The sequence below is a fragment of the Abramis brama genome, assembly GCF_963993115.1.
Source record: "Abramis brama genome assembly, chromosome: 23".
Classification (NCBI taxonomy): domain Eukaryota; kingdom Metazoa; phylum Chordata; class Actinopteri; order Cypriniformes; family Leuciscidae; genus Abramis; species Abramis brama.
This window is the reverse complement of record NC_139985.1, coordinates 15269797-15413975: the sequence shown is the minus strand read 5'-3', so window position 1 is coordinate 15413975 and position 144179 is coordinate 15269797. Positions and strand designations below refer to the sequence as shown.

Genomic DNA, 144179 nt, shown 5'->3' with positions numbered 1-144179 from the left:
ATTTACCTGCTGTTTATTGCACAATGCACAGGGGAAGTGCTGAGCCAGCACTGGGGCTCATTTCACACATTATTCAGGGCTACTGAAATGGCCTGAACCCCATTTTTTCCCAACCTAAAACATGTCTGATTTGATTTATGTGGCAGCTTTTACACAGCTTACTCTGTAACCTCACACATGGACTAATCTTGTGTGTGTGTGTGTGTATGTGTGTGGTCCTGGTAAACCCTATGTTACGAGGACCAAATGTCCCCACAAAAATAGTGCATCTGAGAATAAACAAAAACTAAAACTGAAATAAAATGAATTAAACCCAAATATTAAACAGAAAAAAATAATAATAAAAATGACAAAAGCACATTACAAAAAAAACTAAAATTAAAATGAAAACTGAAAATAAACAAACTGAAAATAATAGCTAGGGGGTCATGATGGTTCTAAAAAGAACATTATTTTGTGTATTTGGTTTAATGCAATGTGTTTACGTTGTTTTAGGTTCAGAAAAGTCATAATTTTACACATACCATACATTATTGTTGCTCCTCTATGCCCCGCCTTTCTGATTGCATCGATTTTTACAAAGCTCATCATTCTGAAAAGCGCGGTGTGCTCTGATTGGCCAGCCATCCAGTGCATTGTGATTGGCCCGAATACCTTAAGCGTGTGACGGAAATGTCACGCCCCTTACCATATTTGGAACACTACGTAAACATAAAACCATGTCAGCATTTGTGATCGTAGAAACGACAAACAAGCGCTACTCTTTACTGCCCAAAACTCGCATTTGAATAGTCAGTAGCAAATTATTAAAATATGAAAACATACTTGCAGGCTGTGTCTGTGAGTCAGAAGCGCCAGACTGTACTTGCAAAGATGGAATTGCCCAAGAATCAGCCTTTGTGCGCAGCCGGCCTTGTACTCTCGCAGGTTCTGGAAACAGTCCTCCGCAGCACAGTCGAATATTTTGGTTGTACTGTTCTAGAACAGTGTTGTAAATAAAACTAAACCACTGTTTTCTAATTGTGTCCTCTTTTGGAAGGCCAAACAAAGTAGTCCTGCTTTCGCAACGAAAAACACTGCATCTCCATGACATGGCGGCGCCAGCGGCAACAATAATACAGCGAGAATAAAAGTTACGCCTTCTTTCTTTGCGTATATATTTGGGTGTTATTAAACTCTGCCCCCACACACACTGACGTAGATTTGTGGGGGCATGTTTGAATGAAGTGTTTTAGGAAGGCGTGGCTGAGCCTTAACTTTTATAAAGAAAATAGGCTTGTTCGACTTCATGCAGCTCTGCGCAGACCGATCGGCGGCTGACTTGAAGCAGTGCATGCCGGTTAGAAATTTTGACTGTGACTGTGACGTATGACGACTGTGACTGTGACCATCAAAGTACCGTGAGAGCGATTCGAGAGTAGCCGGAGAACTCAGCCAGCTTCTCAAGAGTGGCTGCACTGGGCTGCACGAGCTCTGATGACGACACAGCTGTTCCACGATTGGCCGGATTCACCCATAGACAGTAAAAGAAATGGACACAGCGACCCCATTGGATTCCATTAAATAATGGACAAATGGAGTCTTTAAACGCCTCAGATGTAAAGTTATTCGGTGTCAGAGTGACGCCAAAATGAATGGGAGTCAATGGAATGCTAACAGCATTTGCTAACCAGGTGATGGTCTGCTAATCAATGGCGGCCCCCGGGGAAGCTTCAGTTTTTTCTGAAAGATTACCCCCTTGGTTTATTCGAACACCTTTAGTTCCTCTAAAGCTCACAAATCAGTTTTTTATAATATTTTAAAACGTAGACCACTTCATTGATAGTAGCTTATGTTGAACTTTATTCTTGTTCAAACAGACGCTGTATGAAGCAGTACATAAAATATTGAATGAAAATGTCTCTGAAACATCTGTGTATTATTTGGCAAATATTGCATTTATTTCACTTCAGCTGTAGTAAAGTATGCAAACACCACGTGAGCGGTCACTACGGGAACCAGAAAGTGTCCGACTTCACGTGTCCGTTTGCAGCTCCTCCCCGCCTGCACGCGGCTACTCTCGCCGATCGGTTACATCCAGCCGAACACACCTTATCTCTTTAGGTTTGACACTTTGAGTTGTAACTCCGTAGATCGTATACACGCACAAACAGCTACATAACACAATAAAGAAAAAGGAAAACAAGAAATCGCATCATATGACCCCTTTAGTAAAAAATATATAAATAATACTAAAATCACACTGATCACAATGAATGGGAAATTAAAGCAGCATAGAAGTGATCCTGTGTGAGGAACAAACTGAAAATCTTGTTACCAACCCAAACTAAGGTGAGCCCATAATGGCTTCAATTAAACTAAATTTGAACTGTATATGGAAATAAGCAATCAGTACGATTCTTCAAAAATTTCTCCATGTGCCATGGAAAGAAAGTTATACAGGTTCAGAACGACATGGTGAATAAGTGATGCCATAATTTAAGTTTTGGGTGAACTTTAAAAGAGTCACCCCTGTTTTTTTATGTATTTATTTATGATTTCTGGAGAAAAATTAAATAAAATTCAGACAAAAGGGAGGCAATGATGAAAACAAAAAATATAAATAGTCAGTGCATGGAAGTAAAGCGCTAAAAAGTACAAATATACAATAAGTCATAATCATATTCTAAGGGCTTTTACTTGACAAACTCATTTTGTTTTATTTCCAGTTCTTAGAACAGCATGTAAGCCTGTCCAGGCTGGTTAAAACACTGTAGGGGCTCTCTCAGTATATAACAACAGCATGATTTTATGACACTCATAATGTTTTCCTTCTAATGCTTAAGGGGAGCAGAACCCATAAAAGCACACAAACCATTCTCATGGCATTCTGTCCATTGAGCTGATATTGAACCTCCATTCTCACTTCCAGCTTGTGTTTATGCAGCCACATAAAGCATTGCATTTCAAACTTTTCTTTTTAGGCAACATCTCCTCCAACGACGGGAAGGAGGACCACGGCAGTGCATTAGCACCCAAATGCATCTTTCATTATGCCGGTTCATGATCTCAGGTTTAGGCTTGGGGTAAAAACTGTAAATGAAGACAGATCTTCAGAACATGCAGTATGGAAAGAGGCTTTTCCCCCCCTTTGAATGTAGCAACAATGTCTCCTCATAACATCATGGAGTGCACAAAGGAGAAAATGAATGGCTTTCTAGCTGTGTCGCAGTATGTGAAGATGTCTCAGACAGATAGCATGGTTTTAATTACCTGCTGAATGAAGCGTCCGCAGTGAGCTGAAGCTGAGAATGTCTTTACTGTGTGGTTATGATAGCGTATATCTCAGCTTCCCTCTCTGCTCACATCAATCATCCATGTTATGATGCGGTGAGGTATAATGTTAAGCAGAAGAGACTTACAACCAGAGCAGTACAGTTTGAAAAGAATATAATATGACATAATTTAATATGTACACCATTTGAACATTACTTCAATTTGAACCATTTGAACATTAGTTCAATTTAAAGGATTTTTTCATATATATTGTAATGTGTAAATCTTAAAAACAGATTGAAATACTTTAGTGCATAATATAGTATAACAATGTTTTATATAACTTGATTTTATAAAATGTATCATTGCACTAAGAGCAAAAAAAAAAAGATAAAACTTTCCATTGCAAACAAGTATTGACGACTGTGGCCAATAGAATTCATCATCATGAAAGCGAACAAGAAAACAAACATAAAGATGATGAGTGGAACTAATATATGGCTCCTACAGATCGATCTGCTGTAAACTAACTTCAGCCTGATTCTAAGCACACTGTGAATCTTGAATCTTACACACTCAGTTCTTTTACAACCAGACTATTTCTGCGCAGACCCTACGGCCAGCATCAACTAGTATCCCGATCTTCAGGCAGAAGGAACTGGATGAAATATTCTGATTCCTGAATGATATCAATCCACAATCTGACTTGTGATGCAGCCTTGAATTAAACCACGCTTTGGCCAGAGGATGACTGGTCCCTCGACTGAGCCTGGTTTCTCCCAAGTTTTTTCTCCATTTCTGTCAACAATGGAGTTTGGTTCCTTGCCACTGTCGCCTTTTGGCTTGCTTAGTTGGGGACACTTAATTTTATTGACTTGACTGCACTGACACTATTGAATGAGAACAGAACTGAGCCGGATGATGACATCACTGTTTTCCCCAGAGCTGCTTTATAGATTAAATAAACTTCCGTAATTGATGAACTTTTATTGAACTGAATCAACACTGAACTGGTTGTCTTTTTAGAGCTGCTTTACAGCAGAATTTAATTATTTTTGCATTGTTGAATCGTTATTTTCCTGTTTATCCCTTTGAAAATCTGTATTTTATAAAGCGCTATAAATAAAGGTGACTTGACTTGACAACCATAAATGGATTGGAAGACCTTGCTTTAAAAGGTTTATGTGACATTAAGCTAATAGCATCATGTTTAAATACATTTCCCCACTACGACTGCCATAGACATGACAAGTAGACCCTCAAACTATTATTACAAGCAAGAAGTCAGTCAGTAATGAAAATGCATGACAGTGACGTATACAAGTACAAAGACACTGATTTACACAAATGTAGCATTATCACCACCAGAGCAATAAAGCTGTATGTTTAGCAGATCTGTATGTACATTGTTGAAAAGCAGAGGAGAATTATAGGATATTGCAGGATTATAGTTGCATGACTGACATAATTAGATATTCCACAGTGACACACATTTGAGGAAATGTAAAATATTTGTGTTTTTTGAAGGAAAGATTAGACAAAATTGGGATTTGCACAGACAGATTTGCTCTGATTCAACACTGACCTGTATTTCACCTCGTCATGAAAAAAATAAAAGATTAAAATGTCATGACCATCACCACATGGGCGCTCAAAATTCAACATTTTCTAAATGCTGTGGGTGGCTGGTGGGGATCATGATTTAACGATTAAAGTGATTAATTACCATATCTGTCCATCCAGCTTATGATTTTATCCACTGTAGGACAAAGCATCTATAAGATGTTTTTGAATATTGCATTACCCTTGAAGCCACTGTATACATCAAAAAACATATAATATGAATTTTTTAGTAGTTTTCTCAAAAACGCTGCATTTTGAATGTTTATATGTGCATCTGCTCATAATGGCCAATTTTCTTCTGTTGATAAAAATAAATCTGGAATTTCTAACTCCGTTTCATCATTTATTCATATGTATTTGAAATGGAAATCTGCTTGTGGCTCGAGCAGTTTCATAAAGGGTAAATTTGTCTGACATTTAGTATCACTTTTAGTGCAAAAACATCATCTGTTAATTTCAGATCAAACATAACCATAACAGAGAAACTGCTGTTTCTTTATTAAAAAGCAAGATTCCTATTTCTGCTTGTGGAGATGCTCCTTCCTGCAGAGGTTAGTGAAATCTAATAAAGCATAACCAGATAATCAAAGTCTTTAGGTTATGCAGTGGCCTTAAAGCACACTTAACCCTCACTATCTCAAGCTAAGCTATATCCCATAACACATTATGTTCAGGAACTCACATGCCCCGAAACTGCAAGATGTTGAGGAAAACATTAACGGATATTATAATTTAACTGTAATACACTAATGCCCGGTTTCACAGACAAGGCTTAAGTTAAAATAACTTAAGGCTTAAGTTAAAATAACTAAATTGTGTCATCTGTTACATTTAAACTACTGAACAGACATTTAGAAGTTTATTTTAATATGCAAAGTATTGAAAATCAAGCTTTATGCAGTCATAACCTTCGACGAACAGTGGAATGCACATGCAAAAATGTTTAGCATTTTTCAGCATTTTTCATCAAAGATTATAGGCTAGTATTTTGACCAATAGAGGATCAGAACATCACAGCTCGACCTCTTGTATCAATATAAACAAGACAAAGCACACAGCTGCATGGAATAACATTTTAAATTGTTATTTTAGTTTTAATGTTTTATTAATTAGTTGTATTAATTATTAAAACATTTTTCTTTTTAATTAGATAATTTTATGTATTTAATTTTGATGTTTGTTTAATGTATATTGGTAGAAAGTTACAACAAAAATCACAGAAATTAGTTTTAAACTTTGTGTTGACATTATTTTAGTTCTTATGCATTTTAATAATTGTATTTTATTTTTAAATTGACAATTTTATGCATTTAATTTTGATATTTAATGTGTATTGGTGGAAAGATACAAAAAAGAAAGAAAATCACAGAAATCAGAGTTTTAAACTGTACAGAATATATATATATATATATATATATATATATATATATATATATATATATATATATATATATATATATATATATATATATATATTTAGTTTGACCTCCAGAAATGGCTGAACAAGGTTTAGCACCTCCTTTCTCTGGTCATTTGCTAAAAGAAAAAAAAACAGAAACAAAATCTTGTAAGGGTACAAGGGTACAATCTTGCAAGCCGTTATGGATTTACACTAACTGTCGCCTCTGACAGTGATCTACGATTACAATCCAATGTGTAATACTTCTAAATATTACAGAGATCAACCCTACTTTACAGCATTCTTTTACAATAGCTTCTTACACTGACCATTGCTGTTTTTATAGTTTCATACAGTGATCATAAAACTGACGGCAGCCACTGTAGTATTCACAACTCTGCACTCAATACCCACACTAACCCCGACTCATATGATCCTCCACATCCACGGCTGTGATGATTTAGTGGGTCGTGGTGTTCACAGAGAAAGCCAAAGGCCTTTTGTCTCCATCGGTGTTGAACGTCATCAGTCATGACACCGAACAGATAGGAGAGACAGACGAAAGATAACTGTGGTGTCCTGTTATGATGCCTGCAAATGGAGTGTGAAGGCTCCTTTTTGGCTGCATCATTCCATGGCAGGAAACTGTTCTGTGATAAGACACTTGATGCTCTCCAAAGCATTTCTGTCAAATGCATCAAAACACTGTGAACATAAGCCATGTTTCATGCCATGCATAAGTATCTATCTATCCATTCATCTATATATATATATATATATATATATATATATATATACTGTATATATATTGTATTTGTGACTGACCTAAGAGGGTTAGAAAATATCCATTAAAGATAATCACCTATAATCATGATGAAGGATTTTTCTCTCACAAAATAAATGTAAAGGCAATGTTAATTGCAGTTTGCGAACCCATTTTAATTCTGCAATGTGACATTTTCAAGTTAAATTGAGATAATTTATCCCCCCCCCCCCCCCCCCCCCAAAAAAAACTACTAATAAAGCAGGACTTGATTTCATCTATCAGGAAGTGAATGAATTGCGAAAAGTGGGTGAAAAAAACAGAGCCGGGTCCAAGTAAAAAAAACAAAAAACATTAACCCATAAGTCATTCACAATAAGACCAGGAACATGCATTAAGAAGGTAAATAGCGTACTTTTTTTTCATGTTGACTCTCAAATCACAACCACTTCTGAAAACACCTATTAGTCAATTCCATGTTTGCATTTAAAATGCACATTACGCAGGCACATATTCAGAATATAATAGCCGACACCACTGAGTGTTAAATAACGCACACACACATACATAAAAACTGACTCAATAATACACGTCTGCATAAATGCTTTCTCTTTTGCCTGAGGTAATATGAAATATCATCTTCCTCAACCCACCCACCCAGTAGCGACGAGCCCTTGGATTTACTCTCCTTATTACCTCTGTGGAGCATTTCATTTCCTGGGCATTTAGGGCTGTTATTGCTACAAGCATTGGCACGTCAGAGTTGGCAATCACTCTGGGCAATGCAGTGTGACAGTGACACACGGCGACATCATTCAGTCATGGGAACGCTCTCTCTCTCGCGCATGTCTATGTGTGCGTGTGCATTAACCCAGCTGCTTATTTTTCCCTAAGTACACCAGCTACCATCCATCACTTCATTGATTGGTGTTGAGAAACACCTATGCTTGGGAAAATGGTCCAAATGAAGTGTGTGCTGTGAACAGGATTGATTTTAATCAAAGGTCCTCACAATTGTGCTATAATGAATATATCATGAGCCACTGAGGAAATCCTGCACGCTGGCACTAGATTTGCTTTGAGTTCTCTAGGGGCCAGGCTGATGATCTCTCCTTAGCCTACTGTGCTAACCTTAGAATAGGTTTCCCACGTGTGTAAATGTGTGTTATCTGACGGGCTTGTCCTCGTCTCAGAAGAGAATGTACCACAGCATTCTTAAAGAATGCTCGATTCTGAGATGCATATTCATCTCTTAGAGAAGACCAGCATGGTTATAAACAACTCCAACACTTTTAAGTATATATTATAATTTGAAGAGGTTAAACTGCAGCCTGTTTAAAAAAAGTAGTAAGCTACATTACTAGCTACAAATAGAAACCAGGTAACTACACTCAAAGCTTCTTAAAGGGGTCATATAATGCCATTTTTGTACAAGCTAATATGATTCTTTAGGGTCTAAATTAAAAGTTTGTAATATACTTTAATTAAAAAATTTCATTAGTATTGTAAGAAAACACTCATTTTACCTGGTCAAAAACAGCTCTGTTTTCAGCACGCCGTTTAAGTGCATGTGTCTTTAAATGATAATGAGCTTTATTCACCCCGCCCCTCTGTTCTGTGCGTACACCGTTTGTAACACAATAACACAATAACCATAACGCGTTGTTCATTATAAACGTGGGATTATGAATTATATTGAGAACGTCGTACATAGAAAACATGCCGTAATGTACCCTGAGTGTAAACCTTAGCCGCATTCATCGTGAAGCGTGCTAGCGATTTGCAAAGATTAATATAAAGATTAATATAAAGGTTAATAAAACGTTACACTCACTTCAGTTCTTCTGGAGGTGCAGCAGGAACACGAATAGTTGGTACCGATCCTTTTTTCAGGAGCAGCTTCTTAGCAAAACCAGCTTCACCCTCGTTTGTAAAGCAGTCTGGTGTGTGAAATTATTCGTGTAAACATGAAAGCATTGACGTTGATCGTGGGGAATATTCCCTTCGAAAACAAACTCAGCCACTGCGTCTTCAGCTGTACGGATTTAGGAACATCAAAATGACTGCTGTGTTCGTTATTACACCCAAGAACAGAACAACACAATCGCTTAGACGCCATTCTGCTCATAGACAGTGCTCCAGCGTATCAACAATGACGCGCGGACTATGATTGACAGCTCGCTGGTCTGTGTTGAAATGCTGCTGTCAATCAACAATCGTGGGAGGGGCGTCTGACCGTGTGACGTCACAAGGTCGAACGGCTTGATTTTAGAGAGGGGAAAACATATAAGGAGATTTAAAAAAAAAACACTGGATGGATTTTTATCATTTTATGATGGTTGTGTACAGGCACTGCCAACACACATTTCAGTACAATCAACTTGTAAAAGTGCATGTACCATTACACTCACCTAAAGGATTATTAGGAACACCTGTTCAATTTCTCATTAATGCAATTATCTAATCAACCAATCACATGGCAGTTCAATGCATTTAGGGGTGTGGTCCTGGTCAAGACAATCTCCTGAACTCCAAACTGAATGTCAGAATGGGAAAGAAAGGTGATTTAAGTAATTTTGAGCGTGGCATGGTTGTTGGTGCCAGACGGGCCGGTCTGAGTATTTCACAATCTGCTCAGTTACTGGGATTTTCACGCACAACCATTTCTAGGGTTTACAAAGAATGGTGTGAAAAGGGAAAAACATCCAGTATGCGGCAGTCCTGTGGGCGAAAATGCCTTGTTGATGCTAGAGGTCAGAGGAGAATGGGCCGACTGATTCAAGCTGATAGAAGAGCAACTTTGACTGAAATAACCACTCGTTACAACCGAGGTATGCAGCAAAGCATTTGTGAAGCCACAACACGCACAACCTTGAGGCGGATGGGCTACAACAGCAGAAGACCCCACCGGGTACCACTCATCTCCACTACAAATAGGAAAAAGAGGCTACAATTTGCACAAGCTCACCAAAATTGGACAGTTGAAGACTGGAAAAATGTTGCCTGGTCTGATGAGTCTCGATTTCTGTTGAGACATTCAGATGGTAGAGTCAGAATTTGGCGTAAACAGAATGAGAACATGGATCCATCATGCCTTGTTACCACTGTGCAGGCTGGTGGTGGTGGTGTAATGGTGTGGGGGATGTTTTCTTGACACACTTTAGGCCCCTTAGTGCCAATTGGGCATCGTTTAAATGCCACGGCCTACCTAAGCATTGTTTCTGACCATGTCCATCCCTTAATGACCACCATGTACCCATCCTCTGATGGCTACTTCCAGCAGGATAATGCACCATGTCACAAAGCTCGAATCATTTCAAATTGGTTTCTTGAACATGACAATGAGTTCACTGTACTAAAATGGCCCCCACAGTCACCAGATCTCAACCCAATAGAGCATCTTTGGGATGTGGTGGAACGGGAGCTTCGTGCCCTGGATGTGCATCCCACAAATCTCCATCAACTGCAAGATGCTATCCTATCAATATGGGCCAACATTTCTAAAGAATGCTTTCAGCACCTTGTTGAATCAATGCCACGTAGAATTAAGGCAGTTCTGAAGGCGAAAGGAGGTCAAACACAGTATTAGTATGGTGTTCCTAATAATCCTTTAGGTGAGTGTATATGACCCCTTTTAGGGGCAATACAATGAATGAATGAATGAATGAATGAATAAATGCTACTATTCGAAAACTTGATAAAAAGTAATAGTGAAATTGTATTACAATTTAAAAAAACAGTTTTTATTCATATAAAATGTAGCCTAGTTTAGTGATGGCAAAACAGAACTTTTAGCATCATTACTCCAGTCTTCAATGTCACATGATCTTTTAGAAATCATTATAATATGCTGATTTGATACTCAACAAACATTTCTTATTATTATCAAAAAAAATTAAAAGGATTTTCCATATTCTTTGATGAATAGAAAGTTCAAAAGAACAGCATTCATTTGAAAGAGAAATCTTTTGTATGTAAAAATCTTTACTGTCAGTTCTGATCAATTTAATGCATTCTTACTGAATAAAAGTATTAATTTATTTCCCCAATCTTACTGACCCCAAACTTTTGAATGTTGAGTAAGTGTCCATATAATTTATAATTTACAAAAAACAAAAAGGTTGTACATTAGGATGACAGTATCAAACTGTATTTATAATAAATATTAATAACAAACAATAATTTTGAAAGTTCTAAATTCAACAAAAACACCCTAATGTACATAACCAAGTCAAAAACATGGTAGTATAAGAATAAGAATCGGTGAATCATTTTTTTTTTATCTATTCGTTTACCTAAACTCTCCCAATGAATCAATAAACTGAATGAATCAGACTTTCTCCCATTACATAGAGAAAGAATTATTCACCAGAATGACTTTCCAGCATATGAGAGATAGGACCATTGAGTGTGTTTTGTTGGAAAAAGTTGCTTGTTACTGGAAAAGTTGGAACTACTAAAAAAAGTTATGTTCGAATGCTGCTTATTTTAGCTAGTTATTCCCCGTCCCCTTCACTGATCATTTTGTTCTCTGTTCCCGTTAATGTTTCATTGTGATTAAGCACAATAAATACTTGAAGTGTTTAATATGAGACCAGAGCCGGACAGTAACTGAGTACATTTACTTGAGTACAGTACTTAAGTACAATTTTGAGGGATCTGTACTTTATTCGAGTATCATTTTTGGGGAGTACTCATGACTTTACTCAAGTACATTTGAGAGGCAAATATTGTACTCTTTACTCCACTACATTTCTATCCATAACTGTGAGTATCCGTTACTTCTTCAAAAAAAAAAAAAAAGGAAAAAGGAAAAAAGAAACATCTCGGAAACCCTCTCAGATGTGATTGGATTGTGCAGGCTCCACTGATTGGGACAGCCTATCAGCAATCACCTTCAGCTTTCCGCCAAAGTCAACTCCATGGTCAGATTTAGATAAGAGACGAAACCATGGACGAAACAATGGATGAAGACGCAGCAGGTCCATCCCGGGAGCAATATTTTTTTTACCAGGATGGTAGGGGAAGACTCATGAATATTCATTAGGGAAGTCATCCCTGATTGGTCTTAACCCCAGTGACGGGTAGGTTTAGGGGCAGGGTTATGGAGGTCATAGGAACCCCAGTGACGGGTAGGTTTAGGGGTGGGGTTAGGGGTAGGTCATCAGACCAATCAGGGATGACTTCCCTAATGAATATTCATGAGTCTTCCCCTACCATCCTGGGGAAAAAAAAATTGCATCCCGGGAATGTGCCAAGCCGTGGCCCCACCTCGCCAGACTATTTCAATTTTCTGAACAAGTTAATGATAGTTTTCGCTTCAAGTGTTTGCTGTGTTTACCAATGTAAGCACTGTGGCAGTAGTAATGCAATATTTAGAAAATGTACTCTTGTACTCAAGTACTTTTAAAAACAAGTACTTTAGTACTTTTACTTAAGTAGACATCTGACTGTAGTACTTTTACTTGTACTTGAGTAAAATTTAGCAAGGGGTATCTGTACTTTTACTCAAGTAATGTAGCTGTGTACTCTGTCCACCTCTGTGTGAGACAATGATACAACTTTATGTTAATGTCGTGATAAATGCTCATAGCTGACTAGAACATATTTTTATAATCCATTACTTCTCTATTAACTTTAAGCGAGAACACATTAAATATTAAATAGAGTCATTGCTACTAATGAAAATAAAATGGGAAACACCTCTTTTCATTCTTGTGCTGTTATAATTTAATGTAATGAAATCTAAGCAACAATCATCCACAGACACATCATTAAGCCTCATTAAGGCATGTTTATGATACATTTGCATAGTAAGCTGTGATTTAGTTTAGTACAGTACATTAGTTTTATAGTATGAGGTTTGCCAGTGCATGGTACACTACAGCGCATCTTATAAACCTTTTAACAGAACAATAATGCTTGTGTCTATACAATGTATGTGAAATAGAAAGAGCTAAATTACCCCATTTCTATCCGTGGTTCAGAACCCAACAACCCCCCCCTTCAAAATGTCCTCAACTGGGAGGAAGGATATACCCTACTTCCCTGAGCTCCACACCCTAGCATGTGCATCGCGCACTGGGAAAGAAGAGGAGAGAATTACATTTTGGCTTAAAGACTCCCGGAGGAATGAACCTGTGGGTGGGATCCTTCACAACAGTGGAAGTCCACTGCATTCCTTTGTGATCTCTGTGTTAGAGCACAGCTCCTGGCATTGTGCTGTATGATTTGTCAAAACACTTGAGCGTGATCAATGCGCTCATGTATGCGGCCATTTGGTTCATTTAAAACACTTTGATTTAGTCACTTTAAGAAAAAACATAATTCAGGTTTGAAGCCAAAAAGAAATACTTTGGGTTATTGAATCTAATTCAGAACAACTGAAATAACTCAGAAGGCATGTTGCTTAATTTTTTTCTTCTCTAATTCCTCCGCGGATCATCCCGAACATCTTCTGGCTTGCATAGGTGAGGCGGGAGAGGAAGTTGACTGAGGGAGACAGGAAACAGGAAGTAGAGGCAGGAATAAATGAGAGCTGAAATAGCGAAGGGGGAAATTTCCCTCGTTCAGTGCAAGGGCCTACAGAACTCTAGAACTTTCATTGCACTGGGATCCTAGAGAGCTAATGTATTTCATGTAGCAGTCTGGCTCAGAGTAATATTGTTTTTTAAAAAGATAATAAGATAAAGTTTAAACTAAGAAATAGTCACACTGTGAGATGTAAATTATGAGAAACAAAGTCGCAGTTGAAATAAACAAAGTTAATACCTTTAAGGGTATAAAACCGAAATTGTGATATGGAAACCCTGCTGTTTTCCGCCAAAATAAAAGCTTGAGGGTTTAATGTTTGAAAATGAATTAAGACTTATTAAGCCATAAATATTAAAACTGTATTTGTTATTATATTATTTTTCTTTAATACTTGTATTAATATTTTACAATGAAATATTACAATAGACCTAATATTTATTATTTTGTTTAATATAATAACAATAAACAATATAACAATTAAATATATGTATTATTATTTATATTTATTATTAATTATTTAATTTGTATTATTATTATTATTTTAGTCATACTGATATATAATCACAACATTATTGGACAAATTGTGCAGCCATACAAACAAGCACAGCAAACCTAGAGCTTTTTTACCGCGATTTGTTTCTGAAAAAAAAAATAATAATACTCAAACAATAAATAAATAAATATAATTATGCCATATCAAAAACTCATGATATCACACATGATGTATGTCATGAGTAATTTAGCTTGTTTATCTAATTAGTGATTCTACTTTTAAATCTCATTTTAGCTATATACCAACATACATGCAAGAAATTGACAATTTATGTTAATTTTCTGTTTAAATGAATAAAAAGTCTTGGTTTCACTTTATTTTGATGGTCCCTTTAACAAATTCTGTTGAGTATAAGTAACGTTGTCCCAACATGTCTACTAACTCTCATTAGAGTGTTAGTAGAATATTAGTAGACTGGAAGGGTTAGAATAAGCTGACATGTAGTTGCAAAGTTACTAATAGAGTGTCTGTTTGGGACCATCAAAATAAAGTGTTAGCAGATTTGAGAGTTAGTTGGCATGTAGATGCAAAGTTACTTATAATCAACAGAATGTTCAAAAGGGACCATCAAAATAGTTACCATGTCTCCTGTACCTCCATTACTTATTCCTCTCCCCCACCAGCCATGTCCCCATCTTAGAGAGGCTCCATGGGACAACCCAGCGGGGAAAACATGAGGCAAGGTCACAGTACACCCTCCACCCCTCCAAGCAGGAAGTGCCGAAGGGCCTGGCCCATCAGAGACAGGAAGCACAAAGTGCAAACCAGCATCCACAACCCACCCCTCCAATCGGGAAGTACACAAAAAATCTCAACCTTGCCCGCATGCCAATTACAGACCTTTAGCGTAAACTTTTACACATCTTTTATCTATTAGGCCTACTTGGGTGATTTGGCTTACATTTAACATCCCTAAGAATGATTACATACTGTATGACTTCATTAATCTTTTACCTTTGCAATGACCTACTATGAATTATGTGAGCTTTTAAAAGGAATTTTACAATCAAGTTCAGAAGTTTTTCATGCCAAGAACCAGGACCGGATCTAAGCATGGGCAAAGGTAGGCTGAGGCCACCCAAAAATCTGTCTTGCCCACCCAATAGCATTGTTCTTTTTTGATTTGTGCATCGATTAAAAGCAATTTGAAGTGGGCTGTGTGTTGAAACGTTTATTAAAGGGCTGAAGACGGACTCAACCAATCACAACACCAGAAAATTGCTGTATATTACACGAAGCAGCTTCAGTCTGTTGTGGAAAAGCAGAGGCTTGCAATCACATGAGCGATAAAGACAAGGGTAAGAATATTTGAGTGCTATCAAGGTGCGGATTATGGGGAGTTACTGTTAACGCTGTATAGCTGAATGTACAAAGCGAACTGTCTGTTTAACCCAGGGGTGCAAAAGCCACAGCCCGGCAGAGTTTAGTTGCAAACCCAGTTTTCAAAGTACACGAGTAAACAAGCCTTCGAATTGGGGCAGCCAATGTGACGCATTCGGCCTTCGAATACAGACTTTGAAGGATGCAGCCTCTGAATTGGCTGGCAGCAATTGTCAATAACTAATATACAAGATGGCACCAGCTGCGTTCGCATGTAACGAGAGAGAGAGAGATAGAGTATGCGGTGTGATACGAGAGACACGAAAAAAGTGCCGGCCTCAAATACCCGGATGAACGGTCATTATACAGCGGGGGTGTCCAAACCCTGGAGGGCCACTGTCCTGCAGAGTTTAACTCCAACTTGCCTCAACACACCTGCCTGGAAGCATAGTGGGCATAGTAAGGCCTTGATTACCTGGTTCAGGTGTGTTTAATTGGGGTTGGAGCTAAACTTTGCAGGACAGTGGCCCTCCAGCACCAGGATTGGACACTACTTATTATACTGTACACGGTTGCAATTGATGGTGGTGTTTATCCTTGAATGAACTTGTTCATTCGTCTAGGCTCAAAGCGGCTTTATAGGAACTGTTTTTCTTAGGAGGAAGCTTTGAGTTTAATGAGCTCGTAAAATATTTAATATCAAGCCCTAAATAATAATAATAATACAAACTTTTTTACTCTTTTTTCCATGGATCTAATTTTAATTGAATTTTCCATGGACCCCCAGTTTTTAACAGTGTTATTCAAAACAACATTGAACCATTGGGACTGCATTGATGCCCATGGTCCCATCCAGACTACATCTGTCTTCCCTGAAATGACGAAACTCTGAGCTGAAGTAAAGGCCTGTGCAAGTGGGCCACATGCGCAACTGATGGGTGCTAAATGATTACAGTCTAGGCAACACCTGCTCAAAGTAAACACATCTATCAAGTATTAAATAACCTAATATGTGCAGTACGCGCAACAGGGGATGTTTCCCATTTAAAATGAGGTGTCAGTATAGGAGAGAATATTTATCGAGAGGACAGCCATTTATGCAAACACTCTTGGCAGGCCTTTGTGATATTTTTAGCAAGCGATTCAATATACCTTTAGATTTCACACACTCACACACTGAGATACTGTACATGGTGTAATGATGTTGTGAGTGGTGCAGATAAATCATGGACGCTTTAATCAAACCACAAAGGTATAAGAGAATAATCAATCATTCAGTGCTCTGCCCTTCTTCCTCTCTCTCTCTCTCTCTTTCCCATCTCTCTGGCCTGAGCAGCATGCCTGCAGTGTCCATGGGTAATAAAGGTGTCAGATCATTTCAAACTTGCTATTATTATTATTATCTGTATTGCAGATACTGCAGTGTGCCTATTCTATGGGGGCTTGGAGGGCACAAAACATCAATTTAACCGTCAGAACACAAACAGTAGTGAATCAAAACATTTGTTCAATAAAATAATCAAGGTAAATTCATACAAATTCAATTCACTAGTTCACAATGGTGCATGTGAGAAAAGAAAAATCCACAAGATTGCAAATACACATCAAGTGTGCTATTTTGAGTAAGACAAAGTAAGACAAAAGAATATCAAAATAAATGTCCATGGACCCAGACACAGAGACTTCGTGACAGTAACCCTTCACTTACACCTTAACCCACCCTTAAACCTAACCATACCACCACATGTCCCTAAGTTATCCGTATCTCACCGCAATAGCAGCAAACGTGTTTTGCAACACAAGTACATTGTAACTAACCATTATTATTTATGATGTACACACATAGTACTTAAAGACACCTAATGTAAAGTGTGACCCTGCTGAAAAAGTATTTTACCTGGGAGATCAGTTAAAGGTGCAGTAAACGATTTCTGAGAAATGCTGTTGAAAGTGGATCAAACCGAGCACCACAACACACTTGTAGCCAATCAGCAGTAGGGGGCGTGTCCACTCATGATGGGGGAGGAGAGAGAGTGAGATTTGAAGAAAGCCTGTAGAAAGAGAGATGGCTGAGATATTACAAAAAGAAAAGGTCAGAGGAATATCACTTGAAAAATTATGATCAGGCAAGAGTTTTAGGCCGTGCGTTAATATTAGAAAAGTTTCCCAGTGCTGAAGAGACCTAAGCAGGAAGGCCTGAAAACAGCCTATGTTGCGTTGTTTCTGTTCCATACGTGAGTAACATTATGTTCTGATGCCGTTCTCATGAGTCATGACTAAGTGATGGGAAGTTCGGATCGTTTTACTGACTCTCTTGTTCGATCTCGTTCATCAGAATGAACAAATCTTTATTTGAGTCATTTCGTTAATTTAAGTGGCTTTAAATGTTATACTTGTAACAGCCAAATTCCTCGATCACATCCACCTACGCATATATAGTATATGTATATATATTTGCTTCCTCTTGGCCTACTAAAGTGTTCCTGCAACGGGAGTATTCTCTGGCTAGAGCGCAGAACAGCGGAGTTTGTATGGACAGAAGTGCATGCCTGAGCTTGTGTTTTGGGTTAAGCTGCATTGCTTTGACATTGTGGAAAATAGAATAATAGAAACAAAATGTATTAGCCTTTTTACCCGTTATTATCAATCTAAATTAATCTCGTTTTTAATTTAACTTAATTTCGTTTTTCTTTATTTAAATTTATTTTTTCTTTATTTAAATTTAGTTTTTCTTTATTTAAATTTAGTTTTTTCTTTATTTAAATTTAGTTTTTCTTTATTTAAATTTTGTTTTTCTTTAGTTAAATTTAACGCTCTTGAACAGCACGCTCGTGCTGTTCTGTAGTTTACTAAAAGTGTATTAATTCTGAATGTTTCGCGTCTCGCGTGTCTATCTATATTGCACCAAATGCGACACTGCACTCCCTTGTGAAGTCAATTGGATGAACGGTTCTCGAAATAATCAAAATGCAAACGGACAGACAGACACATAGATTCCTGCCTTTATTAGAGAGAAGAATATGTTCAGCCCCCTCTCTCCGAAGCTTCGATGTTCATTACTACCGAAGCTTCGAAGCTCAAAAAAATGGTATTTGGACCAGCCCTAGGGGCGGCACACTTGTTTTTCGCCTAGAGCGGCAGAAGTGCACTCACCGGTCCTGACTAACAGCAAACTCTTGCTTGTATATACTCTTGTGTACTGTATATACATTTTTTGTTCTTCCTTGTTTGACCATCATCTTATAGCTATATTTTTCATGAAGGATTATTTTGCTTCGCATCAGCTATGATAAAGAGGCATCCACTATTACATTGCATGTTCGTTCATTTTGGGGGCGGAGCAATGAAGGGAGGGGTGTATTTGTTTGGGTTGATTTCAAATATCAACAGTGTTTCTCAGAAATCGTTTACTGTACCTTAAAGACCTGAAAACTAGTTTAGACTGGTTAAAGCTGTTTTTGTTTTTGGAGGTGAAGGTGGGCATTCAAACATCATCGATCTTTATTCTCAACACAGATGTAGGAGCAAGTCCAAGGCCAGAAACATCATTAAGGGTAACTAACTGTTTAGAGCCAAACATGGGGGTAAAACAGCAAGATAAATCATAACAAAAACCATCACCATCATAACACCCTGTGGCATTTTCAAAAATGTATTATGTCTGGGAACATCCTGCCAGTGTTTACATCACTAATGCCGTTCTGATGTGTCCTCAAGGACAGGGTAATATCCACATAACTTTAAGATGCTGAATAGTAAAAATACAAAGTAAAGGATGTCACTGTCTATGTCTATGTCATGGCACAATTCACATCACAGGCACAGATAAAGGTCACACTGAGTGTGTGTGCAGATATCTACGTGAGACAAACCACAAAAACTCAGCTCAACAGAATGATGGAGAGGTTTATATTTTATATTTTATTCTGGATTCTGTGGGCCTTTTGCTGCTCTTTACACAGTCTGCCTGTGATAAATGATAAGACGCCTGAACCGCACTGAAATGACATTGAGGGAATCTTTCTGAAAGACCTTAAAAAGGGCAGGATTGATAGATAGCACAAGCCATTGTGCTGCTACCAGGACAAAAAAAAAAAAAAACCTGTTACAAGGATATAGTTACATATCAGAATACATAAGATGACATTTGCAAAAAGACAAACATTGCTAGGTAATTACTGCATTTTGTGCATTCTGCTTCTTTAAATTTAATCAGAGATTATAGATTCATCTTTTTCAAAGTGATAATTAATCCAGTAAAATGTATCCTATCTTTTCATCAAACTGAGTAAAAATTATGGAAACATACACCATCTGGACATTACACCTGCAAATTAAGAAAGTTTGTTGGGTGATGGATTCAATTTCGTTACTGGGATGGAGCAATGTCATTCTTTCAGTTTCCTCTGTGAGCATTTACCACCACCTACTGACGAGCTACTGCAATGACATGGAAAAAAATGTCCTAGTAGGGATGCACAGTAGTATTTATCTTCTTTCTAAATTCGATTACTACTCTCTGTCCGTATTCTGGCGTGGCAGCGTCACATCATAATGTCCCAATCTGACCTTTCTATGCTACAATACGATACATAAAATATTAATTTGATCAAATAATTTAAAAATTATTTTGATTCATACTTAGATATAGTCTAATTTATTTGTTTTGATTTTCATTTTTTGAATCCCATGGTGCTGATCATTTCCAATGAAGAAAGCTCTTAATGACACAACAGCATTGCTAGTATGTGACACAAATAAAGTAGGCCTATACAGAAGCACACGGTTAAGATGACTGAAAATGCATCAGCTAGTCATTAGTGAGTCGTGAAAATCTTACAAAGTGAAGGAATTTTGTTGCGACTCAGTTCTTCTACTTATAAGTACTCTTTTTGTGAAGAAAAATAGATAAGCTACTGATTGTGTTGCAGAGAGGAGAGGAATATGCTAGATTTGGGACATTCTACCATGTCAAAATATTGCAGCATAAAGGGATAATTCACCCAAAAATTCTGTCATAATTTACTCACCCTCAAGTTGCTCCAAACCTGTATTAAGTTCTTTCTTCTGTTGAACACAAAATAAGATATTAGGGTAGCAGTAGCGGCTCCAGGCCATACATTTAGGCAGATTCTGGGTCTTAGAGCTAGTTTATGATAAACATTTTGTAAGCTCAATATCGTAATCGCTGGACACATCAGACTTTTGATGTGAATTCTAATGTCCTTTATTTGTTCAGGCGTTATTCAGCCTGACAAGTTAGGAATTAGGCTACAGTGAGGGAAAAAAAAGTCATGTCTAATCTCAGAACAAGCACAAAACAAACACAACATAACTAGCCTACTGTAGCCTATATAAAAGCTATTCACATGAGCACGTTTAAACTAAAGGGTTTATACTCTAATTAATCTCTGATACTCCACATAGGGAAGAACTGACATGCCAACTACTGACCCGATGCAGACACAGCTGAAGCGGACTGATATCTCGAGCGACGCTGCAGTTCCATTTTTCACCACAGATCTACATTGGAAATGTGTGGGGCGCTGTAGAGCTGGGGAGGGCTCGTATCATGTATGCCTATCGAATCCATGCGCTATATTTTAATATATCCTGCTCACTTTCTGACTTAAAATTGTCTAGAAAATCCGAAAACATATTTTATTATTTATTATTTATTAATTCAGTATACAGAGGTCATATAAATAAATGTTTAGATAAATAGATCTGTTTAGACATTGACTTCCATAGTATGGAGGGGGGTGGGAGAATACTATGGAAGTCAATGGTGCCCATCAACTGTTTGGTTACTGGCATTCTTCAAAATATCCTCTATTGAGTTCAGCAAACGAAAGAAATTCATGCTGGTTTGGAACAACTTGAGGGTGAGTAAATGATGACAGAATTTGCAATTTTAGGTGAACTATACCATTAAAGGGTTAGTTCACCCAAAAATGAAAATTCTGTCAGTAGTTACTCACCCTCATGTTGTTCCAACCCCGTAAGACTTTCGTTCATCTTCGGAAACACAAATTAAGATATTTTTGATAAAATCTGAGAGCTGTCTCACTCCTCCATAGGCTTACATCAGAACGTAGGCTCACTATTGGCCAGCATCACACGCGCCATCACACACATGACCAGCGTCGGCCAATAGTGAGCCTACGTTCTGACGTTGTGCTGCGCTGTTACACTACATGAACTCATGTCAGAGGCCCACACAGAAGAAAATTAATAGTTGAATAAAGAAGATGAACGAAAGTCTTACGGGGTTGGAACAACACGAGGGTGAGTAATTACTGACAGAATTTTCATTTTTGGGTGAACTAACCCTTAAGTGTCACTAGTCCATAGACAACCTTCCAACTTCACATCTCATCTGCTGAGTTTCCAATTTGAAAATACGACTTCTCTTTGTTATTGTTGTCTTAAAGCTGTCATCCTTAAAGATGTCATCCAGTTTTATTTATTTGTGTGTTTGTAGGGAAACATGTACAAATTTGTGGTGTACGTACCACGAGGAGGCAGTGGAGGAACACCTCTTGCTAAACTGGAGAAAGACAAAGAGAAAAGGAAAAGAATGGGCAGAACCAAAAGTTAAAGTCTCAGCATTTTCTAAACACTTACAGTATATCTTTATATGGAAAAAAATATGTATTCTTCAGGAGGGGCAGGTCGTCTATAAGGTGAAAGTCATACTTGGACTCAAAAACATCTAGGAATCAAAAACATCTAAGAGAAGTATTTCATACACATAAATTATTTAACTTCGTAAAATCCTAAACAAAGCTATTTTATGCCCCACTTTGGATGCACAATGCTTAACTAATCTATAGTAGGCCTATCTATCTATAAATTACAGAAACGTCTGTCTGTCTGTCTGTGTGTGTGTGTGTGTGTGTCTGTTAACCGCATATCTCTCGAACCGTTAGTCCGATGGATTTCAAATTCGACAGGTGTCTCGCTACGGGCACGAGTAAGTGCAGTGCCAAGTTTGACGTTGTTTGGATGAGAAATGTTAAAGATATCGTTAAATATATCATTTTTAAAAGGTTGTGGTTTAAAAATAAACATTCTGACATTAGAGGGTTGTATCGGTCAAAGAAGCCCCAAGAAGGTTGTGGTTTAAAAATAAACATTCTGACATTAGAGGGTTGTATCGGTCAAAGAAGCCCCAAGAAGGTTGTGGTTTAAAAATAAACATTCTGATATAAACACTCTGTCAGCTACACTGTTTACTTCTGAATATTATATTTTATTCACGGCCATCATTTGTAGTAGCCTATTCACAAACTGTTTGCTCAAGCGTAGCATTTTTTCTGAGTTCACTGTGTAGCCTGCTCCCTGAAATCTGTATTGTAACAATGAGCACTCAAACACACCAAACCAACAATGTATTTTCTTATTAATCCTGTATTTTCATAATCTCAATTTTTAAATAAATAAATAAAGAATATAATTTAAATTATTCTGAGTTTAAATGATTTTTTGTTGTTGTTGTTGTTGTTGTTGGATAAGTATTTTACTGTGATGTGTCAACAAGATTCAACAAGACATTTTCACCTGGCTAGACCCAATGTTTAGACCTGTTGTGGTATTTATGCAAATTAGCACCTACGTAATTAGATTATGCACCGTTTGTCCATGTTAACAAACAATTTAAAAAAACTTGTAATACATTTTTTGTTTGTCTTGATGTAAGTAATCAACTCAGTAATTTTCATGGTGATATCTAAAGGTTAACATTTGTACCCTATTCACGTAAAAAAAAATAATGAATAGGCGTATGAATATAGGCTATATTTGGGTCTTTTTCGAAACTTCCCCCTAATGGGATTCTTCGGGGCTTTTTTTCCTTACTCAGGACATATTGAGGATACAAAATCAGTTGAGTTTGCTTCTGTTGCAATTTGTTCAAGGTTGACCCCCATTTTGGCTTAAAATGCAGCAAAACATACGGGTTTTCCCTTCAAATTCTGAACGGATTATCGCCTAGAAAGGGTGCATAAAAGCACTCCCTTAATCACTAGGCTAGCTGTCACTCATCTTTGCGATCTCATAAAGTTCTACTAATCGATTAAGCTGACTGTACAATAAATATCTTAGTCTACATAAAGCTACACTTTTTTTCTTACAAGTTAAATTATAACGAGAGGATTTGAGTGTGCACTGTGCAGATCTCAGCACTCACTGGGAAAAAACTCCAGCGTTTTAGTTAGTGGCGATGGGATTCTAACTTATTTATGATTGGCCGTTGCGTTCAAGAAATCATCAGGTATGTTTGGCTACATTGCTCAACGCTGCAAAAAAAAAAAAAAAAAAACCTTGGAAATAAAACAACTAAAGTAGTTTCCAAATCTGTTTACCAGTTCAGTTCATGATCAGTTTATGAGAGCATTCGCGAGGATGCAGAATTCAGAGTTCAGCTCGTGCACTGAACAAAGCTCGAGAACTCTCGCGTGACATTTAATTTTCATTTTATAACAAGATTTAGTTTTGTGCAGGTGCATTTTTGCCCAAAGCCCTAGTTATTTCTAATCCTTCCCCAGCCTTACACGCGCTCCGCATATGAGTAGAAACATTTCCTAAATATAGCCTACATAACAAATATTTCAGGCAAGGATAGAAAACAAGCCTTTTCTCAGCTGTGAACAACGTCACGCGCATTCGAAAAGCGCCCCTCAGGAATGCGTCATAGAGGACGATGACGTCATAGAGAAATAGAACGTTGTGTGACGCCATATACTGTCAGTTTTCAAAATCTTGTCATTGCTTATTCTGAAGTTCATATGATAGAATTTCCCAAGCGGACAACTGTTATCATGGCACTGAAGAGAAAGCTTAGTTCTAGCGCTCAGGTGTACGAATCCCATCAGAGCACATCCTCAATATCCAGCACCGATGCGGCTGAAACCCATCAACCCGTTAGTGCTGGTGAAGAAAATGAGATGCCAATGAGAAAGAGGAGGAGGATGGATAGTTTTGTGAAGCTTCATTACTGTGACTGGAGCGGCATCATCTCGGACCAGAATACTGCACCGATAAATGAGAGAATTGCTGAGGGTAAATCAAATGACTATTGGAGAATATCACTGAAGAGTTATTAATTACCACATTACCACACCATATTATATCAAATAGCCTACAACTGAAGTTTGATCAAGCCAGTGATCAGATTTTTTTTATTCCAAGACACGTCATGAATATTAAACAAGGATTGTTCAAAAAACTATAAAAGTTGAAAAAAATAAAATATTATAACAGACGAATAGCCATAATATGAGTATCCAATGTTTAATAATTATTATTATTTATTTGAAACATGCTTTTGTTTGATAATCCCTGCTTTAGATCAAAGTTCTCTACAGTACAGTGCCTGTTCTCTAGAGGTTCATGGTCTTCAGGAACCTCTATCCAGTGGTCTTGAAGTCCTTTCTCCTGCAGACCAGAAGGTTCAAACCCCTCCAGCTCCAATGCACCACAGTCCAGCACTTTTCCATAAATGGTTTAAGGTATTGGTCCTAATAAGCTACAAATTAATTTGAATATATATTAATATTTGGAAGATTTTGACACCTTTTTGTGCATTTGTTTTAAATGTTCTTTGTTTATGGTGACATGGGAAGTCAAATCAAATCTCTTCTGTGTGCTCTTCTGTGTGCTCTATATATATCATCAGCCTGTTAGTGAGGAAAGTGATTGTCAGGAGAGACAGAGGAAGAAGAGTAGTTTTGGAGAGCTCCTCTCTCTTCACTGGAGTTCTGGAGAGCATCTCTCTCTTCACAGCAGTAGTTCAGGTCAGGGTCAGAAAGTGGAGGATCAGACCACTGCAACCATTAGTGAGAGACACGCTCAGGGTAAATTTGGTGAGGAAAATGAGAAGCTGCCATCTCTTCATTACTGTGACCGGAGTGGTAGCTCAGACCAAGATACCGCTGCAATATATGAGAGACATACTGAGGGTAAATCATAAGACCATTCAAAAATGTGTAACTGTTTTCTGTTTACTAGATCTCTGTACATCATAAAGTCTACATATATTACATAAATATCCATTAATGGGAACTTAATGAATTAGGGGAATTTTTCTGTTCCCTTGAATGAAGTGCTATTAATTACCATATGTTACAAACTCTAGAGGATCATGGTCTTCAGGAAGCTCTATCCAGTGGTCTTGAAGATCAGCAGATTCAAACCCCTCCAGCTCCAGTCCATCACAGTCCAGTCAGTCCAGCACCAGGTCACAACAACAGAACAGACGTGACAACTGAGGGTGAGTTTACGGCCATAACCTCAAACATTAAACTCGCTGCTGTCCATGCAACTAAAATTAATCATCTTTTTACAGACAACATTTTGAGCCGGTATGAAATCGGCAGACTGCTTGGTGAGGGAGCATTTGGCTCTGTTTATGAAGGGAAACGCTTGGAGGATGGCTTTGAGGTATCGTCATTTTCTTACAATATTTTAGCCAACAAATTGTTTTGTCTCACTATATCCATTTCAAGTCTTTTAGTGTATATTTCCTCACTATTTACTGCATTTGACATGTTAGAAATGTAACAAAATTATTTTTTTTTGGTTGATCAGGTGGCAGTGAAAATTGCCAGAAAGCCGCAGAACATGAAATACATCTACATTGTAAGTAGGCTACACTCGCTATGCTGTTTTCCACTGTTTTCAAATTAAAATATGCCAACATAATGACAACACCTTCATATAACAATGATCTTTCTTCCAGACTGGTCATCCCGCACCCTTCCCATTAGAGGTCGGCCTATTAATCCTTGCTAATAGGGGCCCTAAGGTTTCAGAGATCATTGAGCTGCTGGACTGGCAGGACCAGCCTGACCAATATATCATGGTCTTGGAGCGTCCCTCACCTTGTAAAGATCTGTGGGATTTTTGGGATTGTCACGAAGGCATCCTAAATGAGGACAAAGCACGGTTTATTATGGCGCAGGCAACAATGGCTGCTCAAATGTGCTGTCGCCGTGGAGTGTTTCACCGTGATATTAAGCTGGAGAACCTGCTGATCAACACAGAAACGCTTGAGGTCAAACTGATTGACTTCGGGTGCGGGGATCTCCTGCAGGAATCTGGCTATGAAAGATTCTGTGGTAATTATGAATCAAACCTGTAGTTTGGGACTTTAGTTCTAGTGACTAGTTAAATTGGTATCATATAAACCATATATCACTTTTGAGGCAGCATTTTTTTAAATTAAAAACGCCAGTTTTTACCGAGAAAACATGCTATGGTATTTCATGCTATGGTACTTTCCTGCAGGCACTCCAGGCTACTGCCCACCTGAGTACTACACAGAGGGCAAGTACCACGGTAAACCAGCTACTGTGTGGTCTCTGGGAGTGCTCTTATTCCTGTTGGTGTGTGGACGCTTTCCAGAACCAAGAGACAAGCAGATGATTGATGATGACATCTGGTCTGAGCCTGGCTTGTCAAACGGTAAGATGGCATTCATCACAACAAAGAAGACCAACTGTAATTTAAATCATACAAAACAAAGAAACGAGGAAAAAGTAACAACTGAGCCAAGTGGCTTTATAAAAGATAGATAATGTGGATAATACAATAATTTTTCCTGATTTTCTAACCATACAGTATAGAATAGTCGAATCTTACAGCTTAATACAAAGACAGCAGGTGTAAAGTTGAAGGTAATAATCTGACTCACTGCTATCGTTCTGCACAGAATGCTGCCTCCTGATTCGATCCCTCCTGAAGGATAGCCCAAGACAACGGATTTATTTGAGGAAAATCCTTCAACATGAATGGTTTAAGGTAATGAGCCTAAGATCAGCTACAAATGATTTTGAAGATATATTCACTTTTAATTTTAAAGATTTGAAAAATGTTTTCTTCTAATTGTAATCTATGAATAATAACCTTGGTTTGTTTGTTTGTTTGTTTGTTTGTTTGTTTCAGGTCACAGACATTAAGAGGAACTAGTGCAAAGTGCCCGTGCAAAATCAGTTTTTGTGTGTGTTTTTAGTAATTGTTGGTTCGGTGTGTTTGAGTGCTCATTGTTACAATTAAACAGCAAAAGTTCAGTGACATTTTTATTTGTGCATGGTAGAAAGCAAATACTGATACTGACATAATGACATACAATTATGGAAAATTGAACTACACGATTGAGGGAGCAGGCTACACAGTGAACTCTGAGAAAACACGCTGGTGCAAACAGTTTGTGAATAGGCCACTACAAATGATGGCCGTGAAAGAGACTGTGAACGCATTGAATAGGATATGTTTAGTTGGTGAATAGCATAGGCTACTATTACACAGTAGTGATAACGTTAAGCGCACCAGAATAAAATATAATATTCAGAAATAAACAGTGTAGCTGACTTACAGATTCAGTTAACATCCACAAATGAATAAGCGCAACGATTCAGAGAGCAGGCTACACAGAGAACTTAGAGAAAACGCTACTTAAGCTCCGATGCTTTCTTCGACCCTCTCTGTCTCTCAGTGTGAGAGGGGGAGTGGCCAGCGGCTAGAACGGTAAAAGCCAATGTGTGCTTCTTTTACCGATATATTTACTGATATCTTTTGCATTTCTAATCCAAACAACGCCAAACTTGGCACTGCACTTACTTGTGCCCGTAGCAAGACACCTGTCAAGTTTGAAATCCATTGGACTAACGGTTCGAGATATACGCGAATAACAGATACACACACACAGACAGACAGAAAGACGTTCCTGTAATTTGTAGATAGATGTAATATTCAGAAGTAAACAGCGTAGCTGACTTACAGATTCAGTTAACATCCACAAATGAATAAGCGCAACGATTCAGAAATGAATAAGTGCAACAATTCAGGGAGCAGGCTACACAGAGAACTCCGAAAAAATGCTATGCTTGAGCAAACAGTTTGTGAATAGGCTACTAAAAATGATGGTGTGAATAAAATATAATATTCAGAGTGTTTATGTCAGATGTTTATTTTTAAACCACAACCTTCTAAGTGCTTATTTTACTGATATATTTAACAATATCTTTTGCATTTCTAATCCAAACAACGTCAAACTTGGCACTGCACTTACTCGTGCCCGTAGCAAGACACCTGTCAAGTTTGAAATCCATCGGACTAACGGTTTGAGAGATGTGTGAATAACAGACACACAGACAGACACACAGACAGACATTTCTGTAATTTATAGATAGATGTCAGAGCTGCGTGTCATGTCAGAATTCCTCTCTTGGTCAGTTGCTCGCCCCAGAAGTTCCTGTGAAAGCTGCTTCTGCCACGGCGCTCTCCATAGGATCCTGCACTGGATGCCACAGAATTTCCAGTCTTTGACTGCTTCCTCCTGTTTTGCATTGAAGGGGGTGGATTGGATCCACTGCTGCTTCAATGAATATGTAATGAGTGATTATAATCAAGGTATTAATCAATATTTTTCCTTCTAAATATCAAATGAGTTGAATGACTTCTCTGGAGATTTTACTTTGGTATAAAAGTTACCAGTGTGATCACTGAAATGTTCTTTTCATGTATTCTTTAATGTCTGTATTTGATATCTAAATGCAATAACAGTGCTTGCTTATTTAGCCCGGCTTCCAGAAATTAAATAGGGACATGTTTTGTGTTTGCGAAAGGTCTTCCCATACAGAAAAAAAAAATATTGAAATATATTTTAAAGTGTCAAAAATATATGTGGCATATATTCCAAATACATTGAAATATATTTGCATTGTTGTTCACTTATATTTATCATTTTGAAATATATTCTGAAATATAACAAAAATATATGATGTTAAGTGTGAAATATATTTACATTTATAACATGTAATGAAATATGACAAAATATATGGTCATAAAATGTTTAGCTTGCTAAAGAAGGGTCGAAAATGTATTTTGATCATAGTAATTCCTCTACCTTTTCCCCTATACACAACAGTAGGCTACCATATTTCACTACTGTATTATGACACACAGCTATAATAAATACTGTACTTACATTTAAATGACTGCAATGTAAAATGACAGATAGTTGCTTTCCTAGGACTATTAGGCCATATTAGGTGGCACGTACCTAACACTAAGTGCAATTATTAGATTTATTGTTGTTTTATTGACATCTTTCCTGAATCGATGGAGATATGCTTCTGTCTATCTGTATATGTGTGGAAAATGACTATGTTTATTTATTTCTTAGCCAATGAGAATCATTCAACCTGTAAGCAATGATGTCCCATACACAAAAGAAATATATTTGAAATATATTTTCAAAATATATTTTTGGAATATATGCAAATATTTGATATTGGCCCAATAAATATATTTTAGTTAAATATATGTAAATATATTCTCATATATGTTTATATATATGTTTTAACTTTTGCAAATTGTTTCATTTGAAATATATTTTGAAATTTAAAAAGTTAACATTTTCACAAACAAACAACACATTTTCAGTTATTTTTTTAGATAGACCACTTCAGCTGTGGATGTGGGCAGGGGAGAGCAGTGCTCTACCACTTCCCCCACCCACATTTTTCTTATTGGTCAGGGATCAAACCAGCAACCCTTCGGTTACAAGCCCAAAGCCCTAACCAGTAGACCATGGCTGCCCCTTTACTGACTTTAATGGCCTAAAATGACAATTTTATGTAGGAAATAACACACAGAATGCAGAGTTTGTTTCCCTATTTTTATAGAATTGAATTGCATCATAAATATTGTGCATATTTTCAATATTTAAATTACTTCAGGAAAGATGTCAATAAAACAACAATAAATCTAATAACTGCACTTAGTGTTAGGTATGTGCCACCTAATATGGCCTAATAGTCCTAGGAAAGCAACTATCTGTCATTTTACATTGCAGTCATTTAAATGTAAGTACAGTATTTATTATAGCTGTGTGTCATAATACAGTAGTGAAATATGGTAGCCTACTGCTGTATATAGGGGAAAAGGTAGAGGAATTACTATGATCAAAATACATTTTCGACCCTTCTTTAGCAAGCTAAACATTTTATGACCATATATTTTGTCATATTTCATTACATGTTATAAATGTAAATATATTTCACACTTAACATCATATATTTTTGTTATATTTCAGAATATATTTCGAAATGATAAATATAAGTGAACAACAATGCAAATATATTTCAATGTATTTGGAATATATGCCACATATATTTTTGACACTTTAAAATATATTTTAATATATTTCTTTTGTGTATGGGGTAGCTTAGACCTTGGAAATGGTATAACTGCTGTGATCTTTGTAACTGTAAGCGGGGCGGCCTACGAACTCCTGTGTGAGTCTTGAAGCTGACTTCTGCTGATCAAACTGCAAACTATCTTCAGTAAAACTTTTCCTCAATTTATTATAATTCTGACTCCGGGTCTTCTTTCAAACATCTGGTCCTTGGGTCCTAAACTGTTACTCCCTAACAGCATCTAGCAGGCTGATATTAGTGGTCCCACAATGCTTTAGCTACTTTGTAGCCCTGGTAGCGTCTGGCTCCTTATTTTGAGGAAGTAATATTTTCATCTAGCAGCATTTGGTGACCATACATGAAAATGCAATGTAGATAGTGCAAATGATATTACAAATCTGTTATTTGTTCCCGATCAAATAGTTTTGACTGAGGGCAAAGTTAAGTTTTATAACTTTATATTTTTATTTAACCTTTGTACTTTGATTGAATTGTTGGCTTGTCTGTTTGCTATTCTACAAACTTTGTATTCTTGTATAATGGCTTATTGTTCATTAACTAATATTGTTCAATAAATAAACATTTTTATTAATATTTATCCTGATCTTGAGAAATGGTCTGTGTGTTATTGGTGGGGATTTATCAGCAGCTTCGTTGCAGGTTACATTGACTTAATTTATGAGGCATGGGTGAGCTTCCATTTACCACAACTAATGTGTGTAATGACTGTTTATATGTGAATAAAAGCCTAAATTCTGTCTGTCTGTCATATAAAGCGATCACATCTCTTCAGAAAATTTGGACTAAAGCGCTCAATTCATATGGATTAGTTTTCAATCTCTTCACAAACTTTTTGAAGCATCAAAGTAGTTTTGTAGACCACCAATGGAGGGACCGAAATCACTCAGATTTCATTAAAATTATCTTCATTTGTGTTCCGAAGATGAACGAAAGTCTTACGGGTTTGGAACGACATGAGGGTGAGTAAATGACAGAATACAATTTTTTGGGTGAACTAACCCTTTAAGTTTTACTTTAGTTCTCAAGTAAATTTAAACTGCAAGTTGCTTTTAATGTCATACATAAATTGACCATACTGAAATAATTGTCCTATAAAAATTATTGTGAGATTTAGCCAGTCAGTTTAGGATTATGAAATTATAGTGAGAGGCCATATAGTTGAAGCAGTCTAATTCAGTGGCTTGCATGAGGTAGCAAAATGATTAAATCACTAACATCATCTTTACCTGATACTAAAATACACAATCTTTTCATTTTTATGGAAAATCCTGACAGTCTTGAACCAACTACATTCTAACAAATTTGCAAAGAATTTAAATATGTCCTGCTTGACATGCTCAATTTAGAACCATTTAAAGAGCAAGTTATTTTTATCCATACAATCTAACCTACATACAAGTTAACCATGTATAAAATGTTCTAATCTAAACTATTTAAACTTCTCAATCTTAAAAGAAAACAAAAATATGTTTTACAATCACAGAATTTATTGAACAATTGAAATGAACATTTGGAGTGCCTTCAGGTCAATCAATAACAATAGCCGTCAGACATATTCATGAAACGGTGGTTAAGCTTTTACCATAAAGACCTTTTCCTTTAAACAATTTTAAAGCTATATGGCTTATGACTTCTCTATTTAGAAAAAAAGTAGTTAAAAACATACCTGTATATACACAAACATACATATTTACATGTCTTGTTTTTTTTTAATCTGTGAAGATCTGTGAAGTTTTCATTAAAATAGCAGTACAGGGAGAGTGTATGTTGTGCTGACAAAATTATCACCACATAAGAAGTACACCTGAAGATGTTATCAACAACAAGGACTTGTAAGTAAAAAGCATAAAATATTCAGCAAGGAAAGTACAAAAGGGACTTTCAAACGCAACGTTCAAACCCATGCAAATTTAGAAAGAAACAAAAAGTGTGTCAGTCAACAGTCAAGATGAATGACATTCATGATGGGTTTTCAGATTCTGTAGACTTTGCCCTTGAGTTGTCAGATCTTTCTTTTCTTTCCTCTTTCTTTTCTCTGCTCCTGCTTCTGTCCCGTCTGTCTCTGTCTTTCTCTTTGCCTCTGTCTTTGTCCCGTTCTCTGTCCCGATCTCTTCTCTCACGGTCTTTTCCACGTTCTCGATCCCGACTCCTTGAGCGTTCTCTTCTCCTGTCTCTATCTCGGTCACGGTCTCTATCTCTGTCTCTGTTCTTTGCTCGGTCTCGGTCATGGTCTTTTCGGTCTTGATCTCTCTCCCTTTCTCGGTCATGTTCTTTTCGGTCTTGATCTCTCTCCCTGTCTCGGTCATGGTCTTTTCGGTCTTGATCTCTCTCCCTGTCTCGGTCATGGTCTTTTCGGTCTTGATCTCTCTCCCTGTCTCGATCATGGTCTTTTCGGTCTTGATCTCTCTCCCTGTCTCGGTCATGGTCTTTTCGGTCTTGATCTCTCTCCCTGCCACGATCTCTGTCTCGATCCCGGTCTCTCCTCTTGTCTCCATCTCCGTATCGGTCAGACTCTCTCCGATCCCTCTCCCTACTGTGTTCTCTTTCCCTTTCCCTGCTGCGACCCCGCTCCCTTTCTCTTTCCCTGCTCCGGTCTCTTTCACGATCCCTTTCTCTGCCCCGTTCATGCTCATGTTCCCTGTTCCAGCCCCATGATCTTCCACCATGTCCACCTTCTCTGTCTCTGTCTCTCCTCCTATCCTCAGACAAGTCACGCTGCCTCTCTTCAGACATTCTTGAGGGGGCATCTCGGTCACGCGAACCACCATCGAATCTACTTGGACGGTTATGTGGCTCTGCACTATCTCTGCTGGAACTGCTTCGCCTCCTCATTTCAGGTGAGTGACGTCTCCAGTGGTCATCGCGGTGGGTGTCTGGGCTGTGTCCACCTATACGACCCTGTATTGGGATGGGACCTTCAGGTGGTGTTGGAAGCAGAGGTCCACGAACAGGTCTAACATCTCTAACATCACTTGGGCTATCATCATTGTAGTTAAATCGTGCTGGCGGGCCAACAGCTTCCTTATCATAATGTCCTACTGGTGGACCTCTCGGGCCACCAAACTGCTGAACTGATGGTCCCCGGTGCCTTTCAAAGTCTTGAGATGAAGATCCCCGTGGCTCCTCAAATGATCCCCTGTGTTGAGGTGAACCACGGAATTGGTTTTGAGGTGGAAATCGCTGTCCTGACATTTCACCTGTAGGACCAGGAGGTCCTCTTCGTCCATCAAAGTGGTTTGGAGGTGGTCCCCTAAAAGGAGGCCCGTGTGAGGGTATCTGGGGCTTCTCTATTCCCTGATGATAAGAGTTCCCACCATCTTCAAAATGATCACCAGGCCCTCTTGACATGTTAGATGGAGGGCCATGATCCCCAATATTATGAAGCGGAGGTGGGCCTCTTGGCCCTGGGAAGTGGGATGGTGTTGGAGCTCTATTAAAAGGATTTGGAGGGGGACTGGGGAATGGTGGAGGTGGGCCCCTAGGTGCAGAGAAGCTAAAGGGGGGTGGAGGCCCATTAAACCTTTGTCCATCAAAGCTGGGAGGGGGTGGCCCGGGTAGTGGAGGCCCTGGATGTGGCCCTCTTGGTCCAATATGCTGAGGGGGCATTGAATTCATAGAATTATCAAAGATCTGAGGAGGAGGACCTCTCTGACCAATTGGTTGGAATGGAGGTGGTCCTCTTGGGGTAAAATTTGGAGGTGGTGGACCTCTTGGAGCAGCATCAAACTGAGAACTGCTACCCCACTGATTCTGGAAAGGTGGATATGATGCAGGTAGTGGATACTGAGAATGATCATTATCCCCACGGGGAGGAGGTGGACCTTGCATTGAGGGAATCTGCATTGGCGGAGGGAGATGCATGGGTGGTGGAACAGTCATTGGTGGTGGGCCTTGCATCGGAGGTGGACCAAGAATAGGTGGAGGCCCAATTGGAGGAGGAAAAGCCATAGGAGGTGGAATGTTAGCAGGGTTTGTTGTTGGTATATGCTGTATATGGGAACTGTGAGAATCCATATAAGATGAGTTGTCATGGATGACATCTTGTGGCACTCCTGAGTGTACAGATGTAGATAAAGTACTGATTGTTGAAATGTTATAATATGTGGTTGCAGTGGTCTCAATAGGCTGCCCAATGGATGAAACTTGGTCAGCTTTTAAAATAGACTGTCCAATGGATGAATCAGGTTTCAAAATACTGGCAGAATTAGGCCAAACCTCCTCAAAACTTTTAATCTCAGATTCAATAGGATCATCCTTCGTTTTGTGTTCCTCTTCAGGTTCGTTTTCCATGTAGCTTTCCACTAACTCTGGGTCAATCTTTTCTCCTAGTAACGGAATAGAAACTTCTGTGCTCTCTATATCAAGAAAAGGCACCACTTCACTCTTGCTTGCTTCCTCCTTCTCACTTTCTTCCTCAGACTTAGATGCTTCTGGGTGCAGGATGGCAGGCTGCACCGAATCCAAGGTGGCAGTAACTTGCAATAGGGGAATGTCTGCAGTTGCATCCTCTACTGATGTATCTTCAGTAGAGTCCAGCTGTGCAGTTTGTGTGTCTGCAGCTGTGCAAGTTTGTGTTAGTGATGTCTCTATCACTGTAGCTTCTTGTGGAAATGTTTTATCTGTAGTAACAGGAGATTCCTCCTCTGTCTCTGTGGAATCAGAAGTCTGTCTTCTATTTGCAGCTGCCTGTCTAGGGTCTCTACTCTGCCTTGGGTCTCTTCTCTGGTTAATAACTGGAGCAGCTGAACTCTTTGCCACCAACTCTTCAACCTTTTTACCAAGCTGCAGCAATTGACTGTTAGCTAACAGAGATGTAACAGGCTGAGAAATCAAAGTCTCTGGTATTTGCTGATGAGCTGCTTCCTCGTGCTTCTGTTCCTCAATTTGTTTGTCTTCAAGCACTTTTTGATGCTCAGTTAATTTTTTACCACCTGGATCAACCCCAGCATCATTAAAAAGAGAGTCATCCTCAGGGTCATAAGCGACATCATCTATCATAGAGGTGACCTCTGTTTTATTAATGACAGCAGATACTTTTGTTGTATTATGGGTATTTTCTGCACCATAGCCAACAGCTGGGTCATATTCTTCTTCGGGATCATATGGTCTATCGTCCTGCACTTCTACTTCTCTACCCTTGGCTACTGCAAACTGTTGTACTATTGGATCCAGCATGGGCACAGAGACATCTACAGTACTTTGATCTGAAGGTGATAACGAGACATCAGAATCTTGCTTCTTCTTACCAAAAAGTGTTTTCAAGATAGTCTGAAGTGGAGTGGCTGTAGATGGTGCTGAGACATTGGAGGATGGAGAATTACTGCCTGTGCTAGTGCTGACACCAGGTGCTTTCACAGAGGAGAGTATGGAAAACACAGAAGAGATAGAACTTAAAGACTCAGAGGCACTGAAGGGTGGAGGGGTGCCTGGGGGAGTTGTGCTTATGGCATCCAGACTAGATCGAAGAACTTTGTCCTGTTTTATTTCAGATTTAGCAATAATGGATGGTTTTGGAAGGCCTGTCTCATCATCTCTTAGAGTTTTAGAACGTTTCTCCTCATTCTCCAGAGGGGCCCCAGGGCGCTTCTTGTCCTTCTGGCAAATCAACAACCCCAGGAGGAGATTGGGACGAGCTGGTTCCAGACCTGCAAAAAATGATGAAACATTATTTCACATATAAGTGTTCTATAGATCTATGATTAAGGGATCTTTAGGATATAACACCTATATACATGTTAAGAGGTAAGAAATACACATTAAGAGAGCTTGTTCCACATAATACAAACTGGTAACACGAACTGTTAAAACTTACCTATACCAAACTTATTCTTATGTTAGTTTTTTTAATGTACCATCCAAATTATCATTGTGATGCATTCAATTAGTAATTACCACACAAGCTTTGTTAATTTAGCATAAATATTCCCTTACACACCATAAAAGCTCTTAATTATATAAAATATATAGATAGAACAGCCTTTCATTATTAACAACACTGCTCATGTTTCTTCCTTTGGCAAACTTGTGCCAATAATGACAATTCTAATCAACAAAACTGTATGCAGTTTGTCTCAGGATCATAATCACTCCTTGGGCAGGTCAGACGATTTACTTGTTTTCCTTATAAGACAGGATTATGTCCAGAATATAACTTACCATGGTTGCCATGATATTACAGCTAGTCCAACAGCAGACAGCATAAATGGCAGCACTTTGATTTTGAAGTGTAATTTTCAGTGAGATGGCATTAGTTCTATGCCTTAAGTTATACATTACATTTATAGGTAGTCTCTTTGAGCAACTCCATTATTAAACACTTGTTCTTAAAAAGAATTATGAACCTGAAAAAATAAGGCTAAGACAAAAATATCTAGGACATCGAACTTGGATTCATGATTTATTTTATTAGAAAGTCATAAAATACATGACAACTTGCAGACAGAATTAAGAACACACCAAAATAAGCACACAAACAACTTTGTCTGGAAGAAACTCATTGCATGAGTTACATTTTGTAGCACGTTTGATATGGCCAAGAATTGTTTTCCATTTTGTAAATTGTGGAACAAGCTTTCCATTTACAGAATAAAGAGTTAAAATACAGACAGACTTTAATCATGCTTACCTTATGTTAACAAAAACAGTTTTTTATTAAAAGTCTGGGGAAGACACTAAGATGATTCTTTAAAAAAAGAGATTTTATAGTATCCTTGTACATGCTTACCTGGTCCATCAAATGGCAGAAGCTTTGCAGGAAGTGGGTCTTTTGAGCTCAGAGGGATGAGGTAAAGGTCTTTAATGCGTTTGTTGCTGTTTGCCACTACTCCAAACCGTTTACGGCTACTGAAATAAGAAAACAGAGAAACATACGCCACCTCCTCCTCTTCAGTTGCTGGATGGAAACGAATGAGACTCAGTTCCTGAAAATATAAAACTCAGCATCAAAAAACAGAAATCACAATGATGCACCTGAATAAAGTGAAGTACCATATAAATTGGGTTGACTTTCTAAGTTCTGAATTTGATTCTAGTGCAACTGAAATTTGTTTTTTCTTTTCATACTTTTGACAGCGAAGTCTTCAACTTTCCCACATAATCCCAAACAGTGTGTGGTGATATTCTACCGCCAATATGAATGGTGTCAGGCAAGTCCTGCAAATAAAATGAAAACAGTTGTTAAAATGAATCGATAACTCAACAACCTACTATGAAGACCTTTAAGAAAATCTTTAGAAAACAAACCTCCTTAATATGCTCAAATGATCCTGAAACCATATAGGCTTTTGTGACAAACTTGGCAACAGAGTGCATGTTTATGAATCCTTTCCACATCATCTCTTGTCCAGACAAGAACAAAGCAGTTTCACCCTCAGGAGTGGGCTCTGACACACTGATGCAAATACAACAGATTTACAAATATTACTACTTACTAAAATGATAATGTAGAAAGAAAAGCATTTTACACTAAATGTCATATATGCTGCACCTGGTAGTACTTGAGCCATAATTGCGCAGATCTTGTGAAGAGGCTGGTTTTGGCATCACAGTTCTGGCTAGAGATGCTGGGGCAGGAGGGGGCATAGGCAAAGGACCTTTTGCTTCTACAACTACAGGTTCAACAGAGATAGAAATATTTGCTGGCATAGCAGGAATATCAGGGACTATGTGAGGCACAGATGACCGGTGACCAGCAGTACGAGGATCCCTTCGAGTTATTGTAACGGAAGAGACTGCTGGTACAGCAGCAGTGACTGGGGGCTGAACCACAGGAAATACACTGCTTGAATCCTCCATCACAGATGTAGAATCAGGCAAAGGCATTTCAACACCAGAAAGAGAGGAAACTTGAGGGAGATCAGCAGGGGATTTGGATGGTCGTGGCTCTGGTTTAGACTTAAAAGACGGCTCTGGCTTTTTAGGCACAGACATCTTGTTTTTTTTAGATGGTGGTTCATCATCTGCAGACTTTTGGCCTGAAAAATTAGCAACATGTAACTTAATTATTAGCTGTTAGACAGATCATAGGTGTATATAATACAACCAGTAGTAGGCACTTTCCAAGAAGCCTTAAGGGTATGTGACTTTTAATATTTGGTGATATAGTCCCACCTGTACAGATCTTGCAGTTCAGGTCAAAGAGATGAGCCCTGTGCTCTGCTGTAGTGTCTTTCAGCATAATACTGAAGATATCCGGCATTGAGCTGCCTTTACCAGCATTGACTGGTGCTTGCTGTGCAGAAGTAGGCCGTGTGTCCTCTTGGGAGTCCTGCTCAAAACAAGGACAAACATAGAATGAGAGGGTCAATGAACACTTTTATACTTTAGGAAACTATTCTCATCCAAGTGAAAGAAAAGACAAAATAAGATCAAGTTGGCAGGTGTGAGAACAAATTATGCATTCAGGGAGTCGCTTTAGGTAAATGAAATGAGAGCGGGATTCAGAGAGGTGTGTGGAAGAAAAGACAGAACAGGAAAGCAAGAAAGCCAGCACTTACAGCAGCAGAAGCCAAGTAGGGAGATTGGGAAGTGGCAGGCATACATACATCTCCATCAGACATAGGAGGAGGAGCTTCCTCCATGTCTACATCTGGGGGAGCACCCTCCTGTCTAGATCCACTTTTGGGCTGGGATCTCCCACTTAACTCCAGACTCTTTTGGAAAAAGAACATAAGTATAAGCAAAGAGCATGAAAATAGCATAATTTTATTGGAGTTCATCCAAACAAATTATATCTTGTTTTACCTCAGAGATCTCAGATTTTCTCCAGTCTGACATCTCCTTGGAAAGAAGTTCTTCTGGACTCAGTCTCACCAGCCTAAAAGGACTGATCTCGCCACCAATCACACGATAGAACAGGCCCTGCCACACAGCCAAGTAAAAAAAATACAACTCTCAGCATTGTTACATCTCACAAAGCTACTAAAGCTCAGCATTGTTACATCTCACAAAGCTACTAAAATGCATATGTACATTACAATTGATCATAATTGTCTCTAATAAACATACAAAAAAGTATCTCACCTTGTTTTTGGGGTCCTTTAGGTTAAACATAAGGGACCTGTACTTGTTCTTGTACTTGTTATCAGTGTTCAAATAAAGGTTAAACATCTCCTTCTCAATGCTGACGGCCAACTTTCCCACTTCGCTCTCAGACATGGAGAGATCATCACTGTCACTGACTCTGTGGCACAATAATGAATTTAAATATGCAAATTATTGGAATGACATTAAAACTCATTTTATATAAAATATTTAATCACTATTCAGGAGAACATTTAAAAGGCAAACATTTAAACCTATTAAAAAATGTAATGTAAATGTTAATGTTCTTGTTGTTGAAAATGTACACAATTTATATAATGAGCGAATACATCATGAATACATTTTCCAAACTGTTTTTGTCTTATCCTGAATCACTATGGTATGCCTAAAATAAGTGTTTATATTCATACTAGTTTAGACAGAACAGGACAACCACACCAGAGTAACCCAGTACTGGCGTGACCCATCATGCACATAAACAGAGCATGCATTTTGTTAATTAACCACTACGGCACTTAAAGTTACATAGTGTACCTTTTAATATTATTCAATTAGAAGTTCATCTAAATGATTTTCCATTTTAATGTGTATTTATTTCTTATTTATGTTTACCATCAGGTTACATGCTACAATAGTTCATGAGATAAAAATGATCAGCACAAAGTAAACGTTCTACCTCTGAATCATCGCTCACCTTTTATACAGGATATCAGTCAGTGATCGTCTGATGTTGGATCTCATCTGGTTGTTGGGCGGTGGCTGAGGAGGAGCAGAAGTGGCAGCGGGCTGGGTTGGTTTAGGCAATGGGTGTTGGGTGGATGACACTGGGGAAGGTGGGGTTCTAGAGGTAGGAGAGGGACCAGGCTCTGCAGACTCCTTCGGCCCTGCCTGTGGCTGTTTTTTTGGGATAGTAAAGGTGCTTTTGCCAACACGAAGAGCTCCAGAGGCATGGTGGCGAGATCCGGGGGGGCCTGAAGGAGATAAAACCGGAATTGGTGGTGGTGGAGGTCCCGGCTTCTTCAATTTGCCCTGCGGTATGGGCTGTTTTCTTAACTCTCTGCCACTGCTCAAAGGTGCTGCATTTGTTTTGCCTTTGGGAAGAGGAGAGGTGGCAGCAGCAGCCTTTGTCCCCTTGGAGCCAGGAGACTTCTTCCCACCTTTGGGAGCAACATTTGTAGCAGGGGGTTTCTTCTCAGCGGATGCAGTCTCCTTCTCTGGTTTGACCTCTTCATTGCCCTCCTTTTCTTTGTCTTTTTGGGGAGCTGCTGGACAACAAAAGGAATAAAAGGATTCATGAATGCAGAAATGGCAAAATTACTCCAAATAGCTCATTTGGTTAAAAAAATAAAAAATAATTGGAGTGTGAAATGCACAATTGTAGTGCCTTGCCTTGAAACTGTAATAATTTTCTCAAGTTACTGAATATGAAGACCACCATTACCAGTTCAAGAATTGGATTAAAGACACAAACAACAAAATGTTGAACATGTAAACTTTATTTTAGAAAATATTTTACAATCATCTTTAAGCAAGTTTAAGGACTACCTGACTCTCAGACCAGTCAGATGTATTTGTATATATTTAATTATATTCTTTGAACAATTTATCAATCATAATAATCAGCAAGTGACTAGGTAGCATAATGTACCAACAAACTGGAGCACATAGCAGTTATTATTTGGTATGTAAATTTACATGTATTTTTTTAATATATGGCAAATTTGAAGAAAAATACAAAGGGTTCATACCACATGAGCCAAATTAAGATTCACTGCTGCCTTGTTTTTAATAATTTTCCATTATATATCACTAACCAAAATAAATATTTTTTTGGGGGGGGGGGGAATCAATTATATGAATTAAAATGTTGAAAGTACTGTTAATGTGCAACAATACAGCACATTGAATATATAAAGAATAAAAATGGAAATCGTGATGTAATAATTCAAGGAAACATTACATAAGGACTTTATGGCCTGGTTTCACAGACAGGGTTTAGATTAAGCCAGGATTAGGCCTTAGTTAGGACATTTAAGTAGCTTTTATAAACGTGCCATGGAAAAAAAAAACATTACTGGTGTGCATCTTGAGAAAACAATAGCACTGACATTTTAAGAAATGTCAGTGCAAGACGCTTTCAGTTCAAACATGCATTTTAGTCTGAGACAAGGCTTAAGCCTCGTCTGTGAAACCAGGAAAGGATTAATATTTTACCAGCTACATAAAACAAATTTCAAAGTCAATTTGATTAGAGATCTGAACATATAACCAGTGTACAATAAACCACAGTGGACCTAAGCTCCCTTGTATTGCAGTAATGCATCCTTAAAAAGCACTTTCAAGTGAAGGTACACAATGTACTACAGAACATCAGAGTAATCCCATTCATGTGTTATTCTTATCAGACAAATTTCTCCATATCTTGATCAACACTAAAAGCAGAAGACAAACAATCCAAGGAAACCTTATGTAAACTAATGTCACATTCATAATGTCATTCATCCATTTTAAAAAAGCTGCTGGGACAAAGACAAAAAAAATGATGGCATTATTTTTGATTTTCTAATTCATAATTTCAGGTATCAAACAAACCCCACATTAAGCTTAAGGTGTTCTCCTTTGTTTTTGCATATGGAAAACTGAAAACTTGCCCTTTCCAGTAATCAATCATTCCTACTAGTGCAGAAAACAAAATTCAATCTCTGCATCAAATCAACTGCATTCAGCTTTCAACAAGTACACTAACCTCTCAATATGTAATTTGTTCATATTTAAATATGCAATAAGACAAGAGTATCAGCATTGTTCTACATTCTGTGTATATGTATAAACAAAGCTAGACATATCCCTGTGTGCTGCAATAATGAGGCATGTGAATTCTGTCGTTGTCTGCTGTGGGGTGATAATGATGTCCTCAGCTGTTCTTCATTACGGTTCGTCATTACATCAGCTTACTCTCTGGGCTCTCGGACTTTTCTGAAACGCCACAGTTCTTCTCTCAGGCCGGCTCCAAGGACTGTAGGCTTCTTATTGCAAAACACACTGTGACATTTAGCGGAAGGCTGACAAAGGCCAAAAGCAGGCAGAGGCCATGACATCCCATGTTGTCATCCAATAAACAGACTTCTCTCACAATTGAAGCACAGGGGCAGCAGAGTATTATCCGCAATTTCACTTTATTTTGAATGCCACTTTGTCCACTCAAGATTTATAAATGCAGTGCATGCAAGTCAAAGGAAATATCAAACTAAAAGCTGTTAGTTAAAAAGTTACATGTCTTCATTATTATGTAAAAGGACTGTAGTCAAATGTCCATGTGATCAGAGACGTTCTATTCTTAGTCGGGGAGGAGGGCAGGAGAAAAAGACACCAAAACCTACCTGATCAGGTGTGCGGTCAGTACAGCGTTTCGGATGAAGTTATTGCCCCGATGACGGCAGAGATTGGAGATAAATGGCAATGGTATTCCACACATTGAGAAACTCAATTCACATGCACATACATTGTAGATGTTTATCAGAAAGCTTTACAAAAGCATATCATGGCAAGGCACTACAGTTTGGGCTCAGATCCCTAGGATCTAAATTTCTAGATCACTTTTTTTAGTGCCGGAGAAAGTTAGATAAACTAGATTAAGTACTTATAAATAGACTGTAAAAGTACTTATAAATAGACTGTAAAATACAGTCTTTATGCGTTTTAGATCATAAATACTTACCATATTTATCTTATTTTAAACTTACCTGTTCTGGATCTCTGAATGACCTGATACAGGTATTTTTCAAATATTAGCATCTTGTAGTGTTACTTAAACACTGACAAAATATTTAAGATGTAGCACAGAGTGTCCAGCTTAAAACCATAATTATAGCTGTGCTAAAATTCTGGCGCTAAAATCCTTTAAAGGCACGTAATTTCAATTTCAGTCCAATTTACACCAGAAAAGAGCTGCTATTTTTAGATCTTTGAATCCCCTTAGGCTGCAACAATTTCAATCAGTTGTTCTTGACAGTTCAACACCCCCATCATTGGTAGAGACAGGTCAAAAAAATGTGGAAAACCCTCAGAGAGATACATACACGCTTTGTTTAACACAGATGCTGATATGGGTGTAGTCTTTTCTGGCGTTACTGCAATGTAATTATGGTCACTGGACCAGGATGACATGGCCGGAGGGGGCGGATGCTCCTCTGCATGCTTGTCTTCATCATCATCCTCTTCCTCAGTCCCAGATTCTGACTCCTCCTCCTCCTCACCTTGGTTAGAGGACCTCCTTTCTGGTCCAGAACTCCTCTATAGACAAGAACAGAAAGCATTGTCAGCATTAAAAAAACTATTTAAAAAAAATTTAATAAAAAAATAATATATATATATACACAGCACATTGAATATATAAAGCAAAAATAATAATAATATATATATATATAAAAAATAAAATAATTACATTTTTATTAAATTGCTTTTTTTTAAGACATTGAGGAAAAACATCAGCTATTTCACACTATTAAAAATGCAACAATAATTTTTACATTTAGAGCAAAATCTATTGAAAATAGAGAATTAAAGATTTAAATTACCTATAGCTTTATAAAAAAAGAGCAAATACAATACCTGTTTTCCTGATTTATCGTACACCTGAATTAGCAACTACTGGATTAAAAACTTTTCAATTTACACCTAAACACTAATGTAAGTGTATCCTCATATAACAGTCATTCAGCCACAACCCATGTGTAAAATAATTTCCTACCATTAAAGCCTTAATAAAATGAATATTGCATGATTATTATTAGGTGGCTATTAATAATACCTTCTGTGGTGATTTATTTGTGGTCTTTTTCTGCATTTTGGGTTTGCCCCTCTCTTTCTGTTTGGAGTCTTTTCCATCCGTGGTGATGATCTTCATGGCGGCTGCGGCATGTCTGAGTATGCAGTCGTTCCCACAGTAGACAGAGTCAGGGAGGGCATCTCTCTCACAGCCAGGGCCGATGCATTTTGGGAGGGAAGATCCCTCAACTGCAGTCACCTGCTAAAAACTCAGGGATGTCAAACCTCTGTGGCCACTACATTACAGCAGTAGATCTACACCATTTGTAGCGTACTTTTTTTTTTTTTAAAAGCAAGCTAAACAGTAGTATTTTTCCGCTATCAGTTTTAAAAATGGAACTTAATGTGGTCATGTGACAACAATACATTGCATCTAGTTAAAAATGCTTACTTAAAAATGTCTCAACATTCTGTGTCCTGATCAAATGAGTCAAAGATGATTTTGGCTAATATTAACTCCAAGGTCATCCACGGCATTAGAAATAAAGTCAAGTCATTGCATTGCAGAATACAGTATCCAAAAGCAACAAGCTCAGTTGTATACTGTACATTTTGGCGACTCAAGTTGCTCATCTGGGTATTCAAAAGATATTATATACCGCAGCAATAGTAATAGTAGCATGCTAACATGCTAACCCAAACAAAGTCACAAGACTTGTGAATATTTTGAATAATGATTTTTGTTTTACTTTTCAGCATTAAAAAAACAAACAATTCAAACAAAAACCATAGAATTTTGCAATTATTGTTAAAAGATATAGAAAATACATAAGATAGCAAAAAAGATGAGCAAATATTATGACATCAGATAATTTAGAATCAATTATTAGACTTAATAGTATTTAGTCTTAGCATATTGTTGATTTCAAAATGTATTTTAAGTGTGGCTCATTTACAGACACCTTTTAGTTTTATTATTAATGAGGCAATCTCTTTATTATTACATTCATAAAAAAAGAAAACTTACCATCTCTTAATATTATAATTAGATGCCTTTAGGAGGAGAAATTCAAGTGATTTGGTTGTTACAAACCCCCATTTATATTAGCAGGAAAGGTATTCAGTTGAGAAAACAACATGAAAACCAATAAAAACATTTTTCATGCTTTGCACTGGTGCTAAAAAGTGTGGTTCTCAAATGTCGTCGCTGCCATCTGATTTCCTTTTGATGTTTTCCTAACATTAGATAATTTTGTGGCCAAACCTGGTAATCATGCTTACATTATACAATGAAACATTGAAAAATCACACAGATATGATAGCTTTAAAATTTGCTAAATGCCAAATATTGACATAAAAACAAGCAATTGTATGAATAATCTGAATCAGATATTGATGTTGCAATTTTACATTAAATTAAAGTTAAACTTAAGCATTTTAAAAATGTCACTGATAATAAAATCCTGTGAGAAAAACTGTCGAATTTCAAGCATGGAAGCACCAAGCATTGATAACTGTATCCAGAACCTGTATTCTTCAACACCATGAAATCAAATGTGTAAAAAAAGAAAAGAAAAAAGTGCAGTATTCAAACTCATGTTTCATACGTAGACATACCGGCTGGAAAATCTTTATTTTCTTTTTCCCACTTGGATTGGTAGCCTTCTCGATCCTGCCCTTGATACCCAGGTCATCAGAAGCTTTCTCCTCTGTGGTGGCTGCAGAAGTGCTAGATGCTGTAGTGAGACCGGTCTCAGTTTTACGAAGGCCAGCTACTGGCCGTTTGCCATTCTCTGCAGCTGCTGTGGAGGAGCCGGACTTGGAAATCTGCCCCTTCTGTGTGTAGCAGTTTGGACAGACATAGTCCTCTCCATTTCTCTCCATCAGTCGGCCACGTGCCTCAGAGATCCCAACGCAGTCGCCATGAAACCACTCCTCGCAGCGATCGCAGCAGATCATGAACCTATGCAAACAATGACCAAACACCCTCAATAATCATTAAATCCACAAGAGACACAACCTCTGCTGACAAAAACAGAAAGCAAGCAAAGACAGACAATCTCTGCTTCAAACAAACACATGCCACTTTTTTGCATCTTGCCTGATAAGGACAGTGTGTAATAATATTCAAGTGTTAAATGAACTACTAACAAAGAAATCGGATGGACCAATACAGAATTATGGAACCTGTATCAATCATTCTTGTCAGGATACTCATCATTTTGACCCTTTCAACTTGGGCTTAAAACACTTTCTGCAATCTGACAAACTCCTTACTGCTGATGATTTATGAAACACAATAATTATAGAAATCAGTAAAAACAACACAACTTAAAAAGTATAGGTCATATATCATTGGAAATTAGGGTTGCACTACATATGTTGCTTTTCCTTGCTAAAACTCAGTTATAACTAAATGCACTGGGTGGCGCTGTGGAGCTGGTTAACAAGTTGATTGTATTGATCACAGAAAGTCGTCGTCTTCGATCAAAATAATTTTACTAAATGACCTTACTAAATGGAATTACTTTTGATCAAATGGATCAACACGTCGTGTAGAAACATTGTGGGGTGAAACAGATTTATCATACATATCACCACCATGAAATCACATGAAATCCAAACACCAGTCGAACGAGGAAAGACATTCACAACTGCAGGTAAGCGCAGTTGTACCCAACGAGCCGTGAAGATAACTTATCTGTTAGCAAAATGATCGAGACACGTGCTTCCTTAAAGTTTCGTCGAGGGAGACAGGTTTAAGAACAGAAAACACAAAGTGCTGTAAGAAACTTTGCTTAGCACACCGTTATCTGTGTCCCTGTAGAGTCTTTCGGATTGCATTTTCGCTGCATCCAGCCTTATTGTTATCAGACTGAGGAGCCAACTTTCACCTGAGCATGTGGATATTCGTTTTCCTCAACATGAACATGTGAAATAATATAAACACAATAACCGTATGCTGACTCGATAACTGGCGCAGTCTGCTTCAGCTTAAATGCTTTCGATCTGTATATTATTTTGTTTACACACATCATTTAATGTTTTCAACTAAAAGAATACCTCAAGATGTAATGAAAGCTTGTTGTGTAAATTTGCTAATCATGTACTAAAAATCTGTACTGGAATGTAACACACATACAGTGTGTGCCCCACATAGATCAATATATCTGCTGGGTGAAAACACCCTCAGATGCACAAGTCAATCAAATACAGATGTCATTTGTGTCAAACTCATACTTATTATGGGCAATGCCAATACAGTTTAGTTTTAAGATGTACTTGACACCAATAACTTGCACAAGACCTAATAGTTTTAGCACACAAAACACTTACTAGCACTCATATTGATTCCTCCTTGGCTTGATAAAAGACTGCTTAGGCTTTCTGTGAAACTCATGATTTAGTTTTAAATACACTGGGCGATACATGTGCACAAACTTACAAGGTATAAAAACACTTGAGTTTTGTTCCTTTGTACTCTCAATCTTCTGCTGATCACACTCACATAAGAGCTCTTTTTATATTTAGTACATACTTCACAGTGTAAAATCTCTTTAATTATTTTATGTAAGTGATAAATACATTAACACAAAAGTGCATAACATTAAACAAACTGCATATACTGTATATAATTAATATGTATACCAATATTATTAAAACTGATTTCATTAATATTCTTAGTCATTTTATAATACGTATATTTATAATAACTTAGATATGTAAAAATATGTATTATATACATATATACATTTTAAAAATCTCAAAAACATTGTTTCTTAGTCTTTTTTCTCCACTAAATCTACATGCATCAGTTCAAATTTAATTCACCCAGAATCCAGCATATCAGCTAAAAAGTATCTCATGCACCTTTAACAAAGACACGTACCTTTTGTTGTGTTTCTGCCTGCAGATGCAGTAAAGTGCATTAGGGTCATAACCATCACTGTCGCAATCACTGGACGATGACTCATCATCATCATCGTCATCATCATCCTCCTCCTCCTCCTCCTCATTCTCTTTCTTCTCTTTGCGGAGCTTCACTCCTACTTTGGGTTTAGTGTCTCTTTTAGAATCTTTACTGACTGCTCTGGTAGGACGTCTATTTATGGACTCATTTGAGGACTTCTCTTTGCTCTTATTACCCTCCTCCACATCTTCCTCTTCTTTCATCTCAACATCCATCGCTTGTTCCTTTTTTGCTTCCACATCCTTTCCGTCTTCAGCACTGGCCTCAGTCTCGACGTGTTCTTGAGTCTCTTTCGTTACTTCACTTTCAGCCTCATCTTCGTTTTCAGAGCTGCCATCATCACTCACCGAGTCTCCGGCTGTTTTAGGCGTCACTGCCCTCCTCGCCCTTCCCCGGCCCCTTTTCTCTGGTGAGGCCACTTTCTGTTCCTCTGATTTGGCTTCAGCATTTCCATCAAAGCTGGCCTCGGAAGCAGTTTCAGCATCGGTTGGGGTCTGGGATGGAGGATCCCCTCCCTCAAGTCGGGAAGGACAACTTCTCCTGCCCGTTCCTCTTCCTCGCTTCACAGTGACCAGAAACTCTTCCAGTTTGTCCGTGCGCTTTGCCTGCCTGCCGCTACGACGCACTGGGGCGCCCTTGCCTTCTGGAGTCTCCGCTGCCATTTCTCCAGGGATTTCCCTCTTAGCAATGGTAGTCCGACGAAAGCCCCAAGTCTTCTTAAACTCGCGCAAGGGCTTTGTGGATTTGTCAGGGTCCTCTACTTTGTCTTCACTAACATCACCTTGGTCTTTTTGATCTTTGACTTGGTCTGAGACTGATGTTGGTTCTGTGTGTGAAACGTAGCAAAATTAATTGACAATAAATGTTTAAATGCTAGAGATATGCAATTTGATTCACAAAACTCTGATATGTACATCCAAGCTGATAAATCAATCAAAATGCAGGTGCAATATCAGTAAAAACATGTTAATTGATATGGTGTGACGTCACACCACACATTGAAAAAAAGCTTTTAAAAAAAAAGCTTTTAGCCATTTAATGTTTTCCAGTGCATGCACAGAATATAGGAACTCTTAAATCTCAATGATTACATCCTGTTTCAATAATTTCCCAATTTGAAATCCTGATTGGAGTCAATGGTGGAGTGGGCCGTGGGTACCTTGTGAACTGGTATCCACAGGATCCTGGCTGGGCTCAGGCTCATGGGCTTGAGCCAGCTCAGGGCTCACACTCTCCTCCATAGCAGAGAGACACTATTTTTCAAACAGAATATCTATAATTAAGAAAGAACAAAGATTTAATGGAGAGCACAACTCCCAAAGAGTATTACAAATTCCTAAGCGAATAGTCTTCTCAGCTGAAGCCTTGTGGAATCCTAGTAGAAGGTGCCAATGAGTCTTTCCTTTGGATGTGCCATGCATGCATTTAGTAAATTGTATTGAGGCCTATAAAAAGGATTTAACATGCTTGAGATGTCTAAAAGTGCTCCATCCTTGATCTATTGCATTCAGAGTGTAGTCAAATTAAAATACACTATATAGAATTTTAAGGATGTGTAAAATATTCTCTAAACCATTTAGACAAGAACAAAACCATGACACTGATGGAAACTATTTCTCTTCTTATTCATACAGTGCACACTGGGCTTCTCTCAACTAAAATCACATTAAACAAATATTTCTAAATATCTTAATATAATTAATATCTAGAACATGTTCAAACTGTATAATTCAGAGAATGACGCCCCCTGAATCTTATTACACAAAATACTGGTAAAGTAAAGAACACATCCGAATACACAACTTTGCATATACAAATAATACTAATATTAACCATTTCCCACAAGTAAATTCCAAAATGTACTCACAGCATTGTCAATTATACAGTAAAACTAAATAGTTTATGAATTGTGTAAATGTTGCGTAAAATATGTACACTGAACTGAACATATATAAACACACACTAAAGTTCAAAAGTTGTTTTGTTTTTTAAAGATTAAAAAAAAAAAAAACTTTTATTCAGCAAGGAGACATTGAATTGATTAAAAAAAAGAAGTTTTGCCATGGCAAGAATAAAAAATTACATTTTAAATTACACTAAAATAGAAACAATTATTTTAAATGTAATATTTCATAATATTACACTTTTAGCTATATTTTATTTTAACTACAAATGCAGCCTTGGTGAACAAGACTTCTTTCAAGTCTACACACACACACACACACCACAAGAATTAGAATCAAACAGAATATCACATCAGTGGAATAGTAGTCGAAAATATTCCATAAAATTATTTTATTCTTAAAAAATAAGTAGGATCAGTTGAAAACATATTTACTTAATTTATAGACAAAGGTTTCATCATAAAAATTTTGTGCATTTTGAGTTTGAATATATATTTTTCCTGAAACTTCAACTTCTGAAAAGGACTAAAGACTAATCAATACACTCTTTCAAGTAGACATAAATAGACATGCATATATCAAGTTTGTATTACTACTGAAAACCTCCACCATTGAATTGTGTATTTTAAGTTTCATACAACAGTGTAATACATTTATTACATTGGGTATTATTCTAGTAGTCTAATTATAATGCACTTTTGAATTACACAGTCAATGCATTGAATTTTCATCATTCAGTTTAATTCATTTGACATGTTTACACACTAGGAATTAATTTCATATTACTATGCAAAAACTACTTTGGATTATTTTGAGTTTCATACAATTGCATGTCATCTTTGATGGACTCTTTTTGTATGATGTGATAGTTATATCAAATATATCTGGTTTAAGGCTAACAGAACTCAGCATGATGCAGCATATCACAATGAAGATCATTTTATTGGCAAGAGCTGCATTAATAATGCTTAGGCTAATAAAGGCTGTATACATCTTTAACACTGCAATCTAGAGAAAACCAGACCTGCTTTAAGAAGACACCTGCATTCTCTAACATGCATTTGGCAATGGAGGTAAAGTGGCATAAGTCATATTTATAAGTTTCCAGGACACAATTACTGTCAACCATTCTCACTACGATAAACAGTAACAGTAGGACTTCAATTGTCAAAAAACATGCAGTCTCTCATATTAACAGTAGTGAAATGCTGTACCTGTTTGCTATGATGACTGGAACTCTTCTATTTAAGATACTGATCTATAAACAACGAAAAGAATAGTTAATGAAAACTTGACCTCTCATGTTAAGAAGGTCAACTCAATGTGCTAGGTTGTCCTTTCAGCACAACATAACTCTTTTTCTGTATGTAATCTATGTTCCTATTCAGCCAGTTTAGTCCAAGTTATACAAGAAAAATAAAAAATAAGCTCTCCAATTATGTACCAAAACTGCTACACAAGATCAACTAAACAAAAATACGCAAGTTTATGTCACATGTTGCACACTGTTGGTAAAAAACATTGGATAGATGTCTAAGAGTGACATAAATTGCTAATTATTATGTCTACAAATCAAAAAAATTAAATAAAAACTACAGTTAATACATTTGCAAAAATAACCAGTTTACCTGAATAGAATAAGCAAATGGACATTCTATACAGAATTAAATATGCTATATATTTGAATCCTTACTAGCTCAAACACCAGAAATATTCATCAACTAGGCCACTGCAATAGACCCAACCGACTTAAGGTTAAAAGCCAGTATTACTAAAAACACGTCATGCATTAACCAAAAATAGTGAGATAATACAAAACACAACGAAAAGAAAATTTACGTTACAAATGTGCTTAAGGCCTAGTTATTAAACGTGCCTGAGATCCATAAAATTACCCTTGTCTAGTGTAGGCCTGATTTAAGGAAAGATGAGATTTTCAGAAAGAGTGGTATATTTTTGAATACAGCATTCCTGCACACTACATTGGTGGTAACGTTAATAAATAAGAAATGCAACTGTGTGCGCTGCAATGGCCGCCCATAGTAACAAGCAAGTTAGCTACACGCCAACAAAACTGACACGAGCAAGTCACCAAACTATAAGCCCTAACGTTACTTGCTGTAAAATACACATAAGCGTAGTAAAGAAAAGGCGACAAAATGAGGTAAAACAAAAGCTTCCAGGATTAAATATTGAGATTTGTTACTTGCCCGTTAGCTTTAGCTAATAGCTAGCGCACGACCTCCACTTCACTGTCTCTTACAGAAGAAATCATTTTACTCCTGCTATTTTGTTCCTTAGACTTATACATAAGAGTCTGTAGCGTTGAATATTACTGAATATAGTTCTGATTGGACTGCATGTAGCACTGGTGCTAAATCTAACATTTCTGCGAATCGGTTCTTTCGAACAGCCCTTACTGCCGTTTTTCGTCATCGAGCAATGACGCCATCACGTGGTTCCTACGTCCCGGCGTTCCAATAAAACATTATTTACGTATATGTTGCTGATTATGATGTTATTGATAAGTATGCTTTTTGTAGGTGTATATTATTTAGTGTACCAGTGTCGCGAGGGAATCATACAGACTACTTTCATGAACCGACTCGCCTGCATGTAGTAAGAGCACTGGTAGGTTTCGGTCACGGAGAGCTGCCACGTGAGAAGCGGTTATAGTCTACACGTAATTTTTTTATCATTTAAATGACAAAATAATTGAGAGAGATTTCATAAGTATGCATTACATGCTAAAGATTTTAAATATTTAAACAAGTTTTCAAAAGTATAGCCTATCACACATATATATCCGTATCTGCAAGGGCTAGCTTTCCAATCCTTCCATTCATGCAGAAAAATACAAAAACAAACTTAACATTACGATAAATTAGACTTAAATAAAAGCACAAAAACATTGTGCACCACATTAAACGTTAGTGCAGAGAACCGCACACACCCACTTTGTCGACACAGTACAAATCAAAACTTCACTGCATAAAAATTCAATCACAGTTTTAAAAGACGTAAGTAATGCAATCGGGTAACGTTACATAGCAATATATAAATGCTTAAGAAAATAACGTACAGTCAAATTGTAATAAAATAAGATTACCATACATAAAACAGGCATGCGTTTAAACTCACATAGCAACAGCTATTAATCAAAATACAGCTGTTTATTCTTCTGCCCCAGGTTGGTTTTCTCCATCTGGAATAATCTTTTCTTATCGTATCAAAATAAATACGGAGGCTCGTGGCGCCATTACTGGAGCGCGAGTTTCACTGATGTAAATAATATGACAAACTGTGTCTGCATCTCTGCCTTTTATTAAGCACAAATGAACAGCGAAATAGCATGCACTAGTGCTCATTACAACTGGAAATGCATACTTACTTGTTATCATTAATGTCGTTTGGCGTACGGTCAATGCAACGGTATGACCTCCATTTTCTTTTCTTGTTGATGATGGCGGCGAATTTTTGCCCGTAGTGCTCCAGTCCAGATAGCGTGAGACGAAGCACAATCCGAAGTTGAAGTTACAATGTAGGACAGCGACGCTGTGTCGTGGGGGTGAAATTGCATCATCCTCAGATATCTGACATGCAGAAGTGCGCCCTCTAGTTTTCAGAATCAGAATAGGCCTATATTGTCAATATGCTTACACTCATAAGGGATTTGTCTCGGTGACAGAAGCGCACATTCTGAATGACAACAATTAAGACAAGGGTAATAAGAATAAAATAAATGAATAAAAGAAAAATAAATATATAAAAATAGACAAAAAAGGTCATTGACAATGCAGGCCCTACCGATAAATAGGCTACAATTTTATAAGGGAATGTGATTAAGAGGTATGATATCCTAAACTGATAAAAGTATAAATAGAGTTGGGTATTGCAAGTGTTCTTATTGGAAACTGGGAGCATTTAACGGTTCATGAGGTAGATGGCCTGAGGAAAGAAACTTTTCTTTTGTCTGGCTGTTCAGGTGCTCAGTGCTCTGTAGCGCCGACCAGACGGCAACAGTTCAGAGAGGAAGTAGCCGGGATGTGAGGGGTCCAGAGGGGTTTTTCCAGCCCTTTTCCTCAGTATAGTTTTTGGAGTGTAAGAAGGGGTGTACCGATGATTCTCTCTGCAGTAGTCTTCTGACATCTGAATTGGTAGCTGAGCCAAACCAAAGTCCCTTTCAGGCAAATCATTTCACTCGACGGCCATCTTTGAAACTCCTCTCTGGCAGCTGTTTCAGACATGCAAGTACAGATCCTATCTCTTTGAATGGGGAAACATCAAATTCTCCAAAGCTGTTCACCAAACTTATAAGATTACTTTTCGTATTTGAAATCACCATTGAAATCTGACAACAGCTGTATCATAAATTCTTATTGCCGATTGGCTCTTTCATTTAGAAGGTGGGACTTATTCCACCATATTGTGCATTGCACTTTCTCCCATAATACCAGTGCACAATCTTTCTTCTTTCTATATATAAAGTCTTTGGACAAAGAAGTGCAGAGGACAGACCCTATGACTGGCAGGTTGAACTTTGTCGGCTCAAGTCACCATGAAATCAAAATTGACCATTCTAATATTTTATGGAGTATTGGCAATTTTATTATAAATGATTTTCTGTGCACATCCTTATTATTTTAAAATTATAATCTTTAATCAAAATAACATTATGTTACATACTTAACCAGGGTTCTCTGAACAGAAGTGAGGTATTGCACTATGGGAGATGTCTCAGGCCTGACCAATCCTGGAATTACCAATTACACACATCTGACCAATCACGACAGTGATGCAGGATTCCCGCCTCCCTAATATATATTGCTGCTAGCGGTCTCCACTTCATTCTCAGCATATCTCTGTGCAACTGCAAGGAGGGATTCTTGAATAAAACAAAAACTAAAAAACACCTCATGAATGAGTGTTTTTTACACACGTAGGATGGAATGAGCCAGTTATGGTTCTGTGACATCCAGTCTATAAATTCGGACAAAAGTGTGAGGTGAAGCCCAGCTTGTTGCTGCACATATGTCCTGAGATGAAATGCCCTTAAATAGTGCCCATGAGGTAGCCATACTTCTGGTAGACTGAGCCCTCGGCCATGAAACAAATAACTTAATTTGTTTCAATGTGTGCACCATCGCTCAAACACATTCTATTTCCGATCATATGCAGAGCACGTTGAAGCCACTCTTGCATTCTGAATAGTCTTAATCACCCTTGAAGGCAAACCCGTAACACTCAAGTTTAGAGGTCCCTGTGCAGCAGGAGAGGCCAGGGCTGGTCACACAGGAGCTGGATTATCTCCGTCAGCCACAATTTCCCGGGCCAGTTTGGGGCGATCAGTATGACTGAGTGACCGCATTCTCTTTCTTATTTTAGTGTTGGTACGATCAGACTGTTGGTACGTGGAGGAAACACGTAAAGCAATGCGTTTGGCCGTAGTTGCGCTAAAGCCTCCACACCCATAGGTGCACCGTCTCTCGCCAGAGAGAAAAATAGAGGGCTTTTTTTGTGCGAGGTGAAGGGATCTACAGCAGCTTGGCAAAATCTTTTCCACAACTGGCTCACTACCTGAGGATGGAGAGTCCAGCGCCACCGTCCAGTGCTGAAACTCTCTCACTCGCAACAGTCCCAGTGGAATAAATGAGAAGGTTCAAACCATCAGTCTCAGAAGACGTAAACAGTCTGAATGGGACCTTCTTCCCCTTCTGAAAAAGAGATAAACAGCCGTGAATTGAGCTGATGCACTCCTCAAACAGAAATGCTTGATCTAAGGTCTGACCTTATAGGGTTTAATCTGAGACCTAGGTAGATTATATCTTGTATGGGCACCAAGCAGCTTTTAGTCTTGTTAATTTTGAAACCTAAATTCTCTAAATGAGACATGAGTACTTTTATATCTATCTCTGCTTGCTGCTGTGACGGAGCACAGAGGAGCAGATCGTCTAAATAACCTGACACTCTGAGACCCACTATTCTCAGCGGTGTCAGAGTTGCTTCAAAAAAATTCTGAACACTCTAGGGGCTAATGAGAGACCGAAAGGAAAATTCATAGGCTGTGCCTAGATAGGAAATTTTCTGTGTGCCGGGTACATGCTTCTGTGAAACTAAGCAAAATAAAGCGAGATAACACCCTTAATGTCAGCGTTTTGAACTTGTACTTGTACTGGTAACACTTCAACAAGAGAACCTCCTTCCTTTGAACATTTTGCTTGAATCACACTCCAGCTCTTCTTTACTATAGGGTGGGGTTAAGACTCCCAAGCTGTGACGAGTATTGTGAGTATGGTGGTCTTAGCACTTCCAAGTCAGGTGGTCCCAAGTCCAGTGGTCCTGGAGATTCTTCCACTCTCTGCCGCACTTCCTGTGATGGCAACCGCCATCTTGTGTGTTTGGGCCGCACACACTTCCTCAGCTCCTCCAGATGCGGCGGCGTCCACTCTTGAACCCTCTTTCTGCCAAGTCACGGCCAAAGAGGCTGTCTCTGAACCCTCTGCCTGTCCCGCCACGGCTAAGAAGGCCACCTCTGAACCCTCTGTGCTTCCAGTTATAGCCACGGAGGCTGCCATTGCTCCGTCGGTTCTGGACTCTCTGTGCTTTCTGTCAGCTCTGTTGCTACCTCAGAGGCCACCATTGAACTCTTCCTGTCATGGCCACGGAGGCCGATTCTAAACTGTCTAAGCTCCCTGCTATAGCGTCAATAAACTCTCTGTGCTCTTTGTTGCAGTTTCAGCATGGTCTCCAGCTCCGCCTGCACTGCTGTGGTTCCATACCCCGCTGTGGTCTCCAGCTCTGCCTTGGTGGTCTTCAGCTCCATCTGCTCTGCCTCAGTCTACAGGCCCTTTACCAATCCACAGGCCTGGTCCTCCATCCTTCCCCTGTTCTTCCTCTACTCCACCCTCCTAGACTCTTGTTTATATTTTTGGAGAGTCTAGAATCTGCTTGGTTATGATTCCTGTCTTGTTTCCCCTGCTTTTGTGTTTAGTGTATTCCTTGTTCCCATAGTTCCAGTGTTTCACTACCTGTGTTTAGTATTTGTTTGCTTTTGTTTCTATAGTTACCCTCATTAGTTTCTTAGAGATTCATTGTTTACACCTGTCCCTTGTCATGTTGTGTATATAAACCCCCTTGTTTCCTGTGTTTTTTTGTCAAGTTTATCTGTTGGAGTGTTCAGTCTTGTTCCCTTTATCTGTTCCTTGAGTCTGTTACTTTGTTTATTTTGGTTCCTTTTACATTTGTTTCCTTTAATAAACCTTACTTGCATTTGGATCTAACCCTCCTTCTATTCTGAGTTCACCCCACATTACATTATTTCACAAACACTGGATTCAGACTTGCCTTTCCTTTAGATCCAGCAAGTCTTCAGATTGATATAAGATTTGACAACAATAATAACAGAGATGTTCACAAAATATTATGCAACAAGTCACCACAAACATACTGCGGTAAAACAAAACACTTATTTTAGTAATCACTTACAAGTAACCCAGACATATATGCATCATACAACTTTTCACAGATTTTTTGTAATACTGTCATATTAAAACACCTTTGATGGTCCAAATAAGGTGTATAGGTGGGAAGTCCACTTTTTTCTATTGCTAATGTCAATCACTCATCAAAGTATGACTCCAATGTGAAACATTTACATAGGTGTTCTCTTTAATTCACTTGCACCATACAAAAACTATTAATTACAATTTAGACCACCAGATCTTTATTTATATACAATATGTAAACATTTATCTGTTCTTCTTGACCGCTCTCCTTTTCTGTACATGTTTTGGAATAACATATTTATGCACTATTAATAGCATAACAGAGGAATGTTTGTGGTTCATAGACACAGTATCTTATGGGTTCATAAGAATTTGTTCTTAAAACATTGAGAATACAGCATAAAAATGAATGCTATATGAAAAATTATAACTAACAAAAAAAGTATTAATCAAGTACTTTCTTAATCAACTGTGTTGGTGTGAAGTTACAGTCCAGTTAACAAGGATATTAAAACTTAATTTAAATAAAACCAATAATAAAAGTTCGCCAATGTTTAAATACAAAGTAATCAGGTATTTTTGAAAGATCAAGAAGGAAGCATAAATTACTTGTCTAAAAGTATCTTCAAGGCAAATCCATCTTAAAGGCAAGTAATTCTTTGACACCAACAATATAGGCATGACAAAATCTGTCAGTCATCACTGGCCTAACACTATCTTGTAACTGTTTAACGTAAACGTATGTTTCAACTGTTAAAGGCTAACGTAAATAAAAAGAGAGCCAATGAGATCCTACAGAAACAAAATAACATCAACAGGATCAGGTGAATGGACTAAACAAAAAACTGAAGGCATTTAAGATATATTACAGGAAACCAAATGAACAGAGCCTCACATGTATAATGCTCACTCGTATCTATTGATAATACAGTTTTACAACATGTTTCAACCTTCTCCTTTTCATGGACACACAAAATCGAACAAAGATAAAGTAGTAATAATTTGTGAAACAGTGTTTAAACTCGTCTTAGCGATGTATGGACAATATATAATGTAGTCTCTTAGGTTTTATATAACCAAATGTTCTTTTGATAAATTAGCATAAATAAGATATTCCAATAAATACAGCACAGACTTTTCTTAAAAATACAAAAAATAAAAAATAACCACATTTTGTACTATTTTTTTGGACTTGGAAATAATAAAAAAACATGTCGCTGTAACCAAGTGAATGATGTTACTCATTCTTTTAAGATTATACCTGCAAATCAGGTGTTCTGAAATATTATAAATATAATTTTGGCAACATTAAAAATATGAACTCAAGTTATCAGACCCCACATACCCACAAGATTTTAAAGAAAAAGAAATAAAATGGTCATTCTGTTACAATCAAACTCAACAGAGCAATCGGACAACCCTCTCAATCCTACAGCAGGAAATGCTTGGATGGTCTTTGTGTCTTAGTTTTGGAACATTCAGACATAGTCATAACAGAAAAAACCCCCCACATAAGCACAATCAGGCAAGACAAACGTTAGTTGAAAGAGTTTTTGTAGTGAAGAATTTGACAACATCTATGTACAGCTGTACAAACATAAGTGCTGTTGTAGTGTATGTTGTTGTTGTTTTTTACATGTGAGCTAGGACATAGTGATAGTGACATTGTCCTTAGCTTTATCTGCTTCACTGTCTTTGTCTGCAGGTGTAGCGGATACAGTCTCTCTAGGTGAGTTGGGTCCATTGTTCGGCTGCCCAGGAGCTTTGGGAGTAACATCTGTGCTGCCTTCTGACTCTTGTTCTTGCTGTGATGATGTTGCTGGAATTCACATATTGACAAGTCATTTCATATACTTATTAATCAGTCAAGTCATGTACACACACACATACACACATATGTATATACAGTGCAATGCATAAGTGAATACACCCATGCTAAAGTTGACTAAAAAGAGGAATAAAATATCATATTCATGTTCTTCCTTAAAATACATGGTGCATAAGTGAGTACACCCCTATGTTAAATTCCCATAGAGGCAGGCAGATTTTTATTTTTAAGTATTTATTTTTTATTTTTTTTAGGATACTATGCATCCTGATAAAGTTCCCTTGGCCTTTGGAATTAAAATAGCCCCACATCATCACATAGCCTTCACCATACCTAGAGATTGGCATGGGGTACTTTCCATAAGATCATCTCTCAATGCAAATCAAACTAGCTTTTAGGCTAACTGAAATAAAATCATGCCAATCTCTAGGTATGGTGAAGGCTATGTGATGATGTGGGGCTATTTTAATTCCAAAGGCCAAGGGAACTTTATCAGGATGCATAGTATCCTAAAAAAAATTAAAAAAAATACTTAAAAATAAAAATCTGCCTGCCTCTATGGGAATTTAACATAGGGGTGTACTCACTTATGCACCATGTATTTTAAGGAAGAACATTTATTTATTTACGATACATTATTCATTCACAAAGAAAATTGGTGTCCTTAAAGGTTGGATTTTTCCTAATTTTTTAAATTAAGGCATTAAGTTCAATTTCCAAAATTTGATTTTTTATTCCTCTTTTTAGTCAACTTTAGCATGGGTGTATTCACTTATGCATTGCACTGTATATACACACACACACGTGTTTTGAATGCTTTAAATTGATCAAAAGTAACAGTAAAGACATTGTCACAATACATTTATATTTCAAATAAATGCTACTATTTCACAAAAATACTGAGCAGCACATCTGTTTTCAACATTGATAATAAGAAATATTTCTTGAGCATATTAGAATGATTTCTGAAGGATCATGTGACACTGATCATGTTCCCATGCGACACTTGTTATATATTCCAAGTGTTCTGGGGGTATATGATAAGGTTTAGTAAAAAACAAAACGAAATTTAATGTACTTTTAACCAAAATTCTTGAACTTGCCAGTTGGTCTTCAGTTCACAGCTACCCGACAAGTTGTGCAGCTGTGTGTTGAATGATACATTAAAATTGTTACACTAAACCCTATCGTATACCCCAGAACATTTGGAATATATGGCACAACTCAGTTGCATGGGACCATTCTGTGATACTTTTGCATCTTTTAAAAAAAAGCTTGATGCTGGTTGCTATTTACTGCCATTATATGGACAAGAGTGAGAGGGACTTTTAAAAAAAAAAATCTCCTTTTGTGGTCCATAAAAGAAAGAAGGGCATACGGCATTAAACAACACCAGGGTCAGTAAATGATGACTTAATTTTCATTTAAAGGTGAACTATCCCTTTAATGAGAGTTTATTAGGCTACTGTCACTTTAAGAACTGACGCACATGAAGCGGATCTGACATGCTTCCGATATTCTCACAACTATTTACGGTCATTTAAGACTTTTTAACTCATTGCTTACAATGTTGCCCGCCAGTAACGGCCATTTCGACATCATTTTGTGTTTCTGTCCGTTCAAGTGTGAAAGAGAACTCCATGCGGTACTAGCGCTGTCTGGAGCAGCTTTCTGTGTGCAGAACATCGTGTTTCACAGACATTGTGCCAGTACGGTGCCCGGGAGGGGACATGTTCGGTTCACATAGTTTTGCCGTGGCCACGACATGTTAACTTGTGGGAACGTGATAATATGTTGTGCCCACAAGATCATTTTGTCAAGGTAACGAGATAATTTTCTTGTGCCCGCGACTTCTTATGTTGAGGGAACGCTCGTGACCACGAGTTTAATGCGTAAACAAACCTACATGACCATATCAATCTGGGATTATCAGTAATTAAATTATTAATAAATTAATGTTTTATTTTGAATTAAGGATGACAAAAAAGTGCAGACTTAAGAAATGATTAAATTAACTATACTACCATTATATTATATTGTGCGTGATGTTGATCATTGATAAGTTTATCATCAATGAATGCTAAAAGATTATGTAAGAACATTAAATAATATAGGCCTACAAGAATTTTTTTTTATTCCATCCTCGCACAGCCTTTTAAATCCATTCACTGATCATGTCTTTTTTATTGAATATTTTTCGATTAATATTATTCTAGATACCTATAGTGAAATGAAATACCATATGATACATTCCCGTAAAGTGGATTCTTATAAAATTCCCGTATGTGCACCCACATAAATTAAGCACATGGAATCAAAGCTTTATTGGCATGACTGTCGGGAATTTACAGTATTTACAAAACATAGGCTATGTAAATAGGCCTATTAGATTAGCCTATACAGAGCATTAATTGTGTAAAGAGATAATGAGATCAATCGGAAAATAAAATAAATAGCCTATTTATAAATATTTAACAAAAGTAAGATAACCTACATATCAGTGAATGGATTTAAAATACTTTGGAAAGAAATTAATATTTGTTAATACTCCTTTTTTTATATCTTAAATATTCTTTTAACATCATTCGAATGCTGTCACAGGCACAAGCCTATACTACATTTGTAAATAAAAACAGGCGTATCACAAACCTAAAAAAAATACAGTCATAAAGTCAAACCTTTATTGGCATGATTGGGTATTTACATTATTTACAAAACATAAGTAACATAATATACAGAACGTTAATTAGGTAAAGAGATACATGGAATTAAGAGGGGAAATAAAGCAAATACATAAAAAAAACAATAATAATAATATACAAATATTAAATAAAAAAGAAATGATCGGTGAATAGATTTAAAATGTTTTCTTGTAGGCCTATATTATTTTAAGTTCTTTTTTTTTCTTTTTTTTACATTTATTGATTATAACAAACTTCATTCAAATGCTGTCTATAGCCAACATTGCGCAAAATACCTATAATAGCCTTAATAGCCATAATAGGTTAATATAATAATTTCTAATTTCTGCACTTTTCAATTTAAAATAAAACATTAATTTATTAATAATATACATTTCTGATAATCCCAGGTTGCTATGGTCACGCAGGTTTGTTTACGCATAACTCGTGGCCACATGATCATACATATTTTCAAGTTGTGCGTAAACAAACCTGTTATTAAATGATCACGTTCCCATGAGTTAATATGTTGTGGCAAATGGCACTGGCCCTCCCATGCGCCAGTACATCTTTGAGTTCTCTTCAGCATCTTATTGCGCTTGAATGGTTAAAAGCCCTTGAGTGAATGATAACATGATCATATAATGCAATGCTAGCCAAAGGATGCCAGAAAAAAAAAAAAACGGATGCTGCGTTAATTACGCTAAATATTTTTAACACGTTAAAAGAAAAAAAAGAAATCCCAAATTAACGTTAATTTTGACAGCCATAATTAAAATAAAAAAAAACAGTCATTTTAAATGTAATAATATTTCACAATATTACTGTTTTTACTGTATTTTTGATCAAATAAATGCAAGCTTGGTGAGCATAAGAGACTTCTTTCAAAACATTTAAAAATATTACTTTTGAATGATAGTGTATATTTATTAGGACATTTATAATATATGACCTGACAGACATAAATATATTTACACTAGTAAATTATGATATTTTGTAGTGTTTGTATAGTGTTTTAAACGCATTGTATTTATTTATTACCAATGAAAGTTCTGTTGGAGTTCTGAGCCTCATACTATGTCTTACCAGACTGTGTGCATGACTTCATGTGCTCAGGCCAGTGTGCTTGTTGGCAGGGATAGTCGCAGTAGCTGGTGTTCCAGCAACAGTAGAAAATGGCCTCCTTTCTGCAGTTTGCACACCACTGCTTCTTTTTTGTTTCATCCACAGCCTGCTGTTTCTCCACCTCCATCTGCTTCTTGACCTCCGTCACGATTCGCTCTCGCTCCTGCTCAAGACTCTGCCTCATCTCTGCCATGGTTAGCTCTGAGTACATTGGTACAATATTAATATTATTCATTTTCAATTTATCGCTAGGAAGACATTGAAAAATTACGTGAATACATATATAAACAAAATGCAAATCAGAAAATGAATATCTATTTGTCATACTGTAGGCTATAATGTAATGGCTAAATTCACTTTTGAATTCAGGCATCACAAATAATTGGCTTTAGATTTTGTTGTTTTATTTTTAAGTTATATAATATATATATAAAAAAACAGAATTTTAATATCAGCCATTTGCAAAATTTAAAATGAATTATCAGCTTATCAGTATAGGTCAGAATTTTATCACTGGTGCATCCCCAAGTTAAATTAACTATTATTACTATTACATTTTTAAAAATAAAGGTTCTAAACTGGTTTTCGCAGCAATGCCATAGAAGAACAATTTTTGTTTCCTCAAAGAACCTTTCAGTGAACAGTTATCTAAAGAACCTTTTTCCACTATAAATTACCCTTTGTTGAATAGAAAAGGTTCCATGGGTGGTAGAAGGTCTTCATGGAACCATAGATGCCAATAAAGAACCGTTATTTTTAAGAGTGTATGAGAAAATGACATACCTAAATTGTGTTTCATCTCTGATAACTCTTGTTGATGTAGCCACTGCAGTTTTTCAATTTCAATTCGCAACCGTCTAATCTGTAACAGGGCAGAAAGGTTGTTTTATTCATATCCTCAAGTTGTTAAATAATTCACCAATAGTGTTTTGCTCTTCTCCAGATTTACTTAACAAATACAAACCTCAGCTATTGTGTTTCCCGACGTACTCTTGGAAAGGTCATTATATATCTCAGTCATCGTACCTTTAATTGCATCCATGATCTATTAATAGTTCAAAAACATAAATAATATGTTATACACATAAATAATTACATTTATGGACCAATTAAAATGGTTTTTATCCAATGATGTTGTTTTCAACCCCCATTTCTATCAGCGATCTTACTTTGTTAGTGTACTTGGCTATGTCTGCCGCTACATCTGCAGATGTGGTGGGGATCTGGAAGTCTCCGGTTGTGGAAGTTGATGATGAAGAGGAAGAGCTGACAGTGGCTCCTGCCATCACGGTGGCCGATACCGGTGTGCTGGTCACCAGGGTGACTGCAGAGGTGGAGGTGGTGTTTGGGGTGTCTTTCTGCTGCACAGCTGGATTTAAACACACCAACAAATATAACACTTTTCATAATAATGCATTAACATTACGTTTGAACAGCGCAATAGCCAATTGTAATGCGTTGGAGACACTGCCTCCGCTCACATGACTTTTTCCCCATTCATTTTTCATTAATCCCCACCAAACCCACGGCACGCTTTAGGGGGTCTGTTAAAACTCAGTTGGCTCATGGGAGGCAAGAGAGATGCTGCTGGTGTCTCGGGTGGACAGTGTAACTTTATAAAAATTAGCAATTTATACATGTTTAATGTCATATTTTCGTATATGTGGTGCAGATCACACCAAAAGCTCCTGCCGGCCAAAAGTTTGGAATAATAAATTTTTTAACAAAATGTTTTTGAAAGAAGTCTCTTGTGCTCACCAAGGCTGAATTTTTTTGATCAAAATACAGTAAAAACATGCAAGATAGAGAGTTAAATGAACAGCAATTATTTGAAACAAAAACATTTTATTATTATTATTATCCATGTTGAAAATATTTGTGTAATTTTTTTTTCAGGATTCTTTGATGAATAGAAAGTTCAAAAGAACAGCATTTATTTGAAATAGAAAGCTTTTGCAACACTATAAATGTCTTTACTGTCACTTTTGATCAATTTAATGCATCCTTGCTGAATAATAGAATTAACTTCTTTCCCAAAAAATAAAATTTGCCCTGATCCCAAACTTTTGAACGGTAGTATACTATATAATGTTAAAAAAGCTTTCTATATGAGATAAATGCTGTTCTTTTGAGCTTTCTATTCATCATATCCTGAAAATAAAATGTGTACAAATATGTTTTCAACATTGATGATTAATAATAATAAATGTTTCTTGAGCAGCAAATCAGCATATTAGAATGATTTCTGAAGGATCATGTGACACTGAAGACTGTAATGATGGTGAAAATTCCCAAGAATAAATTGCATTTGAAAAAATATATTTAAATAGAAAAATCATTGTTAATTGTACAAATATTTCACAAAATTACAGTTTTTGCTGTATTTTGAATCAAATAAATGCATCCTTGGTGATCAGAATAGACTTTAAAAAAAAGAATATATATAAATATATTTATATATATTTATAAATATATATATATAAATATATGACATTTATAGTATGTTAATTCTTTATTTAACCGTGTTGAACTGAATACCTTTCACAGCCTGTCGTGTTTGGTATCTGGTGCTGGATGAAGGCTGTTGTCCCGACGAGGATGAGGAGACCTGCGCTTGCTGCTGCGGCTGTTGGCTGTGCTGCACCTGTGTTAACACCTGAGCCTGCGTGGCCGGTTGCGCTTGGCCCTGCTGCTGCCTATGCACCTTCTGCATGTGCCACTTTTGAGAGGACGTCTGAAACTTGGTAGTGGGGTTCCAGACGACGGCCCGCTGAACCACAGGTACGGTCTCTCTGGGAAGTAAGGGCCGCTGTTTCTTTACTGTGCTGGCGGAGATGGGTGAGGAACTGTTGGTGGTGGAGGGAGTGGTGATGGGGAGGGTGGAGGAGGTCAGAGCATTGCTGGTCGGAGCTGCTGTGAGGGGTATTATGTTAAGTGGAACGGACATTGGGGACTGAGATGGGTCTTTAATAGTTGGGGAGGAGGAAAGGACCGCTGAGTTCTGAGGCTGGGTGAGAGTACTTGAAATTGGAGTGGCTTTACCTGCAGTCAAAGAAAAACATGAGAGCATGAGACAGGGTTATTATTATAGTAAACTAAAACATTACCACTAAACATTTTCATTAGGCTACTTGACATAAAAAAAATAAAAAATAAAAATTTCAGATAGTTTAGTTTCCAATGCAATATTTCTCATCGGAGAAATATATTTTGATGTCCTAAAATAACTAAAAACACACAACAAAATTACTAAAACTCTAAAATAAAAATAAAATATAAAAATAAAAACTAATTCAAAATATCAAGTCATTTTTAAATGCCACTAATAAAAACGTTAAATGCCACTAAATCAAATCAAATCAAATCAAGTATATTTGTACAGCGCTTTTCACAATACAGATTGTATCAAAGCAGCTTCACAGTATTAAATTAAAATAAAATAATACAACAAGGTTTGTTTCTAGTCGGAGCAAGGTTAAGTCACTAATAAAAATACCAAAAACAATAAAGTTACTAAAACTTGAAAATGGAAAATATAAAAACAAAATTCAAACTATTATTAAAAACTATAATAGTATCTCAATGATTCTAAAAAAAAAAACACTAAACACTAATAAAACACTATAAACTGTCAAGCAATATATCACTTAATTTCTACTTTGTTAAACATAACTTTTTAACTTTTTAGACATTTGCTGGTTTATTAATAGTTTCTGTTTTTGTCCAGTTACAGTGGTTCAAATAGTTATCAATTACTTATTACATGGCTACTCAGTAAAAATAAATACATGGACATGAAATATTGATTTGAGCTTAAATTATTTTACAATCGTGCCTGTTTATTATCGTCAAACGTCAGCAACGAAAACGTTTACTATAACGTACAACACAATCGGCTTAGCAAACAAACGAACACTACAACAATATTACAATAACATTAAAACTTATAAGCTTTCTGAGAGAATTTTTTTCTATCGGTATAATAATCTGTGACGCAAAATGGCGTCGCGCATCTGACTTCGTCGGCCTAACAAATATTGACAGCGAAATGGCGCGATTGACCATCAAAATAAATTAAAAAGAGTTTTCGCTTACCGACGAGATTTTAATTTATTTTGTGAGTGAAAGTGTCTGATAATATTGGGGTTACTGAGCTAAAACAAGTAGTAGCCTATTCGGCAGGTTGTGTGATCGATCACCACGAAGCAATGAACTGATTCAGTGTGAAGAGAAAAATTATTTGACGCCCGGAAACTTGTCAAATGGCAAATGGTAAGGTGTAATAGAGGTTTCTAGAAGTTTTCTTAATTTAAAGAAGCTGGGTTAATAGTGTTATTTACTGCTCTATTAGGTTGCCAACAATCTTAGTTATTTTCTTTATATGAAAATAAGTATAAAAGGGACAAGTATACTGTACACATTTCAGTGTCTGCAGTTATATAAAATGAATGCAAAATGAATCTCAGACATGAACACATTTGTTTTGCTTCTAAAAAGATTAATATAATATATATAAATTATATATAATATATAAATATTTTTAGAAGCAAAACAAATGTGTTCATGTCAACAACCGAATGTCTTTGAAACATTTTTTAAACAATGGCATTTAAAAATTAGAACTAAAATGTTGCAACCATGTATGAATAAAAATGTCAGAGAACTTATTAGTAGGCCTATGGGCTGCTGCAGGTGCTTGAGACTTTTTTTGTGCGTGTGTGGTAATTTTGTGTTTCTGTGAAAAAAGACTAACAATAATGAGGCCCAAGTTCAAAGTCACCATGAAATCAGAATTGACAATTATTTTATATATAGCCTACTATAGAATATAGCAGTATTTATTATGAATGATTTATCCATGCACATCGAAATAAAAAAAAAAAAAAATCATGTGCCCTCGTAATCTTTAGCCTAATCATAATAAATGTGAAGTTTTTTGAAGTGAAGTGACATTTCTTCTTTGATGACGTGTTTATCAGCGTGAGGGAAGGACAACCTGTCACTCACATGACATCACAGCAATAGCAAACCACAGCGATCCAATGATCCAATCAATTCCCACTGGACAAAATCAAGATCTGCCCTACATTCCTTGCTGAAAAATCAAGCATAAATCAGCATGAATTCCATATTGATCCAGGCTGGTTTATTCTGGCTATGGCTGGTATAGTGCTGATCTTGCTGGTTCACCAGTACTCCCACATCCATTGGTTGGAACCAGCAGGTTTTTTTCTTGTTCGAGCCATGTCACTCCGATATACGTCACAATAGAGAAGAACAGACTATTACAATTTTCATGCTGACCTTAAAGCCTTCCACGAATGGACATTGATATATGGTCTCTCATATTCAGGTTGGGCATTGGCAAAATCTCTTTTAAACTAGGTGGTTATGCGGCCAATGCTTGCGTATACTCTAGCCTAGACCAAAGGTCTTCAACCCTGCTCCCCGGGATCCACTGGTCCCACCGCAAAACAAGTTCTTCAGGATTGCTTGAAAATACACAGGCAGGTGAGCTGAAACAGGTTTGAAAAACTCAATGGGTCCCCAGGAGCAGGAAGACCTCTGCCATAGACTACACTACTGCCTCTACCTATACCCCTGCCTCTGCCTCTGCTTCTTAAATACAAAACGATTCCGTATTAAATGGAACGGTTGGCAGTCCTATGCTTTATTGACACTGATTCATAAAAGGAATCTGACCTTCAGTTTTGGAGGCTGTGGGCTCTTTCAGTGCGGTGACAGCGGCTGAATCTTTCCTGTTCCTCTTCCTCTCCTTCCCTGCCTGCTCTTCCCCCAAGTCAATGACCAGCTCCCTCTCAGAATCTGAGTCCATGTCTACATCCACAGATGACGGCTGCCCGGCCTCCTCAGAGCTGCTCTTGGGTTTCTCTCTGGAATCTGAGGATACTTGAGCTGCTTTCTGTTTCTCAGGAGGTTCTTCCTCTGAGTCCATACCTGGTTTGTCTTTAGCTATAGGGTTGGAGGTGCTTTTTTGGCTGATTTCTCCTTTGGTTGCTGTACTGGCTGTAGCAGCAGACTCTGTGCTGCTGTCTTTGTCCTTACCAGCAGCAGCCGATGGTTTTGACTTTTTCTTGGGTGGCTCTTTCTCATTTTTATCATCAGCTGAGTTTTTGCAGTCTTGGCCACTCTTGGATTTTTGTTCATCGTCGCTGCCGTATTCACTGTCGCTTGAGTCAGACTTGTCGGATTCCTCTGAATCGCTGTGTTCTACATCCTCAGATATTTCATCTATACCTGTGAGACAGAGCAAATGTTTAACCTTCAGAATAGTAATAACACATTCGCACATTCACTATCAATTTCTTCATAAATAAAAAGGCATTGTAAAATAAATGACTGCCAGAGTCAGAGTGTAACTACTAACTGGTGAGAACAGGAATAAAAAATAAAAATAAAAAAAATCCAAGAATCTTTGTGCCAATTTTTTTTTACAACAGTTTCATTATAAATGTATTTAAATATTATCTTGAGAAATCGAAAAGTTCTATTGTAAAAACTATTAGATATTCCCAAAGGTGTATTGAGTTAATCACAACCATATTATAATTAACAGGGAATAAATAGGCATAATTAGTCAAAAATAAAGTTTTTTCATTTTTTTCTAAATTTCGAATAAAATAATTTTTTTTGATAATGGTGTGTGAATGGCTAGCCTGACTACGTCAGACTTCCTACTTCCGCTCAATTTCATTTCGCTTCTGTAGTCAGTCTGAGATAGCAGCGTATCTTTCAGTTTTCCAGCGGCCTTCGGACGGCCGGGCCAATCAACGAACAGAGGGCGGGCTGAGAGCCGTGACGTAGATGCTGATTGTACCGTGGATGCGTAGATTTACTTCACATAATCTGCAAAAATCGTTCACAGCCATGTTTACTCCGGTATTTCGCTCGATGGTTTTGTTTTCGCATCATACATGTGTTTACAGTGGAAGTTAGATGCGGCTGAGCATGCGCATAACACACGCCATAACCAAACGTCATGTGATTGGCTTACCAATGATTTTAAACTTCCGACAAGCGCCCCCCCGCGAGAAAGAAAACGCTTTTCAATTGTGCCATGCCAGACTCTGTCTACAAAGCAAAGCGAAGTAGCAGAGTTTGGTATTACCAGGCTAGTGAATGGCACCAATGTGAATAAAACACTGAAAGCCATTGCCACTGCAATTTTACGTCAATTGAAAGTGTGAAAATGGCTTTTGTGTTTCTGAACTGACCCAGCTGTGCTTTGCAGCTCTCAATGGTCTTGTCCAGGTTGAGTTGGAAACGGCTTCTGATTTGTCTCTTAGGAGAAGTGAGGGAGGGCTGAGCCCCCTGCTGCTGTTGTTGCTGGACACTTTCACTCAGCTCCTTCAGGTCCATCTCTGCCTTACTACGATCTGAAAGAGATCACAACAAGGCATTATGAGCATTTAAAAGCATATGGGCTGAATTAAAGAGTTTACCAATTCTTAATTCACAAGTCTTTCTTGAGGTACAGAATATTTTGTATAAATAAGATCTAGGATGATTTATAAAGACTATGGGCCAGATTTATTAACAGCTTGTACCAGCGCAAACCCTCTTTTGGAATGAAAAAACTACTGTCAGGATTTACTAAAGACACGGCGTGAAAGATTAGGACTGAAAAGGCATGGACAGTTATTTTTGCGGTTGACCTTATTGTATATGCATTTGTAGGAGTTTCTATTTCAGACTCAAAATTTATGGGTGGAAAGTTTTTAAATGAACCATGAAAGGTGATTTACTAAGGTTTGCGCTAGTGAATTTACTGGTATTTGCGCCATTATTTACCACCCAAAATAAGCATGTGTTAAACCAGACATTATTTTGCCGTGCTCTTAGAAGGTAGCGTTTGCAGAACATGCCACTCCCATTGGTGCTTTTTTGGAATTGCGCTCTCACGCTAATTTGCCCTGTTTAGTAAATATTTTTTCCTTGGAATAACACTGAAGACTGGAGTTATGATGCTGAAAATTCAGTGTTACCATCACAGTGCATCTTGGTGAGCATAAGAAACTTATTTCAAAAACATTTAAACCCCACACTTTTGAATGGTAGTGTATATTCAGAAAATAAATTTGCGTATTTTAAAAAAAGAAAATAAATAAAATCAACTGACGGAGGTTTACCAAGGTTGAGGTTGAGGATGCTGCCAGTGGTGGGGGTCTTCTCCTGTTTAACCAGGGTGCTGGGAGCTGATGAGTGGAAGGGTTTAGGGCTTTCTAAGGTGTTGCCTGTGAGACCTGCTTTAGGAGGGGTAGACGATCCTGCAAGAGTAGATCTGAGCTTTAATATAACATACCGCTACGTTTAAATACTATTATAACACAATTCAATTTAAAACTATCTAATCTAATCTAAAACTATAGCATTACATGTTTTTGGCAGGTTGCTTCTGATCTCTTCTATATCTTCAAAAGCCCTTTTCAATATATTTCACAAGTAGACCATACATATGCAAAGCAGCAGTATGCATGTTTTAATCTTATATATACCAGTGCAATCCAGTGACTCCTCTCCAGTGCTATAATGGGGCAGGGCCGCTCTAGCATGACCTTTCTCTGGAGTCTCCTGTTCTCCATCAGATCCCGTATGGGCAGAGGAGTTAGTGCTCATTGGTGAACGAGGCATATCCGTCAATGAGATTCGTCTTCCTGTCCCGCCCCCTACGCTCCCAGTGGACACCATGCTTTTGCCCACGAGCAACTTAGGAGATGCCGTCACATCAAAGCTGAACTTGATCTTCTCAAGTTTTTCAGGTTTGATGGAGCCCGCACCAGGATTTCCCGGGTCCAGGAGCATCTGGAACTGGTTGTCTGGTGTGTAAGGTGTGCGGAATGGGGCGTAATTAAAAACTCCAAATTTTTTGCGGATGTTTTCAACATACACTTCCATCTCCTGCATGGCACTGTTGAAGATGCTCTTGGTCTTTTTCACAGAGAAGGGAATCTCTTTGGACATGAGGTAGCAGTTGTTAATAGGAACCCAGGCCCTGTATATTAAAACAAATAAGTTAGAATAAAATACAACAGTGAAGTCACACTCAACCCCCAACTGTTAACTATATCTATAAATTATGTGAAATGTCAAGTAATTTTTCTGTCTTTGCTTAAGTTGAAATGCAGCACGATATCAACCATAGCCAATCAAAACATACGTATTTGTTTAATAAATAGATTTTCAGATTTTCTCAGAAGTGGATTTTTGGAGAAATGTAGGGCTGCAACAACTAATCTATAAAATTGCAACAAAAATCCACATTGAAAATAATGTGTGCACTGTGCACAAAGAAGCTTAGTGACATCTATTTCTATGGAAAAACTCATTTTTATGAAAAAAAAAAACATTTGGATGAGCCGTCAATGTGCAATTATGCAACACTGTTGATGCTCACTTCTGATTAGGACTAAAAACTCAGATTAAAATGAAGCAAATTAAGTTTTTGATTGACATTTTGCCGCATAGTGGATGGTTAATATGTGGTTCAAAGGTTCCTCACCTGTCGTGCTGCCCAAAAAAACGTGCATCCACCTGTCCATCTTTGTCTCGAAGAGCTTTGGCAGGCCAAAATGGGAATCCCTTCAGCTTGGCCCAGACCAGAGGGTGGGGGTTGCTCTGATGCACACACATATTTCATGAACAGATGGGTAACTCACACTGGTTACTATGTGAAGAAGGAATTTCATTTTTTTTTTTAGTGTAAGACACTCACACATGGTTCACAAAACCAGTTGTCCCTTTTCTGGCATGCAGAGAGATAGCACTCTGGACAGACTTCGATCTCATTCATCTGAAAGATAATTGGTGTTTAAAAAACTGGTACTGAACAAATTATATGCTTGTTTTTGCTTATAATTCTTATCATTTACAATACATACTTCATGCTCGCAGATTTTTACAATAACTTTAGCCGTTGCTGTAAGTTTATGGTTGCCTGAGAAAAAAAAACAGATGGAAACAGTTAACAGTTTAACATAAACCCTCAGCAGAAACAAATTTGACAATACTGTGAAACTGTTAGCAACCAACCTCCATTATAAATGATACAATTGTGCAAAATCCACTTCACATCAGCAAGGAAAGCCTCAGTGGAGCCGTACATTTTCTTTTTGATATTCTGAATAGGAGCAAAAAGAGAACATACCAATGAAACCCTTTCATAACATGCCAGATATTATACATTCCTAAGATTTGACAATGTTGATTTTTCAGGATCAAATTATTCACTTTCACCTTTTCTAAAGTGCAGAGATCCATGGGATGAAATATATACTCTGCATAATCAGGATGCTGTTCCAATGACACCGGCTTCTGAAATGGCTCCGTCTGGGGAAAAAAAGAGAGACATTTTAGTATTTAAGTATAGTTCACCTCAAAATTTAAATAATTTATTCATCTTCATATGTTTTGATAACTGAATGACTTTCTTTTTTCCATGGAACACAAAAAGAAATATTTAGCAGAATATCCAAGCTGTTCTTTATACAATGAAAGTCAATGGTGACCATGGATATCAGACATGTTTTTGTTTTTTAAAGATAAAAAATTTGGTCTATTTCTCACAAAAAGCTATCATATGGTTTCAAAAGATCTGAGATGTAGTGTATGAATTCTTCGGACAACGTTTGCTTGATGCTTCTATGGTGCTTTTTTGGAGCTTAACAGCCTCTGGTCCCCATTCACTTTCACAGTACAGATATCTGTAGAGATAGAAGATCAGCACAAACATCTAATTTTGTGTTTCAGAAAGTAAGTCTGTTTTGAACAACATCAGGGTGAGTAAATGAACTGCCCCTTTAAGAAACATTTTGTCTAAAATGCAATAATGCCCACAGTGTCTTTGCATGACTGGTATTGAGCAGATCATCTTTCACTTTACCACCTCCACCAACTTCGCCATTTAGACTACAGGCCAAGGTGGTAATACAATATGACTGATACGACATGAAGACTCCAAACATATTGGAGAAGTAGGGGACAAAAAAAGGTGGGGAATATAGCTAGGTGATTTCTGCAGGACATTTGTTTTCCCAATTAAAAGTCTTTCTCAGTTAAGAAGCTTGGAGAAGGGGAGAAGATAAATGAGCTTTGTTCTGTTTTGAAAGAAAACTGCTCCATGATCTGGGATGGCACTTTAAGGGAGTTTCACTGTTTTTTGTACACTGTAAAAATGATTGAAATAATAAATAAATAACACGCAAAATGGTGCAGTTAAAATCTCTTAATTAGTTAACTAAGTTAACAATTGTAATTGGTTTAATATCGCAGTCATTTTACTTGAAAATACAGCAAAATGTATGGTTTTTGAAAGTAAAAACAATTTATTACCATATAATTTATGGTTAAAAACAATAAAAAGACATTCCCAGCAGTCCCTGCATGACATGATAGTTTGCATAAATCATTTTTGGGTTTCTTATTTTTGCTATTAGTAATCTACATTGGGGTGTTCTGTTACATTTTCTGTTATTTAGTGCATTTTTAAGTCATGTGTGTTATCCTGTTGGTGTTTTGTCTTTGTGTGTATTACCCAGTTCACTGTCTATAGTGTATTGGCCATTTATGGTGAACTCTGATTCATTGTGTGGCTTTCTATTGTGTCACCTATGGTGGTTATCTGTACATTTTAAGGTAAAAAGCATATTCAGATTTTGATAGTTCAAGTAGCATGATATATTAACATTATGGGCCCTATTTTAACGATCTGAAACGCAAGTGTCAAAGCGCAAAGCGCAAGTAACTTTGTGGGCGGGTCTTGGCGCTGTTGCTATTTTCCCAGCGGGATAAATGACTCTTGCGCCAGGCGCAAATCTAAAATGGGTTGGTCTGAAGTAGCTTCATTATTCATAGGTGTGGTTTGGGCGTATCGTGAAATAAACCAATCAGAGCGACATCTCACATTCCCTTTAAGAGCAGGCGCGCTTTGTTCTAAAGCGGATTCCTATTATAACGGCGTATTTGCCAGGCGCGCGCCAGGAGCGGTTCACAGCCAAGGAAAGCAACGCTCTCGTCAGGGACGTTGGGGATGGAGAAACCCACCCAAATTAACTTCGGTTAAAAAGGCGTATGATAATTTGGGTAAATGTGTAAGCTAGATGTATGCTTTTATAATAAATTATCTATCTATCTATCTATCTATCTATCTATCTATCTATCTATCTATCTATCTATCTATCTATCTATCTATCTATCTATCTATCTATCGTAATAATATATGATTTGCAAAAATGAAAACTGCTGCTTCTGTGTAGATGAGAGAATCAAAGTGTATGCGCGTTGTGCACACGCTACATTGATTATGGCCAAGCATGCGCCCTTAAAATAGCATATGAATAACATGCGCAACCCGCCACTGACTTTAAACTATTTTTTCCTGGTTAGTGGCGCAATTGTTTTCTAAACCTGCAAAATAGCATGAAGGAACGTTTGCGCCGGAACACGCCTCCTTTTTTGCGCTGAACCGCCCAGGGAGCGCAAGTTCATTCCCTAGTTTAGCGACGTGCTTTTGTGGAGGGAAAAGCGCGCTTTGCGCGGGTGCAAAATAGGAATGATACATGCGTCGGTGTACAAAGTCAATTGCGCTGGGTGCAAGATAGGGCCCTATATCACTTAATGATGTAATGGACAGCCATTAAAGTTGTTCAGATCCAACATGTCTGACTGTTACCATTTTTCTTATGTAAATAGGAAATTATCTAATTTAACACCAGTAAAGTATGGACTGGAGTGCTGCAAGGGTCTGTTTTAGGCCCTCTGCTATTTTAAAACATGGGATTAGTATTCATTGTTATGCTGATGATACTCAGTTATATATTTAACCTAGAACAGATGAAATTTCTGAATTATCCAAGTTGACAGAGTGTGTTAAAGATAGAAAAGTTTGGATGACCAGTCATTTTCTACTATTAAATTTAGATAAGACAGATTTTACTTATTGGACCCAAAAACCTATACACAGAAGCCCTTAAAATACAATTTGCATCTAGAAGTATCTAGTGTTGCTTCATCCTAAAGATCTGGGTTTTATATTAGACAGCAACTTGTCTTTTGAAAATCATATTTTGCATGTTACAAAAACAGCCTTCTTCCACCCTCCATCGAAACATCGCCAAGCTACGGAACATGTTGTCTGTTTCTGATGCAGAAAAGCTAATTCATGCATTCATGACCTTTAGACTGGATTACTATAATGCATTCCTAGGTGACTGTCCTGCATCCTCAATAAACAAACTCCACTAAGTCCAAATCGACCAGAGAAAATTTTATCATCTCTACACTGGTTACCTATTAAGTTTCATATTGATTACAAAGTATTGCTACAGAGTTATAAGGCCCTATATGGTTTAGTTCCTGTGTATTTCACCAATCTTCTATCGCCCTACAATCCATCCCACTCTTTAAAGACACAAAACTTTTAGTAGTATGTCACTAGTATGTATAGGATATCTAAGTCCACTAAAGGAGGGAGAGCATTTTCACATTTAGCTCCTATATCTGGAATTGCCTTCCTGATTATGTTCAGGGCTTAGACACACTCTCCTAATTTAAATCTAGATTAAAGACACATCTCTATAGCCAAGCATTCACATAATACATCTCATAACCTTGCATACCAGTTATATCTGATCAAAAGCACATGATTATCTTTTGCTTGAAATGTTATAAACAGTAGCTGCGCTAATTTTTCTCCAGATTACACCAGATCCAGTTTGGATCCAGGTTCTTACGAAGATTTCAGAAGACCTAACACCTGTGAAGAGATGACGCCAACCACTGTGAGGACTTCAGAAGATGCCAATTCTAAATCAACATACAAAATTGCCAAATGTTCCATATATTGTAATCATTATCACAACATGTAACCATGCTTTACCGTACTCATTGTTTTTGCTTAAATTAATACATGATGTTAGCTAACTGCATGAACTGTATTGTCTTAGAACTGTAAACTTCTGCAATATGGACATTAGTTTGACACAGTCACCTGATAACAGGTTACTATTAATTGTAAAGTAGAAACATACATTTTCTGTGAAGCTGCTTTGAAAAAATATGTATTGTAAAAAGCCCTATACAAATAAATGTGACTTAATGAAATATATGTTATAAATGATATGCCATTATACCAATATGTCATCCTTTAGCACTTGTGTTGGCCTGCTGTGTAGAACAACTATTTTAACCCAACCAAACAAACCAAATTGTGAGGTGAAAGCAACACTAAAGAGCACCATTGAGACGCTCATGAAGTGTTTCATGTGTGCTGAATGTGTCTTGTGTCTATGCCTGTTCTATGTGGAAGGGGGCTTTCATTTGAGACTCATTTCATATGACAGTATACAATGTTAAAAAGTGGGAAAATGTTACCATTTTGCACCATTGCTTTGTTTTTGCACTAGATCTAGGCACAACACTCTAATGTTAACTAAATCCTGGATTTGCTGAAGGAGGAGGACCATCAAAAGTCATGAAACTTACACCTGGCTGCTTCATCTTTTGGAGAGCAAACTTCAGCAGGAAAGACAGCTGGTCCAATGTGAGCATCGTCATAGCTTTACTCTGGGTCTCTATGCACTCTGCAACTGTTATTTTCTGTAATGAAAAGAGAGAAATGCTTAAAGTCAACATGAAATCAAAATGGAGAATTCTTTTTTTTTTATGGAATAATGCAGGATTATTATAATAAATGATTTATCCGTGCACATCATAATATTTTAAAAATTCATGTGTCCTCATCGTAATCTTTAATCAAAATAACTTCCCCTCCCTCTTGCAGCACATCTCTTTTCTCTCATGATGTGTCTTCTCTGTCATTCACATAATAGCAAACCACAACCATCCAATGATCCAATCAATTCCCGATGGACAAACTCAAGTCCCGCCCTACATTTTTTCTTGTTTGAGAAGCCGTTTAACTCGGATATACGTCACAATAGAGAAGAAAATAGAGAAAAATTGCATCTTCCGTTTCATGCTTACTTTAAAGTCCCCCCGTAGTCAATCATCTTATCCCTTTGATCACCAAAATGACATATTTAAATGTTTTATTTTTTTTTGCCATGCTTTAAAATAGCTTGAATGTAACTCTACACCCTTGGCCCCGCCTCCACTCACTCACACCAGCTCAGAGATCCACTCGTTGATAATCACACTCGTTGATTGGTTACAAGGTAGTTTGTGTGACGTCAGAAACACCAGCGATTTCAAACCGTGTTTTTGAGACTGTCTTTGGTTCACTGCAGTTTTGAGTAAAAAAACTCAGCAATGGTGTTGACATGAATTTGCACATGGTTTGTCTTAAAGCATATTAAAAACACCACGTAGACATATAAGCAACATCAAAAGCTTGATTTTCACCACAGGGAGACTTTAAATGCAAATATTAAAGAGATGTTTCTATATCACAAAAAACAAAAAAATTCTATTTCTTTTGAATACGTTTTAAAAAATGTACTGAAACTACGCAACAAAAATGGGTCATTCAGGCTACGTTTACACGGAAACGATCTGAAGAGAAAACGCAAAAGTGATCACTTTTTATTCTGCGTTTAGACGAGCGTTATCGGGGGAAAATCTGCGTGCATATGGTGACGCAAAAGTGTGTGAAATTCAATGTAGTATGCACTCCAGGCGGCTAGGTGGCCATGTGAAGCACTGATCGGTGCCTTCACTGTCTAGCAAACTTTTGCGTTTTTACCGTTTAGACGGAAACGCGACGGTGGAGCGTTTTTAAGATTTCCACTCTGGAGGGTGGTTTCACTTTTTTGCGTTTTTAAGCCCCGAAAACGCCGTTGCCGTCTAAACGAAAGGCACAGATAAAATATTTTTACGTTTTCACCCGCGAGCGTTCTCGTGTAAACAGGGCCTCAGAAACCATCGCCCCAATTTACGCTTCAGCAACATTTCACATGTAAAAATCAAAAATCAAAAGCCAATCAATAAGAGGTAATTTATATACAGTATAGATGTCTTAAAGTTACAGTAGCAAAATCATGTTTACTTCAAAAGGGTGGAAAATTGGCAGGCAATTACAAATTGTGACTTTTTATATTATAATTGGCCTTTGGAAAAAATGTTATTAAATAAAAAAACGTTTAAAAAAATATTTATAAATGACTAAAAATCTGCATTGTTAAAGCTATGTAATTTTTTAAGTTGATTCTTAGCAAAAAACACTTTGTTCTTTCAAAATGATATGTGCTCATTAATGTGTAATTACTTCTACAAACTAATCAAGTATTCTCGTAAGCGTAGAATCTGCCATTTAGAATACATACGAGCGAGTCGCTCGAATGGCGGCAGCCATGTTGCGCCTCCATCTTGAAAATACATTAGCCACAGAGGGACATACCTGGAAATTCAAGCTTCGCCTTTCGCGTTTTTACATTCAGTGGCACCGTGACGAATACGAGGGGGAGATTATTTGCGACTTCCGGCAGATTTGAATTAATATGGCCACCGTAGGAGTTAAAACGCCCTAAGAATGGGAGGGGCTAGAAAGTAATATTCAGTTGGTAGTCATAAACAATTTCACCGCTAGATGGGAGAAAATCCTACACAGTGTAGCTTTAAGTTGATTTGTTTTAGACAAAGTGAAGCCACGTGAGCCAGTACCTCACATTCAGGGCAGAACCAGTCTCCTTCAGGCTCTGCAGCCAGTTTGAGGCACTTAGCGTGGTAGACGCGCGGGCAGAGCTCACAGCAGAGCACCTGACCCTCGCGGTGGCACACCCAGCAGTAGAAGTCATTCCGCCCGTCCTGCGGTACAACATCAACAGGGTCTGTGGTGAGTGCGGGCTGCTTCACATAGTAAAAGGGACCATGTCTTAGTTCTGACTGGAATGCGGGCGAGAGAAACAGAGGGTCGGGGTTTCAAAACACGGGTATTAAAAGTAACAAGACAAAACCAACAGGCACAAAGGTTATCGATCAGGGTGTGGCATGGAAGGACAGAGGAGAGCAAATGTAAACAAATGGGCACTGAATAAATGGCATTTCAATCTGTAACATGAAGGTAAATGCATCCTTGTCAGAGGCAGAAACAAGCTTAGGTCTAATAATTCATTGCAGCTGCATCAACATGAATCATAGTCTGTCCCTGGATACACATTTCTGCTTAGCTTGCATGAAAGCCACCTGCCTTGCATTTGTTTGGCTGAGCTCATTATCTGTCTCATAAAACTAAAGACGAGGACCTTAGGTTGTTTGTGAAAATGAATGTCACTGTCGAAAGATGGCACGTTTTTGGATACCCTGCAAAAACGCAGGTAGCGGTCGAATCAAGAGGGTTTATCAATTGCAGAGACCAGGGCTTGACATTAAGGACGGTCTGTTTGCATACATTTGCTGTTGAGCAAAGCGCTCACGGTGTGAGACGCTGAAAAACAGTGATGCAATGGCCACATCAGTCAAAAAATGAATGTTCAACATATACCAACAGTTTACAAATAAAACAAGAACACAGGAATATATTAATATATTGATACACTATTAAACTGACCTTCCGAATTATTAATTTAATTATTTCATTTTGAGGACATCAGTCATTCATGTCTTTCAGATGTGGCTTTGCCTTTGTATAAATATCTAAATATATTAGTAGTAGTAGTTTATGAATTATAATGGCTATGTATAAATATATTATTATTATTATTCAAATTATAAATCTTTATAAAAGTTATTTTTTTAAATAAGATTTCTCTTCTAAATCTTAATGTAAAATATAATGTACTCTGCATCTGACACTTAATTAGATAATTGCCACTTATTGCTAAAAAGGGGGAAATTACTTATTAAATATAATTACTATTTGATTTTATGTTTTCAATGCGCTTGTTGGATGTGCTTATTTGGGCTTCAAAATCCAAGTTACCATTCACTCCCATTATAAAGCTTGGAAGGGCCATGATATTTTTTAATATAACTCCAATAGTGTTTGGCTGAAAGATGAAAGTCATATACACCTAGGATGACTTGAGGGTGAGTAAATTATGGGATCATTTTCATTTTGGGATGAACTAACCCTTTAAATAGAGGCCTAGATATTTTTTTATTGAGTGATATGATTTTGAAAATGACTAAAATCAAATAAATATTTATTTAACAAAATATTTGCAAACAGAAAATAGCATTATTAATTGACAAGGCTGTTAGTAGATTTTGTAACAGAAACATTTCTATTATTTGACCAAGTGGGCACAAATCTTAAAGTGGCCAAAAATCACCCAGGTAATCCGCCTTGCTAATATATCCTATTAGAGTCAGTCTGGTAGTGTTCTGATTTTATTATTTGTGAGCGGTAGACTTGTTTACAGGGGTCCTAAAACACAGTTTGACAATCAGATTTCAATTCTTTTCAGCTAAAACAGCAGAAAAACAAGTGGCCCTATAATGACAATATCGTAAAAAGTACAGGATGATGGTAATGATGAATACTATAAAATCTTGCAGTGCATCACCACAAAGAAGCCACCCAAAATACAATAAATAAATAAATAAAACAGACGGACACTGAAATTAGCGAATGACTGACATGCAGGACTGAACAAGGGCTTGTATGGGGAGCGAAAGTTGCACCTGATCTTTACTGCTATTGACGGCTCCTGGTTTTTTCTTCTTTTTCACAGGACTGGAGGAGGATTCGGAAGGGGAGTGTCCGTTTGAGGAGTGAGGGGGGCTGGAAACCTTGCGCTTAGGAACGGTCCTTTCCGCTGGACCTTGATCAGAGACTGCACAGCAATGGGACAAATTACTGATGTAAACGTAGAGTAAAAAATGTACAAAACTAAACCATACTGAAAGACATCAAAACATCAACAAATATGGAAGCTGACACTTTTGCACTGTTTTCACACTTGAATGTGGAAATAAATGAGGCACACTCATCACATCAAGGACAGTTCTCACCCTTGGATCGTGTTGCAATTTCCATCCCTTCAATTGCATCTGACTCCTTCTCTTCTCCTTCAGCCAAACTGCCACAATGAAAATAAATTAATGATATTAAATCTCCATTTTACACCTACACCTGCTGTTTTGTCATAGTGACACCTGTATTTCTGATATCATTCGTTTCTGTTTAAAAAACAAATAAACAAAAAAACTTTTTTACACAAATTATTAATTTTTCACCTTCAGACGGAATGTTTTTTTAGCAATCATGAAGCTAAAAAAACATGATAAAATCTAACCCAACTTCACCATTTTACCAAACACCAAGCAAGCAAATGCCTTCATAAAGTATTTCACTGAATTCCGGCTTTATTTCCACAGCTTGAAGAGAAGAGAAGAGCAGAAGAGAAGGAAGTTCACAGTGAAAGAGCCCTTTGACGTCAGATTCACAGCAGGGCCTCCTTCAGAGTCAACACAATATGCTTATTCTCCACTCCAAGGGCCCGCTAGCTACGGACAAATGCTAACCTGACTCCAAAATGCGAAACTTACAGGTATCTGTAACGTATTGTGATATAATTCGTATTGTTGAAGAAACTAAACATTAAGAAACTTCATGAGGCAGGTGTAAGTCCATATACAAATGAGCATTTGATACTAGCAAAAAACAAAACAAATCAGCTGTGGCCTTTCCTGATGGTTTCGATAACAAGTGGCATGGGATAAAACATCACATTTTATGTAAACATATACAAAAAGGCAAAGCAGTTTCCATTCTGGATAATAAGAATGTGCTTTTCTCCAATCAAAGGCAACACAGTTCAGTTACAACGCTGGCAAAGGTAGCGCCAAGATGGCTGCCTCTCACTGCCAAGAGAGAATTTTCTATTCGAAATTCCAATAAACACACAAACGCCATCTGAATGTGATGTGCACATCAGAACAATGGTCCATAACTCATAAGATATAGCGTCGGTTGATGCCAACGCTGAACCTCAATTTCAATTTTGGATGCAGCACGTAGACTTGAGACTTTCCATGCGACATAACGCTTTCCATCTCAGTCATTTTGCAGCCTGAACGGTTTTAAAAAGGCCCCTTTTCTCTCCTGATGCCCGGGTCATTATCACACACGCCCACCATATTTCGTTCATGAACAGAAGAACAGAGCACATCCTCCTAGAACAAACCTCAGGATGATCAAAAACAAAAATCACACTGTTATTGACAGTCACAATGGTTGTCCTCATGCGTTTGCACTGATGTGGCAGCGATATCTTGCTATCTCCTGCACCCCCATCCTTCAGAGATGCAGATGGGGAGGGGGTGTGTTGACAGCATGCACAAGGCAAACATCTGTAGAGCATGAGCTCTTGCCATCATGGCCTCCTCACGTCCAACCTGCATGCACCATCCACTCCCCACCCACAGCAGAATCCAGTTCCTCTTACACAAGCAAAAACCCGAACACATGAGTTAAAAATGGCAAAATACAATCACAGAAACACGTATGCACTTAAAATACAAGCTTCCTCCCCCCAAAAAACACGCAATCCCACTAGCATTGTATGATTCTCCATCTAAAAACTGACATATAATAACAGCATACCTTTTTCTTTACAGGCACAGTACACAGATTCTTCAGGCTGAGCCTTTTAAATGGGCTCTTTTTCAGATTTAAAGGCAGTGAGGGATGAGACAAAGATGGGTGCAGAATTTTCCAGAAGGGCCTTGCTCTCCCTGCTGCTCTCAGAGCGATTGTCAATCTTTAACCTCAGCTGTGTGCTGCCGATTGGTTTGAGAGCCACACGGAGGCGCGTGATTGGGCGGCTGGCGTTGTGTGTGCCACACAGGCTCTCCCTGCTCCCCTCTCTCTGCTCTGATACACTGCTGCAATGCAGGGAGGGCTGCTGCTGCTGCTGCTGCCATTTACCAGGAAAATACTCATCTTCTACTCTGAAATCTACCGGTGTGAATGAACACAGGACGTAGATGTTTCGGACAAACATGTCAGATGGTTTTATCCTCCTCCCCCTCCTGAAGTCACTACTAAGGGCGACCATTTTGATCACATTCTCTCTCCTTGTCGTGTTAAGTAAGAGCCGGATGGAGATTTGACAAATGAGCGACTCACAGGAATGCAGTAAGGGCCTTTTTTAACACCATGAGACAAAGAAAAGGCTGGAAAATGTAATCGGAGTCGTGTTAAATTGCAGGTCTTGGGAATACTCCTTATGTTCTCCCATTTAGCTGCTGGAGATTACTTACAGTCAGCCGCCTGCCAAAATGAGCTCATGAACCATCTAAAAATATTTTCAGTTTGCACAGTAATGTTGTAATAGGATCAATGACATGATGATGCTCATTTTTCTGTCTGGATCTATTGTTTTGGGGGTGTTTTCCCCCCACAAATACACATTAAAAATACCATTTATACATATAATAACTTGAATAAACCTATAATGAGCATGGTTTTAATTTCTGTATTAAAAATCATTTAGATATTTTTGAGGGGGCATAAAGTAAAAAATGTCAGGGTGGCACTTTCTTAATATCATAATGGAAAAAAAGCCTTTTAAAAAAAAGAAAACCGTATTAATTAGTGGCATATTTTATTCTTATCATCATCGTCACCATCATCACTGTTGTTGTTTTAGAAAAAATATATATTAATAAAACTGCTTCACTGCTTATTAACATTTGAAAAACTTTGTCCAACAAGTCATGTCGTCTGACCATCAAAAATTTATTTGATTAGTTTTTTCTAAAACAACAACAGTGATGATGATGATGATAATAAAAACAGGAAATGATGTCATAGAGAGGACTCCTGCAGACCCTTTATGACTGTGTCAAGGTCAACAAGTCTCTTAAACATCAGACCTTAGTTAGTTCAGGTTGTAAAATGTCATGTGGTACAACTCATATTTATGAATGAATAATTCCTGATGATATATGTAATTATATAGTATTTGTCTTATTTGTCTACAGCTAATAATAGTAATAAATTAATTTTAAATTTAAATTTGTCTACAGCTAATAATAATAATAAATTAATTTTAAATTGTTGATAGCTATGATTCAAATAATTTGTTTTCTTATTTTCCTGTAGTAATAATCATCTGCTCCTTTATTTTTAACACATAAAACTCATCCATCCCCCAAAAATCTCAGCAATAAAAGATAAAATCACATTTCTAGAAGTATAAGCTCAAACATATTTTAGGAAATCACAAGTGCACTTATGCACTGTCAATCAAGACAGGTGAACCCGACAGACAATCAGGTTTAATCACTTTAACATACAAACTGTGAAACGCACAGGTTTTTACTTGCAGACAATGATTGCTACAGCAGATTAAAAACTAAAATCACCTCACTTTGATATTATGGTTGTGGAAAAACACCACTAGTCCAGAGTCCTTTGCTATGACCTTCTGATCAGGCCCTTGCTATACTAAATACATGCCATCCAAAAGAAATATTTAAAATGCTGAATTCAAACGTAATATTAATGAAGCCACATTAAGTAAAACGCTTATATTCACACACAAACACAAAAACAGTCTTTGTGGTTGCGCAGCTGAAAAAGGAAGTCTGTCTGAAATGGCTGCCAACTCATACCACAACTAAGTTTTGATAAAATGCCTGGCCTGTACTGACTCTTCACAACCCGAGTAAACAGACAGAAGCCTGTATTTAACTTAGAAAGTCAAACACAAGCCTAATTCACCATCTATGTGCATCTATTTATAGAAAAGAGAGTTTCTTCTATTTCAGATCCGATAACTCTGTCAGTGAAATCAATCTGCTGTATGCTTTTGCGAATTAGGCCTATTTCCTGAGCAAAATGCACATTCAGCATTATGTCAGCCATTGAAAAGTGTTGCTTTAACTTGCAACCTGAGCCAAAACTCAGCCATTCTACATGTGCGTTTCCTCTCACAGCCAGCACTGTCTGCTCCTCAGGGCCTTCCATTTTGAGATGCCTGGCCTGTGACACAACCTGACACGACTGTGCTCCTCTCCTACTCTTGAGAAACATTGCTAGGACAGAGAACAGAAGAGGCCATTTTGGTCACAGAGTTAGCACAGGTCAGTCATGCAATCCTGGAGACTAAAACACAGTGTGAGTGTGATTTCTGAGTTGCCTCTGCCTGCCAGGATCCAGCTCTTTGGAGTTGGGACAGGTTTTTGTCCCCTGTCTCTCAGAAAATCCAGTATTTCTGCATAACATAATTCAACCATTAGCATTAACAGGTAGTGTAAAAAGCATATAAGCAATGAAAAATCTCTTACCTCTGTGGATGCATGGCTTAAAACAGTGGGTAATGTCAATGCTTATTAAAACATGGAGGACAGCCCTCCCTCTCTCTCTCTCTCTCTCTCTGCACAGCAGTCTCGGCTCTCCAAGCCAGCCAAGCCAACATTCTGATAACGGCTATGGAAGCAGTTCCCTGATTGGCTGGTTTTCAGAGGCAGGATGAAAGGCAGCAGCTGATTGGCTGACACGTTTCCTGAGTAAATGTCTTTTGTTCAGTACAGACAGGCCGTGGCAGGATTGTGGACTAAAAGAGGAGCTAGGCCTTGATCTGTATAGCTAAAACTGAGTTAAATTACTCAACCTTACACAGTCAATCTCTTGTTAAAGATGTTTTACACTTAATTAAAACAAATAATTATTAAAGTGGAATCAGTGTCACTATATACAAGCACAAGGCCTTGAGTCCTGAAATTAAACTTTCCACTGAGAGAAAAAATCGACCTTAAATGATGAATATCAAGTTCATCCATGTTTTTTTGGCCTTAATACATATATTTAGATACATATATGCAGTTAGAGAAGTTCACTCAATTTGTTAATCATTCACTACATCTACCTCTAAATCATTCACTAATTCTTACCACACTGATTCTACAAAATCATAACACGGGTTGTTTACAACCTAGGTGTTTCTTGAAGTACATTGCTGTTAAGTGTGATTTTACTCTAACAAAAGTATTTTGTATGTCATACAATAATCTAATGGTGCAATTTTTATTTTATTTAAAAAAAAAAAAAGATTATTTAAGTAAAACAAAATCATTAAGTTTTAGTTATTTCATGATGTTATAGTTGATCTTTAATCAAACTATAATGAGAGAGACTTAAAGTAAGCATGAAATGGAAGTTGCTATATTATTTTTTTCTCTATTGTGATGCATATCTGAGTAAAACAGCTTATCGAACAAGACAAGTAGGGAGGGACTTGATTTTGTCCATTTGCTATTGATTAATATGGATGGTTGTAGTTTGCTTTTGTCGTGATGTCATGTGAGTGACAGATTCTCGTGCTGAAAAACACAGGAAGTGTCATGTCGTTGCAAGAGGGAGAGGAAGTTATTTTTATTAAAGATTACAAAGGCGCATGAATTAGAAAAAAAAGGTTGTGCACAGGTAAATAATTTATAATAAATACAACAATATTCCATAAAAAATAGGTAGGTTTTGATTTCATGCTGAGTTTAAGGCTGGAATACATAAAAAAAATTGGCCAAATTTTTTGCCAATTTACAGTCTGGAAAAGTTGATGCTAGTTGGCGAAAGTCAGAGCCATTCTGCAGTTTTGAGTTGACAGATTAAACAGAAAATAGCATATTATGGACACACTGATTAATTATTTATTTGTATTTTTATATATATATATCCTGGATTCCATCCAGTCACAGGATATCAAACTTGTTTGATATTTTGAGCTGGTTTTAGAACAGCTTCATTTGTCATTCGTCTCCTAGCAGCAAGGCGCATGTTTCCACACAAGTTTGTTTGGAAAGACTTCCAAAAGTAATGTGTGATCATCAGATCAATAGTGTACGATGCCCAGTTTTAACAGTCATAACTTGGCAAGAATATGATGCCTAAATCTGTTCAGATCTTAAAAGTTGTGTATTGTTTTTCAGCTTTAACTCATCACCAAGGTGTCATGAGCATGTGTTTGTTTCCGACTGACCTGAGAGGGTGTGGTCAGCTTATCTAAAACTAGTTAGACTCTAGTTAGACAGGTTCTGAAGCACCTTTGCTTTGAGTGAGTCATCTGCCAGAACACACCCCACCCACGCCTGTTGTCTCCTTGCAAAACCAAACTTCTTGTCTTATTATCTAAGAAACAACAAAACACACATTATAGAATGTGCATTATCCTCTTGCTAGGGTGTTCTAGGTGGCCCTTACTAGCCCAATTGCTTAGACAAAGCTGTAAGGAAATGAGAGGGTCACTTTCGGCCTAATAGTCAAATTAATGGTAAATCAACATGGTTTGTTCAATGACTCAATGACTTCAACTCTTAAAGGGACAGTCCCATTCTGTCATCATTTACTCACCCTCATGTCATTCCAAACCTGCATGAATTTCTTTTTTTCTGTGAAACATAAAATAAGATATTTTTTTGTCCATACAATGGAAGTCAATGGTCACCAAAACTGTTTCATTTTCAGCATTCATCAAAATATCTTACTTTATGTTCCACCGAAGGTTTAGAACAACTTGGGTAAACTATCCCTGTAGTTTTTACATTTATCCTCTCCAAACTTGAATATTTGGTAACATATTTGTTTCTAGATATACCTTGGGTCCTTCCTTCAACGTAAGTGTATGGAACAGACAGTCAAGTCTGTCAATTAACAATAATAGCTCAGTATTTTTTGACACATATGTGTTACTTATTCATCACATAAAAAGCTAACTCATTAGCAGTGATCATGAATTTAATCTGGCAAGGTCACATATCTCTGGTGGAAAGATATATACACCACTCCCAAAAATGGAACCAATGTCTATTTACATTTCATTCAACCCATGACTGTCAAATGTCATGGGTCCTTCGGATGAGACGTTAAACCGAGGTCCTGACTCTCTGTGGTCATTAAAAATCCCAGGATGTCCTTCGAAAAAGAGTAGGGGTGTAACCCCGGCATCCTGGCCAAATTTGCCCCTTGGCCTCTGTCCATCATGGCCTCCTAATCATCCCCATATACTGATTGGCTTCATCACTGTCTCCTCTCCACCAGTAAGCTGGTGTGTGGTGGGCGTACTGGCGCAATATGGCTGCCGTCGCATCATCCAGGTGGATGCTGCACATTGGTGGTGGTTGAGGAGATTCCCCCTTCTATGTAAAGCGCTTTGAGTGCAGAGAAAAGCGCTATATAAATGTAAGGAATTATTATTATTATTATTAAATGTCTGTCACATTTTGAGTTTTTAAAATTCAAACACAGACTTGTGTGAGAACATATTACCAGATATGTCACAAATAGTTCCATTTCAAATCACAGACCAGATGTTAATACCTACATTAACAGAATCCAAAGCCATTTGTAATAATATTTACAAACAAATAGAATTTTAAATAGGCCTACTTACACGATTCTTCAACTAAAAACGTTCATTGAGGTCAGAGGCCTGTAACTTAAGGTCATATCACAGGCTGTCCACTAGAGGAGGCTATTCAGCTTTCTGCTCCTCATGTTGTCATCTGTGCTGAGGACAGCTGTCTGAGACTCCCTGCTGCATTAATAAATCAAAACACATACTGACACAGACACACACTCACACAGCATGGAAGATCTCAAGCCAAAGAAATATTGATGATATGGAGAGTTTTCCCATAGGCACACTGATTTCATTCAGCTCCATATCTACAGTATCTTACGATTTTCAGATGAGTCACAGCTTTAAAATGCAGTTTAATTATTAAAAACACTGTATATAAAAATATACTGTATATATATTTTAAAAATACTGACAGCCTGGAAGGTCTCCAGAGAGATCTATGAGTAATATAGCATTTAATGTATCTCTTTTATCAAACACTTGATTGCCTCAAGGAGCCTCAACCCCAGTGATACAATTTCCTAACCTAGTATTAAACATTTGTAATTATTGCACTTTCAATTTCATACTCAATGATCATTCGTACACTCCTAAAGAGGCGATTTAACCTAATAAATCTTTAAAGCACTTCATCTGGAGAGGGGATGGGTGAAAGAAAGAGAGGTTCATGACTGCATGTTTGCAGGTAGAGAATCTATAGATGCAGATGATTGGGGGCTCATCTCCTGTCCTTTTAAAATGCTATCTCCTGTCCTTTCAAAGGGGACGGACAGAGTGAGGGGGTTGGGGGGTAAACCATCTCACACTCTCGGAAGGGGGAAGTCAGATTGTGCTGTGAATTGGGGGAGGGAACAACAACAGGTCTATGGGCCTCTTTCTGGGCTTCTCAAGAATGTTATTGGGGCTCTCTCAGTCTTGTGGTCAAATGCGAATAAGCTCATAACCGACATTTTTCATCTCGTATAGTGTTATAATTCATCAATATTTAAAATTAAGATTTTTAAAAAATACCAATCCGCTTTAACCTTGACGCATTTCCTTGGCGTCAAATAAACAGTCAACAAATAAAATTGGACTTTCTTTTCATTTTTTTTTTCCAGCTAAATTGCTTGATGCTTCAGTTTCACGGCTAAGTTTTTCTTGGCCAAATGAGAGCAGAGGTTGTATAGCAGGGAACTGTCAAGACAGGAAACAGCAAGCAATGAGCTAATTACTACTCTCTCTCTTTCTCTCTCTTTCTCAGTCTGACTCTCTCTCATTCTCCCCTCCCCCTCCCTCCCACCGTTCCTACCTCCCCTCTCTTTTTCCTTCCCTCCCTCCCTCCCTCTTTAGCGCTGTCTCCTCCAACAGTTGAAATTCTACACTGGTATGCCTCACAGATCACCATGGAGACGAGTTCGTTGCTATCTTCCATGTCTGGTCTTCAGAGGGCAGAGCACTTACAGCCTCTGCAGACCACAAGAGTACGAGTGCATCCTAAAATGCCTTTTTGACCATTCAGTTCTCTTTACATGAAGATATATATATATATACACACAGAGTGTGAGATTATTATGTATATCAGATCTACATGCCTAGTTTACAGTAAAGCTATATCAGTGTTTGCTTTGTCATTTATATACAAGTTTTGTAGCCTTTTCTATGCAAAAACATGCAAAAGCGTCAGGAATGAACTTTTTTCAATTATTTGGTAATGTTTGAACACTTAAATTGATTTTCAGTGGCATACCTTTACAAGAACACATTTCTTTTTAACCATATAAAAACATACTGTAGGCTATGCCACCTGGATCAAGCATCATCAATTGGGAAAAATGGCTTATGTCAGTGCATCAAAAAATCAATGCATAATATCATGTCTAGAATATGAAATACTTTGTTTGTAATACAAAATACATTTTGCCACCAAAAATGAAAACAAAACAAAAAAAATTTAAATCTTAGCTAGGCCTACTTTAAATATCATCTAGGGTAGTTTTTTTTCACGTTTGCTGGCAAATTTAACTACTTCTTAATATGCATATTGAGATACATTCTGCAACTTATTTGAAACTTCAAGTAACTGTTCAATTGCTTGTAGATCGTCTGTATTGCGTGATGTATACATCGTGTGTAGGCCTATAATGTGTAGGTAGGCTATACTATAATGTATAAACTGTGAAATGAGTAGGCCAATATTGTGTATTCTTGTACATTGTCTTTTACTGTCACTGTTCATGACTGCAATGTTGGTGGACAACACGAGATTTATGTAGGCTACATGTAGTAGTGACAATAAAGTGATTTGATTTGACAGACAATGAATAAAAAGGTGTGATGCGAACAAATAATTCGATCTCTCGCGAAGACAGCGAATTAATCACACTCAAATATGTAAATAAAGGCGTACGTCAGCCTACTCATTAGGGATACGTGACTGTTATCTCTATGTGGTACTTGGATGAGCTAAAAATAAACGCACTATATTTTTTTCTACGATATTGCTACTACTGCCCATCGCCTACTGGATGTCTAGTTTTCGATCTGCGGGGGTTCATGTACTTGTAGTTTCTTTCCTCTTTAGCTCTGGGTGGAATGTGCTGAGCGCCCGGATGGCAGAACGACATTACCCAGAACTCCCCGCGCGCATGGTTCAGGCAGGCTTCTTTAAGCTTTGGGAGTGTTTCCCATTTAAACAAACATAGCTAATGCTGAAGATGGCGGATGCGTAGAAGTGGCTTAAAGAAACTGGAGTGTTTCACGGGATACATTTACACCGGTAAGTGAACCGAAACACTTCATCGCGATCGTAAATGGAGACATTTAACCAATTGTTGTGTTCGTGAAACAATGTTACGTGATGCCGGTTATTCAGAAGTACATTCTTGTCCACGGTGAGAATCTTGCCACCTAGTTATTCTGCCTTTGAGACAATAATCGTAGTAACAGTGTTGCCAGATACAACATTCTCCAGCATGTTTGTTTACTTTTCATAACAAGATCCGTCTGTGGATTTTTGTATTCTTCAGCGACCATAATAACATTTTCTCATTAATCGACGCATTTTAACACTGTTTTCCTAAGTTGGTGAACATTTTGAAGAGGTTTGAATCTAGTCTGAATCTTTTGAGGTGAACTACAACTCAAAATAATTAAGTTTTTTTTTTAATTTACTGTACTATTACCGTTGTTGGTTTTTATCATTTTAAGGTTATTTCCACAATCAATAGATTTTTTTTCCCTTGTTTTAAATCTTTGATCAGCAGCAAGTTTGTTTACCAGTTTGTGGATCACCTGATAGTTTACTCAACATGAGCTGAAGTTAGTTTGCTTAAGCATAACATATTCTTAACCCTTTATCTGTCACTATCACAAATACATATTTTTATAAATTCTTCCAACTTTTTTCTTTCGGATTTTTCGTGAAAAACTTATTGACCTCAAACGATCTGTTCAAGATGTATTGTGTGATGTGATGTTATGTTATGAGGATGTTTTGTTGCTTTTGCTCTTGGTTCATGAAGTTCAAATAACCCAAACAACAAGATGGTTTCCTGGTTAATGACACTGAGGGTGGAGATAAAATTATCATAGGCCAGCAATGAACAAATCAAAGCTAGGCATTATTTACAGTGTTTTTATGCTTTTACTTTCCTACCTACCAAACTGTGCTGTATTTATCAGCTGACAAAACGGTTCAAGGGTTAATACAATTAAAATCAGTTGACCACTTTAGTGATGCACAAGTCAGCAGGATAACTCTTATCGTTTAGATTTTGCATTTTTTTGTTGTTGTATTGCGTATTCATGGTGACAAAGTGTGGTGTAGCAGGTTGTACCTACCTACTGTACTAGACGCTTGAATTATGGCTGTCACAAACTCCAGTGATCTCCACCCAGACAGTATTGTTGGACATGGCAGACGCGTTTAGGAACGTGTACATTGTGAACGTAGGAACATGAACTTTTCTTATCAGAGTCATCAGACACTATTTTTAACACTCCCATTCTTTGCACTTGCAATGTTAATTGCAATGATTTAGCCTGAGGTATTCAGTGCACTGCAGCGCTACTGGAAAGTTTGATGTTCTTCTGAATTCAAAGCGAGTCACATTTTGTAGTGATCCAAATGCTGCAGTTTGTGAGCTAGGAGACTTTGACCACATCCCACGTTTCAAAAATATTCACTGTCCATTTATAGAAACATCACAGAACCACAGTTGTAGGACCGACGTTTCCCTGAAATCCACATGCACTCATGTTGACATGTGTAGACGCTTTGAAATATACTTTTGGTTATTATTTGCACACTGAAGGCACAGGTAGATATCATGCTTGCACTGTTTAATAACATATTGTTAGAAGAACCATAACTGATTTGCTTTTAATGCCTCTACAGTGTAATAGAAAATCTTCCTGATAATTAATGTAATTAAATTTCAAAGCTGGGTCTGCAGCCTTTTTAGCCTGTACTAGTGCACTTATTCACAGCTTAAAAATAGTTTAACATGAATGTGTATTTTTGAAACATTTCCGTGGATGCATGAGAACAGAACGTGCGTGTATGTTGGTGCTCACACGCTACGGGACCCACGGATGCCCTGACTGCGTGTGGGAAAAGACCCTCTGAACTCTTCCTCACACTAGTCGCAGGCCGCCCCCCTCTTTCCCCCTTTATCTGTTCCTTTCTCCGCAGCTCCCTCTCTCTCACACGCCGAGCGTCAGGCTGCATTAACTATGAATCAATCTTGTGTTGAACGCTTTGACTGCAGATGGGGTTAAGAATTAAAGGATGCATAGATTCTCTGTCCTCGTCCATTTGTTAGCTCTGGCTCTATAACTCATTAACTCGGACTCTCTCAGGGGAAGAAAAAAATGCTTGTGCAAAAGTTTTCCCATGATTTTTTGAAGGACCATCTGAGTTTTGATTTGAGCATCTTTTTCTTATTTTGATTTCACTGTTGTGGCTCAAGGAATAGTTAAAAGAAGTTAAAATAATAAAAAGAATTGTTGTTTATAATTTTTAGGGATGTACCTGTATATCTTTTCAATGTAATGAGACTGAATCAGAACAACTTGAGGCAAAAGCACCATAAAAGTATCATAAAAGTTGACCATATGACTTGTGCACTTTATTTCATTTCTGAAGCATTGTGTTATGAACAGACCAAAATTTAAGTTGTTATTCACTGATATGTTTGCCACCCAGTGGCCATAAACTTGAACCATTGAGTCAATGTTATTTTATTATTATTTATATGCTATTATTTATTTAGATTTTTGTAAATTAGCTTTTATTTTTAGCTTTTAGATTTTTAGTAATGTTCCTTTTTTATTTGTATTATTTTTTTATATTTATATTTAGCTTTTTAATTACATTTTTAATTTTTAGTAAATTTATTACGTCTTCAGCTTATTTTATTTCAGTTAGTTATTTCAAATGTCTAACTTTCATAAATTTTTTATCAAATAGTTAACTTTATTTAAATTTAAGGAAACGATTTTAATATTATTTTAGTAAACTGTAACAACGCTGGTCAATTATTTGAACTCATAGCAGTCGATTCAGTCAAATGATCCAACTCAGACAAATAGCCTAATTCAGTATAGTATTTATATATTAGTAATATATATATATATATATATATATATATATATATATATATATATATATATATATATATATATATATATATATTTTATATATATATATATATATATATATATATATATATATATATATATATATATTATATATATATATTAGATATATATTAGATATATATATTCGATATATGTATGTGTATATATTAGGGATGCACCAATATGAACATTTTACCATAAAACCGATACCAATAACCGATAATTCTTTAAGCCGATAACCGATTCATTAACAGATAAATCAAAATCCAAATTTTTATGTCATTTTTGAGAGCCTGATTACAAAAAACACAAGTCTCACCACCATTAAAAGCCATGTCCCAAGCACAATTATAATGTTCTCATTATAATTTCATGTTGCACTTAACGTGTTTTCCTTTTTGAAGTGATTCCTATCACATTTCAAGCAATTAAAAACCATCATGGCGAACAGTGCGCATCTGAAGCGTCTCAGCTGTAGGAAATAATCCATTATTTGTCGGCTTTAATATATCGTCCAAATTTTCTTTTCGGGCCGAGAATGCAAACAGTGACCGTATATCGGCCGATATATATCGTGCATCCCTAATATATCTATTTATTGCGGGGTAATTTTGGAGCTTGACAGCCCTAGTCCCCATTCACTTCCATTATTTGGAAAAGAGCGACTAGAATATTCATGCAAAATTCAGCTTTTGTGTTCAAATGAAGACAGAAATTAAATATGGATGTTATTTTCATTCTTTGTTGAACTATTCCATAATGTCTTATCTATAATAGATGTTCGTTTTTGCACAGATATTTTGTGGCTTTCTTCTTGGATCACAGGAGGTTGTGACTAGCGAAACAGCAGAATGACTAATGTGCTTCCCGTCACCTTTCTGACACCTATCTGATCGGCCTTAGCTCATTTAGCATTTTTCAGTCCTCGATACATGAAGAAGCTGAAATGCTGCCGTTCTCTGAGCGCGATGTGAGAGTGAAAGAAGGAAAACACTGTGGTTGTGGGTGACGGTTATTTTCAGGGCAGGGAAAATGGTCCAGTTAATATCAAGTATCTGTGTGTTTGTTTCAAATGTAAGATTAATGGTGTGTGTGGGGGGGGTGTATAGTGTTGCTCCAAGGCGCTTGTGTTGGTGGCAGTGGGTTGAAACAAAAGCTTGATTGTTGCACTAATTGAAATGTGATACCTGTTACTTGCGATGACTTTTTGCTCTGAGTAGTTAAAGGTGTTGGTGCAGGCGGGTTATTTTAGCCCTGTAAACTTTTAATATGTGTGGCGAGGTTGACTCGCATCTCGTGATGAACCTCTTGGAACCTTCAGGATATTAATGATTTACTGCACCTCAACGATCCTCCGCGAAAACATTTTCATACGTAACTCCTGGATTTGGATTTACGATGCTAATTTGTAGACCGCTGCTAAGTTTCCGGTTTGCTAACTAGAAAAACAAGCATAAAAGTAAAGTTAGTCCTTCTCAATGCAGTCCAGAGACAGTAATGCGTTTAATTCCTTTCTGTCTTTGTTTACTCAGTTAATAAACAACATGTTGTGAACTTTCTCCCTTCACTCTTTAGACACGGATCAAGAGCTCAACTGTGAAGGTTTGTTTGTCGTATGTCAAAATTTCTGTGCGAATCATTTGGAAACTTGTGAGTCATAATTAAGAGTCTCTGCGTGGCATCTGCAAGCGAGTGTCGTCGTGCGCTCCGGATACGTTTTACAGCTCCCTTCAGTGTCCTATAGCACAAGTCGAATTTAAGAGGAATTTGTAAGTTGCATCCAGCTGTGGCTGCTTGTGTAAAGCTGTGTTGCCATGACGACACTCCTGCACGACTGGCTCAAGGTCGTTCGGGCGGTGACGTCGAGCTGGATGTGCCTGGCGACGGCGTGTGCTCGATATGCACACATACGCGGAAGGAAGCTCTCTGCAGTACTGTGGGTGTCTGAAAGTGAAACTTGGAAACGTATGCAAACGCATTCTGTGCATGAATACTTTCTCTTGAGAGGGTGAAAGGGCTTGAGGAGGAAAATACAGTGTTCAGTTTTTCATTTACTCATTGCTGTCGTACTTAATTTGTTGAATTTTCCAGCTTCGGATTTCTCCACGATCCATCATTGTTTTCCTGTTTTTGCCGTCAAAAGCAGATAGAAAAGAGGGGGGGGGGTTGCTTGCTAACGAGGTTTAAAGAGTGAAAAGTGCACACTCCTGTTTTTTTTTCTCTCTCTCGTTTTTTGGCTTTCTCACCCTTTGCTGAAGAATGCTCGTAAAACGGGCTCACCTGAATGAGCCCACGGGAGGGTAAAGCCCTGGTCTGGTCTTGTTACCATTGTAAAAAGTTAGCAAGACTTGGTGTGTGTTTGTGTTGTGTTTAGGGCCCTGTTGTATAATAGTAGAGAAAAGTTTTAAGTCACGAGGTAAATGTTACCAGATGCGTTCTTCGGCAGTTGAGCCTAGAGGAAGGAGAGGTGGGGGGGGGATAGAGAGAAGTCGATGGAAAGAGAGAAAGTCAACTTTGGATGAACTTCTCAACTGCTTAGCGGCCACCTTGTTTTCATTTTGCCAGCATCCCCAGCCCCCAATTTGACGAAAGGTTTGTGGAGAGTTAGTCAGAATTCCACACTTACAAAACTCCATTGTATTGCTGGAGTACAAACTACAGCCCAACTGAATTAATGTTGAATATTTACTCTACATTCAAAGGATTAGGCTAGGTCAATGCAAAATGAATATGCTGTCATTGTTTACTAGCCCTCATGTTGTTCCAAACCTGTATGAATTATTTTTCAAGTTTCCAGGTTTGATGTCAGTGATGCCAAGCTTCATTCGTTGCCACTTGACCAATCACAATGTGCCATCTTAGAGATTCCTTTAAATGAGTTGATAATGACTTTCTTCTGTGGAAAATGAATAAATAAATAAACAAACAAAAATTATGTTTGTCAATACAATGAAAGTCAGTGGGGTCAATGTTGTCTGACTTTCAGAAAATTATTCAATATTTATTTAAAATTTTAGGGGTAAAATATTTCTTTAAAATAGCTAAAGACCGATTTATCAGTTTCTCACTATTCAAAATGTCTTATTTTATGCTTCATGCGAAAAAATTTAAACCAAGAACTTTTATCTGGGTGAGCTGACCTGTTCCTGTAACTCTACATTACTCCAGGTGAGAGTTTTGTTTCAGTGCAGCTGTGGGTTATGTGGACATACAGTTTCATACACAAGTAGCCAAACTAAAGTGTTCAGCCTTTGATTATCGCTACTGACATATGAAAGTGATCATTAAACATGAACTGTGCCTTTCCTCTTCTTTCTTCTTACATGCCCCTTTACAATTTTATGCTTACCTTTTCCTGTGTTTAGTAACTCCTCACCTCTTGCACCCCTCTGTTTGTATCCATATGGATGGGATGGATGAACAATACCAGTATACACTACCGTTCAAAGTTTGAGGTCAATAATGATAAAAAAAGAAGGAAATTCTCGTGCTCAAAGAAGTACACATGTAACTACGTCACCTTAAAATAAAATAAAATAAAACTTTGTGCTTTTGTAATATAAAGAAAACAAACAGGATGTGCTTTCTGACGTCTCTGTCTCTGGAGGACGTCGCAAAAATGAACTGAAATTCAGTGTATAGGCTACTTGCCTCAGGAGTGTGAAATATATCTATAGAAAGCTTGAAATGTCTACTTTCAAAGAACCAATTCTTATCAAAAAACAAATACTCTCTGATTATGTAATCTGTCTGTTTAAAAGGTGCATTTCTCTTAGGGATGTGCAATTAATTGAATTTCGATTTCGGCTCCCAACGATCACCAACATCGAATCGAATAAAATTATACAATCGAATAAAAACCATGCCATGTTCTGTTTTGCAAGAACACTCTTATTTTTTCTTGTGTTCTGAATGACACGCGCACTTCCGCCCCTCCCGAAGCCGTAAACTCTCTCAGCTTGAATGTTTAAACTGATAAGACTTAAAGAAGTGAAAATGATCAACTTTAGTTACGATGCAATACTGGCCCGATTGTGCAAGTGACAATTCCGTCATGTCCCGACTCCTAAACGCAAGAGTGTAGTTTCGACGCTTGCTTTGTCTCTTCATTTTGAGAGACAGAGAGAAGACGCAGCACCGCTGAACACTCACGCGGTTTGTGAAACTGCGTCTTTGCGAAAGTTTTAAAATGATAGATTTGATTTTATAATCTGTGTGGATTAATTTAGGCTACTCATACAATCTACTTGCTAAAGTGAATCAATGTTTGTGGGGGAATTTCCCGCATTATAAGTGGTAGACCTGCGGGAAAATACTTGTTGAAGTATTATCTGTTATATTATTTATTTTAATAGTTCAAAAAGTACAATAAATGTTCAAAATAAAAATTTTTAAGAATTGTTGAAAGGTGTCTTTTTAATAAATGCAACACGTTCCCAAAGTCATGTGAAATAATCGTGTTACATAATCGTGATTTCAATACTGACCAAAATAATCGTGATTATGATTTTTTCCATAATCGAGCAGCCCTAATTTCTCTCTAAAGGCGTCCCTACAGCGGAGATGAGAGTCAGTATCGTCAACTTCATCTCTGCAGCCGACACGGAAAAAAACACTCAGACTCAGAAAACACTAGTTTATTAATAAACAATGCTATTTTTTCCAGCACATTCATAAACATTACTTTTGCCGGTGCTTTGCTGCAAGCTTTATCCATGCGCTGGAATGCGGAATAGGCTATATATTATGATAGCCCCCCCCCCCCCCCCCCCGGTATATATTTAAGTAATTAAATTAATATAAACGTGCGATTAGTCGACTAATGGCTTAAATGAATGACTACTATTGGGGTTAGAAAAATCTTTAGGCGGGGGCAGCCCTAATATTTTCTGATAATTTAGTCAAACAAACGGTTAGCTCCATAATGAATTAGTTGTAGGTTATAAATAATAATACAATTATACATTATAAACATGACTGAATGAGCCATGTTATGGAAGCACCTCACTGCAACACTATTGGAGAGTAGACTATTTTTTTTTATGTCCACCTTCACACCGCAAGGCTTATTTGCATCCAAGTTTGATGCACCCCTCTTTTGCTCACTGTATTTCCATAGGCTTCATCTTTCTTTGTTCCTGAGGAGCGTCATAATCTCTCTGTCTCAGGCCGATAATCTGATGATGTTGAAGGGACAACGGCGAATGGGATTTTAGCATTGCAGTGATTAAATCAAAGGTAGAGTACAAGCTTGTGATAAAAACAGGTTTGCTGTGTCTTTGCAGCAGAGCAGATGCACCTCATGCGTCTGCCTCGACAAAAAAAGATGGCACCAGGTGGGGAAAGCAACGGTCTGTCCCTTTAATCACATCATTTATGTTTTAATTAGCCACTGTCGCAGCCGTCCTGTGCTGTCGGGACCGGTCACACACCTGAGACACACGTGCCACTCATCAAAGAGCATGACAGACGGAACGGACACCACAGTCTTGCGTTCTACGGTTGACCAATATGGCTGAAATGCATATTTGCATTGAATATATTGGCGATTTCAGAATCGGTATCAATGTCAGTCTGTATTAGGGTTCTGGATTTAGATGTTTATGCCACAGGATGTAGGAGGGTCTTATGGCTTTCGGTTGGAAATGCATTTCATTCTACTGGATAGAGTCCAAGACCGTGTGGTAAAGCAGATTACATCCTGGTCTCTCTGCTGTCTGTCTGCCTGTCACCATGGCTTCACTCGTGTTATGGCCTGTTGTCAAGGTGACGAGGCCAGTCGTGGGCGGGGACTGCTCTCCTCGCTGTGGAAAAGATGATGGGCGTCCTCTTCCCTTTAGGAGGTCCATCTATCCAATATACTATTAATAGAGCAGCTTGCAGTTGCATTGGCCTTTTGTCATTACTAAATTTTAATTAAACTTGTTATGTATACATAGACTGCCATGGTCCTGTATATCACATACAGTATATCATACCATATTGACGTGAGCTGCTTTACCTTTCACTCTTTGTGGTTGCAAATTACGAAACAAAACCCTGATGCCAAAAGCACAGGTTGACACTGTTTGGATGATTTATGACATTAATTTCACATCTTGACATTTGTCATTTATTTCAGTGGGTGGACTAATCCAATCTTTTTGTCTTTAGCATGGAGTACAGACACTGAAGTTGATGACAAATGGTAAACATTTTACAGGAAGTGTCCCAAAGGAGCTTGTTGCGACTGCTTGTACAACATTTGATATGAAGGGAGGTGCCACCATTGACTTCTGTAAGATGTTTTGTTTCGGAGCCTAGCAGTTACATCCTAGCAATTAGCGCACATGTGACATGCTATGCTCATGCTATGACATATTCAGCAATGTTGGGTTTCTAACAGCGCTTACAGTCGCACATGCTATGCTTAGTCCCTTAGTTGTTTTTCTAGCTTTTATCAGTCAATCAATTAAAAACAATTAACATTGTTGTTAACTAAAAATGTAAATTGAGCGATTTAGTCCAAAATTTTATTTTTTGAAGAGACTCGATCGCTTTATAAGATGAACAGATTGAATTTAGACTTTTATTCACATATAAACATTAATCAACTCGCACATCAGTTGTGGTAAACGGAAGCTCAAGCATGTTCGCTTGACATGCAAGAACCAATGAGGTTATTTCTTGTTTTACAGCACATTTGAGCTTCAGCAAGAGGTTTGTTCTCGTGTGTCAAGCAGATTCAGTTGAGCTTCTGTTTATGTTTGCTGATCAATGTTTATATGTGAAATAAAAGCCTAAATTCAATCTGTTCATCATATAAAGTGATCGTGTCTCTTCAGAAAACTGGACTAAACCACTCAATTCATAGATTAGATTTACGATCTCTGATAACTCTGAACTTGAGTTGTTGAAAAGTTGTACTTCTGTGTACAAAGTGGTAGTTGCGTAGCTGTCAATTTAGGGACAGAAAGCCCTCAGATTTCATCAAAAAGATCTTCATTTGTGTTCCAAAGATGAACGAAAGTCTTACGGGTTTGGAACGACATGAGGTTGAGAAATTAATTCTCAGACAGAATTGTAATTTTTGGGTGAACTAATCCTTTAACTATATTATATGATATAAATATGAGGGGAAAAAATCATACAGAGGCATTTTTGCCCTAATAACTTGAATTTTAGGGGCCTTCTAACTGCTTCATGTTCGTCACAAATCAACTGTATGAAATGTAAGATGAAGAACGTAGGTCTGGGGTGGAGTGGGGCAGGGCAGGTGCGTTAAATGCGTTAAATCACTTTATTAATTAATAATTAATTAACGTGCTAAATCGACAGCCCAAATAAATAAATAAATAAATAAATATATTTTATATATATATATATATAATAAACTAATAAAATGGCTAAAATGAAAACTGAAACTATAAAAATTCAAAATATTAATAAATACTATAATAGTGTATTAATAATGCTAAAATAACAGTGCTCTGAGATTAATCACAATGTTACATTCGATTCGAAGTAAAAAAAAGACTCCTCATCGACATTTCGATGCATTGGAAAAGATTAATGGTTTTCATACTCTAGTGTTTCTGGTGTTAGTGACTAATATGCTAATAAACTTAAAATAATATAACTTAAAGGGACAATTCTCCCAAAAATGAACATCATCTGCAGAACACAAAAAAGATTTACTGAAGAACATTGGTGTCCAAACAACATTGACATTGTCCAACGTAACATGGACACAACATTGAAAAAAAAACATTTAAAATAATTTTCTTTAGTAAGTCAGTCATAAAGGTTTGTAATGACGTGAGGGTGAGTAAATGATAGAATTTTCATTAAGTGAACCCTTGAACAGGATTTCGATGCAAGAATCACCTCTGATCGATTGAAATGTACCAGTATCTTCCCTATGGATTGAATTGAACCACAGTGATTGATGTTCTGTCACATGCTTAGAAATCGGAACACGTTTAAGGCTGATGTGCCTTTTTTTGCCTAAGGAAAGTCTCACAATGCTTTCTGACAGTTTGACTCATCACCTGTGCTCGTCTCCAATCAGCATCTGACCAAACAGTGTTCAGGTTCAGTGCGTAGTGACCGATCTCTCACTCAGCACCTAGTCAGACACCATCAGCAGTGAGGACAGAGCACTGCTGACCCCAGAACAGGTCAGGGGTTATCTTTAAGAAAAGAACAAGCTAACAAAAGCAACTGGCCTTTAACCCTGTTCATTCTGCTCTTTAGAGCGTTGAGAGCTAGCTGACGCTTTGCTTTAGCAAGTCTATATATGTAGAATATGCTGTTACAGGAAGTTTCCAGGTTTATTTATAGATTTAGTTTTGTTTTGTCGAAATTCAGGTTAGGAAGGTCACTGCATAACTGTGGTTTCGCACTGATATGTTCACTTAGTTGACATTGATGACTGTGAAAAAGACGCCTGCACCAATTTCATATGCATTTTGAAGTAAGTTTTCTGTCAAGTATCCGTCTTTTTGAGAACAACTGTTTATTTACTGATTTCCATCTCTTTTGACATTGTAAATTAAAGGAAATTTTGTCCCTGATCAAACGTTTTGTGTAGCTTTTGCCATTTGACTGATTTCAGACCTTCCTTTGTGTGAAGCTCAATTCGTTTTCATGAAATAACTGTGACTTGCCAGTCAGTCAACGGTTTTCTGCCAAAGTGACTAAGAGTGTAACCTTGAAATATGCAGAGAAGCCTTTTGAACCCAACCGGGCTTCATCGAACGTATTGGCAGTTCAAACTCGATTAGTTGATTTTTATCTTCAATATCGGAGGCACTTTGGAGCGTTCCCCAGCCTTCGGCCTTTCTCTCGTGCTCCCTGGGTGCTCAGCCCGTTCGACCTCTCTGTTGTCTCAGTGCTCATAAGTCATTTAAACACGCTTTTAATAGTGTTAGCCTACGTCGAGCTGGCGTTTAGCCCGTGTTGGGGCAGCATGTGGTGAGGGAGAGGAAAGGGAACCTGGAGAACAGAAGGGGTCACAGGCTGAGGTCAGCATAGGGCACTTAGCTCCCTTTACTATGAAAACTGCATAATTTGATTTGTGAATAAGGATGATGGAGGAGAAAAAAGTATTCAGTTTATTCTCCAGGAGAACCAGCTGTTTAAGTGAGAGAAAGTCACAGGCATGGTCTTGTCTCAAGCCAGTCCAGTTTTGTTTCACGACCTTCATTTTATATTGAAGTACCAAAGTTGTTTAATGTACAAAATGAAAGGCATGAAAACACCCCAAAATTCATCAAATTACATCAAAAATCTACTCAAAAAAAGATAATTTAATTATTTAAACCATTTCAGCAATTGATTTTTTTACGTTTCAATAATTATTTCATTTTTATTTACTTTTTTTCATAATTAATTACTATTTTATTTATTTAATATTGAATTTAATTATTTTAATATTTTTAAATATTTAAAATATTACCAAGACATATGCAAATGGAACAAAAACTGTCCAAAAATGGTAGACAAATAAGTAACGGATTAATTTCACCAAATTACTGTTTAAGTTTGGTTTGGCGTTTGAGTTTTGCCATCGACATCAATTTTAAAAGAGCATCTTCTCAGCCCTTTTAAAGGTTATAAAGTCTTTTTATTTTTCTGTCCTCACTATCTACACTGTAAAAAAAAAATAATTTGGTGAAAGCTGTGGTTGACAGAAATGTACTGTAAAAAAATACGGTAGAAACATTTTAGGTTTTGCAGATTTAATTTAGATTTACAGTAAAAAAAACTCATCTCATTAACTGATATAACGGTAATATACCAATCTATTGAAGTACACCAAAAACAGGTGGTGATGAGAATGTCACATGATGAAGGAAGCTGAGAAGCTAAATACTAATATATAGAGTGTCATTCAAGGTAACACACATGACACTAAAGTAATGCAATAAACATTCATTTGACAACATTAGACGTAACATAAAACCCTAATGTACATAACTGATAAGAAAAAAAACTAAGAAGAAAGTTATTTCAATGAAAAAACATCAAATGTGAAGCGTCACTCAGGGAATTCTGGGAATTTACATTTTTTCACTGCAAATTATACAACGACTTTTTCACTTCCAAAACTGTAATTTGAACAGTATTTTACTGTAAAATTACATTAAATGTAAAGTTAGATCTATTACAGTTATTCGCCGCATATAGTAAGGAAACTTACTGTTAACCAAAACAGGTTTTTACCGTAGCGCTTTTTTTGTTTTTTACTGTAAAAATTACGGTAATTTTTAGAGTGTACAGTTATATTGTTACTTTTGTTTGATTAATTGCTTTAAGCAAGCTATCCATTAAAAATCCTTCATTGGACTGTTCTAGAAAAGACTTTTAATAAATATCAGTAGGTAGAAATAATATAAAAAAAGATGAATTATGATTTTGAAATGATTATTGTCAACATCTGGATAGATCTTGATTCATTTTTAGTAGTTTCCTCCTGAAACATTTGTAATGTTTCTACGTAAATGGCACAAGGTGGTAGTTTTCACCTTAGCAGCAGCAAATTCATATTTACATATTACTTTATCTTCAGCATCAGCACTAAAACCTTTGCGTTAGCTCTTGTGAGTCGTCCTGCTTTTAACATTGTTTGAAATCCCACGTTCTACCGATTTCAAAACAAATCCGAGCGGTGAGAAAGAAACGGAGTAAAAGAAAGAGTGCAGGGGGGAGACTGGAAAGCGAAAGAGAGCAGCGATCCTCCTGCCAGTAGAATCCTTTTGTAGAGGTCAGAGTTCAGCTGCTGTGCTGCTATTGGCTGAGGAAAGGTGAAATTAAAACCACTGTAAACTTTTGACCCTGCCGGAGCTGCGCAGGAACGCCCAGGACTAGTTTGGAATGGAGCCTACGCTCTTCCTCTGTTTACTCGGAGAGAGAGGGAGAGGGAGGGAGAAAGAGCGGAGGCTGGAAAAAGGAATCGACACAGTCACAGTCTGGAATGAATAAGTTGTTCAAGCGTGCAGAGCAGTCAACATGAGTTCAAGAAAAAAAAAAAAAAACACAGATGGAAAAAACCGAGAAATGCATTTGGGTTTTAGGCTGCACAAGTTTCTCTCTCTTTCTTTCTTTCTTTCTTTCTCTTTTCTCCCTTCATTCTGGGTTCAAAAATCCATGGATGTTTTTCAGAGTGGAGCTGTGCTCTTTAAATGGGCTTTTTTATGAGGAAAATGAGGCCCACCCTCTGCTTTTTCCATTTGCTCTCAGAGCGCTGTGTTTTTATGTGCTTGAAAGAGTGGACTGCACTAGATGACCAGGCACATGTTACCCTTCTATCCCCCCCCGTTCCTCTTTATTTTCTACTTTTCTCCCTCACTTTTGCTGTCTTTTTCTTGCCCTCCATTAGAGCTGCACGATATTGAAGAAAAATGCGATACGATAATGCTTAAAGTGTGTAAAATAAACTTTAACATATATTTAAGCAGTGTTTTACTGTAGCATAAGAAGTGTTATTTTAAAGCTGCATTATGCAGCTTTGCCGACTTCTTCGCTGTTTTCTCGCTTTTTGCTCGCGGGTTTCTCTATAGAGCTCCCCCTACAGCTTCGGAATAGATATTTGACAACACTGTCGTTAAAACTCGTGGGCTCGTCCCATCTTCTCCCGCTGGTCATGTGCATTTGTTTTCAAAGAACCCGGCGAACGCACGGAGCCATGTCCACTGAGGTATGTATAATACACAGAAGGCTAGCATATAAATGTTTAGATAGTATATGTGTGCAGTGCCGTAAAGCAGTTTGTTACATCGCGATACTTCCTGATGCGGTGGCCCGCCGGCCCAAAGTTGCAAGGGTGGTTTTTCGTCTCACAGGCGCTCGGGGGGTGTGAGAAGACCACCATTCAACCCGAAAACAGTCATATAACCATTCCAATGACTCCGAAGCTGTTCGGTTAAGATAAAAAAGTTACTTAGTTCACCTTTAACATCAGTGTAAACCACGGGGTTTAGGGTTTCAGGAAGGCCTACATTAGGTTTATTTAACAACAGAAACTGAATAATCAAATGTAAAAAAATAAAACGCTGCTTAGTTTTCTCTGTATGAATTACTGATTCTTATTAAAGCTACAAAAGTTATTCAGCCAAGAGCAGTGAGTGATTTTCTCTTTGTCGTTTGTTCATGACCCCAGTTATTGCAAGCTGTTGCGATATGCATATCGCGATATATACATTTGCGATATTTCGATATTGTGCAGCCCAACCCTCCATGCTGCTTTCCTCCCGTCAGGCTGCTGAAAGCCCCTCTGTCATAGATTGATGAATGAATTTGCGTAGAACGGTGTTTAAATCCATTTTTTGTACCTCCATGCTTGCTTGTCCACCCCCCCCCCCCCCCCCCCCCCCCCCCCCCTCCTCCTGCAGAGGTGATTCTGCAGCGTTTGTTGCCATTTTCCCGAACTCTGCAGTTTTTGCTCCACATGGTTGGTACCGGGTGCATGTGCCAGTTTCTTGAAGGAGAGGGAAGGCGAACGTTCAAATGCTTTCTCTGTCTCCTCTTTAATCTAATACTTAAAGACGCGTAATGTGTTAGTATTGCACAGCAGGAATGACTTATTATCTGGTGGTCTGTTACAGTAACACAGCTGGATTAACAGATTTATTGTTATGAATTACAAAATGGGCCTGTGGAGCACCCATAAGCAACACCACGTACACATTAGGGCTGCACAATTAATCGGATTAAAATCGAAATCGCGATATGGCCTAGTGCGATATGGTATTATTAAACCTCAAAAGGATGTGATTTAATTCAATAAATATAAATGCATAGTGTGCTTCACACACAGTGAAGGAGAACACTCTGATCTGCCTCTAATCTACTGCTTATTCTTCAAGCACACGTGGCTTGTAATATGGTGTTCATATTTTCTGCATTTTATTGGTTTTAGAGAAGCTTACTATTCTATAATAAATGTAGTGTACATTTATATTAATAAAGTATATATTATTTAGTAAAAAATACCATAAAACAGTAATATTATGAAATATTATTACAATTTTAAGTCAAATGTAAATTAAAATATTTTCAAATGTTTTTTATTTATTCCTGTGATGGCAAAATTTTCAGCATCATTACTTCAGTCTTCAGTGTCACATGATCCTTCAGAAATCATTTTAAAGGTGAACTAAGTAACTTTTTTACCTTAACTGAACAGCTTCGGAGTCATTGGAATGGTTATAATACTTATTTCGGGTTGAATGGTGGTCGTTTCGCACCCCCCTGGTGCCCGTGAGCGGAAAATACACACTTGCAACTTTGGGGCGGCAGGCCACCGGCCGTCGCGTCAGGAAGTCTCGCGTGATATCAGGTCTCGCGATGTAAACAACTGCTTTACGGCCAAAAGAAATCTGCTAAAATGCTGTCATTATTGCGCTCCCTCACGCTGTTCGAACCCGAATGAAGAAGACGTTTTAAAGAATGTCCCATCTGCTTTGATGTCATTGATCTACTAGCCTCTGGTGTCTGAGAATCACCAACGAGTTTTTACAACAGTGTTGTCAAATATCTATTCCGAAGCTGTGGGGGGAGCTCTAGAGAGAAACCTGCGAGCGAAAAGCGAGAATACAGCGTAGAAATCCCGAAGCTACTGAGTGCTGCTTTAATATGCTGATTTGGTGCTCAAGAAACATTTATTATTATCAATGATGAAAATGTTGTGCTGCTTAATATTTTTGTAGAAACCGTGATGACAATATTTTTTCAGGACTCTTTGATGAATAGAGTTCAAAAGAACAGCATTTATCTTTTGTAACATTATAAATGTCTTTACTATCATTTTTGATCAATTTAATACATCCTCACTGAATAAAAATGTTAATTTCTGTAAAAAAAAATCATACAGACCCCATATGTTTGAAGGGTATATAATATAATATAATATAATATAATATAATATAATATAATATAATATAATATAATACATTAATATATAAATGTAATAATAATGATAATATAAATAAAAATCATCGCATCAATAATAATTATTAAAAAATTATTATTGATCTGAATCTGCATTAAAGTCCAGGTAGAATGTGAATTCAAAAAGAAAATGCACTCACAATCCATTTTATTTCTATAATGTAACCCTAACACTGGATTTTCAAGGGGAAAATGGTAGGAAAAAAGGGGAAAAAAGTAGAATAAAGCTTGATTTCGTATTTTTATTCATCAGAAATTGATTGGACCGTGAAAAGAATGAATTAATTAGTTTGTGCACAACCTGTTGATCATGGGATGTTACACCCATTTTATCCAAGCTGTTGAGGTGTAACATTTTAAATGTTTATTTTGCATGCCATGGCATCACGATACTGAACAAAATAATTGCAGTATGAAATTAAATTGCGCACCTTAATGCACAGGTATGGCCACTCCCTCTTTGTTAAAACATTTTTTAATGGTTTAGTGGAAGGAAACTTAGAAAATTATGTGCTCACGAAACACAAAAACAGTATTGTCCTTCTAGAATAACCGTGCTTTCATTGTGATCATTTTTACTTGATGATTTCATCATCACCTAGTCAGATTTTTCTTTAAGACATCGTACCCCAGATATCTTTGCCTTTTTTTTTTTTTTTTTAGTGCTGGACTGCGAGTTCGTCCAGGTTTGGCAGTGAATCGTGTGTCAGTACGCTTGAGCTCAGATAAAGCAGCGAGTGTTACTGCGAAAAGCTTTTGGATGTCTACACATGTACACACATGCTTGGCACATGTCTGCATGTCTGGGCTGTTCGCTATTGTTCTCTCTCTTGCTTTTTCTCACCCTCCTCCTCCTCCAATCATAACCAGTCTCTGTCCCTTGTTCTTGTTCTGTTTTCTTTCTCGTTTTTTTGTCCTCCCTCCCTCCTTTCCTTTTTGTTCTACCTCAGCTCATCCCTTGCACTTGCTGTCTCGCTCCTCTCTGCTGCAGAATGGAGCCGTCCTGAGATGGTCATGGTCACGCGGGGTCTATCGCAGAGAAAGAGAGCGGCGACCAGTAACTTGTGCCACCTCGTCCTCCTCTTGCACCGTGTCTGAATAGATTTTGCCACAGTTCATTTCCACATCCTCGTTTTGAAAAAGCAGAGCGTGTGTGCGTGCCGTATTGTCTGCGGAGGTTTTGTTGTGTATGTGTTTGTTTTTTAGTGAGTGTTTCACTGAGCTCAGATTTCATGCTTTATTTCAGGCTCTGCCAGAATGTGGTGGCTATTCTGAGTCTGAATGGCTCCTACTTGAGAGTCATTCTTCATCCATTCCTACATCTCTTCTGTTTCTTTACATGCTCCATTCATCTGCTTTTAAAGAAACATTGCATTCATACCCACATTATACATACTGTAAGTATCTATGATGTGTGTTCCCATTGTGACTGCGTGCGCCCTAGTCTCAACGAAAACATGACTGGGCAGATATATGTGCAGTCACATGTATAGTACTTGACTGAACCTCAAAAAGAAGTAAACAGCAATCATTCAATTTGCTGGCTTAAGCCATTTGAAATTATAGGCTGAAGGGTTTAACTGTACGATTAATATTAAATTAGGTCTATTATTTAATATCAGTGTAATATTACATTAATATGATATATTTAAGAGGACTAACTGAAGTGGATCAAAAAAATACTGCATAATAATAATACTTATATTTATTCTATACTTATTATTCAAACTGTAACGTCAATATATCAAATCTAATATTTCAGCCAGTGCAAGTTCATTTGAAGTGGGTCAAATTACAGCTTATTATTATGTTAGGGGGTAACAGTTTAGGACCCAAGGACCAGATGTTTGAAAGAAGACCCGGAGTCAGAATTATAATAAATTGAAGAAAAGATTTACTGAAGATAGTTTGCAGTTTCATCAGCAGAAGTCAGCTTCAAGACTCACACAGGAGTTCGTAGGCTGCCCCGCTTACAGTTACAAAGATCACAGCAGTTATACCCTAAACCAAGGTCTAAGCTACGTCCTTGCTTCAAGTTGAATGATTCTCATTGGCTAAGAAATAGATAACATAGTCATTTTCCACACATACAGACAGAAAGAAGCATATCTCCATCGATTATGCAGCTGACACTCTGACCCTGAAGTTAGGCACGTCGTGACCTTCCAGTTCTCAGATTTGGGTTTCTGGGCACCAGCCTGTCCCGAACAACAACTCAGTCAATCTCCAATAATGCCAGTGGTTCCTTAACCTGTAACCAAGAAGACTAACACACACACCTACACACAGCTTCCACAAGGTTGGATTTGGCCAGGCTCTAACTGTAAACAGAAGAGTCCTCTCAAAACATCAAGATAATGCGTTCTTTCTCTCGAGGAGAGCTACACTTTAGTCTAACTGGAAAGTAAGGCTACAAAGAAATGGTCCCTTAAACTATAGATTTCATTGACCCCTGAGACCATAGTTGTCAGAGTACCCTAGAAAGACAGATGAATGTATTGACACATGTTGAAGACCTTTCTCAAACAAAACATCTTTCCATATTTAATTTCTGGAAGCCGGGCTACATGAGCAAGCACTGTTACTGAAATAAAAATACAGACATTAGAGAATACATGAAAAGAACATTTCAGTAATCACACTGGTAACTTCTATAACAAAGTAAAATCTCACAAGCATAGAGAAGTCATTCAACTCATGTGATGTTTAGAAGGAAAATAACGATTTATATCTTGATTATACATTACATACACATTGAAGCAGCAGTGGATTCCAATCCACCCCCTTCAATTATAAATGTTAAGACCTGTTGTTATTAATATTAGTAGTTGTATTATACATAATATCAATATCATATTAGATCTAATATTTAATATCAAAATAAAATTACATTTAGCATAATAAATTCAACCCTAACTTCAATTCAAGTGAAACTGAAGTGGATCAAACCTATGGATCAAACAAAGAGATTTGAGTCCAGTTATGAATGGAATTTGAACTGAGCTCACTAAATGTGTAATTGGTTGAAATACTGGAATGTAGAGCTTCACGATTAATCATTAAAAGATCACAATCTTGATTCCAACGCCCGTGCGATCTTATTTCTAAATGACTACAATTCGCCTGTCTATTAAACCTTTGACAAAATCACAGCGTAACATTCAAATCTGCTTTGCTGCCTCTGAGCCAGAGAGAGCATTTGTCATGTACGTATGAAACGGCTTCACAAATTGTCTTTTCAACCACACAGTATCATTATTTCTGTTACAATAATTCAAATTATCACAGAAGTACTGGGATAAAAGTGTATAGTTTGAATATAAACACTGATGTCTACAGTAGCGGTCAGAATAGAGCAAATCACCTTTTTGAAATTAACTTGATGCTTCAAATACCGATTGTATCATTGCATCATCATTACATCATTGAATCATTCATTCAAGAGTTTCGTTCAAAAACGCTGATTAAACAATTGAAGTATTTCATTAATCAGTCATTCAAATCTTTTTTTTTAAATAGTTGATTCAAATTAAACAATTTTTAAATAGACTGCTTAAAGGCACAATATGTAAGATTTTTAGATTAAAATATTCAAAGACCACTTGAACAATGTTATATATTTTGTTGACTTGTGTACTTACATTATCTCAAATCTTTCCAACAATGTTTAAATCCAGAGAAATCAGCTATTTTAACCAGTGTAACGGCCTGTGTCATTGCGTCGCCTTTCAATGACGTCACATCCGCGTTACCCTCGATTTCCAGTTTTTACTTCCATAGAAACCAAGGAAGCACCAAAGACACTTTAATATATTGTTTTATAAAACGTGAGCAACTGTTTAAATACTTTTATCAGACAACTAATCATTGTTATATAGCTCAACGCGGTTAGTCTTAGGGGCTGTTTACACCTGGCCACTTCATGCGTTTTCTCAGATCGAATAGCTATCTGATTTATCAAAACGATTCCATTTACACCTGGTCACATAAATGTGTTTTTGTGAAACGGATTTAAATCCGATCTTCAATTCTCGCGCTATATGCAGATTTAATGGAGTGCACGTCACCGAAAGCAACAGATATGAGCTGCATTTTATTGATCATCAGCTAAAATGTCAAAATCAAAGAACACAATAAGAGAGAGCGGCAACAGCCCTGGTAAGATCATTTTGTTTCTTTACTTTTAATGATGATGATTGTGTGTTAAGCGTCTGCGACTTACTTTCACTTTGATTTGCGGTGATGCGTGTTCCAGTAGCGTCGTCATATCTGGCTATAACATTACATATAGCCTATAACACGCTCTCACATGTTTATTTATAGCATTTTTGGGAGGAGTACAATTTACATATGTGGTTTCAACAACCAGATGCATTTACACTTGTCCAGTTTCGTCTGGAATGCGGCCCAGACCACCTCCTGAAGTGGTTTGAGCGATCGGATTCAAATCTGTCTCGAATGCGTTTCGGAGGGCATTTACACCTGGTCTTTTTACGATCGGATAGCTATCCGATCTGAGAAAACGCATGAAGTGGCCATGTGTAAACAGCCCCTTAGTGTTTGAATCACTTGTTTTCTTGATTTACTGTGAGTAAAGTGTTTGTACCATGTCTCAGAAGCTAAGTTTCCATCCACTTGTCAATCGAATTACCTGAAGTTCGGTAAAAAAACTCATGCGAATAAAGCTGGTGAAAGTGTGTTTCCATCCAACGGCTTTAAAGCGAATAAAAACCTGTGCGTAATGACGTCACATGCTGTTTTGCGATCAAATTGGTATATCGAATTGATTTGAGACATTTTAAGGTGTTTCCATTCATTTTCGCACTAAATCGCACAACATTCAAGCAAACATTTGCGAACAAAGTTTTGCTAGACAAAATGGATTTATACAAATAACGTTTCCATCATAAGCCGTATATCGATCAAGATAAAATCCGATGAGACCGAACGCATTTCATTTGAGTCGATATTCATGAAATTCAATCGAATTTTACTCTTTTCATAAGGCATTTTTCATTCGATATCACTTAATTCGGATAAAAACGTGTGGATGGAAACATAGCTAGAGACAACGCTATTTTGTCAAGTGTTTTTGTAGTAACAGTAATACAGCATTTTCTTTGCCATACAATATATTTTTTAATTAATTGCATGCCATTTAGCAACACAAGGCATCCAGCTTTTATTACTGGTAATATGATTACAATTTTAATTCGTCATATAAAGTGACCTGTATGAGTAGTAATTCAGCACTTGCGGCTGTTTTATTAGCATGAAATAAAATAATGTGAAGGAGGCGGATGTTAAACGTTACTTTAATCGTAGAATAAACAAAAACAACAAAAACGTTATTAACTTTAATACATTAGCTCATCCATGAACATGATTTCTGCTTGAGTTCCCGTCGGATTGTTTTCCGTCGGCTGTAGAGGTGAAGACGACGACTCCCACGATTCCACTCTCATTCACGACGTCATCAAGCTCCGACTTTATTGTTTTGAATATTGTTTTAACATTTTGTCAGAACCTCTATTACATTTTACGTTGTTTACTTGTCTGGTCATAATCGTGGGAGAATCGTGATCTCTATTTGAAACAAAAAAAAAAATCATGATTCTCAATTTGTCCACAATCGTGCAGCTCTGGAATGTTTTATTGCAAATACAAAGTGAGCTGGATATATTTTTTTATGTTTTATTATCATTCATGTTGGGTCTGTTTAAAGTGTGTGAACATGAAAGAGCTTTTAAAGTGAATGAACATGAAATAGCATTAACAAACCTATTTGGCTTCCTAAATGTGTAATATTTCCAAGTGTAACCAGGTATTCAGTGAGAACAACTGTGTAATGTGCAATTTGCTGTCCTCTGACAGTCAGTGCATGGTGTAAATCTTGCATTCACTTTTCTGTAAGTGGCAGTTTGGTTTAAAACAGCTCCTGTTTTATAGAAAATGCCAGATGGAGTTTTTATGACGTATTGAAAATAAGCTAATAACATATTTAACCTTAATGCATGCTTGAAGTGTAATTTGTTAAATGGCTTGATATACCTTTCATTGCACATGGAGGACAGGGTCGCAGGTGCCGCTGACATAATTATGTTTCTTTTCAATAATGCATTTGTCCCTTTAACTCAGTGTGATAGTTTTGAACAGCCCATTGAATTTCACTGCTGATATGTATGGAAAAAGGGCTCTGAGGTACTGAGGTGGACTGTGTGTTGTGTGTATTTGGCGACAGGAGGCAGCCCCATCAATAATGCAGGTTCTCTCTGTATGGGGTCAAGGCATGATGGGATATTAAGACGTTACCCTACTGGTCGTCAGGGAAACAGGCAGAGGAGACAGCAGCAATTGAGGAGGGTGGTGGTGGTTGTGGTTTTGTAGCCTATATCTGTCGAATTTGTATTCGGTAAATCTCTAGTTTTTCATATCTTAATTTTCATTAATAAATTATTCTTTCACCTCCAGCCAGTGTATTAGTATCCATAAAACGTGACAGATGCATTTGTATTTACAAATAGCCGTTGAATTCACTGCTTCTGTATTTAAATTTTTTACAACATAATCGCAACAAAGATTGAGACACGTATTGAATGTCATACAATAAATGCATGATGATTTGGTTGTCAGTTGTATTATAAAATACATTGTGAATATTGCAATATTTTTTTAAGTGCTCTTTGTCTCGTGACGATGATTAATAACGTGTATAGGGCTGACACAGTTCCTCTATTAAATTTGAATACTTGATTTAAAAAAAAAATACCCTTGTCAAATTCCGGAAGTGGTGCATTCCAAGGACGAGAATACATTAACCGCATTACGCAGGTAAATTTTTTTTTAACCTCAATTTTTTCCCCCCCCCCCACTCTTTTAACCACTTGAGGCTACTAATGTTAGTGTCCTCTCAGCCCCAAACATACTGCTGTTCTCCCTTAATCAACAAATGAATAACTTTTATAATGATATGAAAGCACGTACGGTAGTGTACAGTATATAGCCTAACATACCGTTTCATTGTCTGTTTTAAATCCACGTGTCAAAACAAACTCCGCGAGGCGTCAGTGATAGTTTTTATTTCGACCTCTAGAGGCCGCTCTCATATTGTGTAATGACAGCGCACCCTTCTCAGCCGCTCCAGCTATGGACGCAACCTGGAAAAACGATCAGATGGATTTTTGCCGATAACTGATTGTTCCAGCAATGGGCCATCTGTGCCTATTAATCGACAAAACCGGTCCTCTGTTTGTCACTGTGTGGCATTTTTTCATGCATTAAACTATTTCCCTAAAGATTAGGCTAAGCCTCCATGTGTGTAAATATTGCTGTTTATTAATATATATATATTAATATATAAGTGCATGTAAATAAATACCTAATTATTCTTATTTCATTATTATACTGTGGTATTTAAATGTTTTATCTTTCATCATTTCGTGTCAAGATAATATGCCTTTAATTGTAAACAGTTTTACTGTTTTACATTTTGACAGATTGAACATTGTCAAAAATTATATATTTTTTTTCTAAATATTTGATTCCTTATATGTAGGCCTAAGCAATAAGGTACGAGAGGCTGTGCTGTATCCTGAATAAGTCAAAGCTTCGCTTCGCGTCGTGCCTTCAGCCGTGACTTATTCACGATACAATACTAGCCTCGAGTACCTTATTGCTTTTATAAAACAGTTACCACACAATACAAATATTAAAGCCGAAAAATATGGATCTATGCAACTTTCATGAAGTAAAATCACTAAAAGCCTTCCTTCCACTGGAAAAAAAAAAGTCCCTGACCGTAAACAGCAACAGAAGTTACATGCGTTATTTCACCATTAGATGAAAAGACCGCAAAGACCGTCTTTATGAGTGAGTGAGTCAGTAGAGAAGACTTTTAGATTGAAAGGACTCAAACTTGTGAACACGGAAAAGCAAGAAGCAACTGACAAATGACTAGGGTACGGGAAAACCCATTGACTCCTACAAGGGCAAGATTTCGCAGCAGACATTCAAATGGATATCTTATTATGAATATAGGACTGACCTGAAGGAAAATGCTGTATCTACTGTAAATGCAGGTACACTCGCTTACTTGATCTCTCACTCTACTCTAGCTTCAATGAACAATATAAATGAACAAACTTATGTTTACGTTGCTAAGAGCGGTTGCTAGGGGTGTTGTGTAGTGATGCATAGAACTGCTTGGTGAAGCGGTCATAGCCGTGTTTTATCGTGACCAATCAGAATCAAGGATTAGAACTTACCGTTTTCTAAATTTAAATAGTTCTAAGTAGCTGGTGCTAGCATAAATCTGCTGAATCAACTTGAGGGTCAAAAAATAACTTGTAGAATATGGCTCCTTTAACATAATTTTACGAAATTAAGTTCTTATTAAGAGAGTGATAGAGATGATGGGTGGTGGTGTAAGATAAAGTACCCACGGAAAGACACAGACAGACAGATTAGCTTCGAAGAGACTGAACAGAAGAACCAGTTTAGCCCATGAGGTTGAATATGTAAATATGATTGCGAAGAGCCAGCAGGCTTTTTCCAGGAAGAGGAAGCGGTGACGCAGAACTCGGTGTGTGTGGGAAGGCGCAAACAGGATGCCTGTTTTTGCTGCTTCCTGATACGGATATTCTCGATAACTTTCCCATTAAAATATCCACGTCAAGTCTTTCTGAGAATAGTGGCTCTTTGCTTAGAGATGCTCATCTGGTGCATTCTGGAAGAAGCAGTTTGAAGAGCTCAGCTATAATGAGCGATGCTCTTGTGTGTTTTTATCAGATACCCGGTTCACCTTTTGAACTTCTGAAAGATGGGGAACTGCATCACTGTATAATGGAGCCGTAATGTCCTTAACCCATTCGCCATCTCGACTGTTAGATTGGAAACATAAGAGCTCCGTACAGAAAGAATTTGCACTCTTTCTTGTATCCTTGATCCTGCCGTGAGCTTCTACATTCCACATCTCCTGCTTAATTAAAAGCGTATGTGAAGTGCTCATCCTTGGACTGAAGTTGTCTCACTCTTGCTCTTTTTCTGTCTCAGTATTTTGCTTTCACTCGTTCCTCACATTCGCATTCACGCTCACCCTCGCTCTCTCATGCTCTCTTGAGCAGAATGTTGATGTGGTGTCTGGTTTTGTTGCAGGTGCACTTAGAGTATCGATGAGGCTGGAACTGTACATGAATGGAGTAGTAAAGAAACAGATGAAATCTTTTACTCTCTCACATTCCTGCTAAACAAATCCTGCTAAAAACGTCTAAGCTTGTTTACTGGTCTCAATTCAGTTGTCATTTAACTGGTTTGACCAGCTGAAAAGTGCCCAAAACCCTTTTGAGACCAGCCAACAGATCAATTTGGACCAGAAAACTAGCATTGTATTGTTTTTTTTTGTTTTTTTTCAATAGATATGTTATTCTAAATCCGTATGACCTGTAAATGACCTCTATATTCTATAATAGAAACAAATGGGGACTGAGGCTGTCAAGGTCCAAAATTTAATAAAAACACCATAAAAGCATCATAAAATAGTCCATGTGACTCATTCAAGTCCTAGGAACAGCTCAAATTTGCGTTGTTTTCTACTGACAATTTGCCCCTTTGCCATTGCTTTCAAATCTCATTTGCTTTCATGTATATTCAGTTTTTTAAAATGTGTAATATATTCATAATAATTTATGTGAATTGGATTGGATTTGAGTGTATATTGTGACTTTAGTTATGACTGAAGACCAGTGTTTGGCACAACATGCTCGGAGCAACCGCAACCCCTTATTGTTACTTAAATATGTTGCATTGGTGAATCATGCCAGTTTTATTAGGGTTTCTCCACCGCATAAAGCTATTAAATGGCTTTAGTAAATTGGAATGTAGCCTAGGCCACAAGGTACATTGACCACTTTACAGTGATCAATTCAGGGTGCCTTTTGTCATTTTTAGAGTCTTGACAGCCCTAATACACATTTGGAAAACATTTAGAACAGCTTAAAATGACATAAAGTTGACTTTGATGACAATTCATCGATTTTGGATGAAATAACTCTTTAATGACTAGATTTAAATGTTGCCTTGACCTCAAAGGGATAGTTCACCTAAAAATTAGTCTGTCATTAATTACTCAACCTCAGAAAGCAGAAAGCTCTTGGATTTCATCAAAAATATCTTAATTTGTGTTCTCGAAGATAAACGGAGGTTTTACGGGTTTGGAACGACATGGGGGTGAGTAATTAATGACAGAAATATCATTTTTGGGTCATCACGAACGGTTATCAGTCTATCATTTGTTTCACTCCACTGTAGAGTTCAACGAGACAGAAAGGGGAAAAGACGGAGCCAGAATAATAAAGAAGTTGGAAGATGCAAATGCTTCAGCAGCAGGTTTTTGGTTTGTGACAGACAGCTGTACGTGTCAGCACAGGCAGTGCAGTACGGGCACAGTTGTGTAATGTCTCTCAGTCAGACTCAGGAATGATGAGCTCATACTGAGAGTTTTAAGGTGACAGAGGGCAAACTGTGTGTGTTTTTGTGTGTTTTCCTTAAACGGGTTTGTTCACCTAGAAATGGATATTGTCATCATTTACTTACCCTTATGCAATTCCAGCCCTGTATTCATATACAGAATCAGAACAAAAATTAAGATATTTTTAATAATCTCTATAAAATTTTTTGTCCATGTATTGAAAGTGTATGAAATCAATATTTTCATGTTTTAAAAAGTACATAAAGACATCGTAAAACTAAACCAGAAGATTTGGTTATGGTAGACAGAAGTGTCTAGCAGGCTTGTTTGCGCTCCGGTTTACCATATTTTATGTCCATTGATCAATGTTTAAATGTCAATAAAAGCCTAAACTAAATATGTTTATCATATAAAGCAATCATGTCTATTTAAGGCTTGGCTTAAACCGCTTGATTCCCTTTTTTATGATGTCTTTATGAAATTTTTGAAACGTGGAAATGTTGACTTTAAAGTCGCTATGAATTTTATAGAATCTAAAATCCCAATCAATTCCTGCAAAATTGCCAAAATCTAGTGACACACAATTTTTTTGCACTATAAAAAATAAAAGTTTCAACTTTAAAAAGTTGAAAAGTGTTCGTGCTGCCTTTTAAATGTTAAGTTTAGTCAACTTAAAATGTAAAGTTGTACTAAGTGACAACTTGGGTATTTGAGTTGACTAAACTTAAAATGATGGATATACATCACAATAGAGCATTAGTTTCAGTCAGACTTTAAATCGATGGACAAAATATATAAAAGAATATTAAAAGTATATATTTAATATAAACGGTGTTCTGAAGATGAAGAAAAGTGTAATGGGTTTGGAACAACGCGATGACAGGATTTTAATTTATGGGCGATGAACTATCTTTTTAAGCAAGGGGAAAAGGTTGTTTGCATGTGTGTGTTCAGCGAGGGAAGGGGAAAGGACTGCAATCCGATGGTCTGTGCTCTGAGATTTCCGCTGAACTCTGGGAGGGGTCAGGCCCGGGGCAAGGTCAGGGCTCTAAACAAACACACTCACACACATGCACGCATACAGCAGAAGGTCTATGACCAGTGTGACAGAGACCGATAACAGCAGAAGAAGCCAGAGAGAATGAAAAGAACGGAGATGGAAAGACAGCCGTGTGTGATTACTTTAAACCAACTGGCCTCAAAGTGATTTTTACTGAATGAATGAAGTAATTTCCCCTCAAGTTTACACAGATGTCTTAGCAAGGTAATCACATGTGTAGTTCATCATATTAACTATGAATATATATTTCACATTAAGGTGTGGTCATTGTAGGCTTTGAGTATGCAAAATGTCATTGTATGCTTTGAGTATGCAAAATGTCTTCAAACGCTGCAATAAATATTGACAGCATATTATATCACTCTAGGGCTTCTGTTTTAAAAAAAATATACATCACAAATAAAAAATGCATTCAAAATTATAAACATCTGCGCAGCCCGACACAGCAACTTTGGCTCAATCAGTGCTGTAGGTTTGGGACGGGACTATCTGTTTGGTTGACCAATGGCAGAATGTTCAGTAAAACGGTCATCGTTTTTTGCGGTTGGTGACACTAGTGTCGATTCAGTTCCTATTTACAAGCTTCACAAGGTCATTTCAATTTAATAACAGTCATTCGTTTTGGGAATCGGCCTGTGTGATCTTCAATCAATATTGGGACTGTTCCAGAGAAGATATATAGCAATTTTAAAATCAGTTTTTTTGCACAGAAGTCACACACTTCACCTTTTCAATAAATGGCTGTCGATTTGATATTTTGTATCTAATGCAATGGCATTTATACATTTTACCTGTGGATAAAGTTTGATTAATATTTTGGGTTCACTCTGTCTTTGCATACATAACTTGAAAGGAAGACATCTTGCAGACATATCAGAACTGGTGGTGCCAGTTACGACAACAAAAGGAAAGAAAAAAAGTGTCACTAAAAAGGAGGAAGTGTTGTCATTGGTGAAGTGGGCGGAGCAATGACGGTAAAAGGTGGAAGAAATGGTGTGGTTGTGTGTCAGAAAGACGTGTGGAGGAAGGACATTATATTTCTGAAATGCATTTTGGGAGGGGGGCTCGAGAGTTTTTTGTGACCACATTGTCTTTAATTCTGTATTAGAGTAATTCAGATTCATTAGTCTGCTTTTTAATTAGATCATTTATACATTTCATTTATATTTTGTGCAGCGTACGGCTTTACGGATTGAGATAATTGACCCAGTCCCTGCCATAGAAACACACATACACACACAAACACACAAACACACACACACACACACATACACACACACACACACACACACACTGAGGGTTGGTCCATTTCCCCTGGGGCCCCGTTTCACTCCATCATAATCAGTGTCTCTTCTCAGACACACTGTCACACAAACACACACACGCACGCAGCACCGCTGCTGAGGCCTGGAACATTCCGCGCATTCAGCTGTATGTGGGAACACTTAAAAATAAGCCGTACACACAAACACACACACATGCAGTTTTTTACTAAACCATTTGGAAAGAGATGAAGCCCTCAAGTGCACTGTGTAGAAGTGTCAAAGTCAGCTCATTATTTGTTTGAAGTACACTTGTGGTGTTTTCCTATCATTTTGAGATCATAATATGCCTTTGGATGTGTATTTTCTGCCCCCAATCTAAACTTTGTGTGTGTTTCTTAGGTGCTGATATGTTTTAAACATGAGTGGAGTGGGTGAGAACTCACTTGAGCCGTTGTGCTCGGACCGGAAGCGCAAACTCTCCACATGTGACACACCAGGACAAGGGTGAGACTTTTTTTTTTTTAGGGTGAACGGAAACATGCAACAAGCAATGTATTACATGTTTTTTCCTCACTAAAATGGCATATGTGTGGTTTTTATTACAGATGTGATAAGCGCAGGAGGGAACAGGAGAGCAAGTATATAGAGGAGCTGGCCGAACTGATTTCGGCCAACCTTAGTGACATCGACAGCTTCAATGTCAAACCTGATAAATGTGCCATCCTTAAAGAGACAGTGCGCCAGATACGACAGATTAAAGAGCAAGGTACACATCTGCTCGAAACTGCTCTTTTACATATCAGCCTGTAACAATATTGACTAAACCCACAGTGTGCGGAACCGGATGAATTGGCTCGGTTTTATAAAACGCTGCCACCTGGTGGCAAGTGGAATGTTGTGTTACTGCAGTCTGGTCTCAACGTTGAGTGCATCAACACATTTGCTACTTTTAGCGGATAAAAAATAAGTTTCTCTTTTAAATACATTTCATTCATGACTTTGCCTTTGGATGTAAATTAATGTGAATGAGACTGGATTGTCTAGAAGCAAAATTTAGCAAATCAAATTTGACTAAAATCAGTAAATCATTGTACATAAAGAAAAACGTGGTGTAAAATAATTAAGTTAATTACTATATTTGTAAGATTTGGAGTATATTTTCTACAATGACATCCCTGTTTTCATCCCTCTCTTAATTATATATTGCGTTCAAAACAGTATTCTCCACAAGTCTGTTGCTTGAGACAGGCCTATACATGCCTTTTTGCATATAGACTATATAACCCGGTGTTCACACAGCAAAACTATGAAAAGGCATTGGTGTTCATTCTACCTTATTTGACATTTTGAGGTTTGAAACCTACAAATCTAAATATTAAAATAAACTGATCAACTTTTTCAAACTGTTCTCTTGCTTTAATATTCTATATGTGAAACATTTTTTGTGTGTTTTTGAAATAAGTCTCTTCCTAAGTCTGCAATTATTTGATTACAAATACAGTACAATCAGTCATATTGAGAGAGTTTATTACAGTGTAAAATAACAGTTTTAGTTTTAAATGCATTTTAAAGTGTCATTTATTCCTGATTGACGGTAAAGCTGAATTTCCAGCATGATTACTCCAGTCTTCAGTGTCACATGATCCTTCAGAAACATATTAATATTTCTTTGATGAATAGAATTGTTTTGATGAAATATTTTGTAGCATTGTTAATGTCTTTACTGTCACTTTTGATCAATTTAATGCATCTTTGCTGAATAAATGTATTAATATGTTTCAAAAAATACATTAATAAAGAAATACATTGGCATTTAAAAGTTTTTTTTACAACTTTGTGTATTTTTCTCCAAAATTTCTAATGTGGTTTAAAATCGCACGTCACACAGGTAAAAGCTCATGTGGCGATGATGATGTCCAGAAGGCGGATGTCTCCTCTACTGGTCCAGGAGTCATCGACAAGGACCATCTGGGCCCTCTGTTGCTACAGGTTAGATTAGAGACCTAAAGGTCAAGGGTCACCTGTAGAACATTTGCTATTATAATTTAGTGTCTTATATGAAGTATCCAAAGGATTGGGAAATTATTAAAACAAGTTAAAAGTATTTAGGTTCATTTTTTAATATACATGTAACCCGTATTTATTCATAATGAATTAATAATATAAATTCTGCATCTTTTTCTCTCATTCAGGCTCTGGATGGGTTTTTGTTTGTGGTGAGTCGTGAAGGCAGCATTGTGTTTGTGTCAGATAATGTGACTCAGTACCTGCAGTATAAACAGGAGGAGCTGATCAACACCAGCATCTACAACATACTGCATGAGGAAGACAGGGAAGAATTGCATAAAAACTTGCCCAAAAGCAATGGTACGAATGCTACTGTATTAATCTAAAACAATGTGTTAAGTGAATGTTGCTCTTTGACTGTTCATACAAAAATTCATGATGCCATTTGATTAAAGCAAAACTTTTCTGTATGTATATTAAGGTCCCAACAGTGTGTCATGGGGTGGTGACGCTTCCCGTCAGAAGAGTCACACGTTTAACTGCCGCATGCTGGTGAAGTTCGGCCATGGTGGTCCTGGAGGTGAAGAAGGGTCCGGTGGGCCACGCTACGAGACTATGCAATGCTTCGCTCTCACGCAGCCTAAAGCAATGATGGAGGAAGGGGAAGGTCAGTTGTAAATTTATACATTTCAATACTTTAATTCAGATTGAGGTCTGGTTTTTTTGCAGTGCAGTTTAAGTATAAAGAGTGTTTTCTTTCTGTTTTTCAGACCTGCAGTCGTGTATGATTTGTGTTGCACGAAGAGTGACGGCAGTTGAGAGGACAGAAAGATTCAGCACTAGACACGAACTAACAGGTAAAATTGACCATGGTGCCATTGAGCTCAATGTAAATCTCGTCAGCGAAAGTACTTGTGAAGTTTTTCTTTGATTTCGTCTACAATACAAGGTGAAAAGTCGTCATGACAGAAATTGAATGATTTTTAATTAACATGACTTGAGCTCATTAAATACTGTTAATGAAAACATGATATACACTGCAGGATATTAAAAAGGCGATAACAGTGTTTACAAAGTGAGTTTACATAGAATTAATGTGAATATTGCAATTATGAACTGAAATAGAGGAATAGCATTAAACTGAATTAGCACGTTAATAAGCTATTTTAAAAACGCATACACACACATATAATTGACAGTAACAGTGAATTCTATAATATATACATTTTTCAATTGTAGTCTTTTAAAAAGGCATCTGAAATAACAAACTAAGTGCAATGTAGTGTTTTCAAAAATATAGATTTTTCGATACATATTGATACTGAAATATCTGAAACGCTTCCAGTACTCATTTTCCACAGAATAGATACACGATACCAGCTGCGTTTTCTCATTCTCTCATCTCTCCGACAGCGAGTTGACACACAAACCCGCCCCTCCTTGCTCATTTCATTTGCTCTGGATTAGGGGTGTCGCAATATACCGGTATTGACGATAATCGTGATATTCAAAGCATGAAATATCGAAATCGTGTTAATTTAGAGCAATACAATATACCGGTATTGACGATAATCGTGATATTCAAAGCATGAAATATCGAAATCGTGTTAATTTAGAGCAATACAATATACCGGTATTGGCGATATTGGCGTTTTCTAGACGCAGCGCTCGTCCGCGCCCGCGCAGCTAGAGTGAATCAGTGAAACACTCTGTCCACACCTGAAAGAAGTAAGCTCGCCAGTATTAAGAACAGAGTTCTTCGGCTTCAAAGAAAACAGCACCTTAAAGGTGGTCGCACACCGGACGAAAAGCGCAGCGCCACGTCTTTAAAATTCGAACACATTCTGTATGAGTGTACACACACCGGACGAGAAGCACAGCGCGGTTCTATTCAGCGTCTGTCCGCGGCGCCCAGCAACGGCTCAGGACCTTGTTCAAAATCCTGCCGCGACACAGAGCGCAGAAAAAAAAGTGTTCAGATCACAGACTCAGCAACTATTGTATTTAATTGTACAGTATAATCATAATGTAGTACAGACATTATCTCAATTCCATAATGTCCTTAAACATAATGATATTGCTGGCCATAAACTGAGAAAGTGCGTGTCCGGTGTGCGATACCTCGAGTTGTCATAGACGCGACGCGGCTATTATTTTACTAGTCATCATGGAATGGGAAACGTGACATTAACTGTTAACAGGGGGTTTCTGTGTTCATATATTTAATAAGGGGTGATTATTAAAATTAAGAACCCCGTTTTCTTTACTCATCTTATTTTTGTAGCCTATTTGTATTTGCACTTGATTTTTTTATTCAAATCTGCTATCTGCATGACTTTATTGGCGCCAGTGCAACAACAGGTTTAAGAGCTTTTCAGTTCTTCAGGAAACCTTCAGACAGTGTTTGGCTTCAGTTTGAAACCAGATAAACTTCACATTCTTGTCTTCCTTCACAAAAATTTGCCATAGATTGAGTACGCAAGAAGTAAAAATGCATGTGCCTTGTGTTTATCAGTATCCTTATGTTTGTTGGGTAAAAAAGAAAAACTATATAAACAAAGTAAAAATTAATTTCACTGATAACTACCCATCCCCCCCCTCCCCCTCCTATAGATTCTATAGATATCGCGATATATCGATATTGTGAATTCTTTTGGCCACAATAACCGTGGTGTGAAAAATCTAACATCGTGACAGCCCTACTCTGGATTAATATTGTTGGTGTTACAAGGGCTTGAATTTGAATAATTTTACTCATTCACACAGATTTTGTGCTCACACCCAAAGTGCATGCACATAAAGCCGCCTCTCAGTACTAAATTGAGTTCTTTTTCGCAGCTTTTACAGTCAAATACACAATAATGTCAAATACAAAATAATGTCAAAATCCCGGTCTTGGTGAGTATTCACGTAAACAGTCAGTTATGTTTTAAGTGAGCGTAATTGTTGAGTAAGAAAACGCATGCATAATGGATCCGTACGTCACGTCTTAAAGTGACAGCAGTGACCAAATAATGAGATAATATTAAAATGCATTTGACTACAGGTAAACTGATCGAGATCGAGCAGCAGAGCCTGTTGCACACCACCATGCGTCCTGGCTGGGAGGATTTAGTGCGCAGGTGTATGCAGATGTTCCTGCATCGCAGCGAGGGTCAGCCCTGGTCCTACAAGAGACACTATCATGAAGGTATGTGGTAGTACACCTGCATGGATCTTTTCATTTCTAGTGCGAACCCTTTTCACATTTCTGGGGTTCTCAGAAGTGTCATAGCTGGTTAAACTTCTATAGTGGTGAGTGGAAGCTATAACAAATATATTTGTTGCGTTCCCATAATCCATTTGTTCCAATAGCAAACAAAAAAAAAAAAAATCCATGCTAGTGTCTATTTTTTTAGTGTTTAGATTTTTCTAATTTTTTTTTTATTAATTTAATTAATTACTCGCCTTGATGTCGTTCCAAACCCCTAAGACTTTCGTTCATCTGGGGAACACAAATGAAGATCTTTTTGATGAAACTGAGTTTTCTGTCCTTCCATTGACAGCTACGCAACTACCACTTTGACGCTTCAAAAAGTTCATAAAGAGATCGTAAAACTAATCCATATGAATTGAGCGGTTTAGTCCAAATTTTTGGCTTTTATTCATATATAAACATTCATCAATACATCAGTTGTGGTACACGGAAGCTCAAGGACGTTCGCGTGACGTGTGAGAACCAATGAGGTTCATTTTTGTGTGTTACGCAGCACGTTTGAACTTCAGCAAGAACCAATGAGGTTCATTTTCATGTGTTACGCGTTTGAACTTCAGCAAGAACCAATGAAGTTCATTCTCGTGTAACGCAGCACGTTTAAGCTTAAGCAAGAACCAGTTAGGTTTGTACTCGCACGTCAAGCAGGTTCAGTTGAGCTTCGGTTTATGTTCACTGATCAATGTTTAAATGTGAATAAAAGTCTAAATTCAATCTGTTCATCATATAAAGCGATCAAGACTCTTCAGAAAACGTTTACTAAACCTCTCGATTCACATGGATTAGTTTTACAATCTTTTTATTCACTTTTTGAAGCTTCGAAGTGGTAGTTCTGTAGCTGTCAATGGAGGGACAGAAATCTCTCAGATTTTATTAAAAGATCTTCATTTGTGTTCTGAAGATGAACGAAAGTCTTACGGGTTTGAAATGACATCAGGGGGAGTAATTAATGACAGGGACTTTTATTTTTGGGTGAACTAACTCTGTATTTTAATGCTAAGGTAATATAACACAAAGTATAGTGTAACAAATGGCCAATATATAAAAAAAATAGATAAAACAAACTTTGTTAATAACTTTGGAAACATGTCATCACAGTCCATTGCAGTTTGGTGTTTAAATTAAGTAAATGACTCCATGTACAGTACTTTGAGAAAAGATGTTGAAAGACAAAATGGAAGTGTGAATTCTGTAACTCGCTAACATGCTGCTTTTGCATGAGGTGTGAAATTGACAGATTGAGTACTTTTGTTATATTAATGATGTTTTTTTTCTTCCTCTTTTCAGCATATGTTCATGGCAGAGCAGAGACTCCACTCTATCGGTTCTCTTTGTCAGATGGCACTCCAGTAACGGCACAAACGCGTAGCGAGCTATGCCGAAACCCCATCACCAACGACCCGGTCACATTCCTCTCTACACATCTTCTGCAGAGGTTTGTGCAGCTCTGCCCAAAGCCAACAGTTACACACTACTCTGATTTTACATGAAAATACCTCTGTACTGTCCTCGTCCTCATCTCAATCTCTTTCACACAGGGAGCAAAATGGATACAGACCCAACCAGGGTGGTGTAATGCGAACAGTTATGGGCAATGCCAATCCGAATACCCAGATGGCCATGGGCAATCCCAGGGGCTACGGCATGAACGAGCAAGGTCACATGGGACCCAGAGGAGGACCTATGTACGGCCCAGGCAACAGGATGAATCAAATGAACCCGATGCATCAGATGAATCAAATGAACCAGATTAATTCAATGAATCAAATGAATATGAATCAGATGAACTCCATGAATCAGATGAACTCCATGAATCAGATGAACTCTATGAATCAGATGAACTCTATGAATCAGATGAACTCTATGAATCAGATGGGCCATCCTGGCATGAATCAACACCAACAGGGTCAGTTTCATGGTGGTGGCTATGGAATGGGCATGACAAGTCCCTCGCAAGGAAGCCCCGGCATGAATCCTACTCAACAGAACCTCATGGGGTCGCCACGGATTCGAGGGAGTCCTAAAATGGGTGCAAGTCCTTTCTCACCTGGAGGTATGTGTCCTGTTTTTGCAGTTTAGATTAAATGGTTGGAATATTAGGCCTGCAGAATCTAACAGAATTCCATAGAAAGCTTTGCTCAGTTCCACAGCATTCGAACACGTCATTCCTAAACTTCTACTTATCCCAAGCACCTTGTGTATTCGTTTAATAAATATTTTTGCTTATTTGATCATGCTCTTACCTTACAATAAATAGGTATGGTTCTCTATTTTTTTTATTGGTATTTTAACTAATTGAATTGAATTTTGCCTTTAAACCAAAGAAAGAAAATATAAGACAAATTTCCAGATTTCATTCGTTATTAAAAAGCCTAAAATATACTTCAGTTTTGACATTAATGCTTAGCATATGCGTAAGGCAAATGTACAACCTTTCAAAGTATACTCCATTTGATACATGAACACTCAATACATGCACACTAGAAAGTTTTGTCCTTGTTTAGAGAATCTGCTCTATTTCTCTTAAGAAGTTATCACAGATAAAAATGTCTTTACTCATTTAAACTAGAGCTGCGTGTGTCTCTTTATTCCTTCACACGAGCGCTCGTCAACATGGCCATCTATTGTTGTTGTCTCCAGTAGTTTTTTGTCTCATTGGTTTCTTTTTTGACTGTGAAACAACGGGCATTGGCAGTGTTGCCATCTTGTGGGCAAACTAGTTAGTGCATTAAAACTTCAAGGTGCATGTGGGAGCTGAGCGTACATTGTACTTTTTGCATCATATATACGGACCCTAGTGTATGCATAAAAACCTTAAGTATACTTTGAGCTTTAGTGCTCCATTAGAAAACAAACATCAAGATTTGACTATAATTTCTTTACTTTTTTGATGTTGCAGGCATGCACTCTCCCATGGGTCCCGTAGGTATGGGCGGCAGTAGTGGATCTTCTGGTCCATCAGTTGGGAACACCTTCTCTAGCAGCTCATTGAATGCTCTCCAGGCCATAAGTGAAGGTGTTGGCTCTTCTCTACCTTCAGCTCTCAACTCACCTGCCCACAAATCCGACAGCTCTCCCAGCATCAACTCGACCCAGTCCAGTCAGCAAGGCCAGACCGGCAACAACAAACCCAGCGCTGGTGACTCCAAGAGCCCGTCGAGTGCTCACAGCACAGGGTTGGATCAACAACAGGCCTCTTCATCAGAGACCACGGATAAGCCGGACAGTCAGTCCAACAAGGACGGTTCCACTGGGACGGAAGTCAACCGGAGAGTCCCTGACGGAAAGGGACACAAGAAATTACTTCAGTTGCTCACATCCCCAACTGAAGAGATAGGGATTGGGACTGCGACTGGTGGACCCATCCCAGGTCGCGCCTCCACTCCAATGGGTTCCGACTCAAAGGAGGCAGGAAGTGGCATGATGAGTCCTTCATCGACGGGGGTGTCCTCCTCCTCCGGTTCATCATCAGGGAATAACCTAAATCAGCAAGGCTCGGGAGGAGTGTCGTCCACGGCTTGTCCCAGTGGACATCACAGTACTCACACCTTACAGGAAAAACACAAGATACTCCACAAGCTTCTTCAAAATGGAAACACGCCCGATGAGGTGGCTCGCATCACAGCCGAGGCTACTGGCAAGGCCTCTCTTGGTTCGGAGCACCCTGGCGCTGAAGGGAGGAATCTGGATCTCAAACAGGAGCAGCTCAGTCCGAAAGAAGGAAAAAAGCCCCCAGCCCTTCTTCACTACCTCCTCAATAAGGATGACTCCAAAGAGCCCAATGCCACAGAGGTCAAGCCAAAGCTGGAGGAGCTGGAAGGTAGAGGGGCCACTGGAGGGCATGGATCAGGGGTCACAACCTCCAACTCTAACAACCAGGAGGGCAAAGTTAAGATCGAACCACCCGATGAGGTATTCATGGTTGATTATTTGGGGGGGGGTTATATTTCTCAAGATCACATTAATCTTATATTTTGGAATTTATTTATATATTTTGGAATTTATTTAATTAAAAAATTTATGAAATTTTAGTTTTCTATTTAACAAAGAATCCTGAAAAACAACGTATTGCGGTTTCCACAAAAACATTAGGTAGCATAAGCTGAAAATTCAGCTTTTCCATGACAGGAATAAATTGCATTTTGAAGCATATTAAATTGGAAAAGAGATCATTTAAATTGTAATAATATTTAGCAGTGTAACTGTATTTTTTTTATGAGCATAAGAGAAACTTTAATTTGCATATACAGTGAGGAAAATAAGTATTTGAACACCCTGCTATTTTGCAAGTTCTCCCACTTGGAAATCATGGAGGGGTCTGAAATTGTCATCGTAGGTGCATGTCCACTGTGAGAGACATAATCTAAAAAAAAAAATCCAGAAATCACAATATATGATTTTTTAACTATTTATTTGTATGATACAGCTGCAAATAAGTATTTGAACACCTGTCTATCAGCTAGAATTCTGACCCTCAAAGACCTGTTAGTCTGCCTTTAAAATGTCCACCTCCACTCCATTTATTATCCTAAATTAGATGCACCTGTTTGAGGTCGTTAGCTGCATAAAGACACCTGTCCACCCCATACAATCAGTAAGAATCCAACTACTAACATGGCCAAGACCAAAGAGCTGTCCAAAGACACTAGAGACAAAATTGTACACCTCCACAAGGCTGGAAAGGGCTACGGGGAAATTGCCAAGCAGCTTGGTACTTATTTTCCTCACTGTATATCGAACTATATATATATATCGAATATTTAAAAACCCTTCTAAGTCAATACTTAAAAATTAGGGTTTTTGGAATATCTTTCCACATTATGAAAAACAATGACAGTTACTAAATTAGGTTTTGTTGATATGCAAAACTCGGATCCAATTCAGATTTATTTGTTTATTATTCTAAAATCAATCCTTTTTGTTTTGTTTTTCCAGCTGGATAACTTGGAGAGTATTCTTGGAGGGCTGAGGAATTCTGGTTCTGGAATGTTTGCTGATTCTGGAACCGGAGGGATGGAAGGGGGCAATAAGCAAGGCAATGGACCTAACAGCACCGCACATGGTGAGTCACAAAACCTCGAGGGCCTCAAAGCCAGGAGGGGATGTTGAAAATTTAATCTGACTAGATGACAACTTGTAAACTTCAACAGAAAATGAACTGGACAAATATGTTAAAGGTAACTGCAGATGACCACGTAGATTTCCAAAACTGCCGTCCATTGTGTTTATTCTTAGTGGAATTGTATGCATTATTGTGTGTTCCAGACCGGGAAGTTGTTGGTATGGGCCCTGGTCAACGTGTGCCCTTCCAGAGGGCAGTGTCTGTCGATGGTAAACCCTTGAGTGGGCCGGGCATGACGGGTAGGAGGAGCGCCCCTTCCTCTCTTGTCAAACAGGAGCACACTGACAACCAGATGGGCATGGGTGAGTCTCATATTCAACATTTAAACATAAATGTAACTGTAAAACCGTGCATACATTCATTCTATAGAGGGATTTTTAACATTTCCACCATTTTGTTCCCAGGAGGCCCAAACAGGCCAATGGGAATGCCCAATCGGCCCCCTATGGCAGGTGCAGGAGATTGGGGAATGTCTGGTTCCACCGGCAGCCCTGTCGGACACCCTGGCATGGGTCGTGCAGGCATGGACCACAATCCTAAGAGCATGATGGGAGGACCCATGGTTAACCGATCTAACAGCGTTCCTGCAACCAGATCCATGTTGCAGCAGCAGTTGATGGATATGGGTAAGTGCTGTTAATTCAGAATGACTAAAATCCAGCAGTGTGTGCCTATTAAAACAGGTAATATATCAAATTAAATCTTTTAAACGGCATGATGTTGTTTTTGCAGGGCCTTATGATGTAGGAATGAGTATAAATTCGTTCAGAGGGCAGGCACCTCCACCACAGTCCCCTTCATGGCCGGACAGTGGGATGGGAATGGAGGGACCACAGAATGCAAACAGGTCAATTAAATTATGCTACACTAGATCTACAGGTTTCGATCATTTGCCTGCTTTCATTGATGCTAAATGCTTAAAATTAGTGTAGACTTATTCACTGAAATGAATGAATGAGGCATTTATATAGCACTTTCAAATGGATCATATCCTCACATCCAATCACACATTTATTTATTATATATATATATATATATATAAACACAGTATATTCATGTATATGTGTGTTTATAATATTATATTTAAATGTTACATTTATTATTTTAAGGATTTAAAACTAAACAAAAAATGGATTAATATATAATATTTATGTTTTTGGTTTGAGAAATGCATATATATCATTTTATAAATTTACATGTCAAATAAGATTTGCGTTAAGTTTATATAATGTATATGAAATTTTCCCCCTTTTTTAAGCATGAAATTTTGTTAGATTTATTCTTAAAACCAAAAAAGTACTTATTTCAAGATATATTCTCTGAAAACAAGTGTGTGCATCTCATTGCTTCTCAAGTAAATCTATTTTGTTGCAACAATGTTTAGATGGTTTTTACACCCAAAAGTTAATAGCGTCCTCTTTGTCCTCTGCTTTTTATGTATCAGGCTGCCATTTAATAACTCTCTGGATGATCTTCTGGTCCCTCCATCCACCACTGAGGGTCAGAGTGATGAGCGAGCTCTGTTGGACCAGCTGGACTCTCTACTCAACAACACTGACGTCATTGCTCTGGAGGAGATCGACCGTGCCCTTGGCATACCGGATCTCATCAACCAGGTACTCAGCCGACCTGCGACAGATGTGTTCACTTTCTGTAACGCTGTGGCGTTAGAAATGTTAGAGCAACCATCCAGTCACATTCCCTCAAAAACAATGTCTTTCTCTTTTCTCCCTTTAGGGTCATAGTTCAGACCAGCCCCCTCCGACAGACCCCTTCTCTGGTCCTTGTCCGGGGCCTGACTCGTCTATGGGTATGGAGCCCAAGGGCATGTATGGGCAGGGGTACCCAGGCCCCCCATCCATGGGGATGCAGGGTGGATATGGCCCTGGTCCCAACCCTGGTCCCGGCCCTGGACCTGGTCCCCAGTCTGGACCAGGGTTTAACCCCATGATGAGTCAGATGAGCCAGCAGGGTGGTTTTCCCGGAATGGGTGGAATGGGCGCTATGCATCCTCGTGCGAACATGATGAGACCTCGGATGGTGAACACGGCCAAGCCTCTCAGACTACAGCTCCAGCAGAGACTGCAGGGACAGCAGGTGAGCAGCACTCAACGGACAAAAATGAGGAAGTGTAATCGATTAACATGCTTTTACAGCTGATCCACGTTTTAGAAATTCTAGTTTTTAGTGCCTATAATATTTTGTGTAATGTAGGGCTGGGACTACTAATTAATAATAATTAATGGAGGAACATGATTATCATTTAGTCAGATCTTTTTGCTGTGACACAGAAAACTGGGACACCATTTTATATAAAACATTTACTTGTAATGTTTGTATATTTTACACATTCACATTAAAAACATTATGAAATTTATGTAGCTTAACCACATATGGAAGAATATTTATGACAAAAATATCTTTATAAAATTAAATAACTAATTATATAAGCATATTAAAGGCTTGCATTTTGCATGAGGACTACAGTTGAACATTTTTGTATAATTAAGCCGTGTAAATTTGAATTAAAAACATTGTACACACAATAATGTCATTTTAAAAATTCAGGATTAAATAGTTTCAATATTGCATTATAAAATATTTGCATTTTAAAGTATTTTTAATTTTAATTTTTTAATAGTGTTTAAAAAAAAAGGTTATATAGAAATATATTAAATAATTTTTGTTCTGTAAAATTTTAACTTTACAAATTTGGCTTCACAATTTCAAGCACATCTGAGAATTGCAGAAAAAGCTGTGCTTTTGACATTAATATACCTCCAGAACTGAACATCCAAAACAGCAAGAGAGTGATTAAATGTTGCTGTTGTCGAAACTTGAGGTACTTGGATTGTAGAAAAAGTGTCTTTTTTGTTGTTGTTGTAAAATCGAACATATATTTTAGATTCGAAATAAACCATAATTGAAACTTGAAATCCTACATTTAACACAAGTAATGATATTTACTTGATGATTTTATTATTTTATCCTTCCAGCAGATTAACTGTAATGAATGATGTTACTTGATGAAACCTAACATCTGGATGTGTCTTTGCTGCAGTTTTTGAACCAGAGCAGGCAGGGCATGGTGATGAGGCCAGATAACAACCCGCCCGGAAACCCAGGCATGAGACCCAGCATGCAGCCAGGCATGGGTGGACAGGTACTTTTTTCTTCCTCCGATGAAATCTGAAACCTCATATATGTTAATTTTCTCTCTCTAATATCACCCTTCCACATCTTTCAGCCTGGTTTTCTGAATGCTCAGATGATGGCCCAGCGCAGCAGAGAAATGATGAATCTTCAAACAGAGGTATAAACAGACCGTTTTCAAAATATGCGCTTGTGTTAGTCACGTGGAGTTGCATATATCGTACTCGACCCCCAATGACAATTTATGTAGTGTAACTGAAGTATATGATTTGATGTAAGATTGTTTTCTTCTTTTCTGCAGATGAGAAGACAAAGGATGATGATGATGATGCAGCAACAGCAGCAGCATCAACAGCAACAGGTTGCAGCCGGAGGCTTCAGTCCCCCTCCTAATGTCACAGCTCCCACAGGAATGGACAGTCCAATGGGAGGACCCCCAATGAACCAGCCCGGCCAGCAGGCCTTTAACTATGGAGGCAACTATGGTAGGATAGTTATCATATTGGGATCTCATTGCTTAAAGTCATCATGAAATGATGGGGACAATGCCCTATTGTGACCCGTATCTGAGTGAAACGGCTTCTCGAACAAGACAAAAAGTAGGGCGGGGCTTGATTTTGTCCATTGGGATTTGATTGGATGGTTGTGGTTTGCTATTGCTGCGATCTCATGTGAGTGACAGGTTGCCCCGCTCTCGTGAGCAGATTTCGTGCACATTGTGATCGACTCTCTCCTGCAGGGAAAGACAATTTATGTCCATTATATTTATAATTGTATCAAAATATGCAGACTATTTTTTATTTATTTTTGTTGATGTGGGGCCTGTGCCTGAGTACTAATGAGTTCGTTAGAAACACTCCTGAAATGTGCTATAAAATAACGTGTTGGTTAACAGCATTGGAATAGAATATCGATTAGCTTAGGGATATCAATTGCAAATTATAAGCAATGCACTTTCTTGCTTTCTTGTAAATATGTGTGTTGTGATTGCAGGTATGGGCCAGCAGGGGGACCCTTCATTTGTGGCAACTGGCAGCAGCCCCCCTAACAATATGATGTCTGGTCGTATGGGTGGCCCTCAGAATCCCATGATGCAACAGCACCCACAGAGCAATCCCATGTACCAGTCAGCAGAGATGAAAGGCTGGGGACAGGGGCCCATGCCCATGAATAAGTAAGTTCTAAACCCTTATGCAGCATGGAAACTGGTGGAAATGTCAGATAATTTTTTCCTTCAGTCCTTGAAAAATGCACTTAACGGCCCGTTCACACCAAGGATGACAAAGATATACGTAAAATAATAGCAGAAACAATATTGTAATCACTTTCATATATATTTTTTTTTCAGCTGATGAACAATAAAAACATAGACAGCCAATCAGAATCCTCCCTGCTTTAAAGAGCTTGAGCATTTAAAGCAGCAGAGGACATAATTGTGTTTAGAATAAACAGATGCTAATATAGTTATTATTATAGTTATTGTTCTGGTTGTGAACGGCCCTTAAGTCTTGAAAATGTTATGGAAATTACTATAGTTATAAAAGTAAAAATATATACAAATAAAGATATAAATATATGTAATTTTAATATTTTATTTTTTAGATATTATATTATTGTTTTATATAATATTTATTACTATATATTATTGTTATTATATATAAATCAGCTTTTCTAGTTATGCTCAGTTCTAAAATAATATTTAACCAGCTAGAAATGCTATAAAATTATTTTTGAAAATCTTAGAAATTTATTGGCAAAAAGCAGGATTGTTATTAACTAAAACTGAAATGAAAAAAAAAAAAAACCTAATGAAAATGACAAAAGCACATAAAATTATTAATAAATGAAAAACTGGTCATACTTTACAATAAGGTTCATTAGTTAACATTAGTTAACCACATGAGTTAACATGAACTAATAATGAACTGCACATATACAGAATTTATTAATCTTTGTTAATGTTAATTTCAACATTTACTAATACTTTATTAAAATCTTGTTAACATTAATGCACTGTGAACTAACGTGAACTGGCAATAAACAGCTGTATTTTTATTAACTAACGTTAACAAAGATGAACTAACCATGAGCAATCCATTTGTTACTGTATTTGTTAATGTTAGATAATACATTAACTTATTGTAAAGTGTTAAGTGAATTGAACCTGTCAGTCACATGAATGCATGGTCTTTAATAGAGTTAAGTGGTCGCACTTTATTTGACATTATGTGGACTTACAGTGTGCTTACATACTGGGTAATATAAGGTAACTACATGATGGTTTAGGAGTAGGGTCAGAGTTATTACCCAGTTAATTACTGTAATAAGTTCATGGTATATACATGGGGACTGTTAAATAAAGTGCTACCAGTGAAGCCTTAAGGGCGTATTTAAATCTTTCTCCTGTTTTATCTGTTTCCTAGTTCATACTCCCAGCAGCAGCAATATCCCCAGCAGGGGGCGCCGGGACAGTACGGGGGAATGATGATGAACGGTTCCATGCAGGGGGGTGTAAATGGCAACGGTGCAGGGCAGATGCCCCCAATGCAGGGCCAGATGGGCATGAGTGCCATGGGCATGGGACGCATGCCAATGGGACCCGATCAGGTACAGATTCAGTTACTTACGCATAACTGCATTAAAACGCGTCACATGTTACCTTTACTTATCTGTGCATATATAATGTGTTTTACAGAAGTACTGCTGAGGCGACGAGCCATCTCTTGTCAAAGCTGGAGTCTAACTCGGACTCGCACATCAGTCCACTGAGGAAATGTCAACATGAAGCTATAACATCCGCCTCGCAGAGGAGAAATCGCTGGAACTCTTCAGTGAAAACTTGACTGAGGGAGAGAGAAAGACATGGAAAGGGGATAGAGAGAGAAAGAGAGAGACTCAAGCCTTCTCTTTTTGGGGAATATGCCCAGTAGCGAGCGCAGCAGGCTCTCTCTCTCCTGTCCCACGTGGCTGTACTGCAGTACACAACATAACCACCAGGGGGAACAGAGTAGGAACGGTTGTGGTACAACTCGACAGTGTGGGGAGCACTTTATTTTAAGGCTAGTACGGAAATGGATAGTTGCAATATATTTCTTGCTTTTCTAGCCTTATAGAACGATTATGTGCATATTGTCTATTTTGAATTTGTTTCGGACAAGCCTCTTTTTGAATGAAAACCGTGGGAATTGTAAGCACCAGAACTTCATCACTTACGCATATCAAAGCAATAATCCTCCTCTCAATCCACCGAAGTGGTGTGTCAACAAAAAGCAAAAGGTACTGCAGTATTAGACAGGATTTTTTTTTTTTTTTTTTGTGTGTGTGTGTGTGAATAAGATTGGAATTGTAAATACTGTATGCTACATATGTACCATACATGCTTTTACTACATACTTTTTTTTGCACAGAGTTTGGACCTGGTTAGGTCCATCTTATCTATATTTTAGGTCAATACTGCTCTGGGTTTTACATCTATTCTAACTTTTATCAAAGGGAGAAAATATTTTATTTTTATCTTTTCCAGCACAGCCTATTTTTCTTTTCTTTTTCAACAATGACCGCCATTACGTTTGGATGGCACTTTTTTTTTTTTTTTATCGCAGAAATGTTGCGCAGTGATGGTTTCATCGTTTTATTTTCATCTCCATTTGTTCTTCTGAACGAAAAAAAAACAAACAAAAAAAACAATGGTGCAAATTTTCAGATGATACGCAAAGATTATGCTTGATGTTGCTTTTTAAGCTAGCTCTTACTAATGAAAATAACTCACTTTCTCTCTGCATCGTACTGTCGGTTCTTCAGGATCTACCTTTAAGAAACCTGCACAATCCAAAGATATTTTTTTCAGTCTTTTCTTTTTCTGTTTCCTCAAGTTTGATTACAGAAGTGTATCCATTTATATGTGTTTGCGCTAAAGCGCAGAGTAAAAGGTACATATCATATGAACATATTACTACATATTATGATTTTGTACTATATACTGTATACATATAAAACCAAGTATACCTGTTTATTTTTGAGGCCAGTTAATATTTTAGCAGTATTGTCTGTGCTTTTTGAGGGTTTCTCTATCTATCATGCGGTTTATTCGCTCTTCAGTTTAAGTTTTGTAAGATTTGAATGATTTTGAATGATCTACAGAACTGCCAAGACTACACACCTCGTTTTAAAACGTTTCTTAAACCACTTTTAAGAGCCTCTCGTGTGCTTTTTGAAAGTACGAGTAATAAGGAATCCATTCTGTCAAAGACGCTCATCCGTGCATCTCTGTTGCAGTGATCCTCGGCCGCTTCATTAGTCAAGTCTTTACCTTCAGTGACTTCAAATAATGCTGATTCCCAGATGCGGGAATGAAATTCAATGGGGAAACTAATAATAAGTCGGTCTCGTCGGTCTTTTCAGGAAAAGCAACGCTATCATTTGTGTTCATTTCGCTAGATTACTGTTGATTGTGACAAAGTATATTTTGAAATGATAATTCCGGGAAATTGAGGTTATTCTGGTGTGTTTTCAGAACTGGTTGACGGAGGGGTGTGAACATGGAAGATAAGCTCACATTTTACAGGATGTAAATTACATTACACTTAATTATTTTGCTTGATGTTGATATTGTTGTAAATAAAAGTTCTATTTAAACGTGACATGTATGTTCTGCAGTTTGTGCGTACCTGCTTTTTTGTTTTTATGACAAATTTGTACCAAGAAGTGAGATAAATCTGACAAAAGCTCCTTTTGAGGACACCCTCATTTGTAAATAAAGTTATTTTAATTATAAAATTAATTAAAAATTATATTTTAATAAATTAAAATTATATTTTAATTGTAAAAATGGAGTACGTTTTTGGTTAGGTTTTGCTTGTTGTTTTTATAAAGTTTATGGAGTGTACCCATTTAAATAGCTGTGTGTGTGTGTGTGCACTCCTGGTACACTATGGGGACCACAAAGAGAGTAATATCAGTCATTTTGACACTTTTTTTTTGGTCCCCATTAGCGGAAACGGCTATAAATCATACTAAATTATGTTTTTTGAAAATGTAAAAATGCAGAATGTTTCCTTTAATGGGTATAGGCTTATGGGATAGAATATACAGTTTGTACAGTATAAAAACATTGTCTATAGAAAGTCCCAGAATGAAACCCAACGTGTGTGTGTGTGTGTATTTGTGGTCCTGGTAAACCCTACATTACGGGGACAAAATGTCCCCACAAAGATGGCAATTTTCAAAATCCTTGTTCTCAGGGGATATAATATACAGTTTGTACAGTATAAAAACCGTTATGTATTTGGAAAGTCCCCATAAAACATGAACACGTGTGTGTGTGTGTGTGTAGTGTTCAGGTATCCCCTATATGTTGAGAGGAAAAAATGTCCCCATAACATAAGGAAAGTAATACCAGAAATGTCATAACTAATATCATACCAAATTATGTTTTTATACATGTACAAATGCAGAAAGTTTTCTGTCAGGGTGGTGTTTAGGGGACTGAATACACAGTTTGTACAGTATAAAATCCATTCATATGGAAAGTCACTATAAAAGATGGAAACCCAAAGTGTGTGTGTGTGACTTTAGGTAAAATAAAGTTCACCATGTTACCACTGAGGGGCGCTAGAAGCCCAAATGTCCCGCCTCAACTACAAAACTAACTTTATTCTTGAAAAGGGATTGTCATATTAATAGGCTGTAAGTGCTAAGTATCATTCAATGAAAACGATGAGCTTACGGATTTACTAAAAATGTATTTTGGCTTTATCACTTTTACGTCTGCCAGAGAAGATTCAATACTTACATGCATAGGCTAAATGTCCCTTAATTAACATTAAAATGCTAATTGCTTAAACTTTTTAGCTATAATTAATTTAAATATCTCGCACTGGCCTGAAAACAACGTGTTCTTAAGTCAAAGCGCGTGCTGTTAAGTTGATGTTCCAGTGGAAAAGTTGGCTGTATAATGTGTGGCGCTATGTTTAAATGCGCTAAGTTCTTATTAAAAGAAGCTTTCGTTGTAGTATGTGGGAAACTATACAGAGGGAGTGAGAGTTCCTTGGCCGTGTTCCCGGCCCATCTGCAGCCCGGGCTTGCGGATTACTGTTTGTTAATGTTTCAATCAGCTGTGTGCCGAGGAATGTGGAGCGATTTAACCTGAACTTCCCCAGGTGTGCGGCGGCGCCGCTCAGTCTGCGCCCTCCCCTGCCCTTGGCACAAAGCGATCACACAAACACAATCACACACACCGGCCGATCCGAGCAGAGGCCTGCAGCTGCGCGCATCACACCGCAGGGAAATGAGAAAAACATTGCACCAGGGAGACGGAATAAATCTTATAACGAACTGCCTTCTTCTCGGAAAGCACTTAACCCTTCCGCTACCCGTGCTTAAATACTGGGATGCGTAAAAAGAAACGGAATTACACGCTTTAAAAGAGTTTGACAATATCACTATAGCTAAAAATAACTTGAAAAATGAACGAAGCAATCCTTAACCAATTAAAAAACTTTATTAATCATACATTTAAATATTTTATTTTTTCAAAGGAAAGATTAGTGCCCTCTCTTGTAAACCATTGGCCTACTTTTCCATTTATTTTGCCTTTTTGTTGATGTAATTTTTATCAGATAGGACCTTTATCTTATATAGCTGTATTTGCAAACTGAATTTGTCGTGTTTTTCATCATTTAAATTTCTAAACAGATGAACCCACTAAAATTGAATGGCTGTTTATATGTTTCAATTAAATTAAAGTTACAATCTGCAGTGATAATTTCACTTTCAGTTTAACTACTGACAAAGTAAAGCAAAGTTCAAATTGAGAACTCAATTTATTTGAAATGACAGAAATTGTGTAACAATGGTGTCGTAACATGAAGAAAACACGTTACAGCAAAATGTTTAGTGTGTTAACAGGCTAAATGACCTTTAACCTTATGAAACCAACTCATTGTAAATGGAAGTAAAACTGACCAACTAAACTATTTAAAAAGGGCACTCTAAACTCAGTCCAACTTTCATTCGTTCCCACATACAAAACAGATCAAACAAGTCCAAAATATGTCTCATTTTCTTGTTTTAATAATAAAAAAACAATATACATTGTAAAAAACACAATAAAGCATTCACATCATATGTCATTGTAATATACAATACATTCTTTCGCTCAGTAATCTGAGAAAACATTTACAGCAAAATAGAAGATTTTCTAAAGACTTAAGAAAACATTGGAGAAACTTTGACCGAGGGGGAAATGCATGAACTATAAGTGAATAATCGCCATGGATTCCACAGCTTTAACACACACACATCGGTGTGTTTGGGAAGATCTCAGAGAGCACGTCACACTTCTCATGTCCACGGGGGTTTGTGACTCTCTACTGAAAGTTGTTTTCCCTCTACAACAGGAGAATGAGAGTCTATCCCAACACAGTTCAAGGCGTCACGGCGGTTCTGGTCCATCATCATCATCATCATCATCATCATCATCACCTCAGCGCACCTTGTTCGTTATTCGCGATGCTTCGATCAGTTGATGTGAAACCGAGAGCATTGGCTTTAACGGCACATGATTCGGTCGTCTGAACAGCCGTTCTGCAAAACAAGAGGGAAAACATCATGAGTCGAGTCATTCACACAGACATTCTTGTTATGAATGGATCATTTAGTTGAGCAGAAAGTATCATATATAGCCTGTTTACCTCGACGGAGATGCTGGCCAGTTCCGCGTTGAGCGTCGTGAGGGGAGTGCGGGGAGCGGAGCTCTGGTTCTTCTTGCTGTCCAGCTCGACCTGCAAGTCCCAGATGTAATCAATAACATGCTGCAGGATCTCCACCTTGCTGGCTTTCTTGTTGGTCGGCAGCGTGGGCACCAGCTCTTTCAGTTTGCTGTAGCAGCTGTTCATGTCCTGCAGAAACATGGTCATTTGCTCGTCCAGCAGCGGGATCTTGCATTTGGTGATAGCCAGGCTCTGGTCGGAGAGGCAGCGGACAACATCTTCGCCGCTCTTCAGCGCGCAGGTAGGTCCCACAACTTTCATTTTGGCTGTAAAAGTTGACGATTAAGTCAGAGATTGAGTTGAAGCGATGTGCTCGTACTCCTTTAGGGTCTTGAGTCGTCGAGAGTGCGATGACAGTTCACCACATGCTAGCAGTGTCGAGTTGTTCGGTATTTAAAGGATTGTGGGCGTCACCAAACACTCGTGTTTTCAGGCCTGGGCCAATAGGATTTCAGCGGAGTCGCGAGCGGAGCCAATCACGGCGCGGCTCTGTTATCGCAGATACAATATGCTTGGGGGATGGTGTTACAAATGGAAACAAATGTGTGTCTTCTGCGGATGATCTGTGGATATCCAGCTGTCCGTACTCTCCACAGGTGAAGCAGACACAGATCAAGCGGAGGGTGGGGGTGCTCGAGGATCAACAGGCAACAGTTATTACTTTCCAATGAAACAAGCTTTCTTCGTATGTGGGCTGCGTCAAGAAACAATGCACACTGTAAAATGTTTCCTCAGCATCTTTGTTTCCATCCATTT

General features: G+C 37.6%; 5 protein-coding genes across 28 annotated transcripts; 2 read left to right on the top strand and 3 right to left on the bottom strand.

The window, feature by feature from the left end:
- Positions 1–25839: 25839 nt before the first annotated feature.
- Positions 25840–27407, top strand: LOC311074595 (serine/threonine-protein kinase pim-3-like; the record flags this gene model as incomplete). Its single annotated transcript, XM_084101300.1, has 5 exons — positions 25840–25890; positions 26038–26088; positions 26189–26567; positions 26737–26949; positions 27394–27407. The coding sequence occupies exons 2-5, from the start codon at positions 26071–26073 to the stop codon at positions 27405–27407; spliced, it is 624 nt and encodes a 207-aa protein (XP_083957426.1). The 5' UTR covers positions 25840–25890; positions 26038–26070.
- A 4731-nt stretch (positions 27408–32138) lies between these two features.
- Positions 32139–53866, bottom strand: dido1 (death inducer-obliterator 1). Of its 19 annotated transcripts, none has more exons than XM_084101183.1 (17): positions 53746–53865; positions 51569–51612; positions 49610–49723; positions 48370–49276; positions 46098–46443; positions 44524–44742; positions 43793–44006; positions 40408–40978; positions 39693–39852; positions 39414–39530; positions 39167–39322; positions 38781–38937; positions 38158–38644; positions 37914–38061; positions 37734–37823; positions 37396–37591; positions 32139–36316 (listed from the first exon to the last, which is right to left on the bottom strand). In XM_084101183.1, exons 3-17 carry the CDS (start codon positions 49689–49691, stop codon positions 32631–32633), a joined length of 7536 nt encoding a protein of 2511 aa, XP_083957309.1. In that variant the 5' UTR covers positions 49692–49723; positions 51569–51612; positions 53746–53865; the 3' UTR covers positions 32139–32630. The 19 variants fall into 19 exon arrangements, with proteins under 19 accessions (XP_083957309.1, XP_083957322.1, XP_083957324.1 ...); XM_084101196.1 differs by having other exon boundaries at positions 40408–40975; XM_084101198.1 differs by having other exon boundaries at positions 44524–44739.
- A 4134-nt stretch (positions 53867–58000) lies between these two features.
- Positions 58001–86839, bottom strand: zmynd8 (zinc finger, MYND-type containing 8). 6 transcript variants are annotated; one of them, XM_084101122.1, is made up of 21 exons: positions 86705–86826; positions 86557–86631; positions 82421–82488; positions 82091–82242; positions 80129–80350; positions 77993–78106; positions 73748–73840; positions 73544–73631; positions 73393–73448; positions 73227–73304; positions 73014–73129; positions 72010–72506; positions 71644–71781; positions 70729–70890; positions 69197–69751; positions 66032–66535; positions 64663–64862; positions 64458–64538; positions 64277–64355; positions 63455–63694; positions 58001–59678 (listed from the first exon to the last, which is right to left on the bottom strand). In XM_084101122.1, the coding sequence occupies exons 1-21, from the start codon at positions 86716–86718 to the stop codon at positions 59503–59505; spliced, it is 3708 nt and encodes a 1235-aa protein (XP_083957248.1). In that variant the 5' UTR covers positions 86719–86826; the 3' UTR covers positions 58001–59502. The 6 variants fall into 6 exon arrangements, with proteins under 6 accessions (XP_083957248.1, XP_083957250.1, XP_083957249.1 ...); XM_084101124.1 differs by having other exon boundaries at positions 80129–80272; XM_084101123.1 differs by lacking the exon at positions 86557–86631 and having other exon boundaries at positions 86705–86839.
- A 5567-nt stretch (positions 86840–92406) lies between these two features.
- On the top strand, positions 92407–140294 carry ncoa3 (nuclear receptor coactivator 3). The gene is made up of 23 exons (XM_084101120.1): positions 92407–92533; positions 122519–122623; positions 122725–122885; positions 124008–124108; positions 124312–124486; positions 124608–124793; positions 124897–124983; positions 127173–127316; positions 128667–128814; positions 128918–129432; positions 130279–131291; positions 132315–132441; positions 132645–132803; positions 132906–133127; positions 133234–133348; positions 133946–134117; positions 134239–134598; positions 135563–135664; positions 135749–135814; positions 135956–136139; positions 136648–136828; positions 138078–138261; positions 138350–140294. Exons 2-23 carry the CDS (start codon positions 122538–122540, stop codon positions 138359–138361), a joined length of 4500 nt encoding a protein of 1499 aa, XP_083957246.1. The 5' UTR covers positions 92407–92533; positions 122519–122537; the 3' UTR covers positions 138362–140294.
- Positions 140295–142703: 2409 nt separating this feature from the next.
- id1 (inhibitor of DNA binding 1, HLH protein) lies at positions 142704–143801 on the bottom strand. Its single transcript, XM_084101144.1, has 2 exons — positions 143346–143801; positions 142704–143238 (listed from the first exon to the last, which is right to left on the bottom strand). Exons 1-2 carry the CDS (start codon positions 143682–143684, stop codon positions 143203–143205), a joined length of 375 nt encoding a protein of 124 aa, XP_083957270.1. The 5' UTR covers positions 143685–143801; the 3' UTR covers positions 142704–143202.
- Positions 143802–144179: the final 378 nt, after the last annotated feature.

What these genes read in the sequence shown, in the direction of transcription:
- dido1 (XM_084101183.1), bottom strand. Translation starts at nt 49,691, where the DNA reads ATGGAGGAGAGTGTGAGCCCTGAGCTGGCTCAAGCCCATGAGCCTGAG. An exon ending in TAAAGGACCCCAAAAACAAG is followed by an intron (nt 39,531 to 39,692) that starts GTGAGATACTTT and finishes GCTGTGTGGCAG; the next exon opens with GGCCTGTTCTATCGTGTGAT. An exon ending in TGAAGACTTCGCTGTCAAAA is followed by an intron (nt 37,592 to 37,733) that starts GTATGAAAAGAA and finishes TTATATTTTCAG; the next exon opens with GAACTGAGTCTCATTCGTTT.
- zmynd8 (XM_084101122.1), bottom strand. An exon ending in CTGGATCCTGGCAGGCAGAG is followed by an intron (nt 82,489 to 86,556) that starts GCAACTCAGAAA and finishes TCATTGTGGCAG; the next exon opens with TTTGGCTGAAGGAGAAGAGA. An exon ending in AATTGCAACACGATCCAAGG is followed by an intron (nt 82,243 to 82,420) that starts GTGAGAACTGTC and finishes ATTGCTGTGCAG; the next exon opens with TCTCTGATCAAGGTCCAGCG.
- ncoa3 (XM_084101120.1), top strand. Translation starts at nt 122,538, where the DNA reads ATGAGTGGAGTGGGTGAGAACTCACTTGAGCCGTTGTGCTCGGACCGG. An exon ending in TACCGGATCTCATCAACCAG is followed by an intron (nt 134,118 to 134,238) that starts GTACTCAGCCGA and finishes TTCTCCCTTTAG; the next exon opens with GGTCATAGTTCAGACCAGCC. An exon ending in TAACTATGGAGGCAACTATG is followed by an intron (nt 136,140 to 136,647) that starts GTAGGATAGTTA and finishes TTGTGATTGCAG; the next exon opens with GTATGGGCCAGCAGGGGGAC.
- id1 (XM_084101144.1), bottom strand. Translation starts at nt 143,684, where the DNA reads ATGAAAGTTGTGGGACCTACCTGCGCGCTGAAGAGCGGCGAAGATGTT. An exon ending in TGGCCAGCATCTCCGTCGAG is followed by an intron (nt 143,239 to 143,345) that starts GTAAACAGGCTA and finishes CTTGTTTTGCAG; the next exon opens with AACGGCTGTTCAGACGACCG.